Source organism: Seriola dumerili, unplaced genomic scaffold (assembly GCF_002260705.1).
Source record: "Seriola dumerili isolate Sdu_G_001 unplaced genomic scaffold, Sdu_1.0 BDQW01000291.1, whole genome shotgun sequence".
Lineage (NCBI taxonomy): Eukaryota > Metazoa > Chordata > Actinopteri > Carangiformes > Carangidae > Seriola > Seriola dumerili.
The window spans coordinates 4,848,908-4,979,654 of NW_019174546.1; the positions used below are offsets into that span (position 1 = coordinate 4,848,908).

The 130,747-nt window shown below is 39.4% G+C and overlaps 5 protein-coding genes across 7 annotated transcripts; 3 read left to right on the forward strand and 2 right to left on the reverse strand.

Annotated features, from left to right (window-relative positions):
* Positions 1-2,442: 2,442 nt before the first annotated feature.
* On the forward strand, positions 2,443-4,090 carry LOC111231187 (complement C1q-like protein 3). The gene is made up of 2 exons (XM_022758221.1): positions 2,443-3,372; positions 3,724-4,090. Exons 1-2 carry the CDS (start codon positions 2,752-2,754, stop codon positions 3,901-3,903), a joined length of 801 nt encoding a protein of 266 aa, XP_022613942.1. The 5' UTR covers positions 2,443-2,751; the 3' UTR covers positions 3,904-4,090.
* A 260-nt stretch (positions 4,091-4,350) lies between these two features.
* pter (phosphotriesterase related) lies at positions 4,351-8,774 on the reverse strand. Its single transcript, XM_022758220.1, has 5 exons — positions 8,707-8,774; positions 7,799-8,234; positions 7,258-7,523; positions 6,455-6,595; positions 4,351-5,884 (listed from the first exon to the last, which is right to left on the reverse strand). The coding sequence occupies exons 2-5, from the start codon at positions 8,228-8,230 to the stop codon at positions 5,674-5,676; spliced, it is 1,050 nt and encodes a 349-aa protein (XP_022613941.1). The 5' UTR covers positions 8,231-8,234; positions 8,707-8,774; the 3' UTR covers positions 4,351-5,673.
* A 32,559-nt stretch (positions 8,775-41,333) lies between these two features.
* On the reverse strand, positions 41,334-57,064 carry LOC111231126 (matrix metalloproteinase-16-like). 2 transcript variants are annotated; one of them, XM_022758128.1, is made up of 11 exons: positions 56,637-57,064; positions 54,510-54,658; positions 54,244-54,258; positions 53,821-53,937; positions 52,419-52,723; positions 49,348-49,509; positions 48,746-48,963; positions 48,494-48,632; positions 47,201-47,351; positions 45,562-45,677; positions 41,334-45,096 (listed from the first exon to the last, which is right to left on the reverse strand). In XM_022758128.1, exons 1-11 carry the CDS (start codon positions 56,763-56,765, stop codon positions 44,735-44,737), a joined length of 1,863 nt encoding a protein of 620 aa, XP_022613849.1. In that variant the 5' UTR covers positions 56,766-57,064; the 3' UTR covers positions 41,334-44,734. The 2 variants fall into 2 exon arrangements, with proteins under 2 accessions (XP_022613849.1, XP_022613850.1); XM_022758129.1 differs by lacking the exon at positions 54,244-54,258.
* Positions 57,065-62,918: 5,854 nt separating this feature from the next.
* On the forward strand, positions 62,919-105,170 carry egfr (epidermal growth factor receptor). The gene is made up of 28 exons (XM_022758305.1): positions 62,919-63,186; positions 83,551-83,702; positions 84,702-84,888; positions 85,034-85,165; positions 85,295-85,363; positions 85,618-85,736; positions 86,120-86,261; positions 86,797-86,913; positions 87,439-87,565; positions 87,679-87,752; positions 87,841-87,928; positions 88,063-88,262; positions 88,434-88,566; positions 88,993-89,083; positions 89,625-89,782; positions 91,935-91,973; positions 92,130-92,274; positions 92,485-92,607; positions 93,798-93,896; positions 95,222-95,407; positions 96,020-96,175; positions 97,332-97,407; positions 98,225-98,371; positions 98,818-98,915; positions 99,035-99,202; positions 101,498-101,545; positions 101,674-101,767; positions 102,987-105,170. The coding sequence occupies exons 1-28, from the start codon at positions 63,108-63,110 to the stop codon at positions 103,328-103,330; spliced, it is 3,591 nt and encodes a 1,196-aa protein (XP_022614026.1). The 5' UTR covers positions 62,919-63,107; the 3' UTR covers positions 103,331-105,170.
* A 1,823-nt stretch (positions 105,171-106,993) lies between these two features.
* npc1 (NPC intracellular cholesterol transporter 1) lies at positions 106,994-121,641 on the forward strand. Of its 2 annotated transcripts, XM_022757928.1 has the most exons (25): positions 106,994-107,138; positions 109,323-109,451; positions 109,597-109,703; positions 110,065-110,210; positions 110,424-110,591; positions 110,714-110,963; positions 111,074-111,156; positions 111,318-111,688; positions 111,890-112,116; positions 112,435-112,535; positions 113,163-113,265; positions 113,372-113,561; positions 113,800-113,982; positions 114,268-114,382; positions 114,589-114,716; positions 115,074-115,208; positions 115,402-115,491; positions 115,739-115,929; positions 116,145-116,260; positions 116,675-116,804; positions 116,986-117,171; positions 117,757-117,988; positions 118,871-118,984; positions 119,275-119,437; positions 119,544-121,641. In XM_022757928.1, exons 1-25 carry the CDS (start codon positions 107,061-107,063, stop codon positions 119,624-119,626), a joined length of 3,819 nt encoding a protein of 1,272 aa, XP_022613649.1. In that variant the 5' UTR covers positions 106,994-107,060; the 3' UTR covers positions 119,627-121,641. The 2 variants fall into 2 exon arrangements, with proteins under 2 accessions (XP_022613649.1, XP_022613651.1); XM_022757930.1 differs by lacking the exon at positions 110,424-110,591.
* The last annotated feature ends 9,106 nt before the right edge of the window (positions 121,642-130,747 follow it).

Sequence of the window (130,747 nt, forward strand, 5' to 3'; positions counted from 1 at the left end):
AACAGAACAGTTTGAGCTTTAAAGGTATTTAACTCCTCCATCCGCCAACAACAACAAAAACAATAGTCACTCTCTGGAGGTTGGCTGTGGACCCAAAGATGGACTGATTAGATTTTTGTATGCAAAGGTCAAAGTTCAAGGTCATGGTGACCCCATGTTCATGTGAATGTGATATATCAGGAACGCCAAGAGGGAATTTCTTTACATCCGGCACAAACATTGACTAGGATGAACTGATTAGCATTTGGTGGTCAAAGGTCACCGTGACCTCACAAAACACATTTTAGGCCAGAACAATTTAACACAAATGTCTGATAGGATAAAATCATTAAGTCATGACGTTTCACATCCAAACGGTCAAAGGTCAACTTCAGTGTGACATCATAATGTTCTGCAAAAACACTTTTAGCTATACAACCGCAAGGTGGTAATTATAGCAGAATGATAATGGGTGCAGCCGGACCATTCTCCAGTGCTGACTTAGCTCTGTGGAGATAAGTCTGGCTATGCGAGACTAGACTATACTATACCTGACATCACTTAGGATCTTGTTTTTAATCGCATTCGCTCCTCATCTATGTTCATATACTTGCTAAAGTAGCCCAAAATGTATTCAGTTCTGTTGTCAGCTGCCCTGCATGTTACCAGACATCAGCAGCATAAATCAGCAGCATGTGTTCTGGTCATGCATGATTTCTGGATATTTGATGTGCTCTCTTATAGCTGCCACAACATAGTAGACAGAAATACGACAATATTTGATATAAACTCCTTAGAACATTGCACAACTTCATATCAGTCAAATGCGGTAGAATTTGCTTTATTGTTAGCTTCACAATCGCCATGGTTCATAGAAGGCCGTCTGCCCCTCAATCTTTTGTATGATGGATCGAGGAGCTTATGAAGTGCCTGCAAATTAAGAAACTGAGATACACTTTAAATGGATCAATTACGATATTGAAAAAATATATAACTAAATCGAATTTGTATCCATTTGTTATTTGGAAAATATGTCCTTTCCACCAACTTGATTACTAATGTCTAAGCACAACCTTCTTAATTTCTAAGTGCCAAGAATGTGTACATATATTTCTCCCTTTATTTCTTTTCCATATAAGCTTATATCCTTACATCATGGGTTGTGTTTGTCCGTGACATGTAGAACAGGCATTATGATACAGTTGTACTATAAACATGGGGAGATTGCAATCATGTAACTTTAATCCATTCACATATAAAAGGCATCACAGGTTTGGAGCTGTTACCTCTGATTTGAGTGTGTTTATTTACATTTGATTTACAGGATAAGATCTTTAGTATTTGTTGTCAACTTATACAGCTGATTATTTTTATATTGATGATTTTATATGGCCCTTTTAACTATGCCTTCCTAAGCGTGAACACTTCTGTCTGGCACATTTTGAGATCCTGATTCAACAACATACATTATTGTATTTGAACTTCCATAGATTGTCATCCATGCTGCAATCATCCCACCCTCCTCCTAGCAAACAAACAAACAAACAAACAAACAAACAAACAAGGCTATCTATTTCCTTCCTGTTCATCTATCTCTCCACCTGGCTGTGAGGTGCCATGGACACAGAGTGACAGCCTCTGCATTCATGTGCACATCATCATCTGCCCTCCTCATGAAGAATTAGCCTTTCATCACTCAAACCTCAGAACCCCCACCCCCACCCCCACCCCCACCCCCCATGTGCTTAAGTTTTATCATTTTGTTTTAAATCTTAGACATAAGTATGGACTGTTTGGATCATTTTATAGATAATTTGAAATTCAGTTGTATAAAAAAACAACTATTACCCACTTATTACAATATAACCACCAACGATTTTTAACTTACAGCTGCTAATGTTAAATAAATATTGGTAGTTACTTGATTTCATCTTATTTCCTCTTTAAATGCCTCAGCATTTCATCAGTATATCTGTGTGAAGTCATCCTTCACTGCCAGCTCCTAGTGACTCCCTCCTTCCTTTCAGTGGCTCTATAGATTTTCTCCAAATGATAAATTGGACACAGGGAACCACTAAGGTGTGACCAGGTGCCAAAGAAGTCTAGCTTTTTGTCTTTTAATGAGCCTAATTATGCTCAAGACCTTTAGAGCTGTTTGGATAAGTGTTAATAACATTTTGTGGGATGTAACGTTACGAGCACAGTGTTAAAACCCCGTTTAAATGACACAAAGCACCTTCCCTGACTTCACAAAACAAATGCATGAAATAAGGTAGTCACGTTTCAAAGCTTCAAAGTTGCATCGATGTGTGTATGTTGCTCACTTTCTCTCTTTTGATTGAAGAAATGCATGGTTTCTAACCCATCCATCACCTCCACCCCTCCCCTCACTCTCCAAACACTGAAACGGGCAACGCTTAATTTTCTAGCCCATTCTCTCCTGTGGCACCGTGGTGGGCAGAAACTTGAGCAGCTGACTTTGTGATGCACAATCACATAACGCAGATTGTTTAGTTTTTCCTCTCAGAGAGTCTTTTGCTGTTGTTTTTCTCGCGGTGAGAAAGTGGAGATGAACCAATTGGACGGATATTGCAGCGCGTAAAAATTGTGGATGGTTACTTTTGCGCATAAACATTTAAAGGACCATTTCGCCTCCAAAAGTTGCAGTATAATACAAGAACAGGTGAAATTCTCATCTCTGCAAAGATATCGCCCACAAGCAGGCTGGAAGACCATCCACTCCGGAGAACACCGCGAATCCGCAGAGCGCAGATGATCGCAACTGGTGTTTGTGGCGTCGCGCTGGTGCTGGTGTTGGTGGTTCTGATCCCTGTCGTGGTGAACTCCGCCGGGACTCCTGCCCGCTACGAGATGCTCGGATCCTGTCAAATGGTGTGCGACTCTCACGGGACCGCAGCTACAGCTACGGCCAAGGCAACCAACCCGATCAAAGACAACCGCCTGGTCCAGTCGCTTCCGACGTTCATCCAAGGTCCTCAAGGGGAGCCGGGGCGCGCCGGGAGGATGGGACCGAGGGGTCCGGTTGGCGAGCCCGGGCCACCTGGACCTGCGGGTCCTCCCGGAGAGAGAGGGGTACCGGGCCCTCCGGGTCCACCCGGAGCACCCGGAGTAAATGGGCCCAACGGTGCCATCAGCGCTGCCACTTACAACACAGTCCCAAAGATTGCATTTTATGCAGGACTGAAGAAGCAGCATGAGGGGTATGAAGTGCTGAAATTCGACGACGTAGTCACAAACCTTGGCAACCACTATGATCCCGCCACAGGGAAATTCACCTGCTCCATACCGGGGATTTACTTCTTTGTTTACCATGTGCTGATGCGGGGCGGAGATGGAACCAGCATGTGGGCTGACCTCTGTAAAAACAATCAGGTATGACGCTTCAAGGTATAGTTGCGTAACAATAGCTTTACTCAATAACCATATCTATGTGGTCTTTTTATTACGATACAAAGCGAAGAGAAACGCTAATTTTACGAACAAATTTAAATTCCCGCATTTTTACGCACACGTTTTACGCACGGTTGTAGACAGAAACTCCAAGAATACCTTTCCCACACACTTCCAAGTTCAAAGAGTTGTTCGAGGGTTATTTTAAGGCTGAAATGAAGTGAACAGGCCTGTCATCAGTGAGTTGACCTCACGTGATGAAGCTGTCCACGGCTCTGATGTCAAAATAAAAGACCCGTTTCATCACTAGAGATAATACCTGTTGTCTTCCAGGTGAGAGCCAGTGCCATCGCCCAAGACGCCGACCAGAACTACGACTACGCCAGCAACAGTGTGGTCCTACACCTCGAGCCCGGGGACGAGATTTACATCAAACTGGATGGCGGGAAGGCGCACGGGGGCAACAACAACAAGTACAGCACCTTCACCGGCTTCATGTTGTACGCTGATTGAAACACGGAAGAGGTCTGCTGAGGGAGGGGGATCTGCTCTGCATATAGCTTGCTTCATTGCTCGGTCTCAATTCAATGTCAGATGGATTATTAGAGACAGAGCTCACCATCTCCATATTGCAAAAAGGGTGAAGGAAGATGTGGAGGAAGTCGTGCGAAAAAAAGAGAGACAATGACTGTACTTTGCAATAGCGATGCGCTTACAGTGTAATTACAGGATAGTAATAATGAGATTTACTTTATACAGCGTTGACTTGTACCCTTGTCGGATTGATTAGTGCACTTGAATGAACTCTAGCTTCACAAATTAAGTTTGCTGATGTGTCAAACATACTGTAGCTGCTGTGGTTAACACATACTGAGTGAATGTAGATTAAAAAATATATTGACTTTTAATACTGAAGTATAGATGCTAAAATGATACATAATCACCACTCTGTTCACAGTGTTGCTTGTCCATGTGTGCTTTATTTCTCAAACATATGTGATAGTTGTGGCACTTTGAGTGATAATGTTCAAAGCTGTAGTGATGCATGATTATAGAAATTAACAGTTTAACTCTGTGCAGCATTAAAAAAAAAAGACTTTAAAGAGAAATAGAAATCTGTAAAGGGCCATTCTGATGTTCACATTGAAGCACTGTCACAAACTCATCATCGCAACTCATTTGTCTTGTCTGTCCCAATACAACAGCTGGTTGGGCCAACAGGGTGGCCCGATAGTTAGTCACCGTCACAAAGCTGGACAGTCACACGGACAAAAATGTTTCCTCGAGATCAAAAATGTTCATCGATCTGCCTGCTGGTTGTTAAGCCCCTCCTGATAAGACTGCCGGCTAGAATGTAAAGTATAATGTAAAAATGAAATCCTCTGCCTCACTCTTGTCACCCTCTCGGGAGATTAATCAAAGTTATATAGTTTTTCACGGCGCACAAGTCAGCTGTTGCAATCCTGCCATTGATCATGTGGTGAAGTCACCCTGTGAAGCCACCTGTTCCCAGGTGAGAGGAGAACGTGTCCTTCATCCGGACCTGCCAGACAGTCGGCCTCCCATAGACACCCAGGCACCCACTGAGGGGCAACAGGACGACTCATCTAACACAGCCGCAATGTGTCGAGAGCAGAGCAGCATACTGATTACCAAAACGCTCATTATTTTCCCTCCATACCGCATGTTTGCAGAAATGTCACTTACAAATACAGAGACAGCAGCTACGACACTGACATTGGAATTGAAAAATCAATTAGCACCATATTTGTCAGCACCGCCGTAGACAATACCTCCACGGAACGGGAAATGTTTGACTTATATTTCTTTCACATTTCTGCAGACAAGAGCTGTTTTTTTTGTGGCATAAATTGGACCAAAACAAGACTGCTAATTAGAGGCACTGTGATCCTGCAAGGCTCCTTTTATATCATTTGCTTGTGTGAATAATGTATAATCACAATTTAAAATGAAGCTTTAATTAATAAGGATCTCTGTAAAAACTCTTACAGCTGGATGAAACAGTTTGTAATTATTTTCCATTGAAAAAGATGTTACAAAACATTTTGCTTTGCTGAAAAATTGAAGAACATTGACATTAAAGACAAAGACGCTGTAAAGCTTATTGGTTTAGGGGCCCAAAAGCACATTTACGACTCACTTTGGACTGTGATTATTGCAAAGATCTCAAGAATATTCACTGTTCATTCATCACCTGAAGATAAAATAATCTCTACATCAAAGCGCTTGCCTCCGTTCTCTCTTTTTTTTTTTTTTTTTGTTTTAGTTGAAGGTCAGCCAGTGTTTTGGGTTGTTGATGAGAATCTTATCCACCTGGTGCTGCGAGATGCCCCTCATCAGCATCTTCGGCACAATGTTCTTCAGGATGTGAGAGTAGCCGTGTCCTCCGTACTTGGTCAGGCGGTTCTTGGTGTGGATGTCATGTGCGACCACAATCTTGTCCTCGTAGCCCTCCTTTACCAGGAACGCCAAGCTGAACACAAACAAAGAAACTTGTGAAAACCAACAGACCTTGGACAGTACAACAACTGATAATTTTACGCTTAAGAGCATACGTCATTGCCATTTGGCCTTCATGCGTTACTAAACCCGTCCTGTGTGTGTGTGTGTGTGTGTTGTGTGTGTTGTGTGTGTGTATGTGTGCAAACAAAAGTCTGGCCAGAATGTGAATATCTCCAGCGCGACGCAACTCATTCGTCACTCCTCCCTGCACTGTGGTGGGAGATCAGTGTCTCACAGTTTCTATGAGTAAGCTGTAGGACACACACTTCTCTCCACACGGGGTTAAACACAAAAACTAAATTTTCATCCACATAAAATAGTTCTGATGTGAATAAAACGCTATATACCATACATAAAAAAAATAATAAAAAATAGAGGGATTCTCTCAAACTAAAAGGAAATTGGATCCGACCCAGAGGACACACATTAACGTGTGAATTGGGGACAAATCAGTGCGGTCACACTTGTATCTAGTTCTGGTGCTTCCAATCACAAATGTCACTCTGAAAAGACGAGTTTAACCCTGAGCAGTGGCACTCACGCTTTAACTCTCTGGATGTCACTGGGCATGTCCACCTCCAGGTTATACGGGTAGTTCAGCATCTCCGTTCCAAACAGATCATACTCCAGGTAACTCCCCAGTTTCGCAAACTCAAGCAGTTCACCCTCATCAAATATAGTCCTGCAGGAAGAGAAGAGAAAGAGGATAAAGTCAAGGAGCTGAATGTCTCTTTAAACGTTTTATTCAATTTCCTAATCATGCAAAAATACCAGCGATCTGCTGATTTGTTGTAAAACAGTAAGACTTGTCATTTTCAGTTTTGACTTATTTTAACTGAAACATAACCAGGTTTTTTTTTTCCAAAGAGCACATCAGTTTAAACATATTTCCATGCAGACTTTATGTCCCTGTGCTTTCAAAACTAAACTTGTGTTTCCTCTCTAAGAAGACACTGATCCCCTCTGTTCATGGTAAACAAGATTTCCTTTCATCTCATTTCAGCTCAGAAAAGGTTTCCAGTGATGGAATGTGAATAGACGAAATGAGGAGAAAGTGCAAATTAGTTGATTATCTTATGGATTATCTCATAACTGCTGCTTTTCTTCCAGAACATACAGATCTAAAGATATATTCATGTGGAGATGTGGTGAAATGTACGAATAATCAATTCCAACACATTTATTTATAGTAAAACCAAGGAGAAAAACAAACACTAGTGGTTCAAGTAGCAACATGACACGAGGGCCGGGGCATATGGAAGATGTGGCCTTAATTTTTAACCTTAACCAATAAAAAGCTTATCACACTGTCAACAAAATCTCTGCAGTGACCAAGCAACTCACCTGTCCAGGTGAGACATGACAGTTTTCCCGATGTCACCACCGGCCTCCTGGAGAATCCGGACGACTTCAGCCGGAGCGGCAGGATTTCTGCCGGGATGAATGATGACGGGGCAGCCGAGCTGAGCCTGAGCGTGAGCCGTGGCCCTCAGCACCTTCTTTTCGCTCTCTGTGATGGGCCAGCCGGTGCCAATCTCTCCAATCACACCGCAGCGGATGTCTGTCCCGTCTGCGCCGTGAAGCACCTCACTGACAATGATGTCTGTGAGCTGATGCGCAGGGAATCGGGAGTTAGTTAAAGAAGGAAAACATTGCACCTTACATATCATATTCAGACGGCACGTTTCTGATTTCTCTATTTCTTTATCAAGCTTGATGCGTTCTTCTCATTTTATGACTGAGACATACAGTATCAGCATCCTATTCCAGACACACACATATTTATGAAGCTTCCACAGTTTACATAAAATTGTTTTAAACTTCCTGACAAAAGTGTGTGTGCCAGAGTAGCTGCTGCTACACTCGCTCTCAGACTGGGTCACACCTTCTCCACACTCATTTTCTTGGTGGCCTCAGTGTGGGTGCAGTCCACATAGTAGCCTGCTCCTGCGATGATGTGGACCCCGGTGTCCTTGGCCAGCTGCCGGAGGGTGGGCAGGTCCCGGTCGATGCCCGTGGTGGTGTTCTCCACTATCGTGCCCCCGCCGGCCTTCCTGTAGGCCAGCAGCTCGTCCCGGACGGCGCCGGTCTCCTGCTGCAGGAGCAGGTTCTCGTGGCAGCTGTAGGGGTTCTGTCTCAGCCAGTGCATGTGCTGCATCTGGAACGGGTTCTCCGCCACCGTCTCATCACCTGGAGGAGGAGGGAAGTAGCAGCACTCGAAGCTCATGGTCAGGTGCTCATGGGTCATAGTGCGGCCCAGCTGGTCTGGATCCACCAGACCCAGGACAGTCTGGACCTTCCCGGTCAACTCTGACATGATGCTGCCACAGTTTGAAAGGACACGGATTACAGATTTATTTATAGCTGAGACAAATACCCTACGCGCTAAAGCTTTAGCAGGTCTTTAAAACAGGAGTGTGTTTGTAAAAAGAAGCTCTGACAACTCATTGACCAGGCTGACTTCATGGTGAGTGCAGGAGAGAGACCTTTGAACTGGGAAGTGCAAATCCTAATCCTCATTAAAACTTGTGTCCAGCTGAAGGCTAAATTACTTTGATCGCTTCCCTCTTACAGCATTTGCTGTATTTGGCAAAATATGAGTAACTATTGCAGCACAGTAGTAGTTGAGTAACAACAAAGCAGCGTTTTGTGAAAGTACAACTTGAAACTCGTTAAAATCAACCGAAAAAACGTGCAGTGAAGTCAGCGCTGCAGCACGAGGGAGGCGAATTCTTCAGCTTTCATCAGCTGAAATCATGAAGTGCATCTAAACTGCTGAAACACATTGCTGACCTTGTTTCGGTTACAGCGGTCCACTCCTATCACCGGCCGAGCACAAACAGCTGCTCCACCGCTCACAGATTAACACAGCAACATGGGAAGTGCCTTTCATCGCGAGACATTAGGAGAGTTCAGTACTGCTGACAGCAGGTCTGCGGGGTGTATGTCAGATCAAAGTTTACAGAAATATAGCCTAACTTTTTTTAGAAACATATATTTTTGTAACTAAAGTTGTGTTCTATTTTTTAACTTATTGTCATATTTAATCGTTTAAAGATACCAAGTACGGAGAAAACTACACCAGTAACCTTGAATCTATATTGTTATTTTAAAACTTGATTTAACAGGACAGCAGGTGAAAAGTTTTAGGATAGCTCTAGCACAATTTGAAAAATAGATAAATAAATAAAAGCAAAATATTAACATTAATTAACATAATATATAAATTAATAAATGGTGGAGGCCACCCATTATATGAAAATAAATAAAGCATCTATCTATCTATTATAAAGGTATTACAAAGTTGTAACCTACGGCTTTATTAGTGGTTACTAAATCATTTACTAATGATGAGATGAGTTAAAAGCCATTAATAACAAACCAATGTTTGGTAACAATATTGTAAAAAAAAATATCTCAGGCTGCCAAGTCATCAAAAGTTAATTGATAAAGTCATTCATTAAGGGCCTTCATGAGTTTCTGACATTTTAATAAGCCAGCAGTAAAAGTTAGCAAATCATCTGGACTTTTAAATGTTGAAGTCATTGATAAAGAGTTGTCACAATAATCCATCAAGTCAGCAGTTGTCAATGTTAAAGATCTGTTAATGAATGGACTTAGGGCAAGATTCTCTGTAGCACAGAAGGTCATTACTAATTTATTTAATAACAATGAATAAAGCAATTGGTTAAAATGTATAAACCCTGTATACATGGTGATGTATTAGAGAGTGGTACCAAATAGTTTAACTTAGAAGCACAAGTGATTTAATAGATTTACAGATTTACATAACCACAACATATTACAGGTCTAGTCTTCATTTCAGTTACTGGCAAATGGGTAATGAACTGTCCTTTAAAATCTGGCAAATATCATGTTTTAGTAATTTGAGGAGAACATGTGAAGATGATGCAGCGATTGGGAGACAGACTGTGACTCTTTGTTTCTGTGCTGTACACTGAGCAGATGGTCCCCACAGCAGCATTTGGTCTGCTGTTGCAGGGAACTGCCCTGTGAACAGTCACCATTGCACTGACCATCTCTGCAAATGGCTGAGCAAACAACCATCATACTGTAGAGCCTGTGCCATCCGTTTGTTGGCGAGATGACTACTCTGTGGAACAGAGGAACAGCTGCGATTTAAAGGAAACATACTGTGTTTAGTTTTCATGTTCAAGGCTGGATGAAGCGTTCTTGTCTTTATTAGCTAAGGAGTGGGAGGTGGTCAGGGTTACATGCAGTGACTATTTTTATTTGTGTAATTTTTTTTCACCTGTTTGAAAACAGGAACTGTGGAATCAAGATCTGTGGACACATTTGAAAAGCAGCCCCAGACCCACCTTCTTAGACTTACTTTAGTTTAGTTTCATTTATTTCTATGTCCATTTGTCACTTTTATATATCTATTTTTTATGTTTTGCTCTTGTCTTTTATTGTGGAGAAACACCTGATCTAGAAAGGTGCCATACAAATAAACTTTACTTATCTACTTAATTACTTATTATTTGAAATAATAAATGTAATAATTTTATTAAACAGAAATTACTTTAGAAATATATAATGTACTGAAGCAGAATACAAAATGATGCAAAGACTCAATTTTGATATAAAGCCCAAAGAGACAGATCATGAAAATCTATGAAATAAAACTGGTTAAACTGAAAGTAAAACACCACTAATATATTAACATATTAAGCATCGCCACTGATAATAAGCTGAAAAACAAAATCAGCACAGTCAGCCACTGTGATGTCTAAAGGCAGCAGGGATACAAATTGAATTTACCAACTCAAAAATTATACAAACTCCCTATGGCAAATTAGTTTTTGGAGTGCTGCTCCTCATGAGTACCATCCCACTGCAGGGTTCCTCATTAGTGACAAGAGAAGCTGGTCACTCTCATTCATCTGCATGGCTGACACGTTTCAGACGGACACGACCACAGGGAGGTTCTCAAGGAGAGGGGATGACTAAAACGGTGTTCTCTCATGTGGACAGGCCGCCTGGGAAACATCTCAGACATTAAAGGGAGTTTGAGTTTGTGTAATTTTTGAGGACTCTGTAATGATTTACTGCTGAGGCTATTGTTCAGTCCTGATGGAAGAACCATCACATTTGAGGTGGAAATGTACTGAAAGCATGGCCTATTTATCTAAACTCAGTGTTGAACTATCTTTAAACTGTATTTTTTTGTTTGTTTGTTTGTTTTCTGCATTTATTTATTTGGTATTTATACTGAATTGACAGAAAAAGACTGACCTCAAGCCAGCAGCATGGAGAGGAGGAACAGTTGAGTGTTGTGGTCTGGTGCCCTCTGCAGACAGAGAGGAGGCACATATTTTGCAGTTAGATGTGAACCAAATGCTCTGGTAGTAAAACATCAGATTTTTATTTTTTTTATTTTTCTAAACAACACACAGTAGCCCACCCTTGTAAATGGTAAATGGACTGGATTTATATATTGCTTTTCTAGTCTTAACAACCACTCAAAATGCTTTACATGAAAGTAGAAATATACTCTTGCCTGAGGGGGGACTGGGGTGCTTTCAGTTAATTTAAATGACATGAGTGACAATAAAAGCCAGTGGTTTAGTCAGGTGTTCTGTTTGTTGTTTCTGCTCTTTATCTCATTTTCACGCTGATTAGACCGTCCAGAGCCTCGAGCGTCGTGAATCAATAGGCGTGTTTGTTTCAAGAAGTAACAGTGTGATCATGAATTATGAGCACAATGAAACTGATGAATTGTAAGCTCCACACTGAACTACAGCGTTTAAGCAGAGGCACATGTTTCGTGATGATACACAGGCAGGAAAATGTGATCAACATTATGCTTTAATGTAAGTTTTATTCAGTCAGAGGACGGGAGTCCTCAGAGTAAGTCTACCTTAACTTCTGCCTTATACTTCTTCCTATGAACTCTGCTTGAAAAAAACAAACAAAATCACTGTTAACAGCAGAAAACAGTATTCACTTAAAATAGCTGAAAAACTATGTCTAAGTACAAACTGTAATTGTATAGTAAAAGAAACAATAGGTATCAATCAAGGAGGAAATAATCGGTTTTATTAAAGTTGATGAAAATAAAGCTCACAGTTTTGACTTACTCTGACATTTAGAAGTAGGCCTATCAACATATCATATACACTACATGGCCAAAAGTATGTCAACACCTCAACATCACACTCATATATAACTGTTGAACATCTCCTTTTGAAACCACAGGCATTAATATGCTGCCGCAACAGTCTCCACTTTTCTAGAAAAGCTTTTCACAAGATGTCGGAACCTGGCTGCGAGGATTTGCTCCCATTCACCCACATGAGCATTAGTGAGGTCGGCCTGATGTTGGGCGATAAGGCCGGGCTCTCATTCTGCGTTACACTTCATCCCAAAGCTATTAGACACGGTTCAGGTCAGTTTGCAGGCGAGTTCTTCAGCACTAGATTTGGTTACGGGCCTGACTGTCGGTACAAGCCAGGTGTATTCATGTCGAAACCCTTTCCACCAAGTTTGAAGCACATTATTCTCTATAATATCACTGTATGTATTATCACTGTACAACTGAAACCAAGGGGCTTGATCCAAACCGTGAAGCCCCAGACCAAAAGTACGTAATTGTATGAGAACAGATTTATCCACACTTTGCAGCATCATATGTACATACAGTATATTGCTATATTTTGCATTTGAAGCACAGAGGAGTAAAAGCTCTGCAGAATAAACATATACCTTTGAGATTAATGCATCATCTAAGACATTAATTGCTTTGAAAGTAATGAATGAAATATGTGTAAAAGCCAGTGGTTGCTGCATAAAGAACAGGTTTAAGGAACAACTTTTTGATTGAGCTAAGTTTAGAGAAAGAGACATGCTGATGAGCATAAGTTTGAAGATTCACTTAAGTACAACCTTAGGCTACTATTACAATAAGAAATCTTTTGACTGTAGAAAAGGATTAAAAAGCTGTTTAGATAAAAAAAATTTCCAGCTCCTGATTAAAACCAGACTATAGGTGAACCATGTGGTTGATTAATCAATTATGTCAATCAACCAAAAATGACTGTAATAGGCGACAGTTTTGATCGATTCATCGTTTAAATCATTTTTAAGCAAAAATGCTAAAAATGCACTGGCATTTTCGTTTGAGGGGCCTCTGCTGAATTCAAGCTGTTGGATCTGATCCTATTGGTTTGAAAGATGCCATACTGTTCACGCAAAGGGTCATGCAAATCACCTTTTCCACGGGTCCATGTGACAAGCCGAGTTGTTCTTTTTCATGCAGTGTACTATATAAACCCCGACAGCAGAAACATTCACACAGTGACTGTGAGAACATCGCCTCTGGAACAAGGAACAAACTTCATCATGGCTGTGAGGACTTTGGTTGTGGCCTGCGCTCTCTTTTTGGGAATGTGCTTCATCACAAGTGGCGAAAGAACGGAAACAACACACGCCTTCTGCAAGATTGTCTGGTGAGAATTTAGTCTTTCATTTAGATTCCCAGTCTTCCATGCAGAATGAAGATAGATAGATAGATAGATAGATAGATAGATAGATAGATAGATAGATAGATAGATAGATAGATAGAATTATCTTTTACTCCTTCTCTTCCTAGGTTGCTTGCAGTGCCATGTGATCAAGTCAACATGGCCATCGTGACTCAGATTAAGGCCATGGGCTCATACAAGGTAAAACAGTTGTTAAAGAGGAACTTTATATATTAGAACTGATTTATTTTAGTGACTAAAATTACTGTCATGTAGTTCATGCTGATTTATATAAGGGTTTTTCTGGGTTTCCATTCCAGCTCGGCCCAGTGACCCCACTCCTAATTCAGGCCAACCACACTTCGGCGGTTGGTCAGGTCGAGAACGTTAACTTCACCATGAGCGCCATATCTATGGGCCTGGGCTGCCATGTACAAGTAAGAGATTTCTGCATCTAATTCTTCTTAATCATTATCAGTAAAATGTTATTCATTTAGAGAAAATAAAAAAACAAAATTGTAATTCAAAAAAATGTATGTGTTTTCTTTGGTTGCTGTTCAGGGTTCATCCGTCTCTGCATTCTGGTTCAGCCTGTTTGATAACGGCACCAATTACTGTAACCTCCACAATATAATACAAGGTACATTTTCACACACTATTATTGTTGACTTTATTTTTTTTTTAAAACTGTATTTTACGCAACTGCAGCAATATTCTTACATAAGAGGGAGACCTTGAAATCACAGTTAGAATCCAATCCTAAAATCTGGATATTGAGCACCATCACTGTGTATAGTGTTTATCCTTACCTTTGTGTTTCCTGTCTGTACAGGAAGTGGACTTACTAAAGCACCAGGCTTCGTAGAGTTCACCAACGAGTGGCTCTGCCTCGGATTTGGACTTTCTTCCTGCAAATGATTGTGAAATCTGAGACGTGTGTTTTGTAATGGTTGACATTGTCCCACAAGAGAATGGATTTATTGAATAAAAGCTTTGTTCACATGACCAAAAGTGGTGTGTTTTTGCTCTGAATGAATACACTCTGCCTGTGGTGTTGTTTTCGAATGATCAGTGTGCTTGTGGGACACTGGTGGCACATAAAAGCATGAACTTGTGAAAATGTCTCATTCTCTGCTACAGTTGTGAGACATGATAAAATGTAATTACAGTACATCTGTTGGTGAACTAATTTACAAAATTAGAATCTATAGATGTAATTTCCAAACTATTCAGATAGTGTGATGGCAAAAGTTACTGACAACAGCTGATTTTATTTCAAAACCCCTCACACAACAGAATGCAAATGATCAATATTTGGCTTTTCCGGATTATTTCATCATTGATACAATTTATAATTAATGCTGCAGCTAAACACATGAAGTAGAATTTGGAACCCATGACGTGCTTTTCAAGAAAGTAACTCACTATACTGTCATTTCAGTTTAAAGCTTGTTGACTCTTAAGCTATAAAGCATGCAGACAGGAAAAAGTTACTGTTTGACTAAATATTGGACTTTGAGCACAATATCAGTCTTGTTGCCAGACATGTCGACATCCCTGATACAGCTTTCCTCCTGAAACCTTCTTGAACTTAACACAGGATGGTGCTATACACTAAATAATAAGGAGCAAAAATGTGATCAGAGCACAAACTGTGCACCTCTGACTATGGTCAGATGACCCTACTAGAAACCCCTGTGGGCAAATGAACTGTTGGGCCTCTGAGGGTCTGGGTTCCTAGGGTCTGGGTAATTGGGCCTTAAGCGCTTAAGGTAAAGGTATTTAACACTTGACATAAAGAGTCCGGACAAACTGGTTAAGTTAGAATAAATGTTTAATTACGGTACAGAAGTTATGCTCTCTAAATTCTCCCTAGACTCCATCTGCCTATCAGGTCAAGGTAGCAGAAGTTAGCTCATAGGTACTTCCATACTATTTACATTTTACATTGTTTTGGTGGAGTATTAGTTCTTTCTTTCTTTCTTTCTTTCTTTCTTTCTTTCTTTCTTTCTTTCTTTCTTTCTTTCTTTCTTTCTTTCTTTCTTTCTTTCTTTCTTCCTTCCTTTCTTTCTTCCTTCCTTTCTTTCTTCTTCAACTAGACTCTTAAATAGGGTTAGAAAAAAAGGTTGCCCTACAAATGACTGTAAAGTCATTATTCATACAAAAGCATGATGCATTACACTCTGTTTTTGTCACACTGTCCACAAGACTCTTCAACACTGAAAAAACTATCCATGTTTTCCATCTCAAAAGAATTCTTGTCGTCTGACTCCTTCGGCCAGCTGGCTGACCCAGATTCAGAAGGAAGTTGGTCAATGTCACATCTGTGATTGTGACGTATGTTGGCCCGAATTCTAAATTCAATTATCATATCTTTCAACCAAACATATCTAAGACAAAAAATGTGATAATTGATTTTAGAAGACAGGCCAACACACGTCACAATCACAGGTGTGACTGATCAACTTCCTCCTGGATCACATCCATTGAGGGTCAGAAAGTGGAATGTGTACAATCTTACAAATACCATGGGATCATTTTTGACACAAAACTGAGCTTTTAGGCAAATTATGAGGCTGTGTGTTGTGTCTAAGGAAGCTTTTCTTATTTCCACATTGACAAGAGCATTTTATCTTTTTTCCTTGGGCATCATGGTTTGCAAATCTATCTTTAAAGAGCAGGAATTCTCTGAATCAAATTGTCAAATGCTCCAGTAAGCTGATTGGTAAGTCACAGGTTAACCTACAGCGTCCCTGTACACCAAACAGGCACAGCAGATAACTGGCTCTGTTTTAAATTCCCGACCCCTTTGAACAGTGAATTTCACCTTCTTCCTTCTGGACAAAGGTTAATTGTCCAAAAGAGCTTTGTTCCAGCAGCATATGAATAAGTTGTAGTAATACTGCATAGAAGCAATGTTTACTTACTTACTTAAATCATTTTTATTCATCTTGTGCACATGATGTTGTCTGTGCTGTGTGGTAAATGTGTGTGTGTAAGATTGATGACTCTTTCTACTACATATCAAATTTACCCAAATGTACAAATTAAGTAATCTGACCTGACCTGACCTCATTTTCTATAATAATGATGTAGTTTACACTGATTTGGCTTTAGTTTAAGTTTTAGACATACTGTAAAATGTTGGGTGATTATTTGTGATGAATTTGCTGCTCTTTTTCTTTAGCTACTCTTTCCTGTCCAACACAATGTTTTATCACACATTAAGGCTGAGCGTTATATTTCCACATAACTGCTATGTGTACAAAATTATACAATTCATGATAAAAGTATATGATTGTTGTCAATTTCCCTGGTCATTTAATTAATTAATTTTTTTTTAATGATAATGTGTTCATTTGTTTATTTGATTACTTCCACACACTACAACTGGTGCGATTTAATCAGAAAATATGCTGTTACATTATCTATGTTAAAGTGATAAAAGATGATGATGAACGTGATGTTCATGTTCTTCAGTGCTTAAAATCAGTTGTGATGGGACTTTCATGTGTTGCTGTGACTCTGCTGGTTGTGTGTGTCTGTTTGTGCGTCTGGTTACACTTAGCAGAAATTTGTATGTGTGTGTGCAGGGTTTGGGTAACATGTTGCATTTATTATTTAAGTGGAATAAATAAATCATTGAATGTTACAAGTCCTTTGTTTTCCTTAGCTGTGGATTTTTTATTCTGTATACGTAGACATCCACTGCTGTCTTCTTTTTCAAGATGAGAGAAAATTGACTGACAAGCCTCCTGATGCCCAGCCAGCTGGAAAAGGTCATCTGACTTGGGAATGACCATCATGCATTTCACCATGTAAATCAATAATATAGTGATTTCACAGAATATAAAAGCAGGGTTGAAAACTCCAGTGAAAATATTTGTTGTTATTATCTGATGACGAAGGTGATGATGACTATTTTTATTTACAGTCACGGCATGAAACAGCCCATGCGATGTCAATAGACCTTCAAAATTATACATGATGCTCACATGCTTGTTTTTATTTCCTTCTTTATTCAGTTTTATGCACTTTGAAATACATTTTTTTCATGAATTGTATATTATATCAACAAAGTCTGGATGTGAATTGATGACATTTAACCATATTAAATAGGAATTCCTACATGTCACGTGTATCAATGATGAAAGAGTGACTCAGGTGTGCAGAACAGAGTCACAGGCAGCGGGGCCGTTCATGACACACGTCAGCATGAGTAGAACACATTTCACAAAGCACGAAGCATGATGCAACAAGCCGTGCTTCTATATTATTTCCAGCTTTTTAGGTTCTACAGGTGGTAGCCGCGTAGCCAAGACAAGCCCATTCACTGGTCATCTCTATGAAGCCTGGTGCTAAGTTGAGGCCGCTCGCTAGAAAACAAAAGGTTCATTCACAAACGCAGATGAGTGGAAATCTGATTATTTCACATTATAATCTTTTCCACACAATACATCCACAAATAGGAAGGAATGTGTATTTATAACAGCAAAGACTAAACTTGAGAAGCTAACTTTGGTTTAATAACACAAGATAATTCACTTCTTTTAGAAAAAAGATAATCACCTGTCAGCAGGTTGTAGAGGTTGCAGTAGTTGAGGCCACCGTCAAAAAAACTGGTGACCGTGATAGAAGCAGACTGAGCCTGTTTCAAACAAACAAAAATAAAAGCTTCTTATTGCTTTATTTTCTTGATTTATGGAGGTAACTCATGTTAAGATCCTAACTTCAGAGTGACTCACAGACACACGGCAGCTGCTGGTCAGCATGGTCCTATGTAAGGTGAACTCTACGCTCTCAACATGCAGGTTGTCTGGGGAAGTGTGGTGGGCATGGATAGATGAGTTGGTGGCTGAAAGAAGCTGGAACAGAGACAACATTGGTTGTTTATACGTATATATTAGATCTAATATATGATCTTCAGAACGATTTGCACTGTCTTCACATTGACCAAGTCTACACCCAAACTTCACACACATATATGGTTGATTGTTGCATCTCGTTCCAAAACCATGAACGTAAACACGCTGATACAACAACCTCCACTCTTCTCGCAAGATTTTCCATAAGATTTTGGAACCTGTAAGATATTTTCTCCCACTAAGCCACGAGAGCATTACTTCCACACAAACCTGGAAAAAAAAACATTTCTCTTTAGATAACCCCTTGTGCAGTTGGGCATTGTCAAGATTAAACTGGAAAAAGCCTTTCCCAGACTGTAATAATTTGGTCCCAGACAACAAATTATCACAAAAATATCTGTGTATGCTGTAACAAAATTACCTAGGTTGGATCAAAGGGACCTAACCCAAACCATGAAAAACGGCTGCAGAATAAAAGCATGCAGAGGACAAGTAGTCCAAATACTTTTGCCCATGTACTGTTTGTCATCAGTGGCAATGTTAAAGACAACAACATTATTTAGTATAAGTAATATCTCAGCAAATTACTATGAGTAATGTAGAAACAGGCCAGAATAATGATGAGCAGAGAAACATAAACTTCCAATACATGTGATTAAAACTCATTTTTAATTATTGTCTGTGCTTTTGAAAATGTCAAACACCAGAAAAGCAATAAAACAACAAATCTTACTGTATAGTGACATTTTTCACAGACATTCACAGGATTGAAGGCTTGAATCTGCTGCACCAGTTTGGAGCCAACGTCAGCACAAGGAAGCGCAAACAGCCTGGAGGAAGAGAGCAATTGTCACAGTGTGGACACATTACTCTTGAAATGACAGAAAGCAGCAGCAATGGACTTCCTGTGGATGTTTTTATAGTATCTAATGTTTGTTATTTCAATTTGACAGAACATCTGTCTGAACTCAAAATACAAAGACACAAATAAAACCCTCAATAAAGAGACGCCAGTGAGCCTTACCAGAGTGTTCTGCAGAAAGCATGGTAAGGAACAGGTATAGGAATGGCAGCTGAAGAGCCAAACAATCCTGTGAAGAGAATAGAGGCCAGTAGTGCAGTCCTCATGGTTGCAATGATGCTGGAGGTCAGTGTGTGCTGGTCGCCTGCTCTGTAGAGTTTTATGTATCCCCTTGATGTAACCTGAGCTCGTGAGTAGGCAAGTAGATACATTTCCGAGGAAAATTCAGATCTAAAAGGCTTGTCACGAGGGCCAGTATGGCCGATTAAAATTGATCAGATCAAGGACGTGAGTTATTGGTCTTGTAGCGAGTAGCCTCAACTCAAGCCCTTGGACACAGAAGTTAGAATAAATGCTGTTATGTACATGTGTCTTTGTGCATGTTTTTAGTGTTATACCTTTTTTACTATAATGAGACGCAGCACTAATAAATTCTTAATAAAATCTTTCTCTAAAATACTCAATATCTGTGACTTGATCAGCAAAAGGAAAAGTTAAAGTCGGAAAAAAACTGCATAAATCTATAATATTAATAATCAAAAATTCTTTTTCCAACAGAGCCCCACAGACTCCAAACCAGTAAAAAAGAAAAAAGAAGCAAACAACACAGACACCAACCTATGCCAAGCTCCCAGCTCCCAAAACTATATTATCATTAGGATTTTATTACGTCATTCAGTTTAGTTTTGTCTCCACAAATAGACCATTGACCCGGAACAGACGGCTTTGGCCACAACTCAAATTATTGCAGGTCTGTCATGTGACCGCTGGATTTCTTATAATTAAAGTTATGTTGAGTCATCTTCAGCGAGGAGGAAGGGACTTCCTATCAGTCAGTCAACACTAATGCTTAAACATGGCCTTAATGTTAGCCCAGAGAGTGAATTTACACTGGATATTTCACAAGCAGCAATTTCTGGGGCTGAAAAATGAAGCCAACACTGAAGTGCCAAAAACTGCAGTTCCTTCAACAGTCCACTTGGTGCTGGCTTCAAAAGCGAGTCAGTCTGCACAAACTCCAATGTTAAAATGCCCAACTTTACTGCAGAAATAAACATGTTTATCGACCCTAATAGGTGGCAGAAAATGTATGCATGTATGTTTACTTGTTTGAAGTTGAAACTGAGCTCTAAATTAGGCAGCGAATGGTGTAGAAGAGAAAGCGATTTTCAATGCTGGTTGGGCTAATGATGGACTTCTGACTTAACTTCCATTAACATTATCTATCAACCCAACAGTGACATTATTTATCCCATTTCTTTTCGTCGGTGTTTAACATGTTTGGCACCTGCCTGTCAGGGGTTAACCAAAAGGAAAGAAATCTGTGGCTTGTCTGTTTCTGGTGTTTGGCGTATGACCACTCAATTGTCGACGCTTATTTACCTTACAAGTCCTGTACTGAAGCCTTTTGTTTGGAGGACTTTTGAACTGTTAGAAATCCCATGAATGCAGCTATATGTCGAGTCTCTCACCATTGGCCGTCTCCATTGTGCTTCTCATGGTCAACTTGCTGTATCTCAAAACCACCCAAACACTGAAAAACCCAGAAAGTGTAGTGTCTTGAATGAGAAGTTGCAAATCCCCTGATAGGCAGTGTGGTGTGCAAAGCTCAAATAATTGAACTGTAACCAGGAAGAAGTGGGAAAAATTGGTGTGTAACCAGTTACATCTGATATGCGTCATGTATCTATTGTAAATAAATGTAAATTCCACCTCATTATTCTATTCCTGAACACTCTGTACCCATGTGTGTACAAACAGCAACAACAGTGAAAGCAAGCAGTAATCTGCATTTGGACTGACAGCTCGAATGTTCTGCCCACAGGCAACAGAGTGTGGGAAGTATTGGCTGTTACTGGTGGCTCCTCTGGATTATGTGTGTTTCTGCCATCATTCTGCACTTGTAAGTGTAACTAACAAGTCCAAACAAACTCCATAACTAATAGCATATTGATTTACACTAACGGTCCAGGTACGATGGAACCTTTAAAGGGCTCATGAAATGATATCAGTGCTCCTTTTAATAAGTATTTTTAAAGTAATATCAGAGAATTGATGATTGTAGTGGTGAACCTTTTCAGGTAGTGTAGGGCCTGTGAACACAGCCCTGGGATGACTCCTCCCCCAGCCATCCTCCTCATCAGAGCCAGGTTATAAAGGGCACCTGCTGGATTCTTTCAGTCTCTTGCTGGTTCCTGTCAATTGTGGCTGGTATCACTGGCTGCAGCGGTGCCTCCTCATCCATTTCTAGACCGGTTCATCCATAGTGGGCCATTCATGCCCCATACCAGAGGCCGTTCACCTGCTCTGGTTTTGCCTGGTTTATTTTGCTTTATTGGTTTCATTTGTTTAGTCGACTGGGTTGTTTAGTTCCTTGTTTGTTCTTTGTTAATTCTTTGGTTGTTTGGTTGTCTGGTTGCTAATGTACTTGTGATTAACTGCTTTTGTATTACCTTTCCTTTTGCAGTGTAGCTGAGTGCTGCCAGGTTGGGAGGCTAGGCACCCCGGGTGAGGTCCCCCACATTTTATGCACCGACCCTGTTTTGTGGTGAGGTTTGCTGTGCTGCACCTGAGGTAAGTGAGTTGTAGCACCCCTGGGCACGTCTCAGTAGTCTGCCTCTCCACCAGTGGCCTCAGCTCACTTTTTTTTTTTTTTTTTTTTTTTTTTTTTTTTTTTTTTTTTTTTTTTTTTTTTTTTTTTTTTTTTTTTTCTATTTTGCTTAGTTTATGTTGGACTGGTTTTAGGTATTTTAGTATTGATAATCTTAGGTAAAGTTTCTGTAAATTTCAAGATCCATGCCACTCTTCATAAAGAAATCTATGCACTGAACAAAATAGTTTTGTTCATGTTTGTTTTTGATCCTCAATTGTTTTGTTTTTTTTTTTTAAATTCTCCTCTTCAGTAGCTTCAGTCCCTGCTAGTTCACTTGTTTCTAATAAAATATTTAGTTTTTAATTCAAAACCATGTCTCTCCCTTTATCAGTTAACAAGCCTGTGTCCTAATGTCCATTTAACAAACAGCTAGAGTTTAGAAATTGTATCTCGTGGGGTGTGATTCCCCGGGTGGCATTGTTGGCCCCTCTTACTACATTCTTCCTCTTACCCTACACTCTGCGCCACACAGGGAATGAGGAATAGACACATGGGAATAAAACACAGCAAAGGTCAACCACTTAAATCCAAGAGGGAGGCTGCGATTATCAACTTTCGCCTCAGTTCTACCAGTGTGCCCCATAGTCAGGTCCTGAGTGTGAACCAATGTGCCAATAACTGTGGAAAAGAGAGGCAGCCCTATACTGGTTCACTTTATAGCTACACCGACTGGTGAGGCATTACTTTTTCTAAAAGTCCAGCAGTCTGTTTCATGGGATCTTAAAAAAAGGCTTCAAAAGGCAGAAGCTCTATTTACTACCTTAATTTTATCCCTGCAGCTTCTGCTTGCTGCATCCTCAGCTGCAGAGCGGTCAACATACTGACTTTGATGTGCACCTGTGTCGACTGTTTGCGGCCTGTTGCCGTTGCTCCTGTTTTTTGTTTTTTCCAAATTTTAATCATTTTCCCTGCAGGGATCATTAGTTTTTCTGATGCACAGCAATAGGATAAAATATTTATGGGTTGCATACATTTGTTTACTATTTGAGATTTATGATTCTACCTGTTTTGTCAAATACGAGAATAAAAAAAATGTATTTCCTCCATCTTCACAGGCTTTATGTTGAGACCTGCAGCAAATGAGGTCATTAGAGCATTTTACTTTCCTTTTTTTTTTTTTTTTTTTTTTTTTCTCCCCCCTTCTGACCAGCTAAAACGATACTGACAAAGATAATTCTATTAAACTGTTTTTTGTTGTTTTGTTTTTTTCCCCCCCAAATGCTACATACAACCTTATCTGCTATGTTTCCAAAGTAAACAAAAGCCTCCCAAAGATTCAAGGACTTTGTTTGCTTTTTGTTTATTAAAAAAAATACCATGTAAGAGTCACATTGGATGTCAGTGACAGACTTTTAACCAAGAGCGGGGGGGGGGGGGTTGGGGAAAGAAAAGTGTGGAAAGATATAAAACATATAAACATATAAAATTCAAGAATTATTTTTTTTTTTTGGTCAAGTACTTTTAACACTGAAGCTTGTTAGGCTTTACAGGTGGCAAATCCATAACCAAGGCAAGCCCCTTTACTGGTTCTCTCCATGAAGCCTGGTGCTGAGCTGAGTCCACTTGCTAGATTCAAAACATGGATTCAAATGAGAAAATTGTTTGGGTATTTTTATTTTTTAACAAGAGCAATAATCACTTCATGTAGTCATATAGGGTCAGACTTTAGTTATAACATGGAGCAGTAACCATGGAAAGATCATTCATTTTTATATAAAAAGTAAAGATGCTGGTGCCTGAACTCACCTGACGACAGGTTGTAGAGGTTGCAGTAGTTGAGTCCACCATCAAGAAGGCTGGTGAATCCAAGAGAAGTGGACTGCCTGGTAGATAAACAAGTGATTAATTAATTAGGCTTACTAAATGCTAAATTATACTGAGGTGCTTCTAATGACTTTACTGGCAGTTTCCAAAGCATTTATGACTGTTTTGCAAATCAGTAAATAAGTCTTTAAGCTACATCAGAAATTCATCCATAGCTGTGTTAACCTGCTAGGTGGCCTGCAGACAAAAACAAGCTTTTGGGCCTTCATTAATCCCCACTTCCTCCCACTCTTTGTGCAAAGTGTAATTCTATGGCCCCAGGGTTGCCATGTGGTTAACTGATTAAACACAAATTAATTCAGGAATAGACAACCAATGAGCAGAAAAACTGAAAGATTGAAAGTCTCAAAATTAGTTTTTGAAACGGGGACCCTGTTTCAGATGGTCTTCAGATTGGGGAAATAAAGCAGGACCCACCTTATTACCCTCATCTTCTCAGCTGAAATTGTGCTTTATTGGTGCATTTTTCCCAAACCTTCAACATTTGCACAAACCAGTAGACACATAGTGAGATTGTTGCCTCCAGGGCACACTGGTGTTCTGGGGCTCAGACACAGTTGCCCATTAAAATTTGTCATAATGTCTATGTATATTGGGCATTGTGAGTGCAGAAGAAGTGGAAACCCATACATCATGCCTGCAGTTATTAAAATAATACATATTAGTGACCCATTTAGATACATTGTTATTGACCTAGATGGTGTGACACTGTACTCGAGATGATAGGAAGGTGAAAAGAAACTGCTTTGTTGCCAAATCCACTAAAGGGAATATTTAATTTTTACCATAAATCAGCTCATCAGTGATTTGTACATTTTATAAAAGCAACTTGCAGCAACTGCTATGTCAGTTAATATGTCCCTTTTGCTACTTGATTAAGGTAAGCCATTGTTTTTTAAAAAAAAAAAAAAAAAAAAAAAAAAAAAAAGCATCAATGATACTTACTGTCACACGGCAGCCACCAGTCATTATGGGACTGAAGGTGAAGGTTAAGCTCTCAGCCTGAAGGCCTTCAATGGTTGTGTGGTTGGCTTTGACGGATAGAGGGGTGGCTGACACAAGCAAGAAGTGAAAGCGATTTATTGTCTTTGAAAACTGATGTTAGACATTGGTTCGATGAGTGGCTCTTACCATATACTGACATTCGTCACAACCAATCAGAGGGCTGAATACTTGAATCTGTTGCACTATCTTGGTGCTGATTTCAGCACAAGGTGTTGCAAAGACCCTAGCCTAGAAGAGAGTTTAACACAGTTTGAACACATTCAAGCTTTAAACATGAAGATATATTAACAGTGTCAAGCTTTTATTTGAGACAATAGATAGTATTCCTGACCTCTAATGAACTCAAATTCAAATACAGAGACACAAAATGAAAAACAAGCGTACCATAATGTTCTGCAGAAGGCATGGTAAGGAGCTGGAGTGGGCTTAATGATTGAATCTGTTGCAGCATTGTGGTGCTGATTTCAGTACAAGGTCTTGCAAAGAGCCTAGAAGAGAAGTAACACGGTTTGGACACATTCAAGCTTCAAATGTGGAACAAAACATCCTCTATTGATACACAAAATGACAGACTCTGAATCCAGATCAGCAATCGTAACTCACCACAGTGTTTTGCAGAAGGCATGGTAAGGAGCTGGAGTGGGAGGAACAGGGACAGCAGTTAAGGAGCAAAATAGTCCTGCTAAGGGAGCAGAGGCCAGTAGCAGAGTCCTCATGGTGATTATTTTCCACCACGTAGCCTTATTCACTTAATGTAAACCTAATGTTGATATGCAGCTCCTTATGGAAAGCAGTGATTACAGCCTAAACTATCATGATTCTAATTAACAAGGGACCAAACTTTTATTTTTACTGCACGTAGATAATAAACCCTTGAATATAAAAACGACTCATTGAAATCGGTTAAGGAATATTAACATTATAAAGTTGTTTACCCAGAAAAACAGCAGCTCCTCTGTTTATTCCTGTTTCTTTACAGGGCAGTCTTTCTCAGACCAATATGGCGACAACGTTGACGTATCACAGCGATGGGCTGAAGCGACAAATACAGCGTCTATGTATATATGTCTATGGGCATACACAGGCGGAGTCAGACACTGCCAAGATGGTGACAGCACAGCAGCCCACTCTGAGCTTCAAAACTTCTCTTCAGAGATCTATGGATGTCAGTGGGGCTATGTCCATCTTTATATACAGTTTATGGTAACAGGAGCTAAGTTTTCACTACCAGAGGTGGATGAGATACACCATAAGATGCTTAAAGCTCTGGATATTATTTGGTTGTTTTGGTTGACATATCCTGTGAGTGTCATGTAGAGGCTAGGGCAATATGTAGTCTTGAGGTAGGGTGCTGGAGAGGGTGCCAGAAGTTATGCGTGGGGACTTCAGCGCTCATAAGGGCAATGACAGAGAATCCAGGGGTGATTTGACTGGGAGAAATAGACCTCTTTGATCTGAACCCTGTGCTCATCATGGGCTGTTAATAACAAACACCATGTTTGGGCATATAAACGCTGTTTGAACAAAACCATGTATCTCAATATGTTGATTTTTTTCAGATCAAGAGAAGGATTAAGTGTTTCTTCATGGATTGAGAAGAGTTTACTCCTTAAGATAAATTCTAAATACTATATTTTCCAGATCTGTTAACACGTAACAAACATCAATATTCCTATCCAGCTTGGGATGGTTCCCTTTTCATGCTCAGTTGCAGGATGAAAAAGCACACATACACATAGAGAGCATAATAGAATTGCAACTTTTTATTGATATTTCTCTCTATCACACTAAACTATCAGAAACAGCCAGGTCTAAGGGGAAAGAACTTTTGTTTTAAATCAAATGTACCAAAATCATGATGGTCAAGTCATCTCAACATTGAAGCTTGTTAGGCTTTACAGGTGGCGAGTCCATAGCCCAGGCAAGCCCATTCATTGGTCATCTCCATGAAGCCTGGTAATTTGTTGAGTCCACTCACTAGGAATAAAAAATGGAGTTTAGAGTTTAGATTTTAGAATTAGAATTTAATCATTCGAGCAAACAAAGCAGGAACACTGCAACAAATAATGTGAGCAATGTGATTATTTAAAATAGTTTCGTATGTAAAAGATGACACAATCTGGTCTTGTCGACCCACCTGACAGGAGGTTGTAGAGGTTGCAGTAATTGAGGCCATCATCAAGAAGGCTGGTGAATCCAAGAGAAGTGGACTGTGCCTGGTGAGTAAGAAAGCACCAATTTATACTGATAATTTATACAGTGGTACAAATGACTTAATGGTTTCCAACACATTTACAGCTCAGAAATAATTCTGAATTTTTGATAAATATGTATTTAAAGCTATAGTCACTATTCTATTAACCCATATCTTGCCAGTGTGTCAGGTAACTATTTCTATTTTTGTCCTTGATTAATAGAAGTCAGTTAAAAAATTCATTAATACTTACAGACACACGGCAGCCACCGGTCAGTACGGTGGGACTGAAGGTGAAGGTTATGCTCTCAGCCTGAAGGCCATCAAGGGAAGTGTGGTTGGCTTTGATAGCTCGAGGGGTGGCTGACACAAGCTAGAAGAGAAAACAACTCATCGTTACACTACATATATGATTTTTTACATTGACTTTAGACATTGGTAAATCATTTTTTTGTGTGAATTTTTTTGTTATTGGTTATTTGTTATCCTTTATTGGAATTTGACCCATCTAAAACACCATTTACATGAACAATGAGTAGCTCTTACCATATACTGACATTCGTCACAGCCAAGCAGTGGGCTTAATGATTGAATCTGTTGCAGCATTGTGGTGCTGATTTCAGTACAAGGTCTTGCAAAGAGCCTAGAAGAGAAGAGAAGTAACACAGTTTGGACACATTCAAGCTTTAAATGTGAAACAAAACATCCTCTATTGATACACAAAATGACAGACTCTGAATCCAGATCAGCAATTGTAACTCACCACAGTGTTCTGCAGAAGGCATGGTAAGGAACAGGAACAGGGAAAGGGGCAGCAGCTAAAGAGCCAAATAGTCCTGCAAAGAGAGCAGAGGCCAGCAGCAGAGTCCTCATGGTGATGTCAAGCAGGTTGCTTCCTCCTGTAGTGCAGTGTCACTGGTGAGAGTCGGCTGGTGTTTGGCTGAGTGTCTCTCTTGCAGGTCAATTTATACAAAATAACAGGCTTGTCATGAGGGCCAGTAATGATTCTTGAGGCCAACTTGACAAAACGTATGATTTGGTGGTCTTGTGGAAATCATTACATGGTTAGAGGTCACTCATTCAGGTCAGTAAGTCACTGCCCATCCTCCAATGTATAGTTTGACCCCCACCTTTAAAGACTACACCGTGACAGCTCAAGCTAACACGTACTTCTCATTTAAAAGTAAAATTTTAAGGTAAAAACTCAAACAACTTCTAGTGTATGCTTTTATTTTTGTTCCCGAGGGATGCATGTCCAGTCTTTGATGACATCTAATTTTTGTTATTGTGGAGTTTTAATGAACTAATTGAAGGTTTATTTTGTAATGTAATGTTAATGGAGTGAGATGAACCACAATGATTAGAAGTCAGTGCTTTATTTTAAAATCCAATTTTAAAATTCTTTAAGTTAAATCCTCAGTTCATCAAAATTACATCAAAACATATTTTCTATACCTTTTTTTGTTCCACGAATCATTTGTTGGGAAATGATTAAATGGATAAACACTGATCTCTCTCAGATGTGGCTTCCAGAGTCTCTGATTTCACAGATCCACATATGTAACTCAGCACAGTACTCAATGGTCACCTGTTTTGTGAATGACCATCAGGCTCTTTACCATGTCAGTGAACAATGAAGTGATTTCACACACCCAATTTGTAATTTATATGGTCACTGTGAGCTTGAAAAGGAGTGGCCCTGGGGGGTGACTATTACTTTACTGTTAATTGAGCAGAATTCTACCACTTTAGTTTATTTATTTATTTCATTAATTCATTCTGGTTCTAAGCAATCTCTTCTTTTGAAGAACTACTAGTCATACTTTTTTGATTATCTTTGTGAATTTAACAGAGTATAAAAGAAAGTCTATGAAAAGTACATTTTTACCATTACGAAAAATCTGAACAAGAAGTGTACTTGTTAAATTATTTATTTTACTTTTATAATGTTACACAAAAAGGTAGGCGTTTACTGTAGGTACGTTTAAATAACACAACGTAATTAATTTTGAAATCATCAGTTTTTTAGAGGTCATTGATCTGGACGTTGTTGAGAGAAAGAAAGTTGTCATTGACAACAAACTGATAATTATAGATAATTATACTGATAATTATAGCATAGAATGGATTTTATGGTGAAGAATAAATAAATAAATAAAATGCATGTTGTATGTGATCCATACTGAGCATCTGTTAGCGAGACCATGGGACCTGGCCCAGCCCAGCCAAATACCAACACATATTATAGTGGATATAAGAAGAAGCCAATTGAAAGTTTACAGAAGCTCCAGAAGGACGAAACCATTGACAATGGACAATATCATTGCCTGTATCCTGGAGAAGCCATCCCAAGATTCACAAAGAAGGAGCCCTCCTCAGCAGCGTCAAGCCTATAACACTGCCAAACACATAGCTATCATCCTAGCACCATTGGTGGGAAACACTCCTTCAGTCAGAACTCAAGAAGCCTCTTGGATCAGAGATGAAACATATTCAAGTATCTACAACCCAGTCCAGTTGCCATCGAATCAACTTTTCTTGGATAACCATGACCTGGACGACTGACACTCTTCACAGATGTGTGCTGGAGTGTTCTCCAGATAACCACATCATCACCTCTATGCAATTACATCACACAGGAAGGCAGTCTCTGACAGCTGTTTGTGCTTGTGTACCAAACGGCAGTTCAGAGTATCTGGACTTCTTTGAGTCTTTGAGGGTGCTGCAAGGGGATTCCATTATTATGCTAGGGGGTGATGGGAAGGAGCAGTCTGTCTGATCTGAACCCTGTGCTCATCATGCACTGCATAGCATTGCTTTCCAAAGAAACCAAGTATCTAATGATGTTGATTTTTACACTGTGTAACAGTAATTTTTTGCCACCATTAACCCAGGAAAAAGCTGTTTATTCATATTTTGACCTCCAACATTACATTACTATAACATATATATGTTACTTTTTACTTTGATCATATTAGGGGTATTGTCTTTTTAACTTGTGTTCTCTATGTAATAGCTGTGTGAAAAATAGAGAGAGCTGTGTGAACGATCTTTACCTGGTGTGAAAACCTTGTGATCCTACTGTACCCTCTAATTGCATGTGCCTTATACACGTTATAAGGAGCGGGAACTAGCATCATGACAGTCTATACTGCTATTCTGAATACTATTGTTTCTTAACAAACACTAATATTCCTGTCCAGCTATTTGGAAATTTGGCAAAGAAGAGGAAGAAGTTACTGGAAGTGAAAGCATGGGAAAAATAAGTTATAAGTTATCTAAAACTAGATTCTTCTTCAAGGGATGGCTCCCTTTCTATGTTCAGGTGCAGGATGAAAGAGCACACATACAAACACACAGAGATCATAATACAATTGCAATTCTTTATTGGTATTATGCTTAGTCTATAGGCAGTGATATTTGCAGCATGTCTTAGTCTACAGTTACATATTACCATAACAACTACCAGACACAGCCAGGAGTAAGGAAAAAACTAGGGTTTTAAATGAAGCCTACCAAAATCATGCCTTTTTTGGTTAATGAATTTCAGCATTGAAGCTTGTTAGGCTTTACAGGTGGAGAGTCCATAGCCCAGGCAAGCCCATTCACTGGTTATCTCCATGAAGCCTGGTGCTGAGCTGAGTCCACTCGCTAGAATCAAAACATGGATGGAAATTAGGTCATTCCACATTCATTTCTCATATTCCTTTGTCTATATATAAACAGGGATTGCACTGAATTGTATCATTTAAGTAAACAAAGAAGAAACACTGCAACAAATAATGTGAGCAATGTGATTATTTAAAATAGTTTTGTATGTAAAAGATGACACAATCTGGTCTTGTTGACCCACCTGACAACAGGTTGTAGAGGTTGCAGTAATTGAGGCCACCATCAAGAAGGCTGGTGAATCCAAGAGAAGTGGACTGTGCCTGGTGAGTAAGAAATTCAATAAACTCATACACTGTACTACTGTATGATTTATGCACTGTTATGAATGACTTAATGATTTCCAATACATTTGTAAATAAGTGATAATTCTGATCAGCTAGATCGTGAGCAAGCATTCACCAGTTTAGGTCCTCTTTGTTTGCTGTACTTAAAACAAAATAAAAATCAATCAAAACATATGAAGTTAATAAGTATGTCTTTAAAGCTATAGCTATCATTTTATTAACCCATATCCTGCCAGTGTGTCAGGTAACTATTTCCATTTTTTTCCTTGATTAATAGAAGTCAGTTAAAAATTGAGTGTAATCGATACTTACAGCCACACGGCAGCCACCAGTTGTTTTGGTGTTACTGAGAGACAGGGTTATGTTTTCAGCCTGAAGGCCTTCAATAGTCGTGTGGTTGGCTTTGATGGATAGAGGGGTGGCTGACACAAGCTAGAAGAGAAAACAACATATCGTTACACTACATATGTCTTTTGACATTAATGTTAGAGATTAGTAAATAATGTTTTGTGGATTTTTTAAACGGTTATCATTTATTGGAGCTCGATGAGTGATTCTTACCATATACTGACATTCGTCACAGCCAATCAGAGGGCTGAACTCTTGAATCTGCTGCACTATTGTGGTGCTGACTTCAGTACAAGGTTTTGCAAAGAGCCTAGAGGAAAAGAGAAGTAACACAGTTTGGACACATTGAACTATTAAACATTAACAATTTCAAGCTTTTAGTTGAGACAATAATTATCTTTCCTGACAATAAAAAACTCTTTTGAACTAAAATTCAAATACAGAGGCACAAAATGAAAATCAAGCATACCATACTGTTCTGCAGAAGGCACTGTAAGGAGCAGGACCAGGTGGGACAGGGACTGCAGCTAAAGAGCCAATCAGTCCTGCAAAAAGAGCAGAGGCCAGCAGCAGAGTCCTCATGGTCACAGTGAAGTGGGTTTCCTTCTCCTATAGTGCAGTGTTACTGTTGAGAATGGGCTGTTTGCTGATTCCCTACAATCCCATTTATATAACATATGAGGCTTGTCATGAGGGTCAGTAATGATGCTTGAAATTGATTTGGTTAAGGTTATGACTTGTGGGTCTTGTGGTGATTGTCTGACTTGGTGGTCTCATGCTGATTGTTGTTACTATACTTTGAAAGGATTCCCATTTTAAAATGGGTAGACATTCACCACAACTATAATTTGGTTCTTTTGTTGATATTCCTGTATCTGGCAGTGACTGAATAGTTACAGAATATGTTAGTATAATGAGACACAGCAATTTTAGAAGTCAAATATGCTGTCTTTTCTGATTAGACTCTTCTATATTAAAAACTTAGTTCACCATCAGGGTTTCAGAACAGGTTGGAGATAAGTAGAGCAAACTTCTCTGATTAATTAAGGGACAGCTGACCCTAATTACAAAATTAAAATACATATAGAGAAAACTATATATGAAAAGCTTGGCAGATTTAACCACAGTGTCTACTTGGCTTGATAGTACTATAGGTAAGTGTTTGTTATGTTTATTTATCTTTTTAAAGTTGAGTGAACCAACCCTTCAATAAATGTTTGGCCCTCTTCTCTTTAATCTTTCTCACTAGTCCACATGTCCAACTGAGCATATAAGAATTAGTCATCGGATTAATGAATGACCATTAGATGTCTACTATGTTAATGAAGAAAAAATGATTTTATGTACATCATTTGTTATTCATGTGGTCATTATGCCAATTACAGACATTTCTTAGAGACACAGAGAAGTCATGCACACATACTGCATGGTAAACAATGGCAAACAACATCAGGCCAAATGTACTTATAAACATATGAATGTGATGGCATCACATTCATCTGGCCAATTACATTGAAGTTAAAAAGACGACTGGCCCTTCAAACAGATGCATTAACACTAAACTCTGATGCCAGTTACATTCAAGTGGCAACCTACCTAAAATGAAGCCAACACTGTGCAAAAAACTGCAGTTCCTCAAATGGCCACTTGAGGCTGGCTTCAAAAGCGAGTCAATCCCCAGAGACTCCCATGTTAAAATTCCAACTTTACAACAGAAATAAACATGTTTATAGCCTGGTACAAAAAACAGTTTTGGCGTCTTTAGTTAATTTCCCCCTTCATGAAAACTGTGCGGGGGTGATTTTTTATATAACTCACCAGTTTGAGTTTTATTAAGGTTTTTAGTTACACATAATTGAGGGCATGGCTGCTTTAAGTGACAGGTGGGTGCTGTCACAGTTGTCTAGCTGCTCAGTGTCTGCTATGCGTCAACATAGCTCATTTGGGTCACTGAGCCGTGTTTGTGTTTGTTTCGTGTTGGTGCCTTTTGTTTTTTCATGCAGATATCGGAAAAATAATATTGCTTGTTGTGCAGTTCATTGACGGGACGTAAGGAGGTCTGTGCTCCTGTTTATTGAGGTGAATGAAATTCTGGCATTATTTTGTTTATAAGTTAGCACTAATTAGCAGGTATCAGTGTCTGCACTCACCTCACCTGGCTTGTTAGCTTAACTCATGGACTAACCAATTAGCCAGCAAATGAATTAGCCTTTGGTTAGCTATCAAGGGAGACTTCTAGATTTCCAGCTGTGCTAACGGGGGTGTATCCTCCCCACACTTATTAAACCTTCATACACATAGACATATACATGTAGACACCTTATTGGCTACTGGATTGTATTTCAACCTCGCCACCATATTGTTCAGAGCAAGACTGTAAACAAGCGCAGGTAAACGGAGGACGTACAGTTTTTCTGGATAAAAAGCTCCATAACATTTATATTTCTCAATCTGTTTCAATGAGTGGTTTCTATATTCAATGGTGTATGATCTACATGCAGTGAAAATATGAGCTTGGTCTGTAGTTACTTAAAATGGTGATAGTTTAGGCTGTAATCACTGTTTTCCATAAGGAGCTGTGTATCAACATTAGGTTCAGATTAACTGGATTACTGGCATGGTGGAAAATAATTAATTGTCATAAGGAATTGTAAAACTCACCTTACTAAATTAAACCACTATTTACATTACATTTAATATTTAATAAATGTTATACAAGTGGCGTGGCTCCTTATAGCTCTGTGGGTAAGGTGTGAGTGGTGGAGCGAGAGAGAGTGAGCACTGGTGATGGGGAGGCTGGTGACAGGAGCAGCGCTAAGAGTTAGTAGCAGATCTAACATTGCAGGGAAATGTGGGCACAGTTTTAGCTGGTTGTCAGAAAATAAATGTTGAACTCCTCGGGACCAAAGCTGGGCTCCTGTGTTTTGTTTGTCACCTACAGTTTGGTTAGCACAGAAGTCTTCCTTATGACAATGAATTATTTTCCACCACGTAGCCTTATTCACTTAATGTAAACCTAATGTTGATATGCAGCTCCTTATGGAAAGCAGTGATTACAGCCTAAACTATCATGATTCTAATTAACAAGGGACCAAACTTTTATTTTTACTGCATGTAGATCATAAACCCTTGAATATAAAAATGACTCATTGAAATCGGTTAAGGAATATAAATGTTTTATATAAATGAAGCTTTTTATCCAGAAAAACTGCAGGTTCTCTGTTTATTCCTATTTGTATACAAGGCAGTCTTGCCTGGACCAATATGTTGACGTATTACAGCGATGGGCTGAAGCGACAAATGCAGCGTCAATGTATATATGTCTATGGGCATACACAAGCAGAGTCAGACACTGCCAAAATGGCGACAGCACAGCAGCCCACTCTGAGCTTCAAAACTTCTCTTCAGAGATCTATGGATGATGTCAGTGGGGCTATGTCCATCTTTATATACAGTTTATGGTAACAGGAGCTAAGTTTTCACTACCAGAGGTGGATGAGATACACCATAAGATGCTTAAAGCTCTGGATATTATTTGGTTGTTTTGGTTGACATATCCTGTGAGTGTCATGTAGAGGCTAGGGCAATATGTAGTCTTGAGGTAGGGTGCTGGAGAGGGTGCCAGAAGTTATGCCCGGGGACTTCAGCGCTCATAAGGGCAATGACAGAATCCAGGGGTGGTTTGACTGGGAGAAACAGACCTCTTTGATCTGAACCCTGTGCTCATCATGGGCTGTTAATAACAAACACCATGTTTGGGCATATAAACGCTGTTTGAACAAAACCATGTATCTCAATATGTTGATTTTTTTCAGATCAAGAGAAGGATTAAGTGTTTCTTCATGGATTGAGAAGAGTTTACTCCTTAAGATAAATTCTAAATACTATATTTTCCAGATCTGTTAACACGTAACAAACATCAATATTCCTATCCAGCTTGGGATGGTTCCCTTTTCATGCTCAGTTGCAGGATGAAAAAGCACACATACACATAGAGAGCATAATAGAATTGCAACTTTTTATTGATATTTCTCTCTATCACACTAAACTATCAGAAACAGCCAGGTCTAAGGGGAAAGAACTTTTGTTTTAAATCAAATGTACCAAAATCATGATGGTCAAGTCATCTCAACATTGAAGCTTGTTAGGCTTTACAGGTGGCGAGTCCATAGCCCAGGCAAGCCCATTCATTGGTCATCTCCATGAAGCCTGGTGATCTGTTGAGTCCACTCACTAGGAATAAAACATGGAGTTTAGAGTTTAGATTTTAGAATTAGAAATTGATCATTCGAGCAAACAAAGCAGGAACACTGCAACAAATAATGTGAGCAATGTGATTATTTAAAATAGTTTCGTATGTAAAAGATGACACAATATTGTCTTGTCGACCCACCAGACAGGAGGTTGTAGAGGTTGCAGTAATTGAGGCCATCATCAAGAAGGCTGGTGAATCCAAGAGAAGTGGACTGTGCCTGGTGAGTAAGAAAGTACCAATTTATATCGATCATTTATGTAGTGGTACAAATGACTTAATGGTTTCCAACACATTTACAATCCAATACATTTAAAATCCAAGAGAAGTAGACTGTGCCTGTTAAGTAAGAAAGTAAATAGAAAAATAAATAGACTACTAATGTATACTATAATTTATGCACTGTTAAGAATGACTAGATGGTCTCCAACATATTTACAGCTCAGTAATAATTCTGAATTTTTAATAAATATGTATTTAAAGTTATAGTCACTATTCTATTAACCCATATATTGCCAATGTGTCAGGTAACTACTTCCATTTTTTTTGTCCTTGATTAATAGAAGTCAGTTAAAAATTTCATTAATACTTACAGACACACGGCAGCCACCGGTCAGTACGGTGGGACTGAAGGTGAAGGTTATGCTCTCAGCCTGAAGGCCATCAAGGGAAGTGTGGTTGGCTTTGATAGCTCGAGGGGTGGCTGACACAAGCTAGAAGAGAAAGCAACTTATCGTTACACTACATATATGATTTTTTAAGTACTTGTTATTAATTAATAATAATGTAAATAATTTTTTTGTGTGACCCATCTAAAACACATTTTACGTGAACAATGAGTAGCTCTTACCATATACTGACATTCGTCACAGCCAAGCAGTGGGCTTAATGATTGAATCTGTTGCAGCATTGTGGTGCTGATTTCAGTACAAGGTCTTGCAAAGAGCCTAGAAGAGAAGAGAAGTAACACAGTTTGGACACATTCAAGCTTTAAATGTGAAACAAAACATCTTCTATTGATACACAAAATGACAGACTCTGAATCCAGATCAGCAATTGTAACTCACCACAGTGTTCTGCAGAAGGCATGGTAAGGAACAGGAACAGGGAAAGGGGCAGCAGCTAAAGAGCCAATCAGTCCTGCAAAAAGAGCAGAGGCCAGCAGCAGAGTCCTCATGGTCACAGTGAAGCAGGTTTCCTTCTCCTATAGTGCAGTATTACTGTTGAGAGTGTGCTGGTTGCTGATTCCCTTACAAGCCCATTTATATAACATATGAGGCTTGTCATGAGGGTCAGTAATGATGCTTGAAATTGATTTGGTTAAGGTTATGACTTGTGGGATATTGTGTTGATTGTCTGTCTTGGTGGTCTTGTGCTGATTGTTCTAATTACTGGCAATGACTAAAATGTTATAGAATATGATGCAATGTGACACACCAATTTTTAGAGGTCAAATGTTTTGTCTTTTATTATACCTAGGGATGGAAGTTCCTCTCCATACACATTTTAAACTATATAAGAATACTCTGCTATGATTAAAATTTTGTTTTCCTGCATAAAAAGTGACAAAAAAGGAAAACTGGGGCTCGATGCACATTTGCACTTACTTCCTCATTGAAAAATCAGGCTTTGGGCTTCTCCTACCACCGCTGCTTGCACTATGTTAACAGGTGAAAGAGCAGAGCGTATCAAGATAGTTAGCTGAGGAAACATCTGAGAGACTCAGCCACATGTTTGAGCCTCAGTCAGACCCAGACTCAAGAGTTTTTAAGGAGTTTATTTTGAACCTTCCAGTTTTCTGACATTATTATTGGATCTGTAATGTTAGTAGTTTTCGGGGAAAGGGTTAGTTGGGATCAAAGCATGCTGTATCAATGCTTGACTTTTTAACTTTTTTGGCTTAAATTCATCCATCGGCTGCACTTTTTGACTATAACAAATGGAATTTTTCCTTCTGTCTCTGCTACCTGTGATAAGTTTAAGTCAAGTGACGGGAAGCTCAAGATCTCTGGATGACATTTTTCATTTGTACAGCGACATATACAGCAAACAGCTAATCCCTAACAGTCTCTCTGATATTGGGTTGCTCCAGCTATGCTATAAGTCTTTCCCCTGAATTACAACAAGCCCGCATGTTCGGTGTGGTCATAGCAAAAAGTCTTATCTTGAGAGAGTGAAAACCAGATTCCCTTCCTTACTTTAACCAAGCTTAGGTCAAAACCAAGTATATGGCTGGACTGCATAATGTCTATATGCAAAACTGAGAACATTGTTGAAAACTGTTGTGGGACCACTGTCAACATCTGACATCATTGCGTCTCATATTAGACAGTATTGCACTGTACTGTATTGTATTGCTTTGTGTTTTGATCTGCCAGGATTTCAGTTTTATGGCCTTCATCTTGGGCCTTCCTTGTCCTCACTTGGTCTTGGCTCCATGTTTCTGATCCTCAATCCACTTTTGGATATTTCAGTTGTTGTACGGACTGTAGTGATGTGTGGGTTGGTTAGCAGTCCAAACACAGAAGCCAGGGGCCGCATCTTCTGGAGGAAGCAGTCGACTTTGCTTTGCTTTCATTACCAGTGCCTTCGAAATGGAACAGTGTAGTTGTGCTGCTGTGAGGCCATTGGTTTTCAAATGCAGCCTCCAAAGGGTGCAGCCTCTGAATTGGGACACAGCTAGATCATTTGTGTCTGATGAAAAATTAAACTTAAACTATGTTCACATTTTAGACAATGTAATTAATATTTTCTTCCTACTCTATGCAGCCTATTATTTGATCCACCCACAACCCATCGGCTGTTAATCAGAATGTTAATTTTTCGGACTCGGCCTATTTCGATCTGTGGATTAACCTCAGTGTACGCGATTACAATGCATACATGCATATGTGCACTGTTTCTGTGAGCTGGCAATTTGTTTTATTTTGTTCTGCTCTGTCATGTTTATTTATTTTTCATTTTTGTGTGTGTGTCTTGTGAAAAAGGAAACAAAATCATAAATGTCCTGTCTTTTATAATTAAACTAACTAAGTTCACCAGTATTAGAGAATGGCACCATGAGGGATTCAGGAGAACAGGTTAGAGAGAATATGAGCAAAGATCTAAATGCAGGACTCTAAATACGGGACATTTAACCTGAATCACAAAAAAAAAAGAAGAGGGAGAAAACTATCTGAAAAGGTTGGCAGATTTCACCTGGCTTGACACCAAAGGTAATTGTTTGTTATCCTTATGTATCTTTTTAAAGTGGCATGAACCTACACCCTTGTAAGAATTCAACCCTCTTCTTTGTAATGCTCACCAGTCCACACATCCAACTCAACAAAGGAATAATTAGTCAACTGACTTGTGAATGACCATGAGTTGACAATTTTTTTTAAATGCAGAAAAAAATTATTTCATGCACAGCATGTTCACTGTGACCAATACAGACTTTTCTGCTTACATGACAGACAAACACACACACATAAAGCATGGAAAACAACATCAGAACAAATGTATTTATAAGATATATCTGATGATCTAGGCCATAACAGTCATCTGGTCCAACACATTGAAGTTAGTGTGACGACTGGTCCTTCAGAAGCAATAAAAGAAAACAAACTCTGATGCCCTAAGATCCCCTAAAATGCGGGGAAAAAATGGATATTGTTGGGCTGACTTGGTTGACATGTTTTTGCATGTCATGCTGCTAAGCATTAGGGCTAATTTGGAGTGCCATTAAAGAAAGTAGATGGGGCTGTTTAGGCAGCATTCGACACCAGAGAGGCAAGGGTATGGAAGAATGAGGAGCATTTTGCAATCACTGCAGTCGAGATCTTATACACAGATACATGAAACATACACTCCAAGGCATAGTGTATGAGAAGTAAACATAATATGTACCTAAACACGGAGTGTATACTGTGTGCTTGGGAGAACTGTGTTGACAAGTAAGTTTAGATGCAACATAAAAGGACAATTTATTCAGGAAACTTGGATTATTTACTGTGCAAGATATTTTTTATTTCTGTGTGTGAACTGGTCAGAGCAAAGAATAATGGATAACATACTATTTAGTTAGGGAGAAGCATTTCAGAGAGCAGTGGCACAATAATCAAGAAGCACAAACAATAAAGTTCAATAATTTTTGTAGGTCTTGATTTTAGAAAAAGGGGAAACATTGTGTGTTTGTATAGTGAGGAAACTAGAGATAAATCCTCTGTGTAGCCATCTGCATGGGTCAGTCCACTTTCTGTTTCAGTAACAAGGGATACAAAAGTGCACAAAGGGAGTCTGTCACTCCTTCATCAGGTCATAGTATATCCAGAAGTGCTAATTCAAGGGTGACAGGAGAACCGAAGACTTTTATATGAAGCCTTGACTTAGTAGTTCTGGACACATAAGACAATTTCTGCAGGTTATTTTATTTATATTTGAAACACTGCTGTAAATATGTAAGCAAAACAAATCTCATACCGTCCATTAGATTGTAGAGGAGGCAGTGCTCATTTTAGCTGGCATCCTAAGACGAGGTGGAAACGGCCTGTGTCGGAATAGCATGCTGCATTTCTTTATTATCTAAAAGAAAGAAACATTATTTCAAATATTGTATTTAATGACAAAGACATTATGGTCCAATTCTCCTTGTTGATATGATCTGTAGGTATTCACATGCACCTCTCTTGGTCGTCAAGTGCTGAGACAGTCCTCATATCCATGACAATACACAGTTACTTTTGTTTCTGTTCCTAATTTTGGGGTGCTTGAAGTAACTACAGGGTACATTTGTGCATTTACTTAGGAACAATGTAGTTGTAGCCTAATTTTTAGTATTAAGGTCATTTTGAAATAAAATCACAACATATTTATAGAGTGATGCAGGTGCCATCATTTAATAGAATAGGTACCCAGTAGTTAAATACTACTACGTTATACATTCTCTCTTGGGAGTTCCTCCCAAACGTCCAGATCATCGCTCAGCAGGTCATACATTAATAGTAGTAGTTAAAATAACTACAGTATAAATTCTTTGTATGATCCTAAAGTGTTACCCCCTTATTCCATAACTTCTTGTTCCTCAGTACCTACATCTACATCTATGTGACGGTACATACTGTACAAGTAATCTATTAGTAGCCTTCTAAAGATTAACTCCACTAATAAGTAATTACGCTGTTTATATATTTCCACTTTACTTACGGCATGTGTTTTCAGAAATCAATCAAAAATAATAATCTGCAGAAACTATGTTATGGGTTCAGAACTGCTGAATCAAGGCTTCATCAGTTCTGCTGTTGCCTTTGACTTATCACTTCTGGATGACTGAGTGACCTACTAAGGTTGTGTTGTGTGCCTACTCCCTTTTTTGTGCACTTTTGTGTCTCTTGTTACTCAAACAGGATGTGGATTGACCCAGGCGGATGGCTACAGAGAGCATGTAGAGTTGTCCATTGTGTAGGTCTCATTATCAGGGATTTATCTCTAGTTCCCTCACCATATAAACACACAATGTTTCCTCTCTTTCTAAAATCAAGGCCTACAAAAAATATTGCACTTTACTGTTTGTGTTTCTTGATCATTGTGCCACTGCTCGTGGAAATGTGTCTTTCTTCGTATCATTTTTTTCTCCTTGAAAAATATCTTGCACAATAATTAACCCAAGTTTAAACTGTCCTTCATGCATCTTCAGGCTGTCACTGTGTTTGGGTGATGAACTATAAAACTTTTCACCAGTGTTTGTGTGTGAGAACATGATACAAGACACTCAATATGCACTTGTTTTATTTACAACACACAGTATTTTCTTTATCCATGAAACGGACGATTAAAAACAAAATTCTCCCAAGCACACAGTATACACTCTGTGTTTATGTACATATTATGTTTACTTCTCATACACTATGCCTTGGAGTATATGCTGCATGTATCTGTGTATAAGATCTTGACTGCAGTGATTGCAAAATGCTCCTCGTTCTTCCGCACTCTTGCCTCTCTGGTGTATTGACTGCTGCCTAATCAGCCACATCTACTTCCTTTAATGACACTCCAAATTAGCCCTAATGCTTAGCAGCATGTATCAAGGCAAACACCAAAAAAAACCCCTAAGAGTCTGGAGATAAACAGGGAGAGGTCAGAGCTTTGAGACACATCTAAAATACCAGATATTTCAAGTCCAACCAAAAAGACAGATGTAAATGTGTCACCTCTTAAAGTTTGTGATTTACCTCTGTGATGGAAAAACATTCAAACAAGATGAATTGTTTGCTGTTGAGGCAGTAACAGAAGGAGGATTACTAGGTAGCAGTGAGAGAAAAAAAAAAATCATTGCATTTCAAACCCACTTTATTGACAGATTCTTGCCCTCAGTACAATGCAATGCAAGATTTGAAGTGCTGAGCACAGAGGAATAAATACGGCAATAAATACAGTACCGACTTGCCTCACTGGCCGTCTTTAATTCACACTCGCTGGAGCCATCAGAGCCTCACCACAAACACACAAACTGAGAAGACATCACACACAACACTGAGCCAAAGGTTTTTGTTTCCGCCTTACGTTAACAGTGGTCGTGGATCAACATGGACTGATATGCACTGCTTTAGGAAAGCAAAGATGTTCCTTTCTTTAAAACATGTCGATGTCAATTTTTCTTCCTCATTTTGACAATCGCTCGAAGATCGAAACAAGGTGAACAGACTGGAAGCGAGAAATTTCACATGGTTTTTGAAAGACGACAGGTTTGGATCTGTCGATGCATCCAAGCAGAAACCTGCAATGCTGATCAGTCACTTTATTTAACCATAAAGGGACAGACTGAATAGTACAATAGTGTCCAAAATGACATCTTAAGTTTAACAATGGCATGCATTGCCCTTATTTACTTTTTAGGTTTTTACACCTAACAAATGACGATGAGAGAAAACAACATCTAATCACGGTTCAACCCAACAATCCTGGTACAATCCATGTATCCTTTTTATGATAAAGTATATTTTAAAATCTCATATTCCTTCTCTGATATGTTATAAAACGCTGTTGCCTCGATATCAAGGGAAGATTACGTCAGACATCCTCGCACGGTTGATGTTGATGACCATTTCAAGTAAAAGAGTAACAAAAACAGTGAGCACAAATATAAAACATGTTGCGTTATGAGTGCTCACAGACAGGTCATCTGGCAAACTCTGAGAAATGCTGCACCACACAACCACATTGTTACATGTATGGCAGGCGACCAAAGGCAACTGCGAGACAATATATTTCGTTAGGATCCAGGCTGTGCATTGCATTTATAATACAATACGTGGGGGAGAGAAAAAGCCTCTGCTCAGTTCAGCTCCATCTCACATCAGATCTTCATCTTTTTGTGTTTCATACTTACCTGATTAAAGTGTCTCAAAACACATATGCTGTATGTATGATGTTATATATATATGTAACATCATAGACCATGATATATATGTGAAATATTTGTCATCAGACTTCATTTTGCTGGTTTTGGATTTCCGATATGCCTGTAAATACCAGCAATGTTAGAGTAGTTCCATAAACATTTATTAGTAATTTATTAATGTAACATAAGTGTAGTTTTTAGTATGGCGGTTAATTACAATTACAGTGCATAAAACGACCTGGTTCCTTTATTGAACACCAGCAAAACCAGTTCAACTACTTTTCTGACAACCAGAATGCAGTTTCTTTATTCGTGCTGATTAATTCCCCTTATTGTTTAGACATGATTTCTTCTTCTTCTTCTTTTTTTTTTCACAACAATAGTTTTTCTTTGCATTTCCTCGAAAACTACTTGCAACAACTTGGTGGAAAGATGGAGCAACTGAGCAAGAGCACCGGCTGCTGTTATCTAGATATGTAGAGATGATTTTCTTTTATTATGAAATGTGTGTCTCATTTTAAAAATGGGTGCATCTCGTTTTTTTTTTTTCCTCCTTTCTCTTTTCTCCCCTCCTTCTCTCCGTTCTGTGCTATGTGAAATATTACGTGAACTTACAAACCTTGTACAAAAAGTTGAAAAAAAAACAAAGTGGATTAGTAAAGCTGTTTAAAATCTATGGACTGACATTTGTTTGGAGTGTTAGTTTTCAAAGTTGGCAGGAAAATAAGGGAAGCAGGATGCTAACTGTTCAATAACTGACACTACAGTACAGTACACATAGAGTGTGGGTAATTATTCTCCCTTCACCGCACACACACGCACAACTAACCTTCGCTGTCTCTCTCATACCCTCCGGTGAGGCAGTAAATGAAAGCTGATAGCCTACTTGCCATCAGGTATTTAGCACGGCTTAGCACATTTTCAAGAGCGATGGACCCTCTGTGGATCAAACTGTCCTTAACTACTGGCTTTGAAGTTGCATTATGGGCACTAATCAATGCCTTCATACACTGTCTGTATTCATACCCATCTACCAGAGAGACAGAGAGAGAAAGAAAAGGAAGTTTAAGCAATCTGTGATTAAGGCAGTCTCATAAATATTGCAGAGAGGTTTTTGGCCCCTGTTTTGGAGATGGACCGCCACAACAGTCTTGAGTTCCTAGCTCTTACTAACGGCTGCTTCCTATCCCCACAGATTACAGAGCAGACGGGTGGATATGAATAGAAATGGCAAAAGAAAATCTGAGTGTGATGCCACAATGTTCGATCCGTGAAGGAAAAATATCCCATCAAAAACAACATCGAGCAGTAATCCTCTTTGGAAGAAAAGGTCATATTTGGTTTGTGTATCAGTCCTCCACGCAATGAATAATCTTTTACAGGGACCCTAAATACAAAAAAAAAAGAAAAAAAGAAAGCACAGCTCAGGGCGATTTAATTAAGAAATGAAAGTAAAGTAGAAGCCTATATCTAATTTGTCCACTGAAGTTAGTGCTAGGGGCTTTTTAAGCGACGTGCAGAGACGAGGATAGACAAAGGTCCCACTTACAGAAGCTTAACTCTGTCTCACTTAATTGAGTTCATTCCAAGTTACAGAAAAAAGTCAAAGCAGATACATACATATTAGCTGGACATAGGAGATGTGGCTCCCTCACTGTCTTCAGTTGAGTTCGGCTTCCTTGCAGCTTGCACGTTGTGAGTTCAAGCAGTTTTAAAATCTGCCAACATGGCAATCCTTATGTACTGTACCCTTTACAGTGCTTCCAATTACTGTACTTAGGGCCTCAAGCACTAACTAGACCTTTATCAGAGCTTCACATCCCTCTCTATACAATCCCTCAGACCCACTCCTGCATGGAGCGCTTGCAGTACAGTATGTGGCGCTGCGTGCTCTTCCTCCTGAACTGGAAAACAGTGTAGAGGAGGACCATCATGCACAGCGCCAAGACACAGGGGATAGCGATGGCCACTGCTTTCTCCGTGCCACCCGCGCTGTCCAGTTTGATGACAACATCCACGTCACCGTTGTCGTAGTGGCGCTCCTCTGCCACCGGGGGGCTCCAGTCCCAGTCGGGGTCTGCAGGGAGGCCATCACAACCCATGAAGTCCCTCAGGATGGACCTTGGGTAGCCAGGCTCCACACGAAGAAGCTGGTTGTTGAACTTCCAATACTCCTTTCCCTTGTAAAAGTAGGTAAAGCCTGGACAGAGGGATTATTGGACATATATTTACTCATACATTTTACAAACAAAGGCAGCGAGTATTCCTTTTTTGCTTGCAACACTTTCTGGTACAGCGGTAGTAGCAGTCATGTGCAGATGCTCTGACCGCTACTAACCAGTATGAACAAAGATGTTACACTGGTTTAAACATTTGCTCTGGAAAATCATTAAATGAAACCGGAAAATTTAAGTCATTGTAAATGTTCCGTCAACTTCCAATTTTCCTACTTAACTGTTGTGTTACATTCAGGACTTAACAAACAATAGTGACATGTGACCGACAACATCCTCAGAAAAATATGACTATTTGACAAAGAGCTTTATAGAACATTGATTTCTTGGTAATTGCCTGGTATCACTACTTTATTAAAAACAATGGTAATGTGATGGTTTTTATCTTAAAATCTCACTAACTAGTTTTAAAGTCAGTAAAGTGGGCATACCGTTGGCCTTGTCCACAAAAGCCCCCTGTGGAGAGTCAGGGATGCCTTTCCAGATGGTGATGGGTTTGGGATAACCCGGGTCCATGGTCCTCATATCCTCATTGTACCTCCAGTATCTACAACAGGACAGACAGAGAAAACAAAGCAGTCAATACAGAGGTTTACTGTTGATAAGTTGTTTTTTAAATCATTGATCAGGGCGTAATACTAAGGCTGAGCGATTGTGACATATATAATATGTTGTTGCCCAATACCCAGTGGCGATAATGTGGTGATATTTGGGGATAACTACTGATGCTTTTAAACAGCAATTACAGACAAGGAAATTCTGCAGATTGATTCGTACTAAACTGCTTAAGGACTATTTTGTTCATTTTAAACTTCTTTAGAAGTCTACTATGCTCTGTAATACAGCAGGGAAAAAACAGTATCAAAGCTTTATAGCTTGATATTATAGGAGCCAAAACTTCAAATGGCACTGGACCTGACTGTGGTCATGACGCTCGTCTTTTGTTTGTAAATCGTGGCCAGAATTAAGACAACAGTCTTCAATCTCTATCTGACCATTAAATGATCAACAACTGACTTAATTCACATGACCAGAGACATCGGTCAATCAATCATCCATACTGTGTTTATCTACCACGCACATTCGTCTCAGAGGTTCCTGTGATTGATCTGCTTTTCACACACTGGTGCACACACACATAAATCTTGCTATACAATGTCTTTTTTTTTCTTTTTTTTTAAATTAGAAAAAACACCAGCCTGTTACAGAGAGAAAGAGAGATAAAAATGTTTTGAGACGATGGACAGAACGTCCTGTTTGTCACGATATGCAGCAGCAGGTCGAGGGATGACAGTATCAAGCATTTTGTCAGCTTTCACCACAGGGTCCCCTGACCTCTTAGGATATGATTTATCATGACAGCTGAACAAACATGTGAGTCACACTGGCATACTTGCAACGCACATAGATAAACAGCAGACTCTCTGATTTGGTTGTTTTGGAAAGACTTCCTGGTTTTAAGTCACTTTCACCTGCAGGTAACTACATTTGCAGAAATCTATATAAATACTTGACAGAAAAGGACTTAAACTCTGAAGTAAGATACGATTAGAAACGGTCTAACACTGGGCCATAACGAATTGGATGCCAATGAGCAGCATTGTCAGCTGTTAAAGAGAAAATCAGTTGTCTCAAAGCAACATGTGACAGCTTGCAGAGCTTCAAGGATGGCAAATTATTAAATTATTAATGCCAAAATTAAAGATGCACTGATCCACACACCTGCGAAATTACTTAACATCTCATGGGTAACAGTCCCAAAAATCATTAAATGTTCCAAACATAGACAAACATCGCATCAGTAGAGAGGAACAGAAGTGAGGACACTTAAAAATAATTCTTTCTTTTTGTCTGTAGGATCCTCTCCTCAACATACTGTAATATACTTATAAAGGCAAATTAAAAGATGTAATGATTGTATATGCCATTTGGTAACACATATTCAATCGACTTTAATAGAGAGTTTCAGCCATCAGTGGTCCTCATAGTACTTGTTTTTGCTCCGAGAGATTTGCTGTTCTGCCCGATTGCTTGACTTCATAACAGCACTAATAATCGTTCCACACAGACCTGTCTCCTTTGAAGAAGTAGGTTTTGGCGACATCCTCCCACCACACAGCTGTCTCGATACTCTGAGTGGGCATGCCGCTCCCGAACAGCGAGATGTCCTGAGGGTACGAAGGCTGGAGAGTCGTGTCCTTGAAGACCCAGAAACGGTTTCCTAAAATACACACTCACAGTTAGGGACAGTCAGGGCTCTGGGACAAAGACATTATCATAAAGATGACCTCAAAAATTGCGCAAGACAAAACACTGCTGGCTCTCAGCTCATTCAAGCCTTCTGTGTGGCTTTTTTTTTTTTCCCTGCCTGTGAGTTTATTTATTTCTATGCATGTGATTTCAAAGGTCAGATGTATCGCCTCATTTTTAAAATACCTTCACAGCAGAAAATCTATGCAGTGTTATCTATAATACAATAAACAGCAAGATGATGCTCTGAAGGCAACTCCACCGAGACTTGTTGTTTTGAGTTTTATTGAAGCTATTGTTGCATTTAATTCAGTTTGATCATAAGTGCCCGAGGCAGAGTGAGGGGAGCTGCTGTGGTGGTGTGCTTGCAGTAAGTAGCTAGGCACTCACACACACACACATACACACACTCACACACACACACACACACACACACACACTTGTACACACAAACACTCACACACACACGCACAGTTAAGTCCCCATGTGAGAATAAATAAAGCATGAGGCACTCTGATCCCACTGGGTGACAGATGTCATGTTAATCTGCCTCATGGACAGTTGTCTGTACCGGACGAGCACCCGTTCTGTTATCGTACAGAACGCAAAACAACCTCACAGTCAGTCATCCAGTCTACAACTATAAATGCGTACTTGTGATGGCAGTATGCAATACAAATCATTTCTAATGAATGAACAAAATATTACTGTGAGTTTAAAGAGCTCACACTTTCACTTTTACTTGTAGTGGTAAACAGTAAAATATTACTCTCTTTTTTTTGTCATTTGTCAGTTATTACATTGTTGCGATTCAGTGGGAAAATACTCGCCACTTATCACTGATGGTAAAGGGTTAAAGGGTAATTTCTGTATATTTTGTTTTGTTAAGAAAAATACTTTTATTAATTGATTTTATGTTTGTAAATTTACACTGGGAAGAAAAAAATCAGATAAAAAATTTTGCGTTTGTTATATAATTTTTTTTGTTTTGGCAGAAATGCGCGTCATGTCACCTGTGTGCTCTCGCTTCATAAGGCTATGAGTGGTTACAAAATCCACAGGATACTTTTAGTAAATAAGAATACATTGAGATTCAAAAATGCTTTTTAGTACCTTTGAAAAAGACAAATTTCCCTTCACTGTTTTCATAGACGGCATCAATTTTAGGCGGCAAGCCTTTCCAGAAGTAGTTGATCTGCATTGGGTAACCAGGGACTACTGAGTTATCCCGTACCCTCCAGAACCACTGGTCCTGTTGAAACAGATAAAGGAGAATCATCATCATCTTCATCATCATCATCATCATCATCCCAAACCACTTTATAACCTGCAGCGATGTTTACTCAGACTGATGATCTATTCTACCTTGAACACAAAAAGCTCTTGGCGGAGGATGGCCAACGTGTTGAAGCCTCCATCACAGATGTTGGGTTTGGCGTTGGGGTTGGAGGGCTTGGCCCCCTGTGGAGGGCGGTGGGGTCTGGCGTGGCGGTCATGCTTGCGGGGGTCCGAGGGAGGGTGGAAGCGAGGCGGAGGGACCGTGGGTGGGGGCCTGGTAGGCTGCGGCGCTCTGTCTGGTGGACCTAAAAAGGAAGCAACATACAATATTTCATCCTCCTTCCGTACTGTTCCTCTTTACAGTGTTTTGACCAATGTACCTTTAATTTTAGCACAAATGATTTGGCCTCTTCGGAGCACTGTTCGCTGACTCATGTTGTTTTGAAAATGAAAATTGGCTGGCCTATTTTACAGCTGACAAATGCTTGTTACATTCAGCCAATATGACTGATGCCGCAGCATTTGCAATTGTGAGAAAGTGTTGGGGCAATATACACATGCATCATTGCTCTAAAGTGCTTTTTTTAAACTACTTTCTAACTACCAGAGTGACAGAAAAAAAGTTATTTTGTTCAACTTCCACTGATGTATACAGACTAAAGAGAACGAATGGTGTGTGAGAGAGTTACCATAGATTTTCTGGATGCCCTGTAGGTCATCGTGAGGTAGTTTGAAGTTCTCTGTGTCCATGTACTGGTAGAAAGGAGCCATGATAGCAGTGGGGTCGTTAGAGTGCTCCAGACCGAGGGCATGTCCCAGCTCGTGAACCGCAACCAAGAACAGGTCGTTACCTGGAGAGAGGAAGAGGACAAGTGCATTGAGAATGCAAACACAATGCCACATTTATGACATACACAGTAGATACAAGAGGTGGAGAAAAATGAACAAGCACACATTGAAAACATTGAAATTCATATGAAAATTACACATTTATACAATTACAGGGCATCTCTACTGTATATCCTAGTCTGTAAATTACTGTTTTTTTTTCCCACATATTTCTCATGTGCTAGATACATTAGCTCATGGCTAAAATGTGTTGCAGGAATCGGTGCAAGAGATGTGAAGATAAAACACTAAAATCAATCTTCTCCCAGGTCTTTAGTGATTACTTGATTAGTCAGTCATCAGAAGATAAAGCAACAACAATTTTGATGTTCCGTTAACCATTTAAGCATAAATTGCCAAACATTTGCTTGTTCCAGGGTGTTACATGTGACAATTTGCTTCTTTTATCTGTTACATGTCATTGTAAACTGAATATTTATTGGTTTTAGGCTGTTGGTGCGACATGGTATTTTGTGCTTAAGGAACTTGATGTCAGATTTAGGAACTGATGTCATTTTATTATAGACAAACCATTAAACATGATTGACAAATAACCGGTTGATTAATCAACAATGAAAATAATCATTACTTCCAGCCCTATGATCCAGAGTTAACCTCCATTGAGCTAACGTGGTGCAAAGTAGTGCAAGTAAGGATTACTGAAGGTAAACTGCCAAGCATGAGCACTTTCTCTCTTTTGCTTTATAAGAGAAGATAAGCCACATGTGAGCCACAGCTCACAGCGAGCAGAGGGACACACACTCACGTTGCTGCCCAGGGCACCAGAGAACAGTGAAAATACAAACGCGTTCATATGAACACATACATACTGAACACGTACAAATGTCGTCCTATTACAAGCAAACATTGGGTGTCTCATATGAATCACATGCAAACACACACACACACATACACACACACACACACAAATGAAAAAAGAAAGAAGTCACGGTCAGTGTCTATGGTCAGCACTCAGCTCTTAGTGTCAACCAGATTTAGAAAGAAGTACACCGTTTACGTACAGCTTCTGACTGAAGCTGTCCCCAGGAGATTGTTGCCCTTTAAAACATGATATCCACTCCTGCCAGCAGTGCTGCACAGAACAACCACTGACCCTCAGCCAGCAGCAAAAAGGTTACACCTTCCCCTCCCCCATTTATCTCACACAACCAGCCTCCTCCACCTAACCAATACTATCCCATAAGGACTCCCACGAGACAGGCCGGAGCTACCATTAGCGCACATGTCAACATGCAACATTTACAATTACACCACTGTGAGAGCCCATTAAAGATTGCACAGCTTTCCAGGCACACAAGCTGAGACAGGAGCTTTTCAGAATGAGCCTCAGCACTCCACATGGATAACCATGGGACACTGTGCAAGACTGAACATGAATTTGACTTGGGAGTCTGAGACAATTGCCATTGGAAGTATGAGAACAAAAGAGGGACAGGGAAGGGAGCTGATGGGTGGCAAGCAGTTTCCCAGAACAAACACAATGTGAGTTGTAACCATCCTCTCGCATGGGTAGAATGTAAACATATGGCACATCGGTACATATATTGAATATATACTAAATATATATAGGTAGGTACAGTAATTAAAGAGTGTTTGGAGGCATGTCTACAAATTATGTTCCCCTCTGAGCTGCAAGAAATATAACAGCCATATATGACGTAACTCCATGTAATACACCCAAAATAACATAACACAAAACGTTACACAATTAACATAATATGACCCATAATAACATAAATTAACTAATAATACTAATATACCCTAACATAGTTTATATATATCCATAGTAAAATTGCATAATATAACATGACATGACAAGACATAACACATAAAATCATGACATAACAAAAATAATACAACATAATCCATAATAACCTAACTTTACTTAACGTGACACCAATGATAACATAACACATAATCTGACACAACACGACAAAACTTAACATCGCACAACAAAACATGACATAAAGCAATATGATGAAAACCCATAATATAATATCCTCACTTAACATGATATTACATAAGCTACCTGACTTTGTCTTGTCTACTGTCTAACGTAACATAACATGATGTAACGTAACATAATGTAACGTTATGTGATAATAATAACCTGACCTAATTTAACCCGTCCATAACATGACATGACATGACATTGTCTTTGAATTTTGTTAAAGTAATGGTATGGATGTTTATCTGATACTTTTATGTAGACCTGTTTTGAGGCATACCAGTGAGCTACATCAATTTCACTAAAAACAGAATAGCCATAATCATGTGCCAGCAACCAATGTCTTAAAATAGCAGGGCTTTCTATCCTGTCATCTGAAGAGCTTATTATGCAGAAGAAAAAAAAACACATCAAAATCCTGACAGATGGGGTGATGCGTCTTTACAGAGCACAGCCATCAAAGACATCTCTGCATTTTTTGTTTTTGGTTAAGCATCCTTCATACCCTGCCCCGTGATACCATCTCTGTCCTATTGCCCTGCTGCCTGGCCATCTGTTTTTCCATTATTTGCTTTCTATCAGTCCTTATCTTTCTTTCTTGACGATTGGGTCGTTTTTGTCTCTCTCTACATTCTTCATTTCTTCCACACCCTTTACTTTTTTACCTCACTGTCAACATTCAGCACCCAACAACCATTCATTCTCCTCTTTGTTTTCTTTTTCCTAATCTTAATCTCTTCCTTTAATAGTTTCCTTTGCTCTTCCCTCGCTGTAGCCTTTCCTTACTTCTGCTTTACTCACTTCTTTATTGGTGTCTCCTTGTCACCTGGTCTTACTACCACCATTTTCTCTCTCTCTCTCTCCCGATTGAGGGTTTACACTCATTTTTTCACATCCACTTACCATCATGGTTGGGGTTCCCCAGGGTCCAGGGCTCATCTGAGTCAAAGTGTGTATCCCCTCCTATGCCTGGACCAGGGAAATAGGCGTGGGCGAGGAATCCCCCCTCCCCGTCGAAGGGTGAGCTGTCACCATGAAAACCCGAAGCGAAGATGATGGTGATGTCAACGTCACGCCTGCCAGTCTCCAGGGCACTGTATGGAACGGCCTCAAAGCGTAAGGGAGTCACACCCTGCCACACGTCAAACGCCCGCCGAATGGCATCATGAGTCTCCCGGGCGCCCACCTTTGGCGTGACATTTTTTATGCTGTAGGAAAAAAAAACAAGAAAACCAACTGAACGGGTTGCTGATAGATGGAGGCTATCAGGCTAAAATGCCATGCAAGTTGTAGTTTACATACTGTTTGGAACAGTAAAAGACAAAACATTTAAGGCAAGAGGAAATAGAACACATACTGCATCAACCCTGCGCTTTGTTATCCCATTAATTTCAAGTGAACTTTTTTTTTTACTTTTCAAAATGAGGTGACACACACACACACACACACACACACACAAAAAAAAGTTTCACTTGACACAACTATTTCAAGCCTGGCAGCTTTCACTGAACTTTTAACACAGCAGTCGTTATCAGTCGCTGGCAGGCAGAGAGGAATGGGAAATCTTCTCCCTTCCTCTCCACTCATTTTCATGAATAAAGTGCAGTCAGCAGCAGCACTGGCTCAGCACTGATTGACATTCCATTAGGAGAGGTGGCTCGTCAATTCAAATTCGGGGAGGAAGGAAGGATTTGAATAAATTGACAGTGTTATCGTCTATTACTGCTGTAACCTGTCAATTTGCAGTTGTGCCAGAGACCCGTTTATCGGTTCTCCTCAGAACCTATTAAAAGCTGGAGCTTAATCAGGCGAGATAAGATGAGAGTTTGAATATTTCTGCTGAGATTACGGACAATTTACTCTCAGGATTTTCAAACAATTTCATACGAGGGAGAGGAAAGCCTTCAATTTTCATGCTACTCAGCTGAAATTGTTTGTTTTGTTTTATGAAAAGGGGAAAATAAATTGACGAGGGTTAAAAGAAAAACAGCCTGATCCCATTTTTCATTTTGCCAGGGAGCTATTTATACACTGGAAAATAAACATACTCACAGCACACATGGGCAAATTTATGTGTTAATCTATGTGTTTCTGGATGTGTGATTGTAACTATATTTGTGTGTGTGTGTGCTCCCACATATGTGACGTACTTGTGCAGTCTCTATGACAACACAGAGCATGTGATCCCAGGAGGACAGGAGAGACAGAGGAGAGCTGAGAAAATTAACACTCGCATATCTGAACCCTACAATAAGCGCTGCTGAACTCAATAGTCGCTATGACAACTGCCTCCACTGTCTCTCACCTGTAGGTGATGTGTGTACGCTGCCACTTCTGTCCTGTCAGCGCGTATCTCCGCGTCCGTGACCTCGAAGCACTTTTAAATTTGTCCGGAACGCCACAGCGAGGCTTTTGCATCCAACTTGAAGAGAAGAGAAGAGAAAAGAGGAGAAGAGAAGAGAGGAAGAGAAGAGTGAGAAAAGTGAGAAAAGTTGAGAGGCAAACACCATCACAAGACAATATAAAGCAGTGAAGGATATTCAGTAGGTCTCTTCCTGTCGGGTGCCACACCATCACATCAGCAGGATAAGAGAGTGTTGCGCAAAAACACTACTACACTACTCCAAACTACTAACTACTTTTCCCATTCATACCACATCAGATTATCACAAGTACAAACACACACACACACACACACACAATACATAGGCGAAACATGAATTCTCACCTCAGCGTGATATCACTGCATCATCATGCAAAATGAGAAGAAGGAAAAGGGTTAAAACCTTCACCTCAGGTTGTTTCAGGCGAGGTGGTGGGGAGTGAAATAAACATCTTTGTTTCTGTTCTTCACTAAATCATTGAAATATTGATAGCCATTCCTCCTGCATTTTAAATGAATGAGTGGAGCATTTGCATTAATGTAACATCAGCAGCCTAGTGGAAATGCGTGTGCACCTCAGCTCGCACATCTGCACGTGTGTATATACTCACTCCTTGGTTTTCTCATCCAGTGTCCCTGTGACATTGAGACCGTAGACGCGCTGCATGGCAGCGATGGCTGAGTGCATGGTTTGTGCCGAGCGCAGGACAGACATTCCCGGTTCTGTGCGGGGAAGGTAGCCATACCTCTGTAGCCATCCCTATGAGGGGGAAGAAGGGAAAAGATTCGGGCCTTCATATTGTGGCTATTTTAAGACTTGATTCTTTGCCTTCATTAGTAAACTCAAAGTCAAGAGAAACAGGGAGGAACAATATGAAGATGGATTGGGAGATGACAGGTGATAAAGGTCCTGTGCTGAAATAACACCCAAGGACTTCACACATTTGGATTAATCCACCAAAACAACCATGATGACCCAAGTTTGTTCAAATAATAAATATGTTAATCATCTACTATAATGAACACGTATCAACTGAACATTGTGTGCCATACAGCAAAAGTGAATAAAAGAAAGAGTCTGTTCTCTACATCATTTGTTATTAGCTGCAGATATGAACTTGAATCTCCATAAAAACCATTATAGATTCCCTTTTTTTTAAGAGCTGTATTACATGCTGGGCGGTTGTCTAGTACAAACAGAGACCATAGATATTCCTCCACCATGGGGTACCTTGCTCAAGGGCACCACAACCAGAGCTGAGGACAAAGTACTGTTTGTTTAGTTACTTTACCCTTTTCCAACAAATCAAATTTGCTGAGAAAAGAAACTGGGTATAGGGTAACTGGCAAGATCCCAGCCACAAACCAACTTCTTTAACCTCGTGTCCAGTGCCAAGCCTAGAATAAAAATCAATAGGAATATGGCTGCGCATCATTCATTTTGCATCTCACAAGAGGCTGTGAGATGACTAACAATGGCTACAATCATTTTTTCTCATTATTGCAAGAACTGAGACTGAGCTGCTGTCGTTGTATTTACACTTAACATCACAGTGTGGGTGACATGTTTAGAAGCTTCAATGAGATACTCAGCAGCATCTGCATGTAAACAGTCTATTATTTGCTTAAACTGTCTATCCAGCAGTTGGTTTGGGTTTAAATTTGACTTGCGTTTAAATCCCTTCTTGTGACCTTAGTCAGAGTTTGTGTCTTGCGGCTGCCGGCCAGTGTAGATGTGCAGGACTGTGGCCCTGCCTCCTCTTGCCCTACAAAGCCAGAGTGCCGCTTGATACTGAGGAGAGAGGTGAGACAGAGCATCATCCAGGGGTCATTGCCAGACTCAAATCCTGATGCTGAGGGGCCACGAGGTGCCCACGCTATCCACAGCTGTCCACACGCCACAACCAGCTGCCTCCCCCATCACTACACAGCCTATGAGAAATGCTCCAGCTAGCTAATCTGTCCCCCCCCCCCCCCCCCCCCCCCCCCTCTCTTCTGCCTCCATCCCTCTTTCTGCTGAGCTAAACGCCTTGTTTATCCCCTTTTTCCCCTCTCTCCTGTGGGTGTGTTTCCTGTGTGTGTGTTGTGTTTGTTCAACGGCGCACATCTCAGAGAGATATCAGGCAGATTTCAGTGAGCCATAAAATTGAATAATGATGTGTATGTGTGACTGAAAGCCTCAGCATTTAATTTCTTCAGACTGGTGGGAGGGGAGCCTGTGGTGAGGATGGAAATGACATCAATTAATAAGGTACAAAAAAAGCAAATCCTATTATGCAACTTGTGTCTGCAAATGTTTAATCTCCTCCAACACTATGATGCTGCCAAAAGCATGTCTGACTTTATGTTGGCCTGTCACAAAACTATATGACAACCTAATGCTGTAGGGCATCTCTGTTAAAATAGACCACTCTACGTGCAATCATATCTGGGTTGCACATTTGGGATCAGTGGGCTGGATCAGCTCGGCTCATGCACCGCAGTGTAATAACCTCAAATGAGCATCCTTCTGTTTCATTGAACCCCACAAATGAGGAATGTGCTATATTTTCGCTGTTCAGTACGTGAGCTGTCCTGATAGGCTTACAATGTCTCTATGTTATGCGTGATGGTAATTGTATCCACGGATAGCGTCGGGGGGAGAGTCAATATATATGTTTTTCACGCGGAGGCAGATGATGTGGAGGAGATAGCACGGTCATTTATGATAACCAGGGAGGGAAGGCCATTTATCTTACCTCTACGCTGAACTGATGATCCTCCTCTCCGGACACGGCACACGAAATCCAAAGCAAAAAATGCAAGCAGAAAGCTGCCGCGTAAAAGCAATCCGATGGTTTTCTTTTACTGGAGGATACTAAGGTCATAATGACCTGTTTTTCCCGAGTGTTTATTAGAAGAAGCCGCCCGTCTGCTTTGGCTCTTGTGTCAAATGAAAACCATCAGGCGAGCTGTCAAGGCAGATTCAGATGAAAACGAGAAAAGGACCCCGCGTTTTATAAAAAAAAAAAATCCCGACGGTGGCATAAAATGTTCCGATGTCAAGCAGAGATAACGCGGCATGTTAGACCCGCTGCCCTCGCCATTCTTATTTACATCAGGGGCTACATCTATCCAGCAGCATCAATGGCCATGTACAGTACCCAATCTGCGCAAGATAGGCTCCCTCCCGACTCGACGCCTGCGCTTTGATTTCTCACACAGCGCAGCGCTGCTTGGCAGCATCCTGAGAGCTGCCCTACAGAGTGCATGAGAGATGAAATATCATTCTTCAGAACTGCCTGTGCCTTTGGCTCTTACACTGTGCAGGCCACTGCTCTGTGCAATTTGTGCAACATGTGCAGATCGTTTGAACTTAAATTCATTATAGTAAACAAAGGCCTAGATCCAGATTAGACTGGTGTAGCCTACATTCCTCTGCTGATGCTTTGATAAGGCTAAGCCAAATGGTTGCTATGTGCTCTGACAAAACTGGGTAATAGCCCTGTAATAAATTTAAAAAAAAATACACCCTGGATATTGCCAATAATTGATAAATTAATCAATCATCCGATCATCATCATCATCATCAGCCTGCAGGGCTATACACACAATCAGGAAACCAGGGCATAAGCAGAGCATTAGCCTCATTATTCTCACTTATCTTAAAATATTTGTCCCACAATTTACCCCCGATCTGTGGTCTGCAGACAGAACACACGACCTTACATCTCCCCAAGACGTTTATAGCGCCTACAGCTCTTCATAGCCCAGATATGGTCCACAACAACCTGCCTCGAGCGAACAAGCCACGAGATGGCGGTGTTTCATTGAGGAAAGTGACCCCCCAGCTATTTGCTTACAAAAACCTCTAAGGACATAGGAGACACTGAAACATGAATCCACATCATACAAACAAATGAGCCGAGAAATGAATCTGAGATTGATTCGTGTTATAGGCCTATACCAGGAAATGATAACATATGACTGATAAGTAACAAAGGAATATTATTCATCCATCCTTCCATGGTCTAATCATTTATCTGTTGGTGTGAGGAGGCATTAAGGAAAAGTGGTGGTCTAGGTGAGGTTCAAGCCTCCCAGTGTGTCCCCGGTCTGTGCTGTGGTCTCTTCTAGGAGCTGTGGCTCCTGTCTCTGAGTCTGACATATATCCCCACCTGCAGAGAAATCTACATTTTAGCTGATTGCATCCATGATCTCATTCTATCAATCACTTGTACAACAGAGATTTGAAATGGATATCATCTGCCAAGCTGACACATTTGTGGCTTTGCATTTTTTTTTCATTCTCATTGGTGACCACAATCCAGTGCAGAATGTGCTCTGCTGAAAGCAGTTTGTCCAACGGTCAGTCTTTTGATCCTCTTTATTCAGATTGTGTATGACTCATGCAGTTAGACGCACTTTCTCATCAATGATTTGAATGAGCCTTGCCCCCCTCCCTCCTTTTACAGGAAGAGAACCATGGCACCAGCTTTGGGAATGCAGACCTTCAGAGCCCGACTGTACCACAGCCAGCACAAAACCACTTCAGTGCACACTGGCAATCAAAGCCCCATGAACCGAAGTGACCGCATCAGTGAGTAGAAACATCAATTCAACAAGATCCAAAGTCCAACGTTGTCTGAGTCTTAACACACAATTTTACTAAATGTCCAAGTAGGTTGATTTTACTTTACTTTACTCAAGTACTGTAAGTGCAACTATGAAGTAGGCTCCTCGTACTTCGCTTTTGGTTTACTGCTATTTTATATATGTACTGCACTACAACTCAAATAATAGCAATGTACATTTTACTTACTTTTTATTAAATAAATTATGTTGTATTATCATAGTCTAAGATAAGTTAAGACATTATTGATCCCTGGGGGGAAATGTAGAAGCCACCCATCAGTATAAAGAGAAAAAAATAGCTGAAGCAGCAACATCAAAGTGATGTATACATTATCGCATCAATAATTAGAATACATTGAACTGGACCATCATACTTTCACTTATGGTGATCCTTTTATATTTTTACTTAAATGTGGAATGACCTGCTGATGCAAAATCCGATTTTAAATCACTTCTGAAAACCCACTTTCATTATATATTATATATTTTGAGGCATTTTTAACTTAACATTAGTGCATCTGTACAATATGTGTGTATGTGTATACTGTACAGTTCTTTTTCCCTATTTGGCTTTTTGCTATTTGATTTGAATTTTTTACTGTTCAGTTAATTTTTCTTATTATTTTATGTTTGGCTTTCATAAAGAACTCACTGACTTTGATAAGTGCTGTATAAATAAACTGTAATATTGTTATTATTATATGCATGGCATCCCACACACATTAAACCTTACCTTTGAAACCTGAACACACAGAGACATCACACAATTATTCACATTACTCATGACTGCGGACAAGGTGTTCCATGTTCTGAAACAGGATGTGACTGGTTGTGAAGTTGAGAAAGGGATTCCTATTGGATTAAAACAGGTTCATTCATTGACTTTGAGGTGTTTACTGTGTAACCCATTGGGCTGCCATGGAGACCACATGCTCTGGCAAGTGAACACGGCTCGAAGCCAAGGACCAGGGGCCTCATCAGGAAACGGTAAAACACAGCAATGAGACACATGCACACGCTTTATTGCTCTTCATACATAGAGAAAACAAATTGTGTGTGATTGCATGTGTGTGTGCTCACGGTTACAAAACAACAATCCATTCCTACATTCAAATATTTGCCCTCACTATTTCAGTTCGGCTTAAGGAAAATTTCCTTCAGGGGGGCAGATGGTGAGATACAAGGTAATCTCACTGGCTTCTCTAATTAAACCTAATTAATTGGTACCTGACAGTTTGTTCTGAATGCCTGAGGCTTTTCAACCATACTGCTGAAAACAGAATTTAGAAGGCTATTATTAAAGCTTTTATGGATTCAGTCACATCTAATCCAAGTCTTATCTCATATGTCAGCGATACAGCAGCCATGATGAGTGCCTAAAATAGTGCAAAGATCCACAGGAAGCTCTCAGTAATCCAAAACTGAAGAGGCAATCTCGTACATTTCATGCATCAATCTTGGAACTGTCTTTGTATATAACTCATCTTTCTCGCCAGCCACACGCCATCATGTTTTGATTTGATTTTGTTCAGTATTTCTGCTTATTATCATTGAGGAGAATTATACTGTATGATACAGATTTCTGGGAGGCTGGGGGATGGGGTGGGGGTGTGTGTGTGGGGGGGGGTACTCTCTGGTGTTGCTGGTCCATCTGGGCCCTGTCATGCAGATCAGACTTCAGACCTTCAACAGCTCATCTCCCATCACAGCATGGTCACATAACCTTTCCGCCTCACTGAACCACCTAATAAGACTCCTTGTGTAAACATTAGTTAATAAAAATGTTCTTAGAGGTTGCGCCTTATATTACATGTCTTATAGTGGCTTTTACTGTATTTGAAAGAAAGTGTACGTCTCAGATATGTATATGTTGGATTTAGGGATGCACACTGCAAATCAGGTTCAGAATACCAGAGCTTAAGGGCGTCTGGTGGGCACACATCTCATAACCACAACGTCTACGGTTTGATTTCTGACTGAAGGACCTTTATCGCACATAGTAAACCCTGTCTCTCTCTCTCCCTCTCTCTATCGACTCTCTGGTGTCCAACAAAGGCAAAATGCCAAATTCTTTTTTTTTTTTTAAATAATCAGTGCTTGATAAGAGATAGAGAATGCGACAATATTCCAAGGAGGCACATGTATTTACTTTGACAGTCAGTAGCAGTCATCGCTTGTCTCGCTCTCTCACACACTTTCTCCTTCCCACTCTCGGTTTCTTTCTCTTTTTTTTTTCGTACTCTCTCTTTTGAATCCCCAGTTGTGTGGCCATTATTCTGTGTTTGTTTAGTGTTTGTGCTTGGCTGGCAGACAGCTGTGGTCTGAGTAGACTTGTGCCAAAAGCACAAAGAGTCTCAGGACAGCAACGGACAGTGATATGAAACACTGAAACAACTTTTTCTTTTTTTTTTTTTAATGTTGGACATTTCATAATTGAGACATTGGCCAGTGGTGTAGAAATCAGTCGCTGCTGAGAGGCCAAAGTGATTTCTTTCTCTTTTTTTCCCTCCATTTAATAAGCCTCCATTGTGGTTCGGTATGTGATGAACTTTGGTTTCAAAATGTTTAAAACCAAACCCTGAGTGAAATTCAAATATATGACCCTGGAGTGAAGCTGAAATTTGATTTCCACTGAAAGTAAAACTGCAATATTTGACCTCTCTTTATTCTCTTCATGAGAATTGGACCATTTAAAGTGTGTAACCTTGTGAAGGGAATAACTTTCATACTTAATGGGGCTCTCTCAGTTAACATTTTCTCCCTGACTTACTGAATTGACAAAGGCCATGGACGTTTTTTTTTTTTTTTGTTTCCCAATGACAGTACCTAGAAAAGTCAAACTGACAGTAGCATCACATCCACAGCACACTGGAAATAGCTTAGTGTGCTGTCTCATGTGAAACGTTAGCCTCACATTAGGTAATTCCTCCTCGAGGAGAATGGTCATAATTTCACCCAACACAATAACCTCCTCCTCCAACAATACAACCAAAGACGATTTGCTGAGCCATTAAGCTGCGGTAATGAAATAAACACCAGCGTGAAAAATGATTTCTATCACTCCTGTCCCCATAGAGTCTGATCTGTGTACAACAACAAACACATTTAAGCAGCCTGACATCCAATTAGATTCCGCTCCGATCAGACAGACAATCAGTCAACGGTCTAGACATTTTTGTTCATTCAACCCCTATATGACACTGATACTAGGACTGTCTTTCATACACGCACATCAACAAGGGTGAAAGTGTGATTTTTGGAGGTCAGATGTCACTGTTGGCCTTGTTTGTTTTTTTTGGGCCAAACTCAAGGACACATCTAGAAGTTAGGTTTGACATCTTGGGTGAACCATCATCATCCTTTTCTCTTTGTTAAAACCTAACCTAAAATAGCTCTGGGACACTTGTAAATGTAAATTTTCTTTTTAGATGTGCCAGTTCCAGGGTTCTGGTATCATCCACACTCACTTACCTGAATGACACCTTAATGGAACGGGGCCATTATTAATGTCTTCAGTTGAACATGTGCTTATATTAAAAGCCTAATTTGCTGCTGGTTTGTATGGTATGTAATGGTAGTTTAAGAATGCTACTCTGTTACTACAAAGCATTAAAGGCAAAAAGTGAAGGGAAATCAGTTAAACACATTTCATCCAACTCTCTACTACTGAAAAAGTTTTCACAGTCATATTATTTAGTTTGATGTATCAGCTGATAGTGGATTTTTGCAGATGTTGGTGCAGATGTCGGCTGATAAGTGATAAGAAATTGCAGAACAAAAGTACCAAATGTTATGTTTCAGCCCATTAAGAAATAGGGACTCCAAGCATAGTTGGTCCACAAGATAGATCTGAAAACACACCCTGGCCTGTACATTTATTTATGTGTTCATGAAAGAAAGAAAGAAAGAAAGAAAGAAAGAAAGAAAGAAATCATCACATTGTTATATGATTTTTCAAACTCTCAAACACCAGCCTCAAGAATCCAGCATATCCAGCCTACTCAAAAATATGAATCTTTAAAACTACAACTTCTCTGGAGGTAAAAACTTGGATCAATTGTGTTTTACTTGTCTTCCTTTACCCAATTTACTATATCTAAGTTGCATAAATTCATTCCTTTCTGCAAAAAAATCCCCAAAAAACATAGTTTTTTGCAAATATGAGAGCAACTGGTTTGAGGATGGCAGCTAACCGAAGTATCTATAGTAACTATACCTCTATTTCTATATACCTCTATTTTTTGGATGGACAGCAGACCGTTTCCGGAAAATAGTACAATATGACAGCAAATCCCCCCCCCCCCCTTAAATCTCATCCACTCCTCTTCTACCTGAGCGCTTTGAGAGGCGCATCTATCCTCCCTCCTACTGACGTCACAGCAGCCAGTAGTTTGTCCTCTGCCTGAGCTCGGACTGCTGGAGATATCTGCGAGGAGGAGGAGCAGTCAAAGTTTGACTTTCCCAGACGAGGAAAAAGTCTTATACTGAACGACAAAAAAAAAAAACCTGAAGACTTTCGAAGTTTTCCTGAAGCGGAATATCGCGTGGTTGTTGGCATGGAATGACACCTTCTCACCAGGAGCTTCAAAACCACGATGGCAACCCGTTTTCTGAAGTGGATCAGTCTCACCTCTCTGCTCTGCCTGGGCTCCTGCGTGCTGGCGGAAAGGAAAGGTATGTCAGGGAGCTATTACAACATGTCGCGGGGCTGTAATGGTGAGAAGGCTCTCGCTTTTTCTCTTTGCTGGTCCAGCGTTTTACATACATCTCACAGAAAGAGAAATATCAGGCTCGCTCACAAAAACCAAACCACAGAGAAACTTGATCCAGCGTGGGAGAAAAGTTTCTCACAGTCTCGCTGTTTCAGCCTGTGACCTCCTGGTTTAAGGCTACACATAGACAGACAGAGAGAGAGAGAGAGAGAGGCTCCAGTAAAGTTTAGCCCTCACTGTCAGTGCGTGACACTTAACTAATAATAATGTAATACGTTTGCGGAAAAGTTGATTAACCAATTGGGAAACTGCGCAAATACGCATCTCTGACTTCATCCCGTGCGGAAAGTAGTTGACTCAGTTACGCACATTTGCACCACATTGAAGAAGAAGATGATGATGACGATGATGAAATGAGGGGATGTGAATTGTGCAATTTAATGTTGTACTTTATTTTCTTGTCCCTAGATGTAGTATTTTGTATCTTTCTGTGAACATAGTGTCAGCATTCCTGTCTCCAGTGCTCTGTGCAGTGTGTGATCTGTTTGTAGGCAAAAATAGAATTAAAACTGGGGCATGCTGTCACCTTGAAATACACTAAAAGTACATTTTTAAGCATTTTGTAAGTTTTCCTCTTCACACTCAGAAACCTTCCACCAGTCACTGACATTGCCACATTTCCTCATCTGAGATTTTGCCTTTGCCTCTGTAGCCCACTCAGCTGTTCACATGTGTTTTATATGTGTGTTTGAGCATCTTCTCACATCATGAGGAGGCTGGTGCGTGTTGTTCAGTTCTTTCATCTGGTCCTCAGAGGAAATTAGATCAAAATGTGAAGACAGTCACTTCATTAGACTCGCACAAATGACAAAAAGCAGAGAGTCTGGAAAGTGTGGTGTGGACTGGTGCAAGTATGAAAGCAGCAGGAACAGCAGGTTTCTGGAATCTTTTTCTTTTGGCCTTGATGTTAAGGTCGAACAACTTTTTAGTTTTTAATGACATGGTAGTGTTTTGACTCTCACTGCAATGCTGTTTTTCTATTGTTCACAAATGATGTGTTTTTTTATTTTATTTTATTTTAATAGCTGAAATGTCAGGCTCTTTAAATGGACGCCTGTGTAGGCCATATCGATATTTAACATGGATATGAGTGAAAAATAAGCCCAGGAAAGATCCTGTGTCACAGTGGTGAAATTAAAATGTTAGTGTAAGAGTAAAAGCTTGAAAATATTAAAAGTAGATCCACATGTATTTTTGAGTGACTCAGACTTCATAAAGGCCAGATGTCAGGAGAGAAAGTGACCAGGGGTATCACTTTACGCCCTAATGACTTTTAACTTCCTATTCTAATGAATCATCCTTGTCTGTACTCGTTGTACTGTTGTTCCTCCTTAAAAGCAGATAAGCACAGTGTGTTTGTTGCCAACAGCGCACGTGCAAGTTGCATCTTTCCCGTCTGCTCCAACAAGTAACAACCAGTGCAGCTTTTCACAGAACCATAACAAATCAAAAGTGTTTGTGAGCCAAAAAGACAGAGTCCCTAAATATTTCTGGGCTTCTAAACAAACTAGACAAGCGCACATTTCACGCAGCAGCAAGTCTCCCACAGTAAATAAGGATTCGGGAATTTTTATTAAGACCAGAGAAGATTAGAAATGAGCAGCTGTAATGATAGTTATAGTATGCAGTACAATTTGGTTTAATTACAGTTCATTTTTTGCGACTGATCCAGTTTCTGTTTCCAGGGAAATGTGAGTCCCAACATATGGTCTGACAGTTGTAGTTGTTGTTGTTGTTGTTGTTGTTGTTGGTTTTTGTTTATGTTTTTGGCCAGGGGCTGGGACAGATGTTACTTTGTGGCACACCAGGTTTTCCTAGCACACAGTGTCCATTAACAGTCAAAACTTGATTTGAACAAGATGTCAAATCCCAGTTATGCTCCTTTGGCATGAAATCTCCAAACTAGAAAAAAACATATAATAATTGCAGGGAGATGTGGGTTGTTTTATATCTCCATAAACACAATTAACACATGGATTCATTTTTGTTATTGATTAAAGAATGAGTTGCTGGAGGGTGCTGCAATGTGTTCTTTGAGTTGTTCGATCCAGTTTACAGTAGGTTTATCCATTAACTCGAAATGAAACCCAGTATAGTTTAATCCTTAATAAGTATAAATCGACTACTCAAAATAATTAGTTTTGTTTTTTTGAGTGTCGGTTTGATGACAGAAAAACTGTATGATTGTCTGAAAGGGGTCTGAACACATTTGTTGGATGTTGTTGTTAGTGGTGGACTGCTCATGTCTAAGTGGGATTTGGATCCTTATCTGTAAAAACACAACAATAATTGTATGTCTATTGAGATCGGATTTAGAAAATATTGCCCAAATAGACATTACATCACTTTTATTTTGAAAATCAGAGGTGTTCTTTTCCTGCCTGGCAGGATGATTAAAGATTACAGATGCTGACTGTTGGTGCCTATGTATTGTCAGTTGTCTGGCCACCTAAATATAGATGTATGAATAAGTTATATTTAATTCCTTAGTGTTTAAAAACAACAAGGAAACTTGAAAAACTTGAACAAAATGTCAAAACAAGAATAAATACAAGCTTGTCCTATAAGCTTAGTGGCAATGCATTTCTGAGCTAATCCAAAGGGGTTTCTAAGGGTTTTATGAGCCTTAAGAAGACGGATAATTTTCTCAGCCCACAAAGGAGCATGTAATCCTTCGACTTATTTTAAAATCACCAAACCGGGAGATACATGGTTGTCAGGCTGACTGTTCAATCTAATTTAGTAAACTCTGTTTGACCTGAAACTGTTTGTGTTGCTAGGAGGCTAGTGAGAACATCTGGTCAGCTGTTTACACTTGGAAGTGGGCAAAAGATTTTCAAGTTGAGAAAAAGTTGAAATTGATGCAGGCCCTGGATGGAAAATAAAGCTTTGGTCCATATTACTAAGCATTTGTCCCTAAGGAACAGACACTTTCACCATTCATGGATCAATGAGCTGAAGAGAGAGAGAACGCCTCATGGTCACATTAACAGTGTTGCTCACTTTATCACAGAGACAGTTACAAAAGCATCGGTGGAGTGAAATATGTACTGACATTAACACACACAGAAATTCATCATTTTCAATTGACAGTTTGATTAACCCCTGTCCTACAGAGTCATTGTCCAATCAAAAACTAGGCACTCTTTTTTTTTTTTTTTTTTTTTTTTTTTTTTTAGCCTTTCAAAAATATAAAAAAAACACAAGAACAAAAGTGTAAGGACTAGCATGCTAACAAGCCTAAAACCTACAGGGATAATAAAGCCTTGCTTCCAAGACCAAAGGAGCATCCCAGCATGCACCAGACATCAGTGTAACGTAAGAAAGACATCAGACTCTAACGACTGTAGCGACTCTTAACGTTGGACAGATGTTTTTGGTTGGAAATGAAAATTGGGTCAACCTCAAAAAACCCACCATTGGCTAATTGTCTCTGTGACATTTAGCAGGCGTTTTGCTCACAACCAGGATGTCGGTATTTTATATGTTAAGATGGTGTTGGCATGAAACATTTGGAAGCTGTTGGATTTGGGTTACTTACCAACACAACTTAAAAACAACAAAATATCAACCTCAGCTCTCGTCAGTCGGCTTTTCTATGTCAAATTGAGGTTGGCATTAGATCGTTGTCCAGACAACATCACAGGGTTACAGGTTACAAAAAAGTGGAAGTCTCTCCGTGATGCAACAGTATCAGAGTTCAGTGTAACATTTGCACCTCTGTCCTGCTTTTTATAGTGTTGCATCTGCTAAACACATCAGTTAGTCCTGATCCTAAATATGTTAAGAAATGATAATCATATTTGGGAAATAAACAACCAGGTGGTCATTTTGCCTGATCAATCAGCCCATATTTAGCTGCAATCCTGTCATGGGGAAGAAATGAATTTGAGTTCTGATAACGAATCCAGCGGTGATAGCAGCCCCCCTGTCAGTCGCTCCGCTCAGCGACAGCCTGGCAAGGTGTGATGGCTTCTGTGGGATTCAGACAGGACCTGCTGAATAATAGAAAAGCTCTTTGTCCCATCTGCTGCCACGCTCAGTTTATTAACTGTCATCATCTGCAGAGAGGTTGTAAATAATGCCCACAGCTTCACCCAGCAGCCAACCACAAGTAATAACTGTGGTGATTTATTTCCCAGATGAAATGCTAAATGGCCTCAGAATCAATTGGTCTCCTTCTGTTTTGTGACTGGAGTTGTATACTGTAGAGGCAGGTGATGATAAAAAATCTTTGATTGTATGCTGAAATATTTCCAATCTCTTCTACCTTTAGTTGTAGAATGCCCAAACCCAGAGTGCAGATATGACGTGAACCTGCCTGAGAGCCTCTTTAACTGGGCTGTGAGTTAACCTGTGAAAGATCAAACTAATCTCAGGGGCATGTCGACGGCTAAATCCTTAATCCCTAATGCGAGGCTCCCCAGATCACTTTGGGCACAAGATAACCCGCTTATATCAATATGCTTTTTCAGAGTTAATGGGTTATTCAAGTTCTCAGCAGAATGAGATTGGAAGATAATATGTATACAGTATATATATATATACGTGAAGTCCAGCTCCATCATTTAAATGTGCTTGTACACCTGCAAAAGTTGAGCTGAATCATGACAAAAACTTTACTCCTGCAGTGCATTTCAGCTTTCTGAGTAAGTGCTTTTCCCTCTGCGTTGTGTTGGATTCTAACAAGCCAGATTCCCTCATCAGTCATCTGTTTTTTTTCCCCATCGCTTTCAAAAAACCATGCCTTTTCTTTTCATTAAAGCCCACTCTCTGGGATTAGATTGATGTCGGTAGTGAAATATAGGTTATGATCCTGTGAAATCCTAGAATCTCTAGTCTGCGTTTTAGGGTTCGGAGTGGCCCTGGTGTTACTACTGCCGCTGCCGCTGCTGAGTCTTACTGGTCCTCTGACGACCTTCCCAGACTTCCATCTGCTGCAGCCATTGTTGGAAATACGGCTTCTTTGGTTTAGACCGTGGGAGTTGGAGGATAATTTCTCGCCACCCTCCCTTCCCAGCTTTGATAAACTGCGCCGTGTCTGAGCGGTAGAGATTTTAGAGAGCTGCTGGCGAGGTGCAGGATTTCGGTTTCACTTGGGGACAATAGTGCCTCTGTAGAGAGCAGGTTATCTGGCTGCACTGATACTTTTGTGGAGCGGCCGACCTCTGTGGCGTGCAGCAGACGCACCCGCAGATACACGTGTCTCATCGAGAGGGAACACAGAAGTGAAGCAGCTTTTGTTGTTCTTCTTCTTCTTCTCACTTTGAACAGTCTGAACACAGTAAATCTATTGTGTGTTAATATACTAACGTACTGCTACTGCATATATGTTAAGAAATGCTGCGAGCTACATGACTGACATGAAATTATTAAAAGTTTGGCCTCCCATTCAAAGTAACCATGTTCTTGCAGTGTTGATACTGCAGCTCCTCACTTTCATTCTGTAGTTTGTATACATCCACTGAGAACACAGCATGGAATAAGTGAGTGAATGTGGTTACTCATTGAACTGATTGGCGTCCTTTGTTTGCACATGGCGACAAAGTCATCCGCTGCATTTATGGCCTTTCCATGATCCACTGGCTGTGCATGGAGTCTCCAGTGGAAAGAGACCCAGGAATTCAAGTTGGAAAAAAAGGCCCTCTGATATCTTCCCATCTCATCAGGTGCAGTGTCGTGTTAAAAGGGGAAAGAGGCCACAGCTCCATTTGTGTAATTGCGCCTGGCTAAGTATGTCTGTCTCTTCAAGCCGATCTTACTTGAGGGGGTGTTGCTGTCATAATTTTTTCTGATTTTCTTCTTTTGCCTTTGGGGCACAGTTTTAGCCTGGCTTTGTGGGAAAAACACAGACCTTATCATCTCTCATTTTGTTAGGGATGCAGAATATATTGACAGATCATTACGAGTGTTTAGTAGCGCCTCTTAATATAGCTCTCAAATTGTCAACAGAATAAAACCAACATACATTTTTTTATAAATGACACACAGCTTCAGAGAGAGAACTACTCAATTTTTCCATTAGTCAATCAACAGAAAATTAATCTGAGACTATTTTAATAACCAATTAATCTTCATTTTTTTTAAAAGCAGGCTGTCATCTTTCAAGTCTTTTCCTTTTTTAATTCACAACCCTCCCTATCTCCAGCTTCTCAGTTGTAATGATCTGCATCAGGAAATTCAGTAACTGGGTTTCAGTCTGACAAACTATTTGAATTTTCCATGTTTTTTTGATATTTTATTGATCGACCAAAATAAAGACAACAATCTGCAGATTAATTGATAGTTGAAAAAAAAAACTGTTAGTTGAAGCCCTAATTAACTCTTGTATTAAGATACAGTTGGTGTGTTTATCTTCTATAAATCTCTTCTGGCATGTGCGCTCATATCAAGATTAGAGCAAAAACACATTTAGCATTGGCATCTGTTGATGTGAAAGAAAGATACTGCGTATAGTATACTAAACATCTTCAAAAAGGCACATTGGTGCAGCCCCACATTTTCTGTGGGGGTTTCTGTTTTCTGATCTGTATGTACTTGTGTCTACATCTATGCCCATGTCTAGTTTCTTGAAGACTAGTTCACACTGGACAGATAACCTGAGGAAAATAATGTCAAAATGGTTTTAGCTCAATTTATGGGTTAAAAGAAAGAAAATAATTTCCTCTTTTCATTGGCTGGGATACATTTGACAGTGTATTGTACACTCCCTTTACTTTTATGCCAGTTGCAGAAAGTGAAAAACTTCTTACCAGTTAATTTTCTGTAGTTTCATATTTTTCATATGTTTGACAAAGCAGCTTTTGAATGTGTCTTGTCAGGCTGGAACAGGCTGAAACAGTAAGTCAGCTCCAGTAGTGAAGGTAAAGATGGAAAGTGGGCACTGAACATGTTTCCATCCCGGAGGCTTTCAGCTTGGATGAAAACCATGGCTCTAAAGCGCTGCAAACCCTGCTCAAGAGAAATTTGCAGCTCAGCTCAGTTGAGTTCAGAGGGCCAGTGACTAGACTGTCTGAGGCCCTCTTTTTATTTAGCAGCGAATAGTTGGTTTATTTGTATTCAGCTCGGAGCTGTATGGATCTTCGTGTCACATATCAAATGTAAAAGATGTCAGCGACTTGGACGGGGTGGTGCACGGATCAAAGGAAATCAAAGCAGGGGAGAAAAACAGGAAAGTCAAGGATACACAAACAAACATCAGAAGGATGGAGTGAGATCTTTGAGACCTCGTGCCCTCGCTAAATCGTTCATCAAAGAGGCCTCAAGCTGTTTCTTCTAGTTGCTGTTGCTTCACTTAAGCATCTCACTTTAGCACCCTCCTGTAGGTGTGGCATCTTCTCTAATGACCTCCAGGTCATTCTGAGGAGCGATGCTTCAAACAGTACTCGCCCAAAAGAGGAATCCCCTACAGGGAGGAGAACAATAGCTTCGCCAGCAAATCTCCATCTCTGAATATTTCTGAAGAAAGCATCGGTTGAAGGGTGGCGGCTGATCTCTGAAGCTTGCTTCCCTAATACATTTAGCCTCTTCCTGTGTGGTCCATTGGCCTGGTAAACTAAATGGTGCATTTTAAGCTGTGAGTCACTGTTAGTGGTTTGAACTTTGTGGTGCATGATGGTTAATTTATCCAATTTTTGTAAATGAGTTCCTGCATTTGTCAAAGGCGATAGAGATGGAGATGCAGGATGTTTAATTTGTAATCCCCTTTGCAGTGTAAGGGGGGGGGGGGTCTTCCTGCCTCACATCCTGATTAAAAGGATGTCGGAGCTCTTTAACAGCTTTAACCTGAAACATTAGGCTATTTTCCATTAGTTTGTATTGGCTCCACTCTATTGGTCTAAAGGTTTAACTTTTTCCACGCTCACATCTGTAAACAGTGGAGAACATGTAAGGGTCATTGACGTGAAATTGTTCAGCTTCACTCGACTTGAATTTACTGCAGCTGACTACATCACTTAGGGTGTGGGGGAATATGTTAACATCAAACAACTATATCTACTTATAGAATACATAATTATTTATGCCTTTCAAGGGGAACCCGATCAGGCTTGTCTGATAGTTTTCATCGCTCGGCTACCGGTGAAAAAGTGTTTTCTTTGCCAATGTTATTAAGGCATTACATGCTTCATTGCAAGGGCGTGGTGGAGTGTCAGTCAAGACCGTATATAACTTTCCAGTATTTATTGAAAAGGTAGTAGTGGCGAGTAATAACTAGTCAAATAGAAACAGAAGGGGCTTTATCTCATTTGGTCTTCGTAAACTCTGCCATTTACTGTGTCCCCTGCAAGGAGAAGAAACACACCTCCAGTGCTTTGTAGGCTTTTATCTTGCATTCAACGGCACTTGGATGTCAGCACTAAGAGTAAAATAAAATAGGAACTTGCTTTTAGAGAGCAAAGTTTCTCACAAGCAAACATATGCAGACATGCAGAATCACTTGTTAACTGATACCTGTATTGCCTCCAGGTTTATTCGAGTCTAGACCCCCTGTCACATCTTTGAATCGGCCTGGTATTGAAAAGTTGCAGAGTGCAAAGCTTGAATGCTCGACGTACAGTAGTGCCTATTGTGGTCGGCTTCCCTGGGCTTCCTGACAGAAAATGTTAAAAAGGCTGAAAATTAGCTTATATGCATGGGTGGGTTGTGGGGTTCCAAATATGATAATGGGAGAACAGACACGACTGAGGAATATATACAAAGAAAAAGGAAAAGTGCATGAGACAAATGCATTCACATCCAACCCCTGTGGTTCATGTGTAGACAGAACTTGAATGAATGTCTCCTTCCCCACAGAAGCCCATAAGTCTTTGGACAAAAGGTTCTTTATTTGGGACTTTGTTGTCTTCTTTGACACAGGCTTATCTGTCTTCTTTGACCTTAACTTGCCATGTAGACATGACTTTACAGCCCTGTGTCAACAGTGAGGAGAAATGCATCCCTGTTGGCTCGAGGTTATGAAGACTGTGAGGGTAACAGAATCCATTTAGTTGACCTTGAGCTTGATATGGAATCAGGACAACTAATCCTACATACAAATATGAGTAGAGAAAAAAAGCTTATGCCTTGAAATAGCGACAAGACAAGACAAGACAGGAGTTGACAGCCACACTAGCAGCTCCATGAGTCTGTACTCAGGCACCACTGTGCTTTAAGCTGAATGGTATTGTCAACATGCTTATATAGAGTTTTAATGGCAATGCTAACGTTGGCGATGTTTAGCAGGTATAATGTTTACTGTGTTCATCATCTCAGTAGCTAAGCGTTTGCAGATTAGCTCCAAACACAAAGTACAGGTGAGGCTGATGGGAAGTGTCATTCTTTTTGGCATCAGATGAAATGTTAAAGGTTATTACATTTCATATTCAGAGTGACATTAATGGTTCTACCAAATCTTACGGCAGTCCATTCAATGATCCTGGAGACATTTCACTCAAAACCACAATTGTCAACCTCACGATGGGGCTAGAGGAAAAGTAGGTCAATCGCCAAAGTCATAACAATTCACCCTCTGGAACCTTGAATATCTGTATAAACCAAATTTTAATGTATAAACCTTTGGCCAGCTGGTGGCGGTAGACGAAATGTTAGGGGATCACCTAATTCATTAGAATAATCCACTGGACACCATGCATATCTCTAGCCAATTGTGTTGCAATCCATCCTGTAGTAGTTGAGCTATTTCAGTCTGGAAATATTCCGCCAGTGAGGCTAAATCATGGTTCATAAATGTTTAATCAGGTAGTTTTGCACATGCCGATAGGTCTGTTTCTTCATTAACCGTTAAAGTATAGGCATATCTCTGTCTGAATTACAACAACAATGATGTTAGGGCTGCTGGCAGTGTATTAAGTTGGGATGGGGGGTGGGGGTTGCGGTGTTAGAGAAGGAAAAGAAAGATGTCAGCCCCTTCTTCTGCCACGGTTCCAGCATTTTACAAGCCAGCATCACCTCTCAGGGATTCATGGGCGTTGTAAAACGTATTTCACCCGGGCCATTTATAGACGAGCTGACAGCATTGTTCATAATGTGGTAGTGGTGGCAAGGCTCGGCTACAGAGATGATCTGTGATTTGTTTAACTCCCGGAGCACTAAAACATAACATCCACTAAACATAACACCCCTTGTGTACTACCTTTTCTAATTGCCTAGTAAGTTTCAACAACACCAATGCTTCGTTGAGCTCAGAATTAATTTCCTGGTGGGACTTTGAGCGTAACATCTTCATTACCACATGTTTTCATAATTGAAGCCAGAGGCCTGTAAAAAAGAAAAAAAAGGAATTCTGCTTGCTTCACTTGAAATGTTTCCTTCCATTAAAAAGGTGGAACTGACCCTCTATGCAAGATTTCCCACAAGCATTAATGAAATCCATATATTTTAAGTATATTCCCATGCTCTGCATCATATTACAGCCCCATGACACTTAAAGCATCACTGATAAGTGATCAATATCTACTCCTCTCTCCTTTCATTTTCATAACAAACCACTTCAGCTTCATAGCTCTGTGGCTAGAATGGGTTGCCTGGTAGAAATACCCTGGAGTGCATAGTTGGACTGGTGCCAGTCAGTAAGGATTAGGCCTCAGGACCTGCAGTATATCCACTAAATCAACAACCTCTTCCTGAGCTGATTAGGAGGCAGTCTGAGAATTTTTAATATGAATCCACTTGTTTAGTTTTTATCTGAGTATTATTGCAATAATCAGGCACATACAGTATAAGATTAAAAACACTCAAAACCAAACCAACCAAACCTCTGAGGTCAAAGGACACGTAAACAACCCACTGAATTCAATTTCTTTAATCAGTCAAGCTGGAGGTATTTGAAATATGCATGTTAGACTGGCAGCGGAAACAGCCTTTTCCTTTTCTTCTTATTGTTATTCTGGCTTGGTAAGTCAGCATTTTGGATACTATTTATGCTCTGATGTCTTCTGCCTCTGTCCAAACTGTCCAAGATTTTACCTCAGTTATAAATCCTTGGCACCTCTTGGTCGATTGAAAAACCTCTGAAATGAGATCCAGGATTTGGAGCTGGAAACATCATTACATCTGCTGAGCATGTTTGTAATGGGTAAAACAATCTCACCACAATGTCCATTTAGGGGGGAGTTCTGGAGCTTTTGATCATATCACACCATCTTCCATGAAAGATTTTCCCAGTTGGAAATGTTCAATGTCCTTTTTTTTATGGGCACTTTGGGGACCTCTTGTCAATGCTGGCTTAAAAAGTTAAAACTAAAAGTGAAAATAGTATTTGACAAAATAATCTCACTACAAGGTCCATTTAGTAGCTGTTCTGGAGCTTTCAATCGTATCACGCAGAGGAGTTAGCCTGGTTGCCCAGATCCCGTTTAACTGTTTATTCTTGACTTTGGAAAAAAGTAAATGACAAAACAACGTCGCCACAAAAAGAGAAGATAGTGTGATGTGATTGAAAGCTCCACAAAAGCTACAAAATGGACCTAGTGTTGAGACAGTTTCATCCAGTAATTTCATTGTGATCATGTAATGTAATGAAAGGCAATTATTGCTTTATAGATGTCACAGAGTTATGAGAAGAAGAAAGCTGATTTTGCTCTTTTTTCCCTATTTCCCTCTCTGTTTTGGCGAGGTTTTGCCTGTACGCTGATTGTCCACTCTCTAGAGTAGTCATCGTAGTAGTCCATCGTGCACGTTTCATGCACAGTGATTCTGAGCCAGGGTCCTCGTGTTCAACAGTGTAGCTGATAGCAAGGAAAGGGTCTAGCCTGCCAAGTCTAATGCCTTTGATGGCTGATGCAAAGCAGCCAGACCTTAGGTTGTTCAAAAGCCCCTCTGTGTCTCTGTAGTGAGGGGGCGGCCTTGAAACAACCACCCTGCTCAGTCATAATCATCTAAAACAAGCTAACGCATTGTTGTGGAGCTTTGTTAACCATATGTGATGTGCTTTTCTTGTCAGGAACAGGATAACGCCCCGCACGTTAACAATGGATGAAATCTGAGCCGTGGGCTTGTGGGAGAGGTGTTTGATGAAAAACTAGCACCATTTTCTGTCAGTCCTTGCTGTTCACACTACTACGGTGGAGACTGAATTGTTCTGAAAATACTCTGAAGATTATAACCGAGCACTCCGGGGCCCCAAGTACTTGGCAGTGGCACCCCTGTTGCATTTCAGGCATTTCAGTTTGATGTGTCATCAGGAAGACATAGCTAAATTTTTCTGAGCTTTTCTCTGCTAATTAAATTGGTCATGCTTTTGGCGAGTACAACGCAAACATGTAACACAATACTCTTTCACAGTGTTGAAAATTATGAGAGCTCCTCGGCTGTACAAACGAATTCCCCGAGCTCCGTTTGTCCCTGACTTTTGCCCTTTGCTAGTGTGGATGAGGAAGAAACTACTCATCAGTGGATTTAAGTGCCTGCTGATGTGTAAAGCAGAGGTTGAAATGGTGAGTAAGGGCTGAGCAACAGAGTAAAGCTTACTAACGCAGACCCCGGGGCTTTTGTGGAATATTCCTTTTATGGGATCTCTCTCTGAAGACTTCAGTGGGGAAGAGTTACTAGAGACATGACTAAGGCAGTAACTGAGTTGCTGGCAGGCAACACTGTGAAAGCCGTGGTCAGACCTACACAGAAACGAGCCCGTCAGCAATCGGGCTAAAAATAAGAAACCCTTAAGCAGGAAGGCTGCCTCAAAGAGCGTCTATCTCCTTTGTTTAGATGAAGTGAGGAGTCCATTGAGTGAGAGTTATCTGTCCTCTCTGTTGATGTGCTTCAACCTGGGCCTGCTGCTCTACGCTGGGAATGCTTAAACCAACAGGGGATTCCCGAATCACAGCTGCTCTCTCCTGTTGGAATGATGTGTGAAATGTGTGGGTTTCTTCGCTTGTGGTTGTTGTTTTTCTTTCTCTCTCCTTCTTTGCCTTTGCCTCCCTTCCTCTGCTCTTCTTGTCCAGGCACAGCTCAGTGGCGGTTGGTGGAGAAGAGGGGGGGTATAGAGAAGTGAGTTAGCAGCAGTGTGCTTGCCGCCCACTCCCTCTCCCGTCTTCCTTTCGGGCTTCCTGTGGGATTGAAGAGGAGTATAGTTTTAACAGGGAAGGAGAAGGGAGAAAAAAAAAAAGAAAAAAAAAAGAGGTGGTGGTGGGGGTTGTCTTGGCTAGAATGGGCTTCAATAGGGAGAATGCCTGGACGTCAAAGAGGAAGTGGGTTGAATGTTGGAACATTTCAGGAGAATGGTGGGTGCATTATTGGCATTTAAATGGGGCCTGTTCTAACGGAGGTTGTGTGAGTTTTGGGTAACAGGAGTGGGATTGTTTGGTGCCCCTACAGAGAGCACTAATGGACTTTCCAACAGGCCGTGTGGGAAAATTGTCTGACTAATGATGTGTATTGCTTGATTATTTGGGCCATCATGTTGGGCCCCTCATATGTTGGTCACAGCTGGAGAGTAATAGGAGCGCAGCTGTGTTTAACTAACTCCAATAAATCAACTTGGGGCCTGGTAATTTATGCCTTTTTCAATGCATCTTCTATCATTTATGGTTTATGTATCTCCTCTGTCACTGATATCACTATTGGCTAATGAATACATCGACTATTGAGATAAATGTTCAGTATGTTGATTATTCACAGCAGTAGCTTAAACAATAACCAGAATGAATGCAATAAAAAAACAAATCCTCTTGTGAGCCACTAACTATGTAATGAATGAATAGTTTTCTAAATTAAAGAGTTGGTTCTTGAATTTACCAAAAAAAAAAAAAAAAACATTTTCCCACTTATCTCTTGTGGTAGCCATGAAAATAGTTTTGGTTTTTATTAGTTTCGGTCTCCAAGCCTATACAGTGGATGTGAATGGAATGGCCACCTGAAATCAGTGCAGTTAACTGTAAAAGCAACATTAACATATGCCAATCGATGCCAATATGCTGATATAAGGACGATATATACTGGGTAGAGCCTTCTTTTTATTCTCAAAACGGGCTCAGTTCCTTGTGGCATCGATTCCACAAGATGTTGGAAACTTTCCCTAGACATTCTGGTCCATGTTGAAGTGATTGCATCACATCATTTCTGCAGATTTGTAAAGATCTAGAGTAAAGTAGAGACTATTATGCATGAAAATCCCAGGAGATCAGCAGTTTCAGAAATACTCAAAGCAGCCTGTCTGATGCCAGCAATCATGCCACGGTCAAAGTGAAAAAAAAACAAAACAAACTGAAGTTTGATTGGCTGATTGGATAATTGCATGAATCAGCAGTTGTACAGGTGCGTATTATCACCTTATAGTCAGTTGCCTGTTTACACATGCAGCTGACACGGAACAACAATAGTATTTATTTGACATCGTGTTTCAGGCGACCTGGCAATATCCAGACTCTTTTAAGATCTGTTTTGGTGTCTTTTTACCTCCCGAAGGAAGTATCTGATTCCATAACAGCTAAATGCTTCACCATGTTCACCAGCTGTATGCAAACTTTTTTTGTCTATATTATTTGATACTGGGCAGGTATAGCTTACAGTGGGTTTGTCACAACTTCTTTGCTGGGAAGGGGAACTTCAGCGTTGGGTGATGCATTACTTTCAAGCAACTTCTTTTTTTTTTCCTGAAACAATGTCCAGTACTTTAGATAATCTACAGACCGCAATGTGAACAGTTTTTATTGGAAGTGCTTTTTACCGAAGAACCAGTTCCCATGAAAAGTGTTGACAGAGAGTTCTGTGAATCATCCAGAGTAAGAGAGGCAATGTTTCCAGTTAGAGATGTTTCTGTTGTTTTTATTTTAATGTCATTTTTTTTTAATTACAATGAACATAAAAAAAAAAAAAATCTGTCCTCCGCAATTTTATTGTGGTGACAACAAAGAGAAAGTTTGGCAAATATCTCAAAACTTGGGCAAATAAAACCAAAACTATCAAAATGGTAAGATACTCTTGGAAGCAAATGAAGTTAAATGTTTTTTTTGTTTTTTTTTTGTAATTTGGTTGAAATTTGAATCCAATAATTCAAGAATGAAAATTCTCTAATAGTCTAAACTGGTTCTGGTTCCTAGACGTGGCATTGTTATGAACTAATTCATATGCCTTAAGGTCTTAGAAATGCTGATCACAGTATGCAGGAGTGAGAGTATACATACTGTATTCCTGTGTTTGTGCAGAACCTAAATCCACGGTTTCCTCACACTGAGGTGGAGAGTAAACATTATGATGGGCCCAGCCACAGGTATCTGGAGTGTCTCACTGACTGGTGGAGAGCACTCTTCAGGAGCGGAGAGTAAACAGGAGCCTTTTTGGTCTTTATTTGGTCACTTTGCTGAGCTTTTAACAGACTAAACTTCACTGACTGCGCTCAAACTCGAGGCAGCTTCGAGCTGCTCAGAGGACACGTGACATATTCAGTGGGACGCTTCATTTGCTCGTGTTCTACAGCTGGATGCTTCAAGGTTTATCCCCTTTGTTATAGCCTCCAGGGAAAGGTCAGCCATGTTCATACATCAAGTGTGAGGCTTTGCACCCCCTCTCCACAGTTTGACCCCGCGGCCTGCCGCTATGTCCACCACCTCGGTTAGTTAAACCACAAACCACTCATTTCTCTCCTTTTTTCTTCTCGTTTTCATTTTTTTTTCTTCTGTCCTCTCACTTCCTTTCCATCAGTTCTCTTTCTCCAATAGCACATTAAGCTTGATTTAGATCATCCCCTCGTCCTCTTCCCCTGGAGACGACAATCAGCTACCATCTGGTTCAGCGTCATGGGGTAGCCGTATGAAACTGACCCTGTGCAAAGATCAACTTCCTGAGATGTCAGAGGGGTTTGTGTTGTTGCATTCACTGGGGATAGGGAGGGAAAGTGGGGGGGTATCCTCTGGCCCCTTTTTTCTTTTCTGAGGCCCCAAGATGTTTTCTCTGAGGGATTGATGCATCTCCCACGCAAAGGAAGAGAGCAGGATATCAGGAACTACAAAGTATGTTTATATGAATATAGTACACCACCACAGAATGCACATATATCTACTTGTGCTGCTAGTTTGGTCTTTATATGACATTCAATCCCTGTTCTCCTCCTGAATCTCAGCCAGTCAGAAAATATAAGAGTAGGAAGTATGAGCTGATTGCACAGAAAGAATCAAGGAAGTGGCTTCTTTTTTTTTTTTCACTGATAGTGAACTTTTGGAGATTTATGCTTCCCTGAAATCTGGAAATCGGAGTATGTGCAACTCCAAGGAGCCCCCTACTCTAAACTGTATGGCTGTAAAAGTTGATGGTGTGTTTTTCATCTTCTTACTGTCTGCACAGACATATGAGGGGGTTAACCATAATTTACCTCTAAATAAGGGAATTAATCTTGGCATCGATTTGTTATCAGCAGAGGAACACTGCAGATTGAGTTACATAAGAGACTTTGCCGTAATGCTGTTGACTTGGAGAGAGAAATAAACAAGTCATGTCAGTTAGCGTTGTTACTTCCCTTTAATTATGTATAAGTTTTCAGATAATGCAATCATCAGACTCTGGACACAGCGTAATTGAATTGCAGGTAGTGAATGAGAGGAAGCAAATGCGGCAGGGCCATTTCTGTTCTCTGTAGAAAGGTATAAAGCACGATCATTTAAACGTATAGTAGACGGCTCAGTGTGCCAAAGGAAATCATTAAATGGGTTTGAGAAGCTATTGCAATGTCCCGGGAAAGTTTGGTTTGCATATGTGGACATTTACTGTTTCCTCCAATGGCAAGAAAAATACAAAGCTTCATCCAAATATGTAAATGAGACCTCAAAATGTGAATTTATGGCAGACTTTGACCCTTTTTTGCTTTGGTTGGTTTTAGTACTTTTGGTAACATTGTACATCTGATCTTACCATGTTTAGTTAATATGTCTCACGTGTTTACTGTAAGTTTTGTCTGCTGTGACTTTGGTTTTATACCCTGGTTTCACTCCACTTTTCTCTGTCAAATAAGTTTTTCAGCTTCAAAGTTAAAAAAAAAAAGTTTCCAATTTACAGTTCGGTGCCAAAACCGCTCACATCATAACGGAGATGGACTTAATAAGGCAAACACCTGGCATCGCAACCCAATGCAACAGCCCTTCATATGTGCTACTTTTGGAAGTAGCTTTTAAGTTCACATTTTTGAGAGACACTTTATTTTAAAGAAACTGAACTGAACAGGTAAGATTTGCGTAACCTTTCCATGTCGGAGCGAATCACAGGTTCTACTTCTACGTCTCTGTAACGGTAGCATGTGAGCTCTCCACATGAGAGTGGTACGTCTTCGAAAGTCGAAGAGAAATGCATCTCATTCTCTGTGTCGGCAAACACTTTATTGGACCTGAATAATGAGCTAATTATCTCACATAATAAGCTTAGACAGTTTTTTTTTCTGTAGTAGCACAGATCCCATAGCCTCAAGAAACAAATATCTACCCACACACCCTTGACTTCCAACACTAGTCCCCAAGTAAACATCAAAAGAGCGATATGCGACCGCACATAGCAACAAGCTTAGATGACTAAAGACCGGGTTTATCAAGTCTTTTGTCTAGCTCTGACTTGGTGCTGATCAGCGCAGCGCAATCCAGGGAATGTTTTATACAACTCAAGCGTTGCATACTCATGCACAGCCCACACACACACACACGCACACACACGCACGCACGCACATGCACACAGCACTGACACAGTGATAATAGTATTGCAGACCTGCCACTCCTTGCTCCTAGAGCTCTCCTCTGGACATTCTGTGACGACAATACAGCTGGAGGAAGTGAAGCAATCTGTAATTAGTCTTTGTCACAGTATCAGTTACGTCTCTGCAGGCCCCACCCTTGCATTTAAGCAGACCGTAAACTGGGGTTTTTATTTTAATGTTTGATGAGTCAAATTTGAATCAGATGGCATGGAAAAAACATGGAAATAACATGATTGCTCCCAGTAATTTCCGATCTGTGTGTTCTTTTGCTCACCTGCTGTTGTCTGTCTCTGCTGGCGGAAAGGTGGTTTGCCAGTTGTGCAACCTTTTTTATGACACGTCGAACTCAAATATATGGGAGTCATTTTCATCTGTGGAAGGCTGTGTTGTCTTGAAGAAAATGAAAGTCTAGATAGAATTACGATGTCTTTCAGTCATAACTTCTATGTTGATACAGCCTGACCTTGTTTCTTTCTCATGTGCTGCAGCCTAATGAGGAAGTCAGTTTATGGTGGTAGCATATCAGGTCATTTACCACCTGCACCAGAGTCATGAAATCAACAACTGGGCAAGGAGAATGTTTACCATGACAGCACTGCTGCTGCTTGCTTGAGCAATCAATTCTTTTTTTTTTTTTTTTTCTTCCTTGTGCGCCACACAAGTATGAACTTCAGTTAGAGGAAGTTTGTTGAAACTTTACTCACCTGCAGCCTTTACTGGTCATCATAAATATTAACAGAACAGGCAGGAAACAGGCTGTATGTACTGTATGTGTAGATGTACTGTATGTACATGGCACAACAGCCAAACCATTTAACCATGATTTAGCATCCCTGTTAGCAAACTGCCATTGGGGATGTCCAAATCAGATTGATTAATATTCACAGCTGCACAGTCATGACAACCTTTTTGTTTATTACAGTTTGGTTTCTCAGTCTGAGTAATAATTAAGGGGCTAATTACATCTCACATGGCTCCTCTAATTAAAACGGTCAGCTTGCTTTCGCTGGCCTGCCTCTGTTGCCTGGGCGTTAGGCTGCTGGACCACAGGGTTCATATCAGGGAGATCCCTCAGGGACAAGCTAATGAGGAGGAAGAAGAGGAAGGGTGGGAGACAGCTGTTTTTTGCCTAATTCTCAGTGATTCGGTGCCGCTCTCTGTCGCTTTGTGTGAACACACGGCCCAATAACCTGAGTGAGAAATGCACAGTGGAAGAGGAAAAGTACAAAAAAAAAATTGGCTTTTGATACTAGTTTGACTGAGCTCAAAGATGATATCATTCCTTTTTCTTTTTTCCTCCCCCCCTTCAGTTTCTAGTTAAATGAACTGTGTTATGTACAATGTGGTGTCGCGAGGTGTGTCTCAGAATTTGGAGCGTGTGTTTTGGCCTTTCCTTGCAGTCAAGAGCAGACACGTTGTGGAATGTGACCCGGGAGACATTACACCAGAACCATAATTTCTTCTGAAATACACGGGAGGATGAATCTTTTGTTTTTCTCTCAACCTGTTGCTCAAGTCAACCCATGAATTAAGACTCAAAGGAGAGAAATCAGTTATATGCTCATTATGTGTGTGCACAGTGTTAATGTGTGCGTATGTATGGCTGTGTGTGCGTCGGAGGGGTGTTCACAGTGTTGAACTCAGCTGACTCTCTCCTCAGCGCCAGTCAGAACCTGTCTGACCAGCTTGGGACGACTGAACACAGGAAGACGACTTGACGCGCATACTTGCTCTAAAGACTGCATTCATTAAGAAAGAGCCTTAAGTATCCACAGGACTTATCAGTAATACTGCCTTCCTTATCCAAACATTTAGTTATATAATGCCAAATAGGTCACTATCAGCCCACGATTGTAGTCCTGTGAATCTCTCTATCGCTGCCTTTGTTGTTACTGGAACAGAAAGCGCGTGGATCAGCATTTGATTCAAACCCTAAATTGTTATTTAGTCATGTTGCCCTTAAAATCAGATACGCTTCAACTATTTATTGAGACCGTTATAAATTATGAGATTTAGAGATCTACAGATCCCTTACCCCCACCTAAGAAACAGACTCGCAAATCTCATGGAATCTGTGACACACCAAATCTTTTCTCCAAAATGACACAGCCTTGGAGATGCTGGTTGCAGTGGTTGTTTTAACAAGCCTGCATAGCAGTGGAAAGACTGCGGCCTCTGCCAGTATAAATACAGCCAGCTCACTTTGACACATGAGCCAGAACTCGCTTTGTCGCTGAGATTCGATTCCTATTGTAGATGCTACCCAGATCACTTATTTTCACATGAAAGCTGGCCAAGTTATGACTGCTCGGACCGCATTTACAAACAGAGACACTTGCGCGCGCACACACACACACACACACACACACACACACACACACACACACACACACACACAGAAAGTCATAAATTGAGCCAATATGTTACATAAGCAGTGGATGTTTCTGAGTGATAGCACCATGGGGCTTTGGATAACTGGTTTTGTGACACTGCATTTATTTCCAGATGATTTACACACAGTGAGAATCATGTGTTTCAAATAACATTCAGACATGTTTGACAGATTTTTTTTTTTTTTTTTGTCTTTCCCTGCAGTATGCCAAGGCATCACCAACCGCTTAAACCTTCTGGGGTCCAAAGAAGACCACTACCTGAACATGGTGAAGACCTACAGCAACTGCACTGTGGTCCTGGAGAACCTGGAAGTCACTTACATGGACGAACACCGTGACCTGTCCTTCCTCAGGGTAAAGACTGCACTCTGTTAACGGTGGAGGTTAGACATGCACAGCACAGACTGGGAAAGGTTCCTATTATCTCGTTTTCTTTAGTTTTCTCTTTGGTGGTCTGAAGCCTGTTTCCCCAGACAATCTGTGTCTTGGATCTTCGCAGGCTCCTCACTGCTCTTATCGCTCCGGTTCAGATAATTAAAATCCACGGAGAGTGAGTGAGTCCGTAGTGGCAGATGATTCAGCGCGTTTCTAACCCTCTGGTTTGGAGCTTTGCTTGAACTCCAGCTGCAACGACAAGGTTGTGAACACTGGGCAGATGTTATGAGGGACCACACACACTCACATACTCACACACACACACACACACACATACACACACACAAACAGAAATAACATGCAGTCAGCAGATATCATGCAGGAGTTTCAAGGACGGAGTTTCCATTGGGGATGGTGGGGGGAGATGTGTCCCTCTTATTTTTAAAAATCCTATTTTTGTTCCCTCTTCACTGTTTTCTTTTCTTTTTTTCTTTTTTTTTTATTCTACCTGCTCAGCTGTCATAATAGCTGTTTTTTGGCCCTGACTTTCACCTCTCTACACACATTACTGCCCTAACCCTCAGAGTGGTGGAGCTGGATGGGGCCATGTGCAGCCTGGGAGGATGACTAGTACAGTCAGGGCTGAAAAAACAAAAAACAACTTCCTTTAATCTGTATTGTGATTTAAAAGTGACAATGTGTCATTACATTTACATGACAATTGTTAGGGATTACCAGTTTCACCATATAGTGTCCTAAGGTTTATACAGATATGCAGGAAATAACCTTCACATAAGTTCAGTCTTTATTTTTATTTCATTTCATCTGTTGCTTTCTAACTTCATTGCCTACCCAGTTCTGAAACCAAATATTTATCCTTTAATAATAAATGTGTGTTTTCAGCTCAACAGCATTGCACATTTATACCTGAGTCCACAACAAACAGCTTTTTTATTCTCTTTTTTTTTCCTTCCACAGTCAATTGAAGAAGTGGGCGGCTACGTCCTGATCGCCCTCAACACAGCTCCCAGGATTCCTCTGGAGAACCTGCGCATCATTCGAGGTCATTCCCTCTATGAGGGAGCGTTTGCCCTTTCTGTTCTCGCCAATTATGACAAACCTGCAGGTCAGGGCACCCAAGAGCTTCTTCTGACCAGCCTGACAGGTCAGTCCAGCTCCGCATTTTCAAGTTTTCTATGGCAGAATATTTTCTATAGAATCTTTGTGTTATAATAAAAATCTAAATATTTCAATCTTGGCCTGTTGTAAAATTAACTGTGTCATTTTATTCAATTGACATTATTTTGCAGAAATTCTTAAAGGAGGTGTAAAGTTTCAGACCAACCAGCTGTGCAACGTGGATACAATACAGTGGTATGACATTGTCAACGCTGACAACCATCCCAGCATGGAGCTCCCAGTGGCTAGCAAAAATCCACTTTGTAAGTAACACATTTTACAGCAAAAGACGAAGGCTGCAAAAGTCATTCATTGTGCATTGATAAAGAATTTGCAGGGTGTGAAGTAAACATTTGACTGTTTATTGTGGTCTTTTTTTTTTTTTTTTACAGGTAACACATGTGACTCAAGCTGCTTCAATGGTTCATGCTGGGCTCCTGGGCCTGAAAATTGCCAGACTTGTAAGCTCTGATCTGTGTTATCATTTTACCATTAAAGAACTCAAGTGCATACGCTGTATTAAAGCTGAAATCTGGAACGTGTTTAAGTTGATTTATCGTGGTTAGTTCACAGTATCCTGTATATGGTGTGGTGAAACACGAAAAACTTGTCAGGAAATATTCTTCACAGCTTTAATAAGGCCTGAAAATGAAAAATGAAAAACAACTTGCTGCTACTGGTCACTCCACTGACTTTTTCTTGTTCTTTTCTCCAGTAACAAAGCTGAACTGTGCACAGCAGTGCTCGAAGAGATGCAAAGGACCGTCACCAAGCGACTGTTGTAATGAGCACTGTGCTGCGGGCTGCACAGGACCGCGGCCCACCGACTGTCTGGTGAGAGAAAGACGCCGTCATGTGCGGGACACGACTAATGATATGATCAAGGAGCTGGGAAACAGAGCAGCATGAACAACAGAATAAACTGAATGTTTCATACTTCTGCTTTAAATTTGGATGAGAAGCCTCCAACAAAACAAAGCCCTCACTCAGCAGCATCTGTTTTTATGATCAGAAGTGTTATTATTGGTTTCAGTACCAATGAGACACATAACTGCTGATTAAATCTTTCATTTGGCAGTGCCTGGAGTATCAGCGTCTGCTCTCCCTCTTCTCTGTGCAGTTCTGAGGATTAAGCCAAGCCTGTGATAGAGGAATGCGGTGTTATCATTAGTGTGACTTGGTCCCTGTGTACTGGATGACTGTTGTTTGTGCTGCAGGCCTGCCGGGACTTCCAGGATGACGGGGTGTGTAAGGACTCCTGCCCGGGCCTCATGCGTTACGACCCCAACCTGCACCAGCTGGTACCTAACCCACATGGAAAGTACAACTTCGGGGCCACCTGTGTCAAGAGCTGCCCACGTAAGACTGACTAAACAGACAAACTTATTTTCAGTTCTTTGGTATTTGTTAGCCAAAATTGTTCCTGAAGTTTCTGTCCTCTTAGACACTGATATATTTATTAGTGCGCAGTAGCTGTTGCCTTGACAGTCAAGATAAATAAAATAAAACTAGTCGGCCTCACTGGCCAATGTGAAACTTATCATGCATGATTACGAGCTCTTTCACATTGTGGTATGCTGAACAAGTGCCCGGGTCGTCCTTCAGGGTTGTTAGACATTCAGTAGTTACAGTGCACAGTTGCAGTTTAATTATAAACTGTATAAACAAGGAAAGAAAATGATTGAGTTTCAGGGCGTGTTAATGCAAGAACTGTTCTCTCTCAGTTTAACTTCTACAGGTCTTTCCCAGTATTACTCAGTCAATACTGAACTGTATAGCCTGCAGTGTTATTATGTGCCTGTAGTGATACTGGTGGTATAACTCATGCAAGTTATTATGGCTGAAAAGTACATTTAGGTGTGATTTGATTTCTTGTGTTTTGCAATGATTCCAGATAACTATGTTGTGACTGATCATGGAGCCTGTGTGCGGACATGCAGTGGTAACACATATGAGGTGGACGAGGGAGGAATCAGGAAGTGTGCAAAGTGTGATGGACTGTGTCCAAAAGGTAGGGAGTTGAGCTGTCTCTCTGTGCAACCTGGGGACTCTTCCTGACTCATATGCATAACACAGTTTACAGTGATAAAATGTAACTAAACACATTTACTTGAGTCCTGTGGTTTATTACAATTCAAAGGCAGCTGCAAGACACAAGCCGTGTATTCATGTAATTAAATATGACACATTCATATAGATAAACTATCGAATAGCATGTGAAATTGTTAGAATTAGCTCCACATTGCCCAGCAGCAACATGCTAATGCTACTTTCATGTTAATGTATCACTAATAATAATCCAAGGGGAACATACCGGAGGCATAATGAATACTTCAAGTACATTTTATTCATTTAATTTTGAATTGTGGAATTGCTTCTTTTACTTCAGTTAATGGTCTGAATACTACTTTAGACACAGTTTGCCTCCTCTTAAAAGCCCTGCTCACTCTGGTTTAGATTATTCCCACGATCAGAATAATCTCAAGAGCTTTGAAATAGTTTCTGTACTGATTTTTGTTTTCTTCATGGTTTGCAGTGTGTAATGGTCTTGGAACGGGAGACCTGACTCACACCCTGTCTATCAATGCCACCAACATTGACTCCTTTAAAAACTGCACCAAAATCAATGGGAACATTGCTATCATCCACACCTCAATTCATGGGTAAGGAACAGCACTTGCGGACTTCATGCCCACCTATATCACCTGTATCAACTGCAATAGATCACTGGGCACCTTTACCAATAAAAACAAACATGTATTTTCTAATTTTGTAGGGATACATATACCAAAACACCAAAGATGGATCCTGCCCAGCTTGATGTGTTTAAGACAGTTAAAGAAATTACTGGTAAGCCTGCGTAAGAGCTGAGTAATGCATGACGCACTAAATGGCACACTAAGGAGTTTCACAATTAACAAACCATTTGTTGCTTCAGGGTACTTGTGGATTCAAACATGGCCAACGAGCATGAACTCACTCAGTCCTTTTGAGAATCTGGAGATCATTCGAGGACGAACTAAACGGTATGTCCCTTTGTAAAGACCCCCTGAGGATTCACGACCGCTGGATCACAAGGAACAACAGTTCAACACCAACTGTTCTTATTAAATCTTTCCTTTTTTCTTCTCTTCCTGCTCCACCTTTTTTCCTTTGGTAGTGGAAGCCGCAGTGTGGTTATGACTCAGCTCGATATCAGCTACCTGGGCCTTCGCTCGCTCAAAGAAATCAGTGATGGCGACGTGGTCATCGTGAAGAACCGCAACCTGTGCTACACCAATAAAAGCCACTGGGAGGGGCTCTTCAAATCGGAAAGCCAAAGTGCCACTGTGGAGGAAAATGCTCATGCTACCACATGTGGTAAACTGAATATCATTTCCCACACCTAAATCAGTCAGGTCCTTTTGTTGTTTTGTTGTGTAACATGTGATTATTCAATGCACGAGCTGGATTTAATTAACCGAGTCTAATTTCAGAATTGGATAATTATGTGGGAAAGATCTTCTCTTCAGATTATATGTTTGTTTTCAGCTCTGAGTAACAACACGTGTGACAGGAAGTGTACCATAGGCGGCTGCTGGGGTCCTGGCCCAGACATGTGTTTCGCCTGCCGTGACTACAGCCGTGATGGGAGCTGTGTTGACTCCTGCAACATCCTTGAGGGGTAAGGGAGGAATCTGGGTTTTACTCCCTTTTTTAAGCTCTGAAATGCAGTGATCCTTATTTTAGACAAACAAACAGCCTGAACATCAGATCTGTGTTCTCTGCTGTTAACTCCTCCAAAGTCTATTTTCATACCATGAGCATTTCTAGACTGTGACATTGGACGAGTTTGGGGATTTGTTATTGAAAGCAACGCTAAGACCAAATCTGATCCAAGGTATTTTGAAGTTAAACCTCCAGTAGATATAAGACAAACAGTGTAGCTGAAATGGCGTGTGTTTATCTTTGCAGATCTCTGTCAAGGTCTCTGTCAAACATTGAATCTCGACATGCTTACAATTTAACTTCTGCCCTCAAAGAAGGGATCAAGAATTTCAGTTCACATGTAACTGTTTGAAATGAGGTGCTTTGTTATTGGTTTTTGCAGAGAGCCACGGGAGGCAGTTGTGAATAAAACCTGCATGGAGTGTCACCCCGAGTGTCAGCGCATGAATGGGACTGCAACCTGCAGTGCGCCTGTATGTGTCTCACCGACAACTAAACTGTCATTGCAAACATCCATGAAAAAAAAAAACAAAACCCCCAGAAATCTTGTGAAACAGCTTTGAATGTCAACAATAAATGTCATGTTTTTGTGTCAGTCACTCAGAATCAAAGAGCACTGCAGATTAACAATTACGCAGCATGAAATCCATTCCAGAAGAGTTGGCGCTACTGATTTCTCCATCAGCAGCAGCCTTGATAGACCATAATGCAATGCAGCCAAATATAGAAGTAGACATGTTGATAATGAGGGAGTTTTAGTGAAAGTATCAAATTACAGCATTTGATTGCAATAGGTTTAGCAGTGGACTGGAGGAGTTGTACTGGCCTAAACTGAGGCCCATAACATGAATGTGTGGTTTTCATTGCCTTAACACTGGCATCTTTATGAGGAAGAGAGATGCAACTTTCTTTGAGAAATTACTACTAAAAGGCAGTGCAGCTTACATAATATTTACTACTCCTCTCAAGAGGGTTGTAAACATGATTCTTTTTTTTTTCTTTTTTTACTTTCAGGGTTCTGGAAACTGTACTAAGTGTGGCAGCTTCAAGGATGGACTGTTCTGTGTGTCTCGCTGTCCCCAAGGTGTGCCAGGAGAGGACGACGCGCTAGTGTGGAAATACGCAGATGAGATGAAAGTGTGCCAGCTATGCCACAAGAACTGCACTCAAGGGTAAAAGCAATGCTCCTTCGACCTGAGAACTGGCAGCACACGTCCCTGTGTTGCAAACATTTGTCTGTGGTAATTTTGATGCAGTAACTTTGTGTAAGCCAGTAGGGTCGGCTGTGGTTCACGGGTTGGAGAGAAGCGAATTTTAAACATGAGGCAAATGTAGAAATTGAACAATTTAGGAGATTTGTTATGGACTAAGATTAAAGCACCATAGCATTTTCTTGTAAACAAATCCAATTATTTCTCCAAAGCATACCATGGCTTTGTAGTTTCCTCAGTGTTTTATTTTTTTTGCACTTTCTAGGCTCCCATTAATCTCCATTCATTTCAGTTTTGAATGGATAGACATCTGCATTATATAGCAGAGCAATAATAACTTTAACAGGAATGAAATCAGACCTAATGTGTTCAGAGTGGTGGACTATCAACAGTCAGCCATGGTGATCGTTGATGGTTGCGGAAGGAAGTGGTTTGGGGACACCGTGTGTGCAATAGGTCTCTGCAACTGTCCAGTGCAACTTTTAACAAGTCCTGATTTTCTTTTACTAGTTTTGTGTTTCATAGCTACATCACTGGTGTAGTGGACATACCTGGTCTGGCATCAGTCACAAGCCATTAAAGAAGTTCACAGTAAGGACATGCCGAATTGACATTTTCTTACTCTTCCCATCATCAAACTATCAAATTGATTGGAAACGGAGACAAAGGACCCTTCTCTCATAAACAGACGGGCTTTTTAGCATGTCAGAGAGATGCACAACAAAGGGTCAGCTCCAGAGGATCAACGAATGGACAACCGGGCAAATTGGAGAAAATAATTTAAATCTCCATTTTGTAACAATATGACTGCCTCTGTATTGGTATGTGATCGTTTCTTATATAAGAAAAGTAACATCAAAAGGACTTATTGGGCTCTATTTTAATGATCAGAAGCACATGGTCTGAAGCTCCTGGCGTACATGCATTTAGGGCGTGTCCGTGTCACTTTTGCTATTTAAAACAGTGAAAAAAAACGTGGCATCAGGCGCATGATTCAAATGGGTTGCACTTAATCTCCCAATTATTCATGGGAGTGTTTTTGGCGTAACATCCAATAAACCAATCACAGTGCCATCTCACATTCCCTTTAAAAGCCAGGCGCACTTGCACCTTGGCGTATTGCTATTATAATGGCACAGTGTTGCACACAGAGTTAGATTCTGTTTGCGGTCAGTTGATTATATATTGTGACTGACCAGTGAGCCCAGGCCTGACACAGGCAGCAGCTCTGTGTGTCCTGAGGGACAAAGAAGGGCTGAGCGAATCAACGCGCTGGTGATGTAACGGCACAAATCACAATGTTAGAAATATTTTACGTTACACGATGGGAAGTGTGACTAAATCTTCGGCTCGTTATGAAACTCTGGTGGACAGATTTAGGGGATGAATGGGGAACACTGTGGAGGATTTATCAGGTAGTAAAGTAGAAAGAGCGCTTCTATGCAGAGCCTCCTGCAAGACACATCCATGACACAAGACAACATAATATAACACGCAACATGTCGCAAAGAAGTCGTATAGCCGTAGTGTAATAAGCCGTAACATATTCTCTCCTACGATTGCCAACTCATCGCACAGTTCATTTTACTTATTACTACTACTGCTACTTATTACTTTCATCTTGATGGTTATCAGACATTGCATTTACTCTGTAGTCTGAGTCCAAATAAAGAAATGTATCAACTGGTCATTGTCCTCTTGTGTTCTTTTGAAGTAGAGGCTGGAGAGCCATTAAATCAAGAAGTCACGGCTTCTGTTATGAGATTGATCACATGAATCAATAAATGAATTCAATAACATTTGCCCCCCCCCCCATTCATGCAGATTTTAATCATAAAATTGTGGTATTCACAAATGTGATTTATACATTTAGTCTTATAGACTCATAATATATTCCAGAGAGCTTTTATTGGCTGTAATCAGCAGAGCGGTTTTTCGTGAAATCAAACAGGTGTGGCAACAGTGATTGGTGGACACCGATTGCAAAGCATTTCCCTAAATGTGTTTAACTTTGTAGGAGATCAATCGACTTATGATGGTTTGGGGAATTTGTAGTGTGAAGGCACAGTAACAGTATAGTTACATCAGATTCTTTGCATTGATTTCTTTACAGGTGCATTGGTCCTGGTCTTGAAGGCTGCCAGATTAAAAGGTGAGTAAATGCAGTAACAGTGTTCATCAGTGCTTAAGGATACACTGGCTTTGCCTAAGTTCGACACTCTAATCTCATCTCTCCTTGTTGATTCAATTCACAAATGTGCTCTGGTTTCTATCTGCGGTCTGAAATCGACTCCCACCTGTCTTTCAGCTCTTCTGGTCTTTCCATGATTGCAGCTGGTGTAGTTGGTGGGCTGCTGGCTGTTCTTATTGCAGGCCTGTCTGTCTTCGTGTTGCTACGCCGACGCCACATTAAGAGGAAGAGGACAATGCGCAGACTGCTCCAAGAGAGAGAGGTAAGATGAGGGAAGTGAGATACCATGCTTGTAGAGTACAGTATGCAGAGATTACAGTTTTTAATATCTTACGGTCTTCTTCAGTATTAGATTGTTATGGTATTTTGTATTGAGTATTGACTCGCTAGAGTGCATTGTTAACCAATCACTGGTGCTGTTTTTGAGGTAAGACATTGTAAGACATTCAGTCCTTTTTTTTTTTTTTTCCAGTTGGTCGAACCTCTGACTCCAAGTGGAGAGGCACCGAACCAGGCTCTGCTGCGGATCCTGAAAGAGCCAGAGTTTAAGAAAATCAAAGTGCTGGGATCAGGGGCTTTTGGTACAGTTTATAAGGTAACAACACGCCTCAGGGTTGTGTGTAAAAAACACCTTGTTTTCCAAATTGCACTGCAGTGCTGAGTTTTCCACAAGCTGGAGCTCAGGAATAGTGCATGAGCCAAGTCTACATGACCAACACCCGTCAGTGTTCTCGCGCATCTGTCGTCAATTTTTCAATTAAAAGACACATTTTTGACTTGCCAGATCACGCACGAGTGACTTCACTCTCTCTTTTAGAGCTCTCTCCTGCTCTGTGTGTATATTTAATTCATTCATTAATCACAATTTCACAATCACAATCACAATACATGTTCACACAGTGTCGTTGTGGGGATATATGCAGACAAAAAGCTGATCTCCATGAGGTTCAAAGTTTATTTTAGGGTCAGTTTAAGATTAAGGTTGGGATAATTCTCCACAGAGAGAGGATGTAGGTCAACACAATGTTCTTACTTACAGTACAAAAACAACTCTGTGTGTGTGTCTGTGCTCTTGGATTTCTGTCTCTGAGAGGACTAACTGCAGTTTTAGACCTTGAGGGTGAGGACAATTTTGGAAAGTAAGGAACATTTTTTCCAAAGGGCTATTTGAGGGTTAAGACTTGGTTATAGGGTTGGATTTAGGGTTGAGTTCGGGTTGGGGTTTGGTATTTAGTTGTGACGGTTAAGGCTAGGTTCATTCAGTGGTGAAAGAAGTAGTGACATAGAAGTAGAAGTACAAAAATATTAGCATTAGGTGACAGATTGGACCCTGTCAGAGTGTTATATTATATTATCTAGGTGTAAGCAGCATTTTAGCTCATTTAGGTGGAGCTAAATTTAACTAGTTTATTTACTGTTGGGTATTTTATTCTAAGACAATGCAACATTTTAACTCGTCATATGTTTTGTAAGTAAAACAGAGTGGTCAGATACCTAAAAAATATAACATTGCCCTCTGAAATGTAGTAGAGGAGTATGAAAGTAGCATAAATTCAAAGTAAAAGTACCTCAAAACAGAACCTAAGTAAATGTACTTTGTTATTTTCCACCCGCTGGGTTTAGGGTCCTCACAAGTATAGAATACAAAGTGTTTGGGTGCACTGTATGAACGTCAACCTTTGCAATTATACTGTATATACTAACATTTGTATGTATGCACTTGTGTTCCCTTGATGATTCAGGTGTGATTAAAGCCTGTGAAATAACACACTTATGTCCATACAGGGCCTGTGGGTTCCAGAGGGAGAGGACGTGAAGATCCCAGTGGCCATAAAGGTTTTGAGAGAGGCCACATCACCAAAAGCAAACAAAGAGATCTTGGACGTAGGTTCACTGATTTATGTGGTATTTTTTTTGGACTGAGCTTACAGTAATACTGAGTCAGAACTAAAGCAGCGATTCATTTAAAATGTTATTTCCCAAACCACTCCAGTGAAGGGTGTGCTGCTTGTGGGAAATGGCAGCGGAAATATGAAAGTTAGAAACTCTAAACACCTTTTTTTCTTTTTTTTTTTTTTTCTTTTTTTTTTAGTAATTATCACAATATTGTGATTTGATTAAAAAGGCAGAGAAGAGTGAGTGACAATTATTCCTTGCCAGATGTCGATTTCACTAATGTATCCTGTCATTTGTAGCACCTGTAGCAGCCTATTTTCCTTTTAACGGAGAATGTGTCATGTTTCTACACGGTGACCCTCTTATAGGCTGATGGGAATGGGATTTATTCATTGGAAAGCTGTGTGTGGGTGTTGGTGTGTAATCCAAGGCTGAGGTGTTCTGGAAAGGAATGCAGTCCTGGAGCCACGCTGAGAAGTCAGCCTGCTTGAAATGCGTTTTACAAACGGCTGAATGTGCATCTCAGATCCTGTGATTTTGTGGTTGCGTTGCTCAGTCACTGCACATCCGGATGTTGTGCTGGATACGCACGTCCTCATGACCGCTGAGTCTTGCTTTTTAAAGGAGAAAGGTTTTTTTTTTTTTAAAAACTGCTTTGATGTCTCTTTCTCAGACTGTCAGAATTACAGAGCTCCTTGCAATGAAGTGGTTATTTAATGAATAATGCTGATTTATTTAGTAGGTTTCTTGCCATGAGTGCATTAATTGTATCTCAAATATTTTCCATGTCTATTACAGAAACATGGAAAATATTTGGGATACAATTAATTCACTCATGGCAGGAAACCTACCAAATAAAGCTAGGTTTGAAGTGCTGTTTGCAAAGGTCTCCTTGTGGGAAGCCTTTTGTTGGTGGCCAGTGTGGATTATCCCCATGGTTTCCTCTCTAAGTCACTTTTCTGATATGATGAATGAGAGTTTCCACTCTCAGCTAGCCACATAAAATATGACTGATATGCCTGTTCCAAAAAAAAACCAAAAAAAAACTGATCGCTCAACACTGGACTTTCCACAAATGTTGTGTTTCTCAGGCTATCAGTTTCTGGGATAAATGTGTATAATTCCATCAATATTGATTAAGTGAATGATTTCTTTTTCGTCTTAAATGCATCAATATGAAATACAGTCATTCTTTAAACCATTCACTAGAGAAGGGAGTTGTTTTGTTGGTTGGCCACCTCAAAAAAAAGATATATACACTGCCAAAAAAAAAAAAGGCTCAACTCATTTGTATGTCTACATGCACACTACAGGAGGCTTATGTGATGGCCAGTGTGGAACACCCCCATGTGTGTCGTCTGCTCGGCATCTGCCTGACCTCCACGGTGCAGCTCGTCACCCAGCTGATGCCCTACGGCTGCCTGCTGGACTATGTCAAAGAGAACAAGGACAATATAGGCTCCCAGCACCTGCTCAACTGGTGTGTTCAGATAGCCAAGGTAAGAAAAGAAGAAACACTGTAAAGGCATCAAGTTACATGGAAGGGTCTGTTCAATATTTGCTACCTGTGTCCTACTCGGGTTGTGTTTAGTATAGTTTAGTTGAACTTTTCAACGCTGTTTACTTTCAATAACAAAACTGATTATACCATGTCTTTGTAGGTTTTAGAGAAATGCAGAGCGCAAGATAAAAACAACCTTATTTTGCGTTAATGTCTTTCACATTTTGTTATGTTCATTTATTGTCTTTTTCACGCGGAGCACTTGGTGCGAGTCATTTCTTTGTCGTAAAGCACTTTGAGCTGCTTTTCTTGTATGAAAGGTGCTGTACGAATAAAGTTTATTATTTTTTATAACTGTGCATTCCTACAATGCAAGTTACGCTGTTTTTTTTGTTTTTTTTAGCAGTCGCTACAGTGCACACAGCCTTTAACTGTTTCGATACATTGTTGAACGACATGAGGTGATGGTGACAAGCCTGTCATGACAGATTTCAGCACCTTTACATATTCAGATCAAGCAAAGCTCCCATGTTATGACATATCGGACAGCTCGTGCAAAAAGCACTGCACTTACGTAATAACCTGCACTTCATCGTTTGTTTGACAAAAGGGTATGAGCTACCTGGAGGAGCGCCACTTGGTACACCGTGACTTGGCAGCCAGAAACGTTCTGGTGAAGACTCCGCAACATGTCAAGATCACTGACTTTGGTCTGGCCAAGCTCCTCAACGCAGATGAGAAAGAGTACCACGCTGATGGCGGAAAGGTTGGTACAAATACACTAAGACAAAGGTTGTGCCTCTCACCAGAATTTTCATTTTGTTGTTGCACACAGTCACAAACAGTCCCTAAGACTTTATTTGTGTATTTATAGCTTGTTACAGATTGGGTGCTGGAGAGACAGATGTTTTCCTGTAGTTGAATGAAAGATGGTATTTTTTGCATTTGTAGGTTTGCTCTAGATTTTATCTTATGTAAGTGATGTGGTATATAAATAGTTCGGTCAGTTGACTATGTTCTAAGAAATGACAGATCAGATAAGTTCCTTCTCTTATCAAGGTTCTTTTGTGCACAATTTTCTCACAGAAAACTGTGTAGAACCAAATTATCCTCACCATTATATAATAACACAGTTTTTTTTTTTAAACTTAATCCCAAAAATCCAGTAATATGGCAAAATGTCCTGGTAAAAACATATTTACTGATGGTTTTGCCTGATGTTATTACCTCAATATGTTCTCAGAAGTGATGATATAATAATTTAATGTGATACAATATTCAGTTTCAGTCCAGGCATTTTATTGCCTGTCCACACCAGAAGAGCAGATGTAAAGAAGTTTAGTTCTTCAGAATCCATCTGGACAAAGCTGGACTCTGCAGCTGCTGATATTTCCTTCATTCATTCTAGTTAAATGCATCGCTACTCTGAAAAATAGTGTTAATTAACGACTACAGGACAGTTTCCCAGACAGGGATTAAGCCTTGTCTTATACTAACACAAAATTGAGTAGAGACATCCATTAAAAAACATCTTCAGTGTGGGGCTGGACTTAATCCTTGTGCAGGAAACCATCCCAGAAATCATTTTTTAAGCTTTGTGTGACGCACTTTGTGTGATGACAGCACACCGCTTCTCATCTCCTGTAAAGTGCAAACTCTGCTACAAAGAACCTTGTTGACATTTTGAAAAATAGAAATCAGTGTTAAATGTCAAAGTTTTCAGTAACAATAAATAATAAAAGGTGGATTTTCGTATATGTGTGACTGTTGTGATTCTGCACCACTAGGTGACAGTACAGTTACATTGTAGACATGAACAGATTTCAATCTAAGGAAGAGCTGCAATACTAATTTGACTAATTAAATACAAACATATGTTGCATTTTCGGAACTATTTGACTCATTAAACTTTAATTTCACAGGTACCGATAAAGTGGATGGCTCTTGAATCTATCCTGAACAGGACGTACACACATCAGAGTGATGTGTGGAGTTATGGTAAGTCTTTCTCTTTATGTTGTGAATACATGATCTACCTCTAACCCAGCGTGAACCCCTGCTTGCAGTGTCCCAGATTGCGCTCGAGTCCTCGTGTAACATCAGATATGTAAAACAGCTGGGCCTCTGTACTCCTGAGTATTGGTGACAGTCTCGCAGGAGAAATATTTATTCATTGCTAAATAAAGTGTTTTAACAGTGAATGAGGTGGAGAGAGGACGGTCGTTTTGAGGCTTCAGAGAGGATGTTGTTTTTGGATGTAATGAGACTTGTCAACATTTTTGAAAAAGAAAGAATATCTTGCTAGCATCTGTGATTTTTAGGACACAGGTAGCACACACCTACACACCAGCAGTCTCAGATGGACAATATCACGTCAGACGAGATTGTTTCCTCAACCCACATAGACAGTTCCTCCAGCCCAGGAGCACACACATGCACAGATGCCTACACGGACACACACGGAAGCCAAACACAGCACAGCTTTCTTGAATGGGCCAGCTTCCAAATCGTCTGTTCCCGAGGGTTTGATCATGCCTTCCGCTCAATATGGCAAAAGCATCAACAGACCCTGGCAGAAGTGACAGGCTTCCTTTCCTCCTTTTCCTTTCTTCAGTTCCGCCAGCACAGAGATGCATCCTGCTCACTCCCACTTCTGCAGGCACAGCCAATTTGTCAACATAGCTATTTTGATACCATGTGATATTTGAGAAGCTTGCATTCTGTCACTCTCATTTCTTCCTTGTTATTGGAAGAAAAACAAAGTGAATGACAGCTCATCAGACTGACACATACCAACTGTCCCTTCTCTCTGTAGGTGTAACGGTTTGGGAGCTGATGACATTTGGGACCAAACCGTACGATGGGATTCCTGCCAGTGAAATAGCTGGGGTCCTGGAGAAAGGGGAGCGACTGCCTCAGCCTCCAATCTGTACCATAGATGTCTACATGATCATGGTGAAATGTAAGATCAGTGGGAGGCTGGCTGAAACCTCCATAATATAATCTCTGTTTCTGTTTTTCCCTACCGGAACAAGAACACGATGGAACATTGTGTACATACTGTATGCTATTGCTAAGTATTTGATGAAATGCATTATTTTTAATCCTTTTTGTACATTTCAACTCAATACAACTTTATTTATATAGCACTTTCATACAAAGCCCCAAGTGCTTCACACGTTTTATAGACCAAATCAGTTAATCGAGACATTCAGCAGATTCTTTTATAGTGAATATAATAAGTCATTCATCCAACTTTATACGTTTCTTGTGAGTTTTTTAATACATGTACTGAAGCAAGCAGTTGTGTTGCAGTTAATTTCTACCAGAGTCCTCACAGAGAGTGGTAAAAGTTTTAACTTACTAAGTCAACTTATGTTGATAATATATTCTGATGTGTCTGTTCAGGTTGGATGATTGATGCAGATAGCCGACCTCGTTTCCGGGAACTTATAGCTGAGTTTACAAAGATGGCACGTGATCCTTCCCGTTACCTTGTCATTCAGGTAAAATTTTACCCCGAGTTTGGTTAACTTCCTTAAATCTGCAGTTTATTTGATGAATGGCTATAACTTATGATAAACAAAAAAGCAGAGGTAAGAGGTCAATTCTTTTTCTGCGCCAGGGTGATGACTGCATGCACCTGCCGAGTCCTACAGACACTAAATTCTACCGCAGCCTGATCAGTGGGGAGGACATGGAGGATGCTGTGGATGCAGACGAGTATCTGGTGCCACAGCACGGCTTCTTCAGCAGTCCAAGCACCTCCCACACGCCACTGCTCCACTCCATGGTAAGCTACGTCATGAAAGAAAGACAGACTCACAAGTTTGGGATTGGGTGTGTCTGTCCCCTCTGCCTCTCTGTGTCAGGTGACATTTGTGGTAGCAGGACTGAGCTGAGAAAAATGAGGCATCCTTGCACAAAAAGACTAAAAATGAAAAACTAAAATGTTTCTCCAATACCACTGCTGATATTTCAGAATAACAGGGAGGGGTGACTCATTTCTGCTTTGTGGTCAAGCATTTAAAACAGAAAAAGACTACTGCCTGTGTGTGTGCAACTTCCACAAGGTGGCGTAGTGTTACTGAAAATGCATCCTCGTGTGCTATGAACAAAACAAGATATTTTGTATGATCGTCCACCTAAAGTGTTACTAATTGTACAAATACAAATTGGCCTGACAGTGCGCTGCAGGTAGTAGTCAGAAGATTCAATTCAGAGGTGCTATCTAAGAAACTACTGTTCTGAATGTTGCAAGATCAACCAAGTTTTATCATTCATTTTAAAAACTAAAAAAGTATTAAGAAAAAGTGCAAGATGTCACATACTGTATACACTATACAGTATATACAGTATTTGACAGTACTTTCATGTCAACAAAAGGCCCACTAGATAAGAAAATACTAGGATACAGCTAGTTATGTTGTTGAAGTATAGCAGCTGTGGGCCTGGCTCATCACATGCACTTCTAATCATAAAAAAAACAGAAATCTGAGATCCTGAGCCAGAATATTGTCACAGTATTTTATACTGTGAACTTTCCACCGGTGTGGAGCTAACTGAAAAAAAAAAAAAAAAAAAAGTGAATCGGCACATGTAATGAGGCACAGATACCTTTAACTGCAGACACACACGCCAGATTCAGTCACACTAACCTTCTCTATCCAAACATTGAAAGAGGAATACCAGCTGCTCTGGAGTAAAATTTCCCAGAAAAAAAAAAGCAGCATTCATTGATTGAAGAAATTGTAGCACAGGCTTCAGCAGTTAGTGCACACTTCACCGACATGCAGTCAACTGTTTGAAATTTAATTGTGCTATTTTAACCGTGTTTTGGGAAATTGGGATTTCTGCATAAATCATTACCCTGTGAGTCAGAATGGAAATAAAGGCAGAGGCAGTTTTTTTTTTTTAGCTTGTTGAAAGCAATTAGCTTTCACTTCAATCAGCAGAAGCAGAACACTGGCTGTTTAACTGAATCTGGGTGATCATACAGAGAGGAGAGTTGAACTCATTTTCCTCGCTTGAACCTGAGTGACCGGTCGTACCTGGCCTGAACCCTTCCGACCCCGGTTGCCCTCATACTGTTTAACTTTCACCACTGGGACTATTTCTCCTCTTCCTGACCCCTGCCCACTCGTCCTCATCATCGTCCCCTCTCCCACGTTTCCTCCCAGGTGCCCTTTGATTGATGAGAGAGGAACAAAGAGAACTCTTCTACCTCGGGTTCGGTGAAGGCCATGTATAGGTCTGGCTCTTCTACCTGGGATAGTTGCCGGCCACTCACAGCCCATGGTTAGCCCATACTGAGCTTTCAGGTTTGATTGCCTTTGCAGGCAACCAGGCGAACTGTTTCAAATCTTTGTCCAATAAAAGCTCAGCATACGCCTGCTTTTGTCATATCACAGTTGAGGCATGGGCCACTCAGGGTCGAAATTTTTTTTTTTTTTTTTTTACAGATGGTTGCTCCTTCAGCGTGTTTAATTTCCTTTTCTTGTTGAAAGTAATTGCATTGCCACAGCTGTCACTCTCTTCTCTTTATTCGCTCGGTTTCACTGGTATAACGGCGCTCACAGTCCTTTGACTGGAGAGTCTGACAGACACAACAAAGCTCGTCAGTTTGCCTGAATGAATATGAATCTGCTCAGTGGACGTTTATTTCGATCCTCATCAGCTTGTATTGGGATGACAGCCATGGTTCCTCGGGTACCATGAAAAAACATTACTATCACTATTAAAAACAAACTTATTGTCCCCAGAGAGGCTTTAAAATAAATTGCAATGACTGAGAGAATTACACTCGCATCAAACTATAAATAAAAGAAGTAAGTTGGAATCAAAGACATCCTAAGTGAAAGATGACAAAATTAAAGGTTGCGCCTAAATCAGAAAATGAGCATAGCAGACCAACTTTGTGTTTGTGCACTGCTCTGGAAATGCCTGTTTCTTCACTTAATGTCTCTTTTATGGATGATAGTGGCATATTCAAATGTGTTATGGCTCTATAAAACACTGTTTCCGCCTCTGCATTTGCTGTAGTGTCATCATGAGACATTAACTCAAGTTTAAATGATCTATTTTGCAGAGCCTCAACAGCAGCATTGGAACATGCCACAGTAGAAATGGCTTACTGGTGAGTGAACAGCCTTTAAATTGCACTTACAGAAAATTACTTTCATCTTTGTTTTGAATTATTTGTAAAAAAAAAAAAAAAAATTCTCAGAGTGCCACAGCCCTAAAAACATCTGTCCTTTGTTACAGAATGGTTTCCCGAGCAGAGACGGAAGCTTGGTTCTCCGGTACATTCCTGACCCCACAGACAAACTTTTAGACAATGCTTTCCAGCCAGCTCCAGGCAAGTATCCTCCGACTTCAAAAGCCCCCAGTGTCTCTTCTTTTTGATGTCATTCAAGTAAATTTCAGTGGCACTCTCCCCTGGTCCCTCTATTTGATTCAGTAAGGAAGGGGGACATCTAGTGGACATCATGCATACTGCTGTCCTTATTGCCCCAACTGAAGAACACGTGCTGCCAAACTTTTGGTGCAGTTTGTCTTTCACTGCTTTCACAATACCACTAGTACATAAATCTTTAGGCTCGGTGGCTCTAGTGGGCAATTTAAAATGAATACATGCAGGATTGTGGCTGTTCCCATGACCATAAGAACATCAAATATGTATTATTGCTAACCACTTTTATTAGACGTTTAAGGAGTTGTTTTTCTGTCTTCATAAAAATTCTAGTATCCCAGATTTGAGAGTCAGCTCCTGAGTAGAAAGCGTTGTATTGCAAGAAACTACTAAATTCACATTGTCCCTTTTATAATTCACAACTTTATTGTCAGTCAGAGTGGAAAATGATCATATACATAATGACAATCTGACAGCATAAACAATCCAAGTTATAAAGTACAACACACAAATTTAACAAAATACCCTAAGGAAAAGAAAGAATGTGTTACATGTGGATAAATTACTTCTTATATATGATCTCTGTTGCCAAAGTCATCCTATAGAGTTTTGCTTCAAATCTGGGCAACGGTGTATGTGAAAGTTTGTTCGTGATAGAGAGACCCTCTGTTCCCAAAGAGCTTCACTTTGGCTCTGTGATTAGTTTACTGGCGTCATTGACAAGCCTCAGTGTTACCCTGTAGTGATACTGTATTACAGAACATTTTCACTGGGAGACTTATAGATCACTTTTGTTTGAGGTTGATATTTTTTAAAGAACATAGCAAATACATTCAATGTTTTCAATCAGACAACTCTTATCTTATCATGGATGTAACTTTGAAGAAAATTAAGCAAATAAAGAGTTCAAGGCACGAACCATGAACCACAACCCGTCCAAGCTGCATCTGACCAAGGACCTCTATCGCATGTTGTTCCCCATCTCTCTTCATTCATATCTTGTCATCACTCTACTATCAGTTATCTAATAAAATACAAAAAAAGTAATTAAAAACCAAAACTACCATTATGGGCCATTAAAAATTAAATTTTACATATAACCCCATATTCTTTTAATGGGAACCTGTCTAGTGTCTAGTTACTAACGTAATTGGCTTTCTTACAGACTATATGAACCAGAACGGAGTCTCAGATGTGATGAATCCCATCTACCAGCACCCCGGTCCACCTCGCACCCTCCTCCCCACCATCTCCTCAGACAACACAGAGTCAGAGTACCTGAACTGCTTTAAGAACGGGACCGACGGGCCCGAGTACCTCAACGATGTCCCATCCCCCGCCATCCTCCCGCTCACCTCCAATGGCACGGTCCACAGCATTCAGAAATACCAGCCTCAGAACAGCATAGACAACCCCGATTACCAACAGGATTTCACTCCCACCTTCAAGACCCATGCCAACGGACACATTCCGGCAGCGGAGAACGCAGAGTACTTGGGCCCAGATTGAGGACTTAATGGATACAGACAAGAAATAAGAGACAATTTCCTGTTCCATTAAGAAAGAGCATTGATGTCTGGGCTGGAAAAGCATACCTAAGTGGTACCATCAATTATCATATATGTTATATCGTATCTTATGAGGTCAGGTGACACTTTGTGCAGCTTTCGGTGTTGTTTGCATGCTGTCATACTTGTCATATAAAACCTGTCTCATTCCAAAGAGTTTTTATCTTACAACCAAACAACAAGTGACTTTTTCTTGATGACAGCGGGACGAAAGCTGATTCATACATGACTCAGTTGACCTGAGAGTTTCTGGACAAGACCCGTGGCGTCCTAATGTTGTAACCCCTGTGAGAAAGTGAAAATCTCTTCTGGAAATCCCAGAAGTGAAAATCTCTCTAAATGCTCTGCACTAAATGCTACATATGATCCAGATGTGTCAGTTGAGGAATGCTATTGAAAGGATGTAAGCACCTCCATTTTTTGGGAGGCAGAAGCTCTTGCAAAGAAAACAGAAACTGGCAGCTCAACCCAAAACACGACTTAAGGTACATGTGTTGTAGAATCACAAGCTAAGAGACACGTTTAGCAAAAAGTATTGATAAGTTTGAATGGAAAGGGTTGACATCACACAGTGGTGTACTGACTTGATGCTGATGTGACGCCACAGAACCTTTATCTCTGATGAAGTCAAGAAGATGATTAAATGGAGTAACATGCTGGCCTTGACTGTTGGGGTCCTCAGAGGCCTGACGACACTCTTCCTGAAGAAGGAGTCAATGAGGAAACAAGATGTTGCAATGTATAGAATGTATAGTCAGTTTAAAGGGGAATACTGGTGAATTGTATCATTTAAATATGTTACCTTTATGCTCTAAGACAGTTCTGTGTGTGTTATCTCTCTTCTAGATTGAGTTCCCTGATGTGTGATACCACACCAACTATGTGGAGAATGTGATGGTAAACATGGCACATATGATTGTGGTCTGCTTTTTGTAGCTGAAAACCTGCAGCACTCCTGAATGAAACATATTTGTGTGAACCCACAAAGTAAGCTAAACTCTGTACTTTGTATCAGTATGGCATGTTAGTCTGCTTACACAGGAAGCTCTTTTCTGGCTCTGTTACTGATTACTTCCCAACAATAATATATTTTTAACACTCTTGACTGCACTAAGAGCTTATCAAGGTTTTACTGCAAACAGCACAAAAAGCTATAAGAAAAACAGCAGCTCCAGTCGTATTCCCATAGAGTTTTTTTTTTTGTGTTTTCACTTGTTTGAAATGCTGACTTAACTGTCTTAGGTCATGTGAGTAACTTGTTTGAATTTTTAAATAAAAGAAGTATTTCCTTATAAACATTATGTATTTTAGAGACTATTTGAATGGCTCTGGGTCACGTCAGATACTAACAATGTTTCTGATGTTTGTGGTCTAGTATGTCTATATTATTACCAGGAGACTTTGCCTTGTCTTGTTTTTTTGTTTTTTTCAAAAGTGTAGACTGTTGTTCCACACACGGTGTTGACACCATATCTATGAATCTGCTCCTAGCTTTAAAGTCTTGTAGTCTTGCAAGAGCATTAACTTTGCAAATATTATTCCTAGTTTTAAAGGAATATTCTATTGTAGCAACCTGTAAGCCTACTTTTGCAGATTTTACACAGGTACATGTACAGAAAACCATGATTATGTTGTAATATACCCCAAAACAGTCACATATAATTTATACTATAATATCAGTACAAAATTTTGTCACATCATACGTGAATATAGTTATTCCTGAATTGTGATTTATTTCGTTCAAAAGTGAACATGAATAAATCTTTTTTTTTCTATGGAAATACATTCTGTTTGGTTTTTTTTCCACAGCTTTAACAAATGAAGGGCGAGATACGGGAAGAAGGAAAACAATCCCAAGGATTAACTCAGTCACTCAGTCTTTTTTTATCTTGACGCCTTTAGCACTTCAAGGAACAATTTGATGAATAAGCAGATAGTCGGCTGAATGGGTGGTGCATCCTCTCTGATGCTTTAGTGTTTCACAGTGTGGTAGTATGAGCACCTGAATTTGACCAACGTGACATGACTTGAAACTGCCAATGACGAGCACACAAAAGGTGCTTGATTGAGCATTACAGGAAGAATTCCTCTCATTGTATACATTATATGTAATGTACACAGAATAAAACGATGACATTTTATCAAAATCAGTTGAGTCTCATATGTTGTCTGTGCCCCTAAATCTGCCCTTAGATTGCTGATTATACTGTTTGACTCCAAATCAAATGTGATGTGGTGATGTTGACCTGAGGGGAAGAAATATATTAAACACTCCAATTATAATGAACTGCAAACACACAGAACTACCAATTTCAAACTTTAGATAATTAAAATTAGGTATGACTTTAAAATATGGGTTGTTGTTAGGGTCAGGCTTTTGAGGCCTAACTGGTAGAGATTGGAGTTATGTTTACGTTTAAGTAACAAATTGTTATATTTTACTGAGGATATATATATATATATATATATATATGTGTGTGTGTGTGTGTGTGTGTGTGTGTATATATATATATATATATATCCTCAGTAAAATATAACAATTTGTTACTTAAACGTAAACATAACTCCAATCTCTACCAGTTAGGCCTCAAAAGCCTGACCCTAACAACAACCCATATTTTAAAGTCATACCTAATTTTAATTATCTAAAGTTTGAAATTGGTAGTTCTGTATATATGTGTATATATATACATACACACACATACATACTTACATATATATGTTCTAGTCTGGCTGTAGGTTGAAAGGTTATAACATTAATACTTTTGAGTTTAGATGTGAAAACTTGGTCTTAAATCTTATTTTTTTTCTCTATATCATAAATATTTGCAACTAAATCAAACAAAACAAATCTACTTATTATTCATTAAAGTTTTAAAACAAAGAGTTGACACTCAGTCACTCAGCTAATCTGCTTCATCAGGACAGTTTGGATGCACTTTGATCAGCTGTGATTGATAGTTTCCTCAAACTTTATTTAGAGAAACAAAAATTCATTACCAATAACACAGACCAGGAGGATGTCTTCACATGAAAACATCAAAAGGAAGAGCACACATCGATCAATAATAGCCTTCTTGTTTGAAGAGAAAATTGTGACAATGTGCTGCTTCATTTCATTGTGATCAATATAATGAAATGAATAATAAAAAGCGTATGTGGCTGTTGTTTTTCTTTTTTTTTTTTTTTTTACCAATGTTATTATTACATATTAATATAAACTGAGGAATTTTTAAACTAAACAGTAAATTTTCTTAAAATCACAGACTATATTACCTATAAGTCTTGCAATGGCAGATCAAGTTTAATAATGATATTTTTAAACACTATTTCACTGAAATTCATATAATCACCCTTCCTAGCACAGCCCTATTCACTTTAGACCAATCAGAGCACAGACAAAATGCAAATACAGAAATATATCATGTGAAATAACCAAAGTTGTTCCAATTTTGGCATTTTTTGGGGGGACTGTGATTTAAAGTGATTTGCAGTAGATTAATGTAGTTTCAGTGTAAGTGTAGTGTATCGTCGGCGACACTTGGTGGCAGCACTGAGGCAACAGTTTGTTTCTGCCACAAACGAATAGTCCGAGGAAGAAGAAACCATCAACAAGATATGCGAAACTTTACCTGCGCTGTCACTCCAATTCGGTCTTTTCAGTAAGAGGGATGGGACTCTTACCAAGCAGAAGCATTTTATGCACACTTTTCTTCATTATAGTCCTGTCAGAGGGATATTTTCGATGGGTAAGTGTAACTTAACGTCCGTGTTCTCGTGACTTAAACGTGACTCAGCTCGGTCTGCAGTTGCTATTATGATGTTTATCTGAGGCAGCTAGCGAAACTAAGGTCCAGGTTAGTTTAGCTATTTAGGGCTCTCGCTCTATGTAACCCGGGTAAAGACGGCGTTAGTCAGTAATTGGCTTAATAGTGACTGCTTAATAGTGGCCCAGACATAACAGGAAACAGTAGTGCTGTTTGAAAACTGGACCAGCCTCGTAAACCGAGCACCGAAAAGGGACAACACAAACGTTAGCTTTGGCATTTCACAGAGGCAGACAGGGCTGGCGCAGGCTCTGTCTTGGACTTAAAGCCGGTGCCGAACATGTCATGACAAAACGAAAACACAACAATATTTCTACGAGGTTTTAAAAATAATGCTTAGCTAAATGTGTTCCCGGTAATCTTTTCATTATCCCAAGCCATAACTTTTGACCCAGTTTAACTGGCTCACAAAACTGGGATGAAGACCACTAAATCTGCAACATTAGCAAGTTATTTATCTAGAACACATATGGTGGTTTGGAGATGGCTAGCTAAATTAATCTGTTTATCACTTTTTGACGCTGTAATGTCTTTTCATTTGGAATTAGCGGGTGCAGACACAATGTATTCACTGTGACAAAACGTAGGAGGCTTGACTGCTTGACTGTTTATTAAACCACTGTATTAAATTATAAGAACAAGAGCTTGAATAGTACATTACAAGGGAAAAGACGACAAAATCATTGAGATGTACCTTTCATGTTATTGATAACCAGATCAAAGAAATAATGAACATAAAGGTGTGATGTATTTATTTGATTTAATCAGATGTACATTTTATCAGTGGCCTCTAAACTCGTTTCACTGCATTTGCACCCATATTCGTAAGGTAATTGGGTCAGTCCCCTGCAATGCATGAAACTACTAAACTATGCTAAAGCCATCACATCTGGATCTGATTAATCATTACTGTTTCAAGATAAGATATCAGCTTCCTGGTTAAAACAACAAGTATGTGGGATGAGTAAAAATATTGATCATTTGGAGACTGCAGTGAATAAGCAGAAAGGATTTTACAGAAACGAATTATACTGTTTCTCCTGTAGGGCTGGTGTTAGGTTTCTATTATATCTATGAGCCACTTCAAACAAACCTTGTAGGGTTCTAGTTCTTACCCTAGATAAGTGAGTCTTGTACCCCTGGATCTCAGTCTTGCAAGTCTGGTACATTTAGAGTACTGGCCTAGTTTGCAGCTGCGTAGGACTCCAACTGAGGAAATAATGACGTTTGAATGCTGTCCTTTAACTCAGTCCCACAAGACACAAGTCGGGCAGAGTGTGACGCTGGACATGCTCATAAAACAGTTTGTAGAGTAAGTGAATTAACTTCCCTAAGTCACCCCTCCCGACAACGAACATGTGAGGGCTCTGATGCTGAATAGACAGATTGTAGAAAACCTTAACTGAGGAACTATAAATAGTATTTAAATCTTTTAAACATTTTTAAACAATTGTAATAGTTTGTTATTGCATTTTATGGAAAGTATCAAGTTTAAAATATCTTTGTTCAAATTGAACATGGTTTAGTCATAATAACATTTGCAGAAGCGTTGTTATGTTACCATATAAATTTGACCACCAGTTCTGCTTTTTCTTGCCTTCTTTTTGAATCTGAATGTGTGTGTAGTCAAGATAACATTGAATGATATGACTAAACTGCTTCTCCATCTGCTTTTCAATGGCTTATTTTTCAAATGCTGGGTTGAAAGGAAATACTTTTGCAGAAGTGAAATTTTATTTTCAGACATACAAAGCACGAGATTCTAGAAACACAGGAAAAGAAACATGACGAGAGGTTCAACCTGGCAAACAAAAAACCTCAAGATAAAGCTTTAACCTCAGATCAGATTGGTTAAGTCCTTTTGAGCAGCCAAAACTAAGTCATGTGGTCCACTGTTGCCTTTAGAGGAATTTAGTGTGTTTGGGCTTAAGACCTTGTCCTCGTCCTCACTAATGAAAACAAGTATAAATGAAAAGCCACTCAAGTTCCACCAGATTCTACAGAAAAAATAAATATACTGTATGCAGACCAGCATGATGCCAAACAAATTTCCTCTGTGAACACACTGCACAAATGATCATTGTGTTTTTCTTGTCTTACTATCAGGTTGAGGCCGAGCACTGTGTGTGGTATGGCGAGTGTGGGGAGTCCAAAAAGGTGCCCGGAAAAAAGTACAATTGCAACTACACTGGTCCCCCCATCTCGCTACCTGCTGAGGGTCAAGAGCTTCTCACGGTATATTTCTTAATACTTTTGACTTGTTATTTGCTGACGTTTGATGTTCAAACCAGTGTTCTGTAACATACTTCTGCTTTCCAGTGGTAAAAAATATTATAAAAGTGCATTAAAGTGATGTCACTCCTTTTGTGTTTACATGCAGGAACTTTGTCCTGGATATGACTATGGAAACCGAAGCCTCTGCTGTAATGTTGACCAGTTGCACACTCTCAAAGGGAGTCTCCAGCTTCCCCTTCAGTTCCTGTCTAGGTATGCACTGCAGTTATGACATTACCTAATGAAGCACATGACATGCTTTGAAGGGTATCATTATTATCTCCCTTCTGAACACAAAGAATATCTACCCCTTTAAAACTGTCAGTACATGTGCTGCTCACATTTTGTTGTTGTAACATGCAAACCCTGGCTGTGCATGATCCAAATTATGGGTTGGAGGCCAAATTGCCATGTTTTGCAGAGGTTGACAAAATTTCTTATCTTTGTAGATTTTTTTTTTTTCTATTTCACCACATTTATAACTACCTTGTTTACAGCTGTTTTACACTTATGAACTTTTTTTATTATTTGAAAGTTATGCAATGGTTCTGACACTCGCTACGTCTGTGTGCAGGTGTCCCGCCTGTTTCTTCAATCTGATGAATCTCTTCTGTGAGCTGACATGCAGCCCCCACCAGAGTCAGTTCATGAATGCCACCAAGTTCAATGCGACCAATGTAGTGGAAGTGCAGTACTATATTGGACAAACGTTTGCTAATGGTGAGTTCACAATCAGATGTGGATTAAGACACAATAAACAGCTTCACCTTCATTTTCATGGCTTCCTGGTTAAATCTATAGAAAAGCTAAGTAAAAATGGCCACATTTGGCTTACATGTGAAATCTGCTGATTAAATCTTAAACACAAAGTCAATTTAACTTAGTGAAAATCTTTGAGTTTTGTCCTAAAATAATTAAATTGGACTTTTTCAGCCATGTACAATGCCTGTAAGGATGTCCAGGCACCATCTAGCAATTTAAAGGCCTTATCACTGCTGTGTGGCAAGGATGCAAAGGACTGCAATGCTACTAACTGGATCCAGTACATGTTCGATATTAACAATGGACAGACTCCCTTCCCTATCATCCCGATATTCTCAGGTAAATCTTTTTGTAGTAATTGTTCTTATTTGGTCATGTGCCTGCTGCAGAAAATTGTTTTTTTTTTTTAGCATTTTGATGGTTAATCCATTCTGCTGTGTTATGCTGTTTCTTTTCTCTAGATGTCCCAGTATCTGATTATACTCCCATGAACAACAAGACGTATGCGTGCACAGAGGGCTTAGAGGACGGCTCGGGTCCTTGCTCCTGTCAGGATTGCACAAATGCCTGTGGGCCCAAACCTGTACCTCCCCCTCTCCCCCCACCCTGGACGATCTTTGGTGTCGATGCCATGACTTTCATCATGTGGATCTCTTACGTAGCCTTCCTGCTTATCTTCTTTGGAGTTGTGCTGGGAGCGTGGTGTTACAGGTAAAGGACTTTTTGCAGTGTATCTGCAGCTACTCACTCAGTATTTTGGTTCTGTTGCTGGCATTTGAACTTAATATCTAATTGTTTGGTGTGGTTATTTGTGTTTACAGGAAAAGGACAATCATGTCTGAGTATGGCCCCATACTGGACAGTAATAACCCACTGTCTCTCAACAGTGATAATCCTGACCAAGGTATAATAATACATGATTAAAGGTCCAATTATTTTTCTTCTCTCTGAAATCTGTTTGCCTTACAAATAATTAACTTGCTTTTTAGGTGTAATACAAGTAATTATATTGTTCTTTCCTTGCTGCACAATCAAAACTAACTCCCAGTCTGTTTCTCTTCTTAGTAAATGCGTCATGCTGTGAAACTCTTGGCGAACGCTTCGAGAATGCACTGCGAACCCTCTTCAGCTCCTGGGGTTCCTTCTGTGTGCGGCATCCCTCTCTGGTCATACTGGGCAGCCTGATACTTGTGGTAGCCTCCTCTGGGGGACTGGTCTATATGCGCATCACCACTAACCCCGTTGAGCTGTGGTCGTCTCCCACTAGCCAGGCCCGTCAAGAGAAGGACTATTTTGACAGCCACTTTGGACCCTTCTTTAGAACTGTACAGCTCATTATAACCACTCCACTCAATGACACTTTCATCTACTCCCCATACTTTGGAGGGTCAGATGTCCCATTCGGAGCCATACTGGATAAAGACATCCTGCACCAGGTGGGTCAGTGGGAGAGGTCTGTTTTAGCAATTTTGGTTAGTTTGCTGTCATTAGAGCAACTGGGTGTTTATGTATAAAGAAGTATTGCTTCTGTTAACTAGATTAGAAGCATGTAAAGAGCAGTTTCATTTCTTAAACCATGGTTTATTGGTTCTCTTCTCTTTTTCTACTTTAATTTTTTTGTAACTATAAACAACCAGGTGCTGGACTTGCAGCTTGACATCGAAGCCCTCGTGGCCACATACGAGGGCCAAAACGTCACCCTGAAAGACATCTGCTTGGCTCCGCTGGCCCCATACAACAACAACTGTACCATCTTGAGTGTCCTCAACTACTTCCAGAACAGCCATGCTGTGTTGGACCACAGTATAGGAGATGACTTCTTTGTCTATGCTGACTATCACAGCCACTTCCTCTACTGTGTCAGGTGATTTTTTTTTTTTTTTTTTTCTTCTGCCAGTTTCTTTTCCTTTTTCAAATACTTACCAACAACTTACCAACTGGCACTCATGGTTTTAAATCAAGCCTTTCCTTTTCCTGTTGGGCAATAGTAAAACGCTTAAAATCTCTAGAAAACACATCCATATCAAATTCAACACCTGCAGCTCACAAGAATCTATTTTCTCCATTTTTGTGGTGGATAGTGTCTTAAAATAGCACAGTAATACTTCCTCATTGGTTGTCATGTGGTGGTTCTTTGTTTTTTCTGATACTGACTTAACTCTGCTCGCCTTTTCTCCTGCAGTGCACCAGCATCCCTTAACGACACCACTCTCCTCCATGACCCTTGTTTGGGCACGTTTGGGGGGCCCGTCTTCCCGTGGCTGGCCCTTGGGGGTTACGATGGTGAGCTGGAGTAACACTTGTTGATGAAGATAGAGATACAGAAAATAGTGGTAGTTCTTCCTTTACAGCATTTACATATTCTGTTTAGAGCCTCTCTGTAGATTATTTTATTGCATTTAGAAAAAAAAATGTATGGTCTTCTAGTCACTGAACTTCTTGTGCATTAACCTGCTATATGTCGCAGTCTTAATCTAAAGGTGTATCAGTAACACCTGACATTGTGCTCTTTGCTAATTGTGCAGTGTTGATGCAGGTAGCAGTGAGCTTATTAATTAGCCTACATGGTGTGTGCAGCAGTCAGATTACAACTGTGCTGTTTAAGATGATAATGTGAATAAGGAAATAATCCTCTGATTATCATGAGAGCTGATAGTAATAACCAATAATAACCAATAACAATCACAACCAGCTGTCTGAGAGATAGCCATGTTTTTCCAGGATGTTATAAATTTATTATCTGGCTGTTATTGTCTCTCTGCCAAAGCGAGTGCTTCTACTTCTTCTACTTCAACTTCTACTTCTAGTTTAATCATCTTTATCAATATGCTTGATAACCGAGGATTGTATAAGTGATGGCCTCACCTTTACAGTTAATGCATCCCCCCCCCCCCCCCCCCCACACTACAGGCACTAACTACAACAACGCCACCGCTCTAGTGATCACCTTTCCACTCAACAACTACCTGAACGACTCAGTCCGGCTGGGAAAAGCTCTGGCATGGGAGAAAGAGTGAGACACCAATGTGTTTCTAAAATTACTTTTAGATAGCTTCAGTAAAAGTCACTGTGTTTTCTTTGTGTTTGTACTTATTGTGTTTTGTTTGTGTGCATTTCAGATTCATCCAATTCATGAAGAACTTCAAAAACCCCAACCTGACCATAGCGTTCAGTGCAGAGAGGAGTGTCGAAGATGAAATTGACAGAGAGAGCGACGGTGACATCAGCACCATAGTAATCAGCTATGTCATTATGTTCATCTACATCTCCCTGGCCCTCGGTCACATCCACAGCTTCAGGAGGGTGATGGTAAGAGACAAAGCCCCAATTCAGTGTCGTTATCATTTTCGTTCAATGTCTTGGTTACCATAATCCATCCTTGGGAAAGTTTCACTCATGCAGTGTCACTTGTCTTTTCTGCCTGTGACATAAGAGCTTTAGTCCAACAAAACCAGTACATCTCGCTTGACAACTTCCTGTGCTCAAGTGTGAAAGGGAGCAGCTCAGGGAAGAACATGACTCACCCTCTATCTTTTGCCCCGCACAGGTGGACTCTAAGATTTCTCTGGGTATAGCGGGTATCCTGATTGTGCTCAGCTCTGTGGCCGCCTCACTGGGGATCTTCAGCTATGCTGGTATCCCTCTCACGCTTATTGTAATTGAGGTCATTCCCTTCCTGGTGCTGGCTGTTGGAGTGGACAACATCTTTATTATAGTGCAGACATACCAGGTAGCCTCCATTCTCCCAATGTATAAAAATTTTTTAAATGATCATCCATTTATTGGTCATTGGGTTTAATGGTTTAATGCTTATGTACATTGTCATTATCAGTTTTTATGATTTATTCAGTTGAATCGTGACACTTTTGTTGCTTTTCCTAGTTTTTCTAGCTGTCAGCATCTCTTAAAAAAAAAAAAAAAACGGTAATTAATTTCAACAAGATTAGTGTTTTGGTACGCTGCCAGTAATTTGTCAAATCGACCAAAAGTGATTTCCATTTGCATTTTTGAACAGAGGGATGAGCGGATGCCACAGGAGGAACTACACCAGCAGATTGGGCGTATTCTTGGAGATGTTGCCCCCAGCATGTTCCTCTCCTCATTCTCTGAGACAGTGGCCTTCTTCCTAGGTAAAATGGGTCATCTATTAAATGCTTTCCATTTATATACACAAACAATGTAACTGAAACTTTAAAATATGTATTGTTCAAGATTATGGTTCAACTTAAATTAAGAATGTTTTTGTGGATAGGATTGATGTAGTTGCACTCAAAAAGGGCAATAGTCTTCTGTTTGGTCACAAGCTGTTAAAATTGTTGACTTTCTCCGTCTACAGGGGCCCTTTCCAATATGCCTGCAGTGAGGACTTTCTCTCTGTTTGCCGGCTTGGCTGTCTTTATTGATTTCCTGTTGCAGATCAGTTGCTTTGTCAGCTTGCTCGGCTTGGATGCCAGAAGACAGGAGGTGAGGTCTGAGGGGAGACTGTGGTGACATTCATGATGAAACTGGCGGGGGTTATAGATTGTCAGGAGCTGTTAGATTTATGTGAAACTGCTTTCCTACAGATTTAACAGCTCCGATTTAATGTCGCACTCAGATATGTGACAGTTATCATCCTGCCAATCATTACAGTAGCTAATTTAACTGATTATCTATTTACTGGTTGATTGTTTGCAGAGCATTGTCAGTGCAGTGAGTGTTTGCAGTTAAAACCTGCTCTTTGTCCTCAGTGGCACATGGTTGTTCTTAATGATTCAATCTTCAAATTAGTTACAGACTAAATTACACTTATCGAATGATGTGTTGTCCTGTTTTTAAAAGGGGAATCGACTCGACATCATCTGCTGTGTGAAGATGCCAGAAGGTCAGGAAACCAAGACGGATGGCTTCCTCTTCCGTTTTTTCAAGAAAGTCTATGCCCCATTCATCCTCAAAGAGTGGGTGCGACCAATCATAGTAAGTACCTCAGTCACACTTTGCCAGTCATCCACAGCTACATTATTTTTAGAGAGACTCCTCCTGTCATGTATTATCCTGATAAAGTATTGATGTATTGAGTTGCAGTCATATCTTCCGATGAGTAAAATATTGTTTTTGGTCAGTGATCATGTTGTTCATTATAAAGAGGTTTTCATCTTTCCTTCTTCAGGTGGCTGTGTTTGTTGGAGTTCTCTCCTTCAGTATTGCTGTAGTGAACAAAGTAGAGATTGGACTGGACCAGAAATTATCCATGCCAGATGTAAGTCTTTGCAGTTTATATCACACCTGTGTTCATGGATTTTTAGTGGACACCACTTGAAGCTTATTAAAAAGTGTGTGCAAATTAGAATGGTTATATTTGAATATTTGTAGTAATACTTCATCTGTGATGTAGTTTATTTTGTGGCGTACTTTACTGCTCCTGTCAGTCATACAGGAAGATTAATCAATCACATTTTTACAACAGTCTTCTTATGTATAATATGACGGTTTGTCTCTCCATCCAGGACTCATACGTGCTGGACTACTTTAAGAACTTGAGCGAATATCTCCACACTGGAGCTCCAGTGTACTTTGTGGTAGAGGACGGTCTCAACTACAGTAGCCCAGAGGGCCAGAATGTTGTATGTGGAGGAGTGGGCTGCAACAACAACTCCCTGGTTCAGCAGGTCTACGCAGCCTCACTCATCAGCAACTAGTAAGTCTGAGCTATAAACGAATTAGCTCATGTGTGGTTTCAATGCACAGGACAAAATCCATACTGAATATAAAAAATTTGCTACAGGAAGAGTCTGGGAACCTGTTTGAAATTTTAATCATGATTTTAAATACACAACCTGAGATAAATCATGAAAGGAGAGTTTTTGTAATCTAACCTATGATTCTATAATCTCTTCAATTTTCAATTTTCAGCACAACCATTGCCTTCACACCGTCCTCCTGGCTGGATGACTACTTTGACTGGGTGAAGCCTCAGTCTACCTGCTGTCGATACTACAACACCACCGGGGCCTTCTGCAATGCCTCGGGTAAATTTTAATCTAATGTCAACATGCTTTGAACCCTTGTCTCACGAGCCTGGTGTCACAAGTTCAACATTTTTTGTCAATTCATACAGTCATACACAAAATGCAGTGAAACAAATGGCATTTTAGGGCAAATTTTAGCTGAACGAACAGGAGAAATAAGGAAACACAAAACAGAATTTAATGTTATCATAATTCAAGTGAGATGTTACATTTTTCAGAACTGAAATTCAGAGATAGCGGTTGTATGCTTCATGTAATGGAGACTTTCTAATATATTTATAATTAGTGCAACCTTGTTTCAGATTTGTTCATTCATTTGTTTTCAATTCCTGGCTTTGTCTCAGAGTTATTTTGCATATTTCTTCAATACCTTTTGGTTAAATGGATGAATTTACTCCTGATGTTGTTTTCCAGTGGTAAACCCATCTTGTGTGCACTGTCGGCCCATGACTCCTGCTGGAAAGCAGAGACCTGAAGGAGAAGACTTCATGCGGTTTCTCCCCATGTTCCTGTCGGACAATCCCAACATCAAGTGTGGAAAAGGGTAATTTTATAGCTCTGTCAAAATCTTATTGAAAACACATGACATATCATTGAATATTTTCACTTTAACTTCCGTTTCCCATGTGTTAAAAAGGACCCCCTTTTACAGTTGACCAGTTTTGTTGTGGTTTGTAAATTGCCCCTGCTTTACTGTCACTCACAATGGGTTAATGCTCCTACAGTGGCCATGCAGCCTATGCCACAGCAGTTGACCTGTATCCGAACAACACAGGGGTGGGAGCCACTTACTTTATGACTTACCACACCATCCTGAAGGAATCCCCAGACTTCATAGATGCTCTAAAAATGGCCCGAATTTTGGCTGACAATATCAGTCAGTCCATGGACCATAAAGTTTTTGCCTACAGGTAAGTCCTGTTGCTCTGCTTAATACGCTGCATAAATTAAATCATTTATCAGGTGTTTTTAGTTCCACCCACTACTTGAGGGTTTTTCTGTGTATGTTTAAGGTGAAATACTGGTATCTGAAATTCTGCTTGTTTTGAACACAAGGTTCAAGGGAATCAGAGGGGAGGAGTAGGTCATAGATAAGCACACAGGAAAGAAAACATTATAAATGGCAATGGAGTTGATGTTTGATATAAGTACTGAATTATCCTTCCTATCCAGTGTATCCTGTAATATCACAGAAAAGTCACACCACCACTGCTGAGGTTTAACCCAGTGTTCCACGAATAAGTGATTTGCAGATAGGAAATTAGATTTACTGCATTTATACAATGATGGAATAAGCTGACTCATTAGTCACTCATTTACTAAAATTCATCACTAGACCAGACATAAATTTGCCTCTGATCACAAATACTACTAATAGTAAAACAAAATTGATAATTTTAGAAGCCACACCCTGATCTGCTGATTTTAAGCAACTGGACAATGTTGGCAGTTTTCTCAGTGGCTGTTCACTAATACATATTTTTCTTCCTTTACAGCGTCTTCTATGTGTTTTACGAGCAGTACCTCACCATTGCGTATGACACAGCTCTGAACTTAAGCGTGTCACTTGCAGCCATATTTGTGGTGTCGACGGTGTTGTTGGGCTTCGAGCTGTGGTCAGCTGTTCTTGTCAGCCTTACCATCGCCATGATCCTGGTCAACATGTTCGGCGTCATGTGGCTGTGGGGTATCAGCCTCAACGCAGTTTCCCTAGTGAACCTGGTCATGGTGAGAGGCAACATGAAAAACGCTTCACATTTATCTTACACAGCACTTTAGGCAAAGCAATAAAAACTTTTAAAAAAAAAACTTTTCAATTAAATAAGACGAGGTCAGCAGAAAGAAAGGAGTGTCTTTGAAGTTAAAAGAAAATCACATCTTTTTACAACATTAATTCATGTTTTTATAGTTATAGCAATAGTTCCTGTCAGATATGATGACAATTGACTCATCAATTTAATTGCTCCAATCTGGGAACATGGCAGCATCAATAGAAAAGTTTATTATAGCACCAACACAAGCTAGCAAACAGTCAGACACATTGTAAATAATGTTTTAGCATGTTTTGGTAAAACAAATTATTCACCCCTCAACATTCTGAGGAAAGCTGTGAAAAAGTGGGCCTTGAGTTGAACTTACTGTCAGACATTATGCAAACTGTTTTAGCAGTTTGACTTGTAAATGGAAAAATATTTTTTTGTTTCCCAACTGATATTTATTGCAAGTACATCTGTTTTGACTGAATTGCAAGTCTGTTTTACTATTTCCCTAATATTAATTCTCTGCAACTCTGTGACTATTTGGTCTTTTGAGTCAGAGATTGTGGCTTTGAAATGAGGATGTGTTTACACTTTGTCTGGCTGTCTGACCCCTGGCCTTGCGTACCCTAAGGGACTTTGGTCTAGCAATGTCACCAAGTCCACAAATGTCAGCAATTATGTCGGCAAGTAAAATGTTGTTATAGCCAGAAAAAAACTGGAACCAATACTTGTTTTTTCTATAATCTCACACATACATATTCACTTCAAGACAGCAAACTTAGGTTGGTTGGCTTTCATTTCATAATTTCCGTGTTTATGGTGCTGAGTAGTTTCCTTTCCTCCGTTGCAGAGTTGTGGTATCTCGGTGGAGTTCTGCAGTCACATTGTGAGAGCGTTTTCCATCAGTGTGAAGAAGAGCAGAGTGGAGCGGGCTGAAGAGGCTCTGGCTCACATGGGCAGTTCTGTAAGTCTGGCTTTACCTCTTAGCACACTGACGAGAGGAAGCTTTATCAATATAAGTAAATGATTAGGTTAGTAAATGATAAGTAAATATTTGGATTGAAAATGTTTGCATAGTGATTATGTGCATCTCAGTGTATACAAGCGTGTACGGCAGCATAAATCAATGTTTTCGTTTTGAGGAAAACTTAATTGCATATCTGCTTAAGCTGAAAAAGTCAGGTATAAAATAATTTTGTTTTTTATCATGATCACAGTGACATGACATTTAATGACACGTTTCCTTTTTTGCAGGTATTCAGCGGGATCACATTAACAAAGTTTGGAGGTATCATAATCCTGGCGCTTTCCAAGTCACAAATCTTCCAGGTCTTCTACTTTAGGATGTACTTGGCCATCGTGCTTCTGGGGGCCACACACGGCCTCATCTTTCTCCCTGTACTTCTCAGCTATATAGGTCAGTAATGTCACACGTTAAAGTGAAAATCATAAAGCATACAATTTGAACACAGATTTAATTCTGATTTAAAATTAAATTTAATGTGTTGTAACTCCTTTCATAGGTCCTTCAGTCAACAAAGCAAAAGTGTTTGCTGCTAATCAGCGCTACGCTGGTACAGAAAGGGAGCGCCTCCTCAACTACTAGCAGGCTGTTTGAGACAATGAACAATGAACTAACTGTTTGTCTGGGATGGACTGTGTGGGTATGAGCGCAAGCAGTTTCTGTGATTACTGACACACTCATTGTCGTTGCCACTACTATGCATGGATTTAACTCAGGAGTAACTTGGGATCAGAGTGCCAGAGGCCTTCACTCAGCTGCATACGTACTGATTTCTGAAGAAGACTTTGGACCCCCACCATTCTTCTTCACACTACAAGACAAACATGACTTCAATATTTGAAGCATGAGCAACATATGGAACAGAAAACAACACTTTGACAGTGTGGAAGTAGGAGAGACACCACCCCCAACATCAGTTTACAGACAAATCCTCAGTCAGATCCATATGCTATGATCTATTTTGATTTGGGAAAATTCAAAAGGGTAAAACTGCTCAGTTTTTTTTCATGATTTTTAAATATATACCAGAAAAAACTATGTGAAATAGAGCTGACATTTTTTTTTGCAAACATTTACTTATGTGGGACATTTGTAGAACATTTTTGATATTATGAACCATGTAATGGCTGGAACACGGCCCACACTGGAGCTAACAGATAACAATAGTGATATCATATGCCCTCATAATACCTGGCATTAACATGAATTGTATTTATATGCATACTGTATAATAACACAGGCCAACTGGTTGTAGCATTTTCACCTAGCAATAATATGTGTTATGTGTTATTACTTCCCGTGCACATAAAGAAACTGGAATTTGTCTTATTATATCATAGTTCGGACAGTCATGTTTTGAGTACAGCACATTGGATTTGAAATGAAACAGTGTCTTTGGCTTTTACTTTCTTTGCTCCAATCTCTGTTGGGAGTGCAGAGCAGAGATTGGAGCCCTTTTTGCCAAGAGAGGCATAAGTAAAAAAAAAAAAAAAAAAAATACTACAATTTCCACATGGATGTGGCTATAAACACCCTCAATGCTGATCCTTCACATTGTTTCATTTCAGATTCAGTTTACTGGAATGCAGAGCCAAAACACAACAGCCTGCCATGTCTTTTATTGCCACATTGGTATCTATGGAGGTTATCTTGCACCACATTTAATTTTAGAGTTTGTTAATGTATCTCAAGTGTCCTTTTGAGGTGTTTGCATGACTAGATTGTGACTTCATGTTGGGTGCAACACAAATGACCACAGCAGTGAGTGTGATATCAGTCAAGACACATGTTAATGCCAGATATAATGGGTCCTATGAAGCTAATATGGTTTTAAATTGAAGTGTAAATGAGACACTTTGAAGTTACTGAACAAAACATTTTGTTGCGCCAAGAGACAAAGCTTTACATTTAACTGTAAATAACGTAAACATGACTTATTCAGATTTATTTTTAAGTCATTTAGAGTGTGATGTACAGAATCCTGTAGAATGACTGGATAATGGTACAGTCCTCAGTTTATCATTCCTACACATTTTAGTTTGTTAACCATTAACATTATGTTACCTTTTGCATTGCTGTCCTTTTAAGTAAATTCCTCATAAATTCCTTGGTTTTCAAGGAAAGAACAACTTTGTATGGCCAATTAAAAAGAAAGGAAAAAAAACTTCTGCGTCCTGCCCACAACATGTCTGAGATATTGACTAGTGCAGTTGATCATTCATTGCGCCTTAATGAGGATGGTGTGCTCTCACTAATTCAATTTGAACAGGGTTGAGACATTACTGGAAGAGGACGAGGATGTCAACATCTGCTTGGGAACTTAAAGGGACAGTACCATTCCTTGTTCGTAGTTTTCTGGCGCTATGTTTTTTCCCCCCACCATGATGCAGTAATGTTTTTTGGAATGTACGAAAGAACTGTGTTGACGGAAAGAACCTGTATGTGAAAAATGTTTATGAGCAACCAAATGAAAAAGTTGTAACATGAATAGGGAAGAATTGTGCTGAAACAGTGCTGTGGATTGACGTGGATGAATAATCTGTGACATTGAAGATTAAACCAAGCACTGGTTTTTAGTTTTTAACAATTTTACAATATATTCACATCTATGAATTTTATTTCTTGTCCCCAAACGTATGTCCTGTAATGTTTTGTTGTGTTAGTTAGAATAAGGTATAAGTTAAACATAAGAAGCCACATTTCCTCTTAAGTCACATCTTGCTTTTCAACTCCTGCCTGAAGAAGACTTTTTGGAGAAGTAATTTAGTTCCTGAATACAACTGCAGTGTCTGCTACAGTTTGCACAAACCACACACGTTTGTTGAGATTGTTCAGACTGACCACAGTGTGGCGTCATCCATTCATGAAGCTCTGACTGCATCATGCTCTCAGTAAAGTAGTGGGAGTGACCTAATTTTTATGTCTTGAGGAGAAGCAGCCTTGCAATGCTTTTACCTTGTCAGTAAATTAAATATGTGCAGGGTGCCACTATCTCAAATGCAGAGTCAACAGCATAATGAAGCTGGTTGCTCAGCATCTAAATCGGCAGCTTTGGGATATTTATTCTGAAACTTTAGAGACCATCAGTCACTCACATCCCATTTGAAAGTCGCTGCCAAACCCAGAGCCGTGCACTTCCTCCCAGCGTGTGTTGTTGTGACTGTCTGTCCAGCCCTGTTGTCACACAAACCTCTAGCTCATGACTTATTTATCCGCTGCCCTGTGAGAGCGGGGACTGTTCTTTGAATCTGGCTGAGAGATTAAAATATTAATTTCCTCTGCAGGTCTGCTGCACTGTCTGCAGGGCAGAATATACAGGTTGTGAGAGAGAGAGAGAGAGAGAGAGAGAGAGAGAGAGCACTATTATGTAAGATGTGCAAGGCTCGCCTCTCGCTAGACTCTGACCTGCCCCCATCTTTTATTATGACAGGCACAAACTGTACAGAAAGGGTGTTGTCATTTCATAGGGTGTGAGAAACATTTTAGGAAAACAAAAGCAGAAAAAGAAACTAAATTGAAGTTGCAGTATTTGCTGACAAATATAAATGGAATAAAATAAATCCTACATTTTTGGCTAAAAATCAATTAGCGTAGAACAAAGAGATGAATGGTTCTACCTATTTGTGAGGATTACAATGCCTTTTTATGCTACTTTAAATTTTGCTTGGCAGTAATTCCATGAATATAAAATTATATATGAGCATACAAAAAAACAGTTTAGCCTCAGATGCTTTCATCATGTGACTGTTGGCTCTCTTAACAGCATATGCACTCAAAGTAGATTTCATTTATGTAAAAAACTTACAGTACATTGCATAATCTCCTGCAGACAAAGTCACTCAGGACGATTTTATTATGAAAGAATTTTTTTTGTATAATTTGTTCTGATGCACTGAGTGAATCTCCTGCCCACTGAATGTCTGCTGTTTGAACGATGGTGACCCTGCCTGGATTATCAATCCCTGGAATTTTATTTATTTATTTTTTTCTTAGATAACAGGACTAATCTAGAAAATAATCTCTCAATAATCTGTTAACTAGTACAGCTCAGGAGCTCCAATTACAACAGTCATGTTGTTGCATTTAATGGTTATGTGTGGGATAAAAAGTGTATGTGCACAACTATTACTCTGTTTAATATACTAGATACAAGGATAAAGGGGACATATAAAAACTGTGACTGTCTAGTGAAAGCACATTTTAGCCCAAACTATGAGGAAAAGGCTCAAATTGTGTTAGTACATTATATTTATTAATAAAAGAAACCGGTATTACCAGTCTATTAACCAATGTTGTGTGTGTCACATCTGCTTCTAAAACGAATTTTCTAAATATGCAGATAGATTTGTTTCAATATTATTTGTGTGAACAGCTCGACAATCCATGCATAAATGTGTAGTCTGTAAATATAAAACACCTTCCACAAGTACAAAAAATAAACGTGCAAATTCACAAAAATATCTTAGAAAAATATAACAGATTTGCCAATACACAAACAAATTTATACTATACCATGACTTTTTTTGCCTTACTATACTATGACATTTTAAGCCTTACCATACTATGACGTTTTTGTGCGCAACTATAGTGAGACTTTTTATGCCTTACTGTACTAAGATCTTTTGCCTAATTCTATTATGACTTTTGTATGAATTAATATACAATGATTTGTATGCCTTACTATACTATGACTTTTTTTGCCTTACTATACTATGACTTTTTATGCATTACTATACTATGACTTTGACGTACTATACTATGACTTTTTTATGCCTAACTGTACTATGACTTTTTATGCTTTACTATACTAGACTTTATGACTTACTATACCCTGACTTTTTAAGCCTAACTATACTATGCCATTTTTATGCCTTACTATACTATGACTTTCTTCTAGCCTTATTATACTGTGACTTTTTTATTCTTTACTATATTATGATGTTTTTATGCCTTGCTGTATTATGACATTTTAATGACATTTTATGCCTTATTATAACGTTTTTGTACCTTACCAGACATTGGAATACACTGTCCATATCCATCAGATCTGGGTTATTTGTGTTTTACTGATGTTGTACAGCACTTTGGTCAGTTGTTTGCTGTATTTAAATGTGAATTATAAATAAATTTGATTTGATTTCTGATTACATATACTTTGACTTTTTTTATGCCTTACTATACTATGACTTTTGATGTCTACTATACGGTGACGTTTTTATGCTTTACTATACTATGGCGTTTTTTAATGCCTTTTATGACTTTTATGCCTTACTACACTATGACATTTTTATGCCTTATTATACTATGACGTTTTTGACATTTTCATTCCTTACTATACTATGAGGTTTTTGTGACATTTTTTTGCATTATCATACAATGAAATTTTTTTACATTCTTATACATAAGTATACTATGTTGTTTTTATGCTTTAATATACTAGGACGTTTTTATGACATTTCATGCCTTACTATATACTATGACATTTTTATGCCTACTATTTTATAACTTTTTAAGATTTACTATACTATGACATTTTTATGATATTTTATGCCTTACTATGCTATGACGTTTTTATGACAATTTTATGCCTTACTATACTATGACGTTTTTATGACATTTTATGCCTTACTATACTATGACTTTTTATGCCTTACTATACTATGACATCTTTATGATATTTTATGCCTTACTATACTATGACATTCTTATGACATTTGATACCTTACTAAACTATGATATTTGATGCCTTACTATACAATGGTGTTCTTACAACATTTGATGCCTTATTATACCCAGGCGTTTTCATGCCTTACTATAATATGACATTTTTTTGACATTTTATGCCTTACTATACTATGACATTTTATACCTTACTATACTATGACAATTTTATGCCTTACTGTACTATGACATTCTAATGACATTTGATACCTTACTAAACTATGACATTTTTAGAACATTTTATGCGTTACTATACTATGATGTTTTGATGCCTTACTATACTATGATGTTTTGATGCCTTATTATACTATGACATTTTTTTGACACTTCATGCCTTACTATACAATGACGTTTTTATGACATTTTATGCCTTACTATACTATGATGTTTTGATGCCTTACTATACTATGATGTTTTGATGCCTTACTATACTATGATGTTTTGATGCCTTACTATACTATGATGTTTTGATGCCTTACTATACTATGATGTTTTGATGCCTTACTATACTATGATGTTTTGATGCCTTACTATACTATGATGTTTTGATGCCTTACTATACTATGATGTTTTGATGCCTTACTATACTATGATGTTTTGATGCCTTACTATACTATGATGTTTTGATGCCTTACTATACTATGATGTTTTGATGCCTTACTATACTATGATGTTTTGATGCCTTACTATACTATGATGTTTTGATGCCTTACTATACTATGATGTTTTGATGCCTTACTATACTATGATGTTTTGATGCCTTACTATACTATGATGTTTTGATGCCTTACTATACTATGATGTTTTGATGCCTTACTATACTATGATGTTTTGATGCCTTACTATACTATGATGTTTTGATGCCTTACTATACTATGATGTTTTGATGCCTTACTATACTATGATGTTTTGATGCCTTACTATACTATGATGTTTTGATGCCTTACTATACTATGATGTTTTGATGCCTTACTATACTATGATGTTTTGATGCCTTACTATACTATGATGTTTTGATGCCTTACTATACTATGATGTTTTGATGCCTTACTATACTATGATGTTTTGATGCCTTACTATACTATGATGTTTTGATGCCTTACTATACTATGATGTTTTGATGCCTTACTATACTATGATGTTTTGATGCCTTACTATACTATGATGTTTTGATGCCTTACTATACTATGATGTTTTGATGCCTTACTATACTATGATGTTTTGATGCCTTACTATACTATGATGTTTTGATGCCTTACTATACTATGATGTTTTGATGCCTTACTATACTATGATGTTTTGATGCCTTACTATACTATGATGTTTTGATGCCTTACTATACTATGATGTTTTGATGCCTTACTATACTATGATGTTTTGATGCCTTACTATACTATGATGTTTTGATGCCTTACTATACTATGATGTTTTGATGCCTTACTATACTATGATGTTTTGATGCCTTACTATACTATGATGTTTTGATGCCTTACTATACTATGATGTTTTGATGCCTTACTATACTATGATGTTTTGATGCCTTACTATACTATGATGTTTTGATGCCTTACTATACTATGATGTTTTGATGCCTTACTATACTATGATGTTTTGATGCCTTACTATACTATGATGTTTTGATGCCTTACTATACTATGATGTTTTGATGCCTTACTATACTATGATGTTTTGATGCCTTACTATACTATGATGTTTTGATGCCTTACTATACTATGATGTTTTGATGCCTTACTATACTATGATGTTTTGATGCCTTACTATACTATGATGTTTTGATGCCTTACTATACTATGATGTTTTGATGCCTTACTATACTATGATGTTTTGATGCCTTACTATACTATGATGTTTTGATGCCTTACTATACTATGATGTTTTGATGCCTTACTATACTATGATGTTTTGATGCCTTACTATACTATGATGTTTTGATGCCTTACTATACTATGATGTTTTGATGCCTTACTATACTATGATGTTTTGATGCCTTACTATACTATGATGTTTTGATGCCTTACTATACTATGATGTTTTGATGCCTTACTATACTATGATGTTTTGATGCCTTACTATACTATGATGTTTTGATGCCTTACTATACTATGATGTTTTGATGCCTTACTATACTATGATGTTTTGATGCCTTACTATACTATGATGTTTTGATGCCTTACTATACTATGATGTTTTGATGCCTTACTATACTATGATGTTTTGATGCCTTACTATACTATGATGTTTTGATGCCTTACTATACTATGATGTTTTGATGCCTTACTATACTATGATGTTTTGATGCCTTACTATACTATGATGTTTTGATGCCTTACTATACTATGATGTTTTGATGCCTTACTATACTATGATGTTTTGATGCCTTACTATACTATGATGTTTTGATGCCTTACTATACTATGATGTTTTGATGCCTTACTATACTATGATGTTTTGATGCCTTACTATACTATGATGTTTTGATGCCTTACTATACTATGATGTTTTGATGCCTTACTATACTATGATGTTTTGATGCCTTACTATACTATGATGTTTTGATGCCTTACTATACTATGATGTTTTGATGCCTTACTATACTATGATGTTTTGATGCCTTACTATACTATGATGTTTTGATGCCTTACTATACTATGATGTTTTGATGCCTTACTATACTATGATGTTTTGATGCCTTACTATACTATGATGTTTTGATGCCTTACTATACTATGATGTTTTGATGCCTTACTATACTATGATGTTTTGATGCCTTACTATACTATGATGTTTTGATGCCTTACTATACTATGATGTTTTGATGCCTTACTATACTATGATGTTTTGATGCCTTACTATACTATGATGTTTTGATGCCTTACTATACTATGATGTTTTGATGCCTTACTATACTATGATGTTTTGATGCCTTACTATACTATGATGTTTTGATGCCTTACTATACTATGATGTTTTGATGCCTTACTATACTATGATGTTTTGATGCCTTACTATACTATGATGTTTTGATGCCTTACTATACTATGATGTTTTGATGCCTTACTATACTATGATGTTTTGATGCCTTACTATACTATGATGTTTTGATGCCTTACTATACTATGATGTTTTGATGCCTTACTATACTATGATGTTTTGATGCCTTACTATACTATGATGTTTTGATGCCTTACTATACTATGATGTTTTGATGCCTTACTATACTATGATGTTTTGATGCCTTACTATACTATGATGTTTTGATGCCTTACTATACTATGATGTTTTGATGCCTTACTATACTATGATGTTTTGATGCCTTACTATACTATGATGTTTTGATGCCTTACTATACTATGATGTTTTGATGCCTTACTATACTATGATGTTTTGATGCCTTACTATACTATGATGTTTTGATGCCTTACTATACTATGATGTTTTGATGCCTTACTATACTATGATGTTTTGATGCCTTACTATACTATGATGTTTTGATGCCTTACTATACTATGATGTTTTGATGCCTTACTATACTATGATGTTTTGATGCCTTACTATACTATGATGTTTTGATGCCTTACTATACTATGATGTTTTGATGCCTTACTATACTATGATGTTTTGATGCCTTACTATACTATGATGTTTTGATGCCTTACTATACTATGATGTTTTGATGCCTTACTATACTATGATGTTTTGATGCCTTACTATACTATGATGTTTTGATGCCTTACTATACTATGATGTTTTGATGCCTTACTATACTATGATGTTTTGATGCCTTACTATACTATGATGTTTTGATGCCTTACTATACTATGATGTTTTGATGCCTTACTATACTATGATGTTTTGATGCCTTACTATACTATGATGTTTTGATGCCTTACTATACTATGATGTTTTGATGCCTTACTATACTATGATGTTTTGATGCCTTACTATACTATGATGTTTTGATGCCTTACTATACTATGATGTTTTGATGCCTTACTATACTATGATGTTTTGATGCCTTACTATACTATGATGTTTTGATGCCTTACTATACTATGATGTTTTGATGCCTTACTATACTATGATGTTTTGATGCCTTACTATACTATGATGTTTTGATGCCTTACTATACTATGATGTTTTGATGCCTTACTATACTATGATGTTTTGATGCCTTACTATACTATGATGTTTTGATGCCTTACTATACTATGATGTTTTGATGCCTTACTATACTATGATGTTTTGATGCCTTACTATACTATGATGTTTTGATGCCTTACTATACTATGATGTTTTGATGCCTTACTATACTATGATGTTTTGATGCCTTACTATACTATGATGTTTTGATGCCTTACTATACTATGATGTTTTGATGCCTTACTATACTATGATGTTTTGATGCCTTACTATACTATGATGTTTTGATGCCTTACTATACTATGATGTTTTGATGCCTTACTATACTATGATGTTTTGATGCCTTACTATACTATGATGTTTTGATGCCTTATTATACTATGACATTTTTTTGACATTTTATGCCTTACTAAACTATGACATGTTTATGACATTTTATGCCTTACTATACCATGACGTTTTTATGACATTTTATGTCTTACTTTACTATGACGTTTTTATAACATTTTATGCCTCACTGTACTATGAATTTTTATGCATTACTATTCAATGACATTTTTATGACAGTTTATGCCTTACTATACTATGACGTTTTCATGCCCTACTATACTATGACTTTTTATGTCTCATTGTACTATGACGTTTTTATGACATTTTATGCGTCACTATACTATGACGTTTTTATGACATTTTATGCCTTACTATATTATAACGTTTTTATGCCTTACTAAATTATGACTTTTTATGCCTCATTATACTATGACGTTTTTATAACATTTTATGCCTCACTGTACTATGAATTTTTATGCATTACTATTCAATGACATTTTTATGACAGTTTATGCCTTACTATNTTTTTATGACATTTTGTGCCTTACTATACTATGACGTTTTCATGCCCTACTATACTATGACTTTTTATGTCTCACTGTACTATGACGTTTTTATGACATTTTATGCGTTACTCTACTATGACGTTTTTATAACATTTTATGCCTCACTCTACTATGAATTTTTATGCATTACTATTCAATGACATTTTTATGACAGTTTATGCCTTACTATACTATGACTTTTTATGGCTCACTATACTATGCAATTTTTTTGACATTTTATGCCTTACTATACTATGACGTTTTTATGACATTTTATGCCTTACTATACTATGACGTTTTTGTGTCTTACTATGACATCTTTATGAAATTTCATGCCTTACTATACTATGACGTTTTTATGACATTTTATGCCTTACTATACTATGACTTTTTATGCATTACTATGCTATGACATTTTTATGACATTTTATGCCTTACTATACTATGACTTTTTATGCATTACTATACTATGACATTTTATGCCTTACTATACTATGACGTTTTTATGACATTTTATGCCTTACTATATTATGACGTTTTTATGCCTTACTATATGTCTGTGAATGTTCTCATTCGTCCAGGTCATAGTAATCTCTCTCTCAAATTAAATCGAAGGCAACTGGACTTGTATTTCCACAGACAAATACAAGTCCATACAAGTCCAGTTGCCTTCGATTTAATTTGAGAGAGAGATGCCTTACTATACTATGACTTTTTATGCCTCATTATACTATGACATTTTTTTGACATTTTATGCCTTACTATACTATGACATTTTTAGAACATTTTATGCATTATTATACTATGATGTTTTCATGCCTTAATATACTGACATTTTTATGACATTTTATGCCTTACTATACTATGACGTTTTCATGCCCTACTATACTATGACTTTTTATGTCTCACTGTACTATGACGTTTTTATGACATTTTATGCCTAACT

Excerpts from the sequence above, each read along its gene's own strand:
- LOC111231187 (XM_022758221.1), top strand. The coding sequence starts at position 2,752 with ATGATCGCAACTGGTGTTTGTGGCGTCGCGCTGGTGCTGGTGTTGGTG. Across the intron at positions 3,373-3,723 it reads ACCTCTGTAAAAACAATCAG|GTGAGAGCCAGTGCCATCGC; the intron begins GTATGACGCTTC and ends GTTGTCTTCCAG.
- pter (XM_022758220.1), bottom strand. The coding sequence starts at position 8,230 with ATGTCAGAGTTGACCGGGAAGGTCCAGACTGTCCTGGGTCTGGTGGAT. Across the intron at positions 6,596-7,257 it reads GTCATGTCTCACCTGGACAG|GACTATATTTGATGAGGGTG; the intron begins GTGAGTTGCTTG and ends CTCTTCCTGCAG. Across the intron at positions 5,885-6,454 it reads GACATCCAGAGAGTTAAAGC|CTTGGCGTTCCTGGTAAAGG; the intron begins GTGAGTGCCACT and ends GTTTGTGTTCAG.
- LOC111231126 (XM_022758128.1), bottom strand. The coding sequence starts at position 56,765 with ATGACCTTAGTATCCTCCAGTAAAAGAAAACCATCGGATTGCTTTTAC. Across the intron at positions 54,659-56,636 it reads ATCATCAGTTCAGCGTAGAG|GGATGGCTACAGAGGTATGG; the intron begins GTAAGATAAATG and ends TCCCCCTCATAG. Across the intron at positions 45,097-45,561 it reads TTTTGTGGACAAGGCCAACG|GCTTTACCTACTTTTACAAG; the intron begins GTATGCCCACTT and ends CCCTCTGTCCAG.
- egfr (XM_022758305.1), top strand. The coding sequence starts at position 63,108 with ATGGCAACCCGTTTTCTGAAGTGGATCAGTCTCACCTCTCTGCTCTGC. Across the intron at positions 63,187-83,550 it reads CGTGCTGGCGGAAAGGAAAG|TATGCCAAGGCATCACCAAC; the intron begins GTATGTCAGGGA and ends CTTTCCCTGCAG. Across the intron at positions 88,263-88,433 it reads TGCTCATGCTACCACATGTG|CTCTGAGTAACAACACGTGT; the intron begins GTAAACTGAATA and ends GTTTGTTTTCAG.
- npc1 (XM_022757928.1), top strand. The coding sequence starts at position 107,061 with ATGGGACTCTTACCAAGCAGAAGCATTTTATGCACACTTTTCTTCATT. Across the intron at positions 117,172-117,756 it reads CATAAAGTTTTTGCCTACAG|CGTCTTCTATGTGTTTTACG; the intron begins GTAAGTCCTGTT and ends CTTCCTTTACAG. Across the intron at positions 119,438-119,543 it reads TGTACTTCTCAGCTATATAG|GTCCTTCAGTCAACAAAGCA; the intron begins GTCAGTAATGTC and ends CTCCTTTCATAG.